General features: G+C 43.6%; 1 protein-coding gene across 1 annotated transcript; it reads left to right on the forward strand.

Annotated features, from left to right (window-relative positions):
• The first annotated feature begins 38,103 nt into the window (after positions 1-38,103).
• Positions 38,104-97,108, forward strand: Lmcd1 (LIM and cysteine rich domains 1). The gene is made up of 6 exons (XM_052174479.1): positions 38,104-38,280; positions 71,980-72,068; positions 77,053-77,308; positions 83,416-83,751; positions 95,414-95,629; positions 96,496-97,108. The coding sequence occupies exons 1-6, from the start codon at positions 38,239-38,241 to the stop codon at positions 96,652-96,654; spliced, it is 1,098 nt and encodes a 365-aa protein (XP_052030439.1). The 5' UTR covers positions 38,104-38,238; the 3' UTR covers positions 96,655-97,108.
• The last annotated feature ends 47,071 nt before the right edge of the window (positions 97,109-144,179 follow it).

A 144,179-nucleotide genomic window follows, 5' to 3' on the forward strand; every position in this document is an offset into this window, starting at 1 on the left:
TCTTCCCAAAAAAAATGGGAATGATTTTTAATTCCCATTATTTTGAGGGTGGTAGTGGTTCTCTCTCTCTCTCTCTCTCTCTCTCTCTCTCTCTCTCTCCCCAGAACCTTCCTCATTTTCTGATTCTTGTATACCCTTAGATAAGCACCTTCCTCCTCCACATGGATGCCACCACGATGCCCTGCCTCCCCGCAATCCCAAAACTAAGGAAGTTGAGAACAGTGAACTGAAATCTTCAAAACTGTAAGCCAAAATGTGTCTTTCCCCCTTTATGTTATCTATATTATCGCCTTTGCCAGGTTGTATAGCAGTTTGCTCAAAGAGTAAAAAACCTTTCATCCTGGAAAAGAAAAACATAATGAGACACAAAATGTTTAAGGAGAGGTGAAATAATAGGACATTCTAAGTGGAGGTGAAGCATTACACCCTTTAAGGAGCTCCTTAAGCCCAGAATGTAAATGACTCAAATACTTCAGGAAGTCCCTGAAACTGACCAGATTCACTATACCCTTCCCATTCAAGGATACATAAATAATAGGACTGCTGAAAGACACTCCCCAACAACCTGAGTTATGTAGAAGAGCTGAGCTGTCTAGAAGGGGTTCAAACCAACTGAACGACCAAGTAATAATATTCTCCAGTCTGTGGAGCTGCCAGCAGAGTATCCAGGCTTCGAGCTTTCATGAGCTATACACACCCATGCTAGGCTATGCTTTGATGATGAACAGTCTGAGTCATTTCTGCTTGTTTAAGTTATCCCTCACCCACATTCCTATGTAACCCCGCCAAAACCTCATTGGTTCACCAAGTCGGACTTTGGTGGTTTCCTTATTTTGGTCTGTCATTGGTTCCTGGATTGAGGAGGCATTTGTTCATGTTTCTCAGGAACAGTGTCACAGAACATCAAAGAAAAGAAAATCCTAACACAGCAGGTTTATTATATCATATACTGGTCTCAGAAAGAACAAAACTATCTGACCTATTGTTCTGAGACTGCAAAATACCTTTACAATAATATTTCTCTTTCATTCTCTCATGGTGCTTTGCTAGTGTTAACTGAGACTTCCTAGGAGATGTTTTTGTAATTGTCCCACCTTGCAGATATGACAACTGAGGCTTATAGTAGTTATGTGACCATACAGCACAGAGGAAGCAAATCTAGATGATTCTAATTCCAGCCATTGCATTCTCAATCATAGTGAGAGACCATGACTCCACGATAACCAATATTTTTCCCAACTCTCAACACAAGATCTGACCTTTTCTTGGCCCTAGGAATTTAGTGGCACTTTTTTCCAAATATTTATGGACAGCTTACAACTTCACCATGGGAGCAGATGACAGTGTACACATGGGTCCAGCATGTGAAGTTATTCAGTCACTGAAATTCTAATTGTCTCATGGGACTTTTCTTCAGAGGAACTGGGTGTTGATGGCTGAATTCTCAAAGCAAGCAGCCACAGGCTGGTGTGTGGGAAAAGATCTACAGAGTGACCTTGACTTTGCATTGTGTGAATCTTCAGGCATTTGCACATAGGCTAAACTGATCACTGTTTATTTAAAGAAAAGGTTCTTATCATGCCTTTCTTGTTTTTCTTATTTGTTATTTTCTAAGGTAGAGTCTCATGTCATTCATGCTAGCCTCAAACTTACTGTGTAACTGATGCTAGCCTTGAACTCATGGTCCTTCTGTCTCAACCTCTCGAAAGCTTGGATTATAGACATATCCCACCACACACAACTAAAGACTGAAACCTGAAGAGTTTAACTCACAACAATTAGGAGAAAATAAGACAAAACCACAGATGATCTGACTGTGAATACTTCTCAATCCCTGAGCCCAAGCCCAAGCCCAAGCCCGTAACATTATTACAGAGACCAGTATCATCTTTGAGAGTCTTTGGGATATTGCTCATGTACCATAAAGTCTCTTTCCCACAAAGTAGTCACAGTGGGATTAGCCAAATGTAAACAAGATTACACAGTACCTGGCTGAAAATCCCATGTGGCTTTTTATTAGTCAAACACCATATCCTTGCTCTTCAGTGCAGCCCATAAAGCTCGTGAGATCATCCCTTGCTATGTTCTCAGCATCCTCTTCTATCAGCTCTCCTTAGTTTCCAGTCCATTAAACAGCCCAGTTCTGGCTCCTCAAACAGAACAAATTATTTTCTCCTGACTCAGAGCATCCCTGCTTTCAGGGAAACTTCCTGGATCACCCCATTTAAGGCCCTCCTCTTCCTGTTCCAGCTATAATTTAGAACCAAATAGTATTAGCCATTTACTTGGTACATTTCTCTGTTGGGTTGTTTAGTTTTTATATTTATTGTTTGGTTTTTTATTGTTCACCTTCCAGTATGTAAAGCCCAGTATGTCAAGCAAACTCCAAGAGCAAGCTGGGTTTGAGGTTGCCATTAAGCAAACCCCTGGTTGAATTTAATGACACATTTGCAATGGCCTTGAGGGAACATTTTCATTCTGTATAAGTCATACAAACCAGTGTCATGTAGTGGCTGCCTCCAGATACCATACTTACTTTTTTGTTGTTGTTGTTGTTGTTGTTGTTGGTTATTGACCTTGACTATCTTTTTTTTTATTCGATATAATTTATTTACATTTCAAATGATTTCCCTTTTCTAGCCCCCCCACTCCCCGAAAGTCCCGTAAGCCCCCTTCTCTTCCCCTGTCCTCCCACCCACCCCTTCCCACTTCCCCGTTCTGGTTTTGCTGAATATTGTTTCACTGAGTCTTTCCAGAACCAGGGGCCACTCCTCCTTTCTTCTTGTACCTCATTTGATGTGTGGATTATGTTTTGGGTATTCCAGTTTTCTAGGTTAATATCCACTTATTAGTGAGTGCATACCATGATTCACCTTTTGAGTCTGGGTTACCTCACTTAGTATGATATTCTCTCGCTCCATCCATTTGCCTAAGAATTTCATGAATTCATTGTTTCTAATGGATGAATAGTACTCCATTGTGTAGATATACCACATTTTTTGCATCCACTCTTCTGTTGAGGGATACCTGGGTTCTTTCCAGCATCTGGCAATTATAAATAGGGCTGCTATGAACATAGTAGAACATGTATCCTTATTACATGGTGGGGAGTCTTCTGGGTATATGCCCAGGAGTGGTATAGCAGGATCTTCTGGAAGTGAGGTGCCCAGTTTTCAGAGGAACCGCCAGACTGCTTTCCAGAGTGGTTGTACCAGTTTGCAACCCCACCAGCAGTGGAGGAGTGTTCCTCTTTCTCCACACCCTCTCCAACACCTGCTGTCTCCTGAATTTTTAATCTTAGCCATTCTGACTGGTGTAAGATGAAATCTTAGGGTTGTTTTGATTTGCATTTCCCTAATGACTAATGAAGTTGAGCATTTTTTAAGATGCTTCTCCGCCATCCGAAGTTCTTCAGGTAAGAATTCTTTGTTTAACTCTGTACCCCATTTTTTAATAGGGTTGTTTGGTTTTCTGGAGTCTAACTTCTTGAGTTCTTTATATATATTGGATATTAGCCCTCTATCTGATGTAGGATTGGTGAAGATCTTTTCCCAATTTGTTGGTTGCCGACTTGTCCTCTTGATGGTGTCCTTTGCCTTACAGAAACTTTGTAATTTTATGAGGTCCCATTTGTCAATTCTTGGTCTTAGAGCATATGCTATTGGTGTTCTGTTCAGAAACTTTCTCCCTGTACCGATGTCCTCAAGGGTCTTTCCCCAGTTTCTTTTCTATTAGCTTCAGAGTGATAAACAAACTCAAAGAACAAAACCACATGGTCATTTCATTGGATGCTGAAAAAGCATTTGACAAAATTCAGCATCCCTTCATGCTTAAAGTCTTGGAGAGAACAGGAATTCAAGGCCCATACCTAAACATAGTAAAAGCAATATACAGCAAACCGGTAGCCAGCATCAAACTAAATGGAGAGAAACTTGAAGCAATCCCACTGAAATCAGGGACCAGACAAGGCTGCCCCCTTTCTCCTTATCTTTTCAATATTGTACTTGAGGTACTAGCTCGGGCAATTCGACAACATAAGGAGGTCAAAGGGATACAAATTGGAAAGGAAGAAGTCAAACTATCATTATTTGCAGACGACATGATCGTCTACCTAAGTGACCCAAAGAACTCCACTAGAGAGCTCCTACAGCTGATAAACAACTTCAGCAAAGTGGCAGGTTATAAAATCAACTCCAGCAAATCAGTGGCCTTCCTATACTCAAAGGATAAGCAGGCTGAGAAAGAAATTAGGGAAATGACCCCCTTCACAATAGCCACAAACAGTATAAAGTATCTTGGGGTGACTCTTACCAAACATGTGAAAGATCTGTATGACAAGAACTTCAAGACTCTGAAGAAGAAAATGGAAGAAGACCTCAAAAAATGGGAAAACCTCCCATGCTCATGGATCGGTAGAATCAACATAGTTAAAATGGCCATTTTGCCAAAAGCAATATACAGATTCAATGCAATACCCATCAAAATCCCAACTAAATTCTTCACAGAAAGAGCAATTATCAAATTCATCTGGAACAACAAAAAACCCAGGATAGCTAAAACTATTCTCAGCAACAAAAGAAAATCTGGGGGAATCAGTATCCCTGACCTCAAGCAATACTACAGAGCAATAGTGTTAAAAACTGCATGGTATTGGTACAGTGACAGGCAGGAGGATCAATGGAACAGGATTGAAGATCCAGAAATGAACCCACACACCTATGGCCACTTGATCCTCGACAAAGAGGCTGAAAACATCCAATGGAAAAAAGATAGCCCTTTCAACAAATGGTGCTGGTTCAACTGGAGGTCAGCATGCAGAAGAATGCGAATTGATCCATCCTTGTCTCCTTGTACTAAGCTCAAATCCAAATGGATCAAGGACCATACTTACTTTTAAAATAAAGATGCAGGAGAGACCCAAGAAAAGATAAACCATCAAGAATCATCAGGAGACCCAAATCCTTCCTAGAAAGTCATCTATCTGATATGGCTACTCATCCCCATCCTAAGCATAGAATGATTGCATGGACATCTGTTGAGTGCATCCCAACCACACCCTGGGTTGTAGTACCTTCTAGAACCAGGAAGAAAGGGAACCCAAGACAAGAAGAGAGGGGATCTCAGGATAGTGTGAAATAATGGAGATATTTACAAAAATAAAAGAAACACGTGAAAAAGGAGAAGCATGTTTTGGAATGGGATAAAGATGAAATTAAAGGGATCGAGGCACTGCACTTAGGCACCCAGGCAAGACCATTATTAAGCTCTCTCTAGTAGTGATCACCTTTCCTGGGAAGGATACCATCTTACATAGTTTCTGCATGAAGAGTACCAGTCTACCTGCAAATCTGTTGAAAGCACAAATTCCCAAGTCTCAATCCAAACCTACTACCTGAGAACACTAGAAGGTAGTGCATATGGTTACTTTTCTATTGCACTTATAAAACGCCATGACCAAGCCAACTTATAGAAGAAGGAGCTCACCTGGGTTATAGTTCCAGTGTGATAGGAGTCCATGATGACATGATGACAGAGTGGAAGCATGGAAGTTAGAGGAGACGCTGAGCCACAAGTAGGACTCAAGCAGTGAACTAAAAATTGTGCAACTCTTTAAACTCTCAAGCCATCCCACCAGTACCACCCTCCCACAAATAGCATCACCACAAGGGGACCAAGTATTAAAATACCTGAGACCATGGGTTTAAACCACCCACAGTGGGGTTTACTACTCAGTGTAAACAAACCTTGAAGGTACAACTGATGTATGACCAAGTTTGAGGGGTTTAGTTCTTGTTCTCTACTCTCCTTTTACATATATTGGTCTTGTCTCCCTTCAAGAATTGTATGAGTCCTATTTACCAGGCCCCTTCATCCCTGTTATGCCTGGACTGAGTCATCTAGTTCATGATTAAATGTTAATGGTACTCATCTAGTGAATTATTGACCCTAGCTTTTTAGTCCTCTCTGTTACCAGAGTCCCCTTTTTCATGAAGCCATGAAGTTCACAAAAGGCAGACTGGGTAATGTCACCCTTGTCTGTGATGATTGCTTTGGCCAAAAAGATACTAGCAGATATGACATCAGCAGTATCTTGGATTGTACTTTAACTTACGCTTGTGTACCTGGGTCATGGCTACACTTCTCTGGGGGGCATTCCCTGGAGAATTCCCCTTCAGCCTGGTCCCAGAATGACCCCAGGTAGAACAGACTTAACTTGTCCACTTAAGCTGATGTTTAGTTCCTAGTGAATGAAACACTTGTTGTTGCAAACTGTAATTCTCTGGGTTTATTTGTTACCCAGCAATAGCAGTCTGGTGTATTGAGCATGTATGGACTTTGGTGCTAGATGCATATGTGAATTATTTCACCTACATGGGGTGGGCTCCACTTCTCTCCAGCAAGCCCAATCATCAGTCTGGGTTTTGGAATCAGAAAAAAAAGATGATTTTAAAAAGATGACAAAGGTAGAATGGGAGATAAGACATGAAAAGAAAGAAGAATGGATTGGAGCAGTTAGGATTAGAAGATAGAGACATGACATTCTTGTTTGCTGCTCCCATTAGCCTCCTAAACAGATGTCCAGGGGTCTCTGCCCCAGCCAAATCCACCTCCATTCATTCTTGCACTGACCATAACATCCACACGATTTGCTTTTGTTTGAAAGTATGAAGGGATGTGCAGTGAGGTCAGATTAGAGCAGCCTCTTCTGGTGAGAGGTTCTGAGATGCCATTTGCCTGGGAATGATTTGCTCCAGGCCCAGCTCACCAACCCAGATTTCTGCTGTGCAAATAATCGCTCTGTGAGTACATTCTTAAGTGGATATCATCGAAGTAAATTGTCATGTGAACTTCCACCCCAGCTGTCTGGGTACCTGGATGGTGAGACAAAGGGTAGCCAGAAGTAGGAACATAGATATTTTCACTATTGATGGGAAAATGTACTGAGATGGGACAAAATATCTTAGATATCCAACAGTATACTCTTCATTCTCAGCCCCAATTAACTTGGTTTGTCTGGGATGTGCCAATATCTCCTGACTGACTTTCAGGGGAGATGGGGGAAGATACCCAGCATAGACATAATAAAGAAAGAGATGGAAGGAGAGGAGAGTACTGTTGACTAAGGGCTTCTTGTATGCTAGTTGTTTACATAAATTGTAGCCATCCAGCAGCTATGGAGAATATGGAGAATGGGCTATCTGAAAGGGGGGTTGGGAATGAAATAGGGCAGGCAGTCAAGAGAAGAATGAAACCAAGATAAAAGGTTCTCTGATCAAGACTCAAAGTTTAATTTTCAGCTCTGTGTTTATATATGAAAGCCGAAGGACCATCCTTTGTTCTACTGGGTTCTGTGACTTTGTTTCAACTGGATTTTGTAGCAAACAGGCTCAGCAGCTCAGCTGCAGTCTGCTTCTGCAGGAAATTGCAGGTGCAAGGCAGGAGACTTCCACCTAGGTTAGAAGACTCCACCCTAGGTGGGCTAGGTCAGCAGAAGATTGACTGTGGCAAACAATTAAGGTCTGATTAGTCTGCTCAAGGCTGGGGGAAGGGCACAATAAAGCACTTAATCCTCCTCCTGATGCCTTATCCTTACATTCAGTTTACAGATGGGAAACTTGGAACCCAGGGAGGCGAAGTGACTGCCAAGTCCTAGTTTGCTTTCCACTTCTGTGATGAAAACACTGACCAAAAGCTACTTCCAGGGAAGAGCATATCTGGCTTACAGGTCTATGTCACAGTCTATCACCAGAGAGATGTCAGAGCAGAATCTCAAGCAGGAACCTGGAAGCAGGCACTGAAGCAGAGGTTGTAGAGGAACTCCCACTTACCAGCTTGCTTCCCATTGTGTGCTCAGTGTACTTTCTTATACACCCCAGGATCATCTGTCCAGAAATAGCACCTCCCACAGTGCGCTGAACCATCCCCCCCAACAATCATTTAAAACTAATCCTTATGGAGGTACCAATAGGCTAATCCAATGGAAGCAATTCCTTCCATTAAGGTTCCTCCCTCTAAAACAACTTCTGTTTGTCTCAAGTTGACCAAAACACTAGTTTGGCTACACAACCGCTTAGCAGGGAGTCCAGGGTGGAAGTCAGACTTACCCAGAAGCCAAGATTCACATTGGTGCTATCATCCATGACAAGAGCTATTTCATTTTATTATCATTCATCTTACTGTTGATTCCTTAGGGTAACAGAGGATCTTGTCTCTCTCAAGCTAAGTTTTATAAACACCGTCTCAAGGGTCTTCTCATAGCAAGTGTCATCCTCATTCACAGATGGAAAATAATCAAGCTGAGGGAGGTTAAAGGGCTGACCTGACATATACAATAAGCAAAAGAACCATGACTTGAAGCCATCTCACTTCAGAACCCATATATCTAATCGGGAGGGTAATCCCTCACACTCTTAGTGTCCACACACTGTGATTCAATTACACTCATCAAAAGTGCTGACAAGCCAAGAGAGAAGGTACTATAAAGAATATGGCTTCCATGAATCTACAATATACATCCAAAATCTCATAGATGCATGTGACTCTGCTAAGACACACACACACACAATCACACACACACACACACACACACACGTGTAAGCAAAACACTCATAAAAATAAATACAGTAAATACAGTAAATAAATAAATCACTAAACTTTTAAAAAGCAAGAAAATCTCTTGTCGCAATTCCCTTGAGCTTATGAGTAAAATCACATCTCCATTCTTATGGGGTGCCTGACTTTAAACACTCTGCAGCTCTTGTCTGGTGGATAACAAGACCCTGTTGCTTTGAGAGCAGGGTGTTTTGAACAGGGAGTCCACGAAGCTGCCTGGATGCTCAGGACCTCCACTTTCCATCCTACCACACGCCCGCCCAGCCTGTTCTTTGCCCTTAGTCTCCTGTGGGATTTCACCTGGCCCGGCCTCTGGCTTCCACCCAGCTGTTGGTAAAAGTTTTCTTGCTCCTCCCACGTGACCCCAGGAACAGAGAAGCCATTTAAGCCATATAAATACTGGCAGGCTCAAAAAGCAAGTCTCCAGCCTTAAAAACATGTCTCTGTTTCCTTTGGCAGATTGGCAGTTCCAGTAATATTTTCAGATAAGAAGGTAAACAGTGGGTGGAGGGGATTAAGGCGCCCTAACAAGGCCAGCGGCTCTACAGAGTGGTAAAGAGAAGAACTGTTCCTCAAGTCAAGTCTCTTCCCTTGTCGGGGGTGGGGGGATAGAGGGGTGGGGAGTCAGGGGAGGAAAGAGCCAAGCCCATCAGAACCCCCAAAGCTTGGAGAAGTGGGGTAGGGTTACAGGGCCGCTCCTCTGTACTTTCAAGGAAAAAAAATTAGAGATACTTGAGAACAGGCTGGAGAGCACAGCTGTGGCACATGTCGTGCTCGGAGCTTAAAGACAAAGAACCCGGTCAGAAAAGAAACTGATTCAAGCTACAAGCTCAGTTCTGGAGTGTGATGAGCTTTGAGAGTACTAGCAAGTCCACTCCTTACAAAGAAAGGGGAAGCCAGGCCTGTGCTTCAGTCCTCAAAAGCCAGAGAAGCAGGGAAGATGGGTTCCAAGACAGAAGAGGAAAGTCTGCATGACTCAAGTGTGGGTGCAGACAGAGCTTCTGTGATAGTCTTGAAGAAAGATGATAAACTATCGAAGATAGATTATCTTCAGGGTTCCTCTCCCCCAGAATTCACCCCCAAGACTTCCTGTGTGTCACTGAATCCAGGCTCAGGGAAGCAGATATTTTTTTATAAGATGTAAGATATACTCTTAGAAGGGAGGCTCAGGGAAGAGGGAGATTCTGTGTTCCATTTACTGTCTGTACATCTTAACACATATGAGGCACTCATAAAAATATTTATGAAGTAAATGAACCAACTGTAGCCAGAGCCTGCTCTTTTATTTGCTTTTATTTTTGATGTGGCTTAGCGGAACCCATAGATGCACTATGCAGGACCTTAGGAAAGGCATATCTTCAAATCATATCTGTACTGAGCCAATGATTAACCCTACCGCACGTTCTAACAATCGCATCTGGAATTCAGTGTCTTCACTCTCCCAAATAAAGCCTCATCCCCGGTATAGAGAGGAAGGTGGTAACCATGGCCCTGAAAGCCAGATTTATAAAATGCTTGCCCTGTCCTGGTTTTCAATCTTTTGGTGCTATTGACATTGAAACCTAATTGTGTTGACCTTGGTCTCCAAGGTAAACAAGCTGTGTGGAGGAAATGTTTGGGACTGAAGATAACTGTTTGTTTCTAGTCTGTCCTAGTGGCCGGAATCCTGAATGGTCCCATTCTCTTCCTTTTAAAGTGCTCTTGCCATGCAGTAAAAGGAATACTCCCAAACTATTGGTCCTTTTCAAAATCAGGTTCAGACAAACTCCTCAGTCCCATGGAATTGCACTTACAAAGAAACACCAGGAGCTGTGCCATGGGGCCCAAGATGAGAGAGCTAAGGGAAAGTGGAGGAAGAGCATGATGGTCAGGAGTTGCTGATCTACTGTGAAGTTTTTGTGTGTATTTTTAAAATTCATTTAGAGAGAGAGAGAGAGAATGTGTGTGTGTGTGTGTGTGTGTGTGTGTGTGTGTGTGTGTGTGTGTGTGTCTATTGGCTGGTTTTGTGTGTCAACTTGACACAGGCTGGAGTTATCACAGAAAAAGGAGCTTCAGGCATGGTATGGGGAGGAGGTAACTGGGAAGGGAACATCATTTGAAATGTAAACAAAGAATATAGAAAATTTTAAAAAAAAATGAAAAAAGAAAAGAAAGGAGCTTCAGTTGGGAAAGTGCCTCCATGAGATCCAACTATGGGGCATTTTCTCAATTAGTAATCAAGGGGGAGGGTCCCTTGTGGATGGTGCCATCCCTGGGCTGGTAGTCTTGGGTTCTATAAGAGAGCAGGCTGAGCAAGCCAGGGGAAGCAAGCCAGTAAGGAACATCCCTCCATGGCCTCTGTGTCAGCTCCTGCTTCCTGAGCTGCTTGAGTTCCAGTCCTGACTTCCTTTAGTGATAAACAGCAACGTGGAAGTGTAAGCTCAATAAACCCTTTCCTCCCCAACTTGCTTCTTGGTCATGATGTTTGCACAGGAATAGAAATCCTGAGTAAGACAGTGTGTGTGTTGGGGTCTAGAGATTAAACTTGGGACCTTGTGTACAACCTTACAAATCTGAACACTGATTACATACCTGGAGCAAAGGCAGGACTTCCAAGTAAGTGCTCTCATTGAATCCTTTCAATAGTCCTAAGACTGAGGCTTCACTTTAAACTTGAGAAAACTGAGGCCCAGAAATAGTTCAAGGGCACAGCTGAAGTGGAAACCAGGGTATGCCTTTGTCACAAAGCCTTAGCTAGGTCATGCTGTCTCTCCAAGACTTCCCTTTCCCTGGTCATAGCATTCCTTCCCCTAAGTATGGGGGTGATTTCTTAATTAAATGGTCAGGTGTTGGGCCTGGAGAGAAGAGACAACAAATAATTAGATGAAGGACCTCCTCTTAGAAGTTTCATCTGGGAAGATGGGGAGAGCAAAGGCTGGAGCTGGAAGTGGAGTTTTGAGATGGGAAACGTAGGTTGACCTTTTCCAGAGGGCTTTAAGGACCAGAGCAGAGTTCAGATGGGGGGCAGGGCATGGCTCGGATTGTGTGTTGGAAATAACATGCCAAAAGAGGCATGCCAGGCCTCCTGGTGTCTCAAGCAAGACACACACTGCTGGGCTGAGGAAGTTGTCTAGCCCACAATTGGCATTGTCGGAAGGGGCCTGCCTGGCAAACCTCTGCCTCCTCATAACCCAGTCTGGAAAGCTGGCCTCTGTTGGATTTGGCTAGGAGCCCTTGATGATCTCAGCAGCAGAGAATGCCAAGTGTCACTGCTTTCCAATGCAAAAGGCTCTGCTCAATCAGGACCACAGCTAGCCCATCGTATGGGGCCTTGGGAATGTGTCCAGGGCTGACTGTTTTCTGACACATGTGGTAAAAGATGAACTGAATTCATCCTTGGCTCATTGTTGCTCAGCCTTGGCACATATGGATTTAAAACTCTGAACATGGTGGTCCCTGGGAGCCTTGCTAGTCCACATGTGATCAGGGTACCAACCCCATGAGTACCTCCTACCATTCATTGGAAATGACACTACCAGGGTTGAGGAGATGGCTCAATAGCTTAAAGAAGACAAGAGAAGTCACAGAAGCTTGCTGGCCAGCTAGTCCAATACACACAGCGGGGGTGGGGTGGGGGGGGTGGGGGGGGGGTGGGGGGGGGAAAGACTGTTTCAAATATATGCAAGGTGAGGTTTACATACATATGCTCATACATGTGAGCATACACACACATATAAACACCACACAATATACACACACACACCATAACACACACATACACACACACACACACACATGCACACACACACCACAGACACACACACACACATACCAGAACACACACAGATTAATTTTTTAAAACGAAAGAAAGGCAGAAAGAAAGAAATAAGCAAAGTACAGACTCTGGGCTCTTCTCAGTCCCACTGAATCTGAATGTGCTCCATGTAAGGAGAGTTTGGGATGTACTGTCCTTGACCATGCCCTGATCAGATGAGTCAGATGTTGAGAAACTGTACTTCTCCGATCTGTTTTCTGAGACATCCCCTCCCACAGGTGGTTCAGATGCACAGTGGAGTTTGGTAATCAGCGCAGGAAACCTTTGAGACATCCTAAAATCAGCGACGCTGCATTTAGACATTGTCTTGTTCATGCCGCCTACAAACAACACTGTCACAAAAGTTCCCTTTGAAAGGGTGTGAAAAGCATCATCAGATGATTTTTCAACATGTCTTGTCCCTGCAAAGGCTTTGAGGCTGTCTATAAGCAGAGTGGGTGGCCTGTTAAGGGGTACAATAAAGGTGTCTTAGGTGACTCCAGAGTTCTATTGTCCATGAGTCAATGCTGGTAAGTTACCTCTGTGATTCCTTTTTAAAATGGGTCATGAAGGCTGGAGAGATAGCTTAGTGGTTCAGACTGTATTCTGTTCTTACAGAGGATCTGAATTTGGTTCCCAGTATCCATGCTGGATGATTCCTCTAGCTCTAGGGATCTAACTGTTCTAGCCTCAAGATATACCTGCAGTCATGTACACACACACACACACACACTGAAGCACATGTACACATACAATTAAAAAGAAAAAAATTAAATTAGTTTATTGTTTTGTTTCATTTCTTTATAGATGAAAAAGTATACTTAGATTAAAAGTAAATGTCTTAGGGTTTCTATTGCTGTGACAAAACACCACGGCCAAAAGCAACTTTGGAAAGAAAGCTTTTATTCATTGTATATTTAGAGGTAACAGTCCATCACTGAAGGAAGTTACGCAGGGACTCATCCAGGTCAGGAACCTGGAGTCAGGAGCTGAGGCAGAGCCCATGGAGGAGCACTGCCTACTGACTTGCTCCTTGTGGCTTTCACAGACTGCTTTATTGTAGCACCCAGAAAATCCTGCCCATAATTGGTACTGCCTACAATGAGCTGGACCCTCTCACATCAGTCATAAAGCAAACAAAAGTCCTGCAGGCTTGAATGCAGGCCATTCCGGTGGGGGCATTTTCTCAGTTGAGGTCCCCTCTTCACAAATCACTGTAGTCTGATGATGTAAAACTAGGCATTGCACTAAATCACTAGTGACTCCAGGGTCGTGTGTGTGTGTGTGTGTGTGTGTGTGTGTGTGTGTGTGTGTGTGTGTTCATTTATGTACATGTATGCATAGTATACATGTGTATGCATGAACGCATATACATGTGGGGGCCAGGGATCCACATCAAGTGTCTTTCTTGATTGCTCTCCACCTTAGGTTTTGAGGCATGGGTTCTCATTAAACCTGAAGTTGGCTGATTTACCTAGACTTATGGCTGGTCAGTGTTCAGGTTCTCCCGTTTCCTCCTCCTCAACTCTGGGATCTCAGGGAAACATCACCATACTTCACTTTCTTATGCAGGTTCTGGAGATCTGAGCTCAGGTCATCGGGTTCACTTGTCAATGCGCACTTTACAAGCTGAGCCACTTCTCCATTCCCAAGACTGCTTCTCTTGACAACAAGCTGTCAACCAAAAGAAAATACTGAAGGTTGCTTCCTTCCTTCTTCACCACCTGTCACACCTCATCTGCTCACTTGCCAGAGCCCGCAACTGATCATTGCTGCTATGCCTGCCTTCTGCTCTTGGTCCCCGAAGCAACTAGGAGGTCACCTAAGAACAGAAATCAAGGATACTTGAAATCCAACCAAGAGCTGAGACCAGCCTGGTCCCCAGCTTTCCTATGCTGCCGTAACACAAGACTATAAACACAGGTGCATCAAGACAACAAAAATGCACCATCTCCCAGGTCTGGAGCCTGGAAATCCAAGTCTCACCAGGCTAAAAATGTCCTTCTGGAGGATACAGAGACCTTGTGGCTACATCCCTACCTCCATAGTTGCATGGCCTTTCAGAAGCTCCATTCTCTGTGTCACATCTTCCTTCCCTTCCTTCTGACGACAATGTGTGCACACAATTCTATTTAGGGCCCACATATTTAACCCTCGTGATGCCAAACCCTGACTTTGTCTTGTCTTCTGACATTTAGCCAGGTTCCATGGCTAAGATGTGGGATTTGGGGAAGAGGCATTTCTCCATCTACTGCAAGGTCACTCCAATGCAATGCACGTAACAAAACCTAAACTTATTTACAGTAGCCACTAAGATGATGTGACCCTTGCCCACCTCTGAACCCATCTTATTCCACCTTCTTCTTTTCCCATCCCATTTCTCTGATCTGCTTTCAGGTCTTCAAACCAGTGTGTGCCTAGAGGTTCTTTGCTCGGGATATTACTGCTTTGGGCATCACCTCCTGAAAGAATATATGAATTAATGAATGAGAATGAATGAATGCATGAAGGAATGAATGTCTTATTCCCCAACATATCCAAATGGAAGTGGTCCTTTGGGTTGACTAGCATGATCAACTTTTTAGGTTTTCTCAGTCTGAATAAAGACACTTCCACCTAATCATTCTTTCTGTCGTCAAACCTTCTAAACACCCATCAGTCCATCAGTCTTAGCTATCTGCAGGCTGGCTAGATTGGAGCCACATTCAGTCACTGTGATGAAGCATGAACTGAGGACAGGCAGGACTAATGTATGAGCCACACTCATCTCTTTGTTCTTTCAGGAGAAAAGTCCAAGTTGTAGATTCTTCTCTTCACAGGCATCATCCTGTCTTAAAGACAAGATGTCTGGCTGTAGCCAAATGACCTTGAATTTCTTCCTGATTTTGAGAGCAGGACTATAATCAATGAAATCCTAATAAGCTATCAAGATAAAAGCATCAACAGGGCTGGAGAGATGGCTCAGTGGTTAAGAGCACCAACTGCTCTTCCAGAGGTCCGGAGTTCAAATCCCAGCAACCACATGCTCACTCACAACCATCTGTAATGAGATCTGATGCTCTCTTCTGGTGTCTGAAGACAGCCACTTACACAGATAATAATAAATAAATTTAAAAAGAGTGTTGTTTTTTTTTTAAAAAAAAAAAAAAGCATCAACAGAAGGGGTTGGTTTTGTTGTCTCTGGTCCAAAAATAAGAATTCTAACATGTCTAGATATATAAATTAATAGCAGTTATTAGACTAGAAACAGATCTAGAGAGAGCAACTCAACTCCCTCTGGTTTGTATGGAACTTTCTCTGTCAGCATTTTAAATTCTATATCCCAGGGGAAACCCCCTTAGTCCTAAATAAGCCAGGACAGCTGGTTACATAGTGGTAGCTTACAGGCCTATCCCTACCATTTGAGGGTCAAATCAAAAGGGTAGAAGCTGGGGCCCACATAATGTATGTCTAAATATATACAAGTTATAAATCACGCTAATGTACTGTGGAATAAAAATATGCTTTCTCTTCCTACCCATGACAAATGGTCTCAAAAGAACATGGAAAGTCATGTTTGGATTTCAATTTCATAAATGTCTATCTAGTTCCTGGTTTTCTTTTACTTTATCTTCACACTCTTAGCTCTGCCCTATTCCTTAAGGGATATTACATAGATGTAAATGTTCAAACTTTACACACACCAGAATAGCCAGCTCTTGGATAGTCCTTGGTCCTAGGGTAAACTGTTAGAGGCCTATAAAACAGAAGTGGAGCCATGCCTCCTAAGTCTCTTGGTCATACTGGCAGTCACCACATAATTGGAAACCATAGGTAACTTCTAACTTCTAAATATACCATCCACTTTTCCAAAGCCTATGGTCACAGATACTCAACTAGTGAAATGAGTCCTGCAGAAAACCTTTACAGTTCCCCCCAGGCTATTCCTAGAAAGAACTTTATAGAATATTTGAAGTTATGATAAGAGTTAAGAAAAAAAGCAATGTAGCAACAAGAAGACCTACTTCAGGATGATTCTTACTTCCTAAAAATTTGTAAGGAAAAGGATTTCCATAAAGAGTACAGAAGTTTCCCACCCCCTCTATTTTTTTGAGTTATACAAAGGATTACATTTCTGTTTTACTTCATGGAATTTACCTTGATTACTTATCCTATGGTAAACACTGACAGACAAAAGACCACATGATCAAAGGCTCTGGTCTGCTGCTGTAGCCTTGCCTATATGACTTAAACTTAAGGAATCAAGCACACAGCTGATACAAGGTGGTAAAAAGGATGATGTCTTAGTTAGGGTTCTTATGGCTGTGATAAAGCATCATGACCAAAAACAACTTGGTGAGAAAATAGTTTATTTGGTTTACACTTCCACACCACAGTCCTTTACCAGAGGTAGTCAGGCTGGATAGTGGTGGCTGGATATGAAGCAGAAGCCATGGAGGAGTGCTTGTTTGCTGACATGCTCCCCCAAAGCTAAGTTTGCTTTTCTATACAACCAGAACTACCTGTAACACTGGGATGGATCCTCCTGCTTCAACCACGAAACAAGAAAATGTCCCACAGGCTTGCCTATGAGTTAATCCTATGAAGTCTTGGGAAGGCATTTCTCAATTGTGGTTCTCTCTTCTCAGATGACTCTAGCTTGTGTCAAGTTATTAAGACAAACAAACAAAAAAGTTTTGGCCAGATGGTGAGGATAAGACAAGAAACAAGGCCATCTGTGTGAATAGCATGGAACTGGGGATGGTGGGTTTAGATATGGCTTCTGCAATTTGCCACCAGTGTGACCTTAGGTGGGTTTCATTGCTAATGTGATCTCTGAGTCCTTCCTAAACTAAATAAGGCTCCAAACAGCATATACTACATAGAATCTGAAGGACGATAGGCACAGAGATAGGAGAGATAAAGAACATAAGCAGTGCCCGTGACATTACATTTCAAATCCCACTTCTCCATAGTAACAGGTGTGCCCGTGGCTAGTGCCAGACAGTGACACTGGCAGAGCACTTCTAACCACCATCACAAGCTAGAGCTAGAGTGCTGTGAAGCAGATTAAATAGTTCTGAGGCTGGCTGTTAAGGAGCGACAGCGTCATTAATGACTGAGATATTGGGTAAAGACACCCTGTAAGAGCACCGAGGAAACAGCTTCCTTGGCAAAGAACTTGCTTTGCAAACACAAAGGCTTAAATTTGATCCAGAACCCATATAAAAAGCCAGAAGTAGTGGTATATATCTTTTGTGGAGATGAAAATAGGAGGCTTCCTGGGGCTGCTGGCTATGAAGCCTCAATCCACTTGTTCCTGTGAGAAACCTTATCTCACAAAGCAAGTCAATAGTTTCTGAAGAATTACATTCAAGGTTGTTCTCTGACCTATACATAACCTACACATACATCTACGCACACACAAAGAAATTCCACTGGAGCCAGAGTTGGTAGACTACATCTTTAATCTACAAAAATGACCAAGAAAAACCTAAAAGGAGATACTCAAAGGCACGGACTGTTCACATCTTCTCTGGAACATGTGGCACTGGTCGAGCAGTACCCATGAGCCCAGACACATGGCAGACCATGGGGGGTACACAAGAGCAGCTAGCTAACCATGGCATTCACAGTCACACTGATGCCCCCACAAGCCATTTCAGCCATTCACTCACTTGTCAAATAATAGAAGGCAGGTTACTCCTGGGCAAGCCCGAGTCACTACTCAAGTTATACATGAGTCACTTCTAAATTAAATGTGAACATCACCAAATTAGCTCAAAAATGACCAAACTTCTGGACAAATGGACCAACCATATCACTACTAAGTTGAAGGAAGGAAACATAAGAAATTAGGGGGAAAAAATAGAAGCCTACATTCTTTGAAAAAAAAAAACAGTTTATTTTCTTTTGAAATACGGGACTATTTTTGTAAGAATGACTGACTCACTTCCTTTTTTTTAACCATTGTAAAGGAAAGAGAGTGTGTGTAATAGATGGCTTTACTACCAAATGAAGATGTCATGTGGCCATTACGCTCTCCGGTTTGGTTTATATTATCCTAGCAACATCCAGAAGGTGCACATGAGCCTGATTGATTCCTTTCTGGGTTGGATTGCTTAAGGCCTCTCCATGGCTACAAGGAACTTCCCGAAAAGCTTTCTCATGCTTCCTGGGATACCATGGCTTATCGCCAAATACTCTCTGGCCTGGTCACCCTAAGTTCTTGCACTTGCTCTCATGGGGTAGGAGCCTTACTATAGGATCTTGAAAGTAAATGAAGAAGGTCTAAAGATGCTTCCTATCCTGACTTCTTGGCACCCACTTGTCAAACTTTGCCAGTTTGGGGGACCAGGAGGATGAAGAGTGTAAAGTCAGACCAATGAAGGATTTTCCTCCAGCTGACAGTCTGCCTGCTATCTCAGCTTCAGTTTCCTCATCTGTGAAATGGGGGGACTCAGGAGGATTAAGTGTGACTATCTTTGTAGAGGGCTTGGCTCTGTGCCCAGCCACCTGGCACAAACTACACAAATGTTCGCTCTTCTTCTTCTTTGTAATGTAGGAGTGTTCGGGGTTATTTATGTAGATACTCTAAAAGTTAAGCCCCTGGAATCTCAGCTTTGGGGTAATAGAAAAAATTTAAAGCTCCAGCCAAAGTAAGGCCAGGATCTTACCCTCTCTGTCACAATACTCCCCGTTGTCACCTTTTGTCGTAATCACTTGCTTACAGGGTCTGTCTTTCCTAAAACAGCAGATCCTGTGTGTCTCTTATTTCACTGCGGCCTGCTCAACACCCAGCACAATAAGGTGCACAGGAAAAAAAGCACATCTGTCCAGTGAGTGGAAGACTGGACAAGTAATAGACCCATGGGATGGCGGACTGAACGAAGCATGGAGCAAGGATAGATTGGATGGATGAATGGCTGTTTCCAATGAAGGAAGTAATGAATGAATGAAATAAGAGAATGAGCTTGGTCATGTGTGTGTCTAACTGAGTCAATGAAGTTATTTTGCATTCATGACAGAAGATGAGCCTAACTAAATAACAGATCTTAGCTTGGAAAGGGTGAGTTCTTCAGGGATAGATGATAGTTATTTTTGAATATCTTGAGGAGCTGGACTCAGTGCTGGGATAGGTGATAATGCCCTACTGGAAAGCATGACTCACTCCATGTTCACGTGGTACACAAATTGCACGTCCTTCGTACCTTCCATCACAATCCAGGATCTATCTGGCAGCTTCTGGCTTTGGCACATCTATTTATGTCGGATGACATCACCACTAAGCCATGTGTCTAGGGTTGTGACAACAAGTAGGGACATCAACAAGAACCTCCTCCTACCTCCCCCCCAAACTTTTTACAACTTGATTTCCTATAAGTAAGAATCTTTCCTGAAATCTGTCACCCACCCCTTCTTCTGAGTGAGCTCATCTGGTCTTTCGAGAAGGCTGATCAGCAAGGAGGCATCGCTGGACTTTGTCAGGGGGATTTGGTGTCTCCATAGCCTGTGCATCAGCTATGGACACACTCATCTTTCAGCTGCTCTGGAGTACTGCCCGTGGCTGTTTGGGCATTCCACTGCTTCCCCAGAGGTCTCTACAACACCCAGGGTTAGTCGAGGGAGGGCTGAATAATGACCTCAAATAGCAACCTGCCTTGAACTTATATATTTAAAGTGAGCATTGAACTATCCAAATCTTCAAATGTCTGGGACTATAATAGGGTAAGAGAAATACTTAACTAATGCCACTTTGCTATCACAAAGGAATAAAGACCCCACATCCATATTGAATACAGTCTTAAAGGTCACTAAGAAGCCATTTTTAAGATAACAAAGCATTATGACTGCTCCTACCTGACAAACTAGAAAATCTGATGTTTCTTGCCTTCTCTAGGCCAAGCATTAGAATGCATGCTTTACAGTCACATGCACATGTGACCCTGATGGTCAGTGACAGGGGCTTGGTATCACTGTCTCTATTTTACAGGGGTGATTGAACAAGTGGCCAAACAGAGATTTGAACAAAGTTTTTCTAGCTTATAAGCAAGTGTTCTTGCTGTTCTCCTCATTGTAGCATGGCCCACCAAGACAGGAGATAAGAGTGACATCTCACAAAGTGTGACATATCATGGAACACACCTCAAAAAGAAAACTGTGTTTTTATCTAGAGGGTAATAGGGACAGAGACCTCTTGAAAATACAATCGCAGTTTTTATGCATGCATACGTGCGTATTTATGAGCACATGTGCACATGCATATTGTTTGTCAGATGCCTTCCATCTTGTTATTCTTTTAAAGCAGGGTTTCTGTCTGGCAAGGAACTCACAATGTAGGCTAGGCTAGCTGGCTAGTGAGCCTCAAGACCTATCTATCTCTGCCTTCCATCTCATCATCACTGGGATCATAAATAAGTCCCACCATCCCTGGCTATTTTAATTGTGAGCTCTGGGGATTGAACTCACATCCTTCCTTGCAAAGCAAGTACTTGACCAACTGACCTGTCTCCCCAGCCTTGATCACTCTTTTCTAATTAGCTCTACTATCTCCATGTGCAAAAAGGCCTTTCAAATACACCATAAAGGCAGGAAAGGGACAGATTAGTGACATTTTCATGAAGGTAGATGTCATCTCATGCTAAAAAGGCAATGTATAAAAGTGAGAGACCCCACATACCCAGAACCCGGGCTGTAAGAGGATAGGCTCTTCAACACAGATAACACCAAGCAGAGAATGGCAGGTGTTGTCAGGATGACAGAGGTAGGAGACAGGATTCCTCAGAGGTTCTACCAATGCCATTTCCTCTTTGAGCATTAGGCATCCATAAATATATACTCTATACTGTAATAAATAAGCAGTGCTCTACATAGCCTCTGCTCATTATACCTGTATGTACAGGGACATCTTGGAGAACTAGTCCAAGGTGGCAGTGCTATGTAGTAGGGAGAAAGATACCAACACAGGCAAAAGCTATTCTGAAACATTTGTAGTCAAGGTAAAACTGGGTGGACATTAGAAGGGAAAGGATTGTTTTTTGGAAAAGAGTACATTATTGTGTCCCTGTGTGCCAGCAGTGGAGGCGTACTTTATATGCCTAGCCCTCTATTCAAGGGGCCTGGCCTTTCCAGGACAGGAGCCCAGTCTCATTTCACAGTGAGAAAAATCAGGAATAAGTGAAGAATGACCTCAGTGGTATAACTGCAAAGCAGAAAAACACAGATTCAACCTCAGATATTCCTGATTGAAAAGCCACACTTTCCTAACCAACATTTGTCAGACCCAGTGGAGGAGGGCTGCAAAGGACCCAGAGACAGCAGTCCTCAGCATAGATGGAGTCTCATGGTGAGAGAGGGCAAAAAACAAATCTGAAGCTTGGAGAATATCACAAAGGACTAGGCTAATATGGGAAGCTGGGGCAGGGAATCTAATCCCCAAGGGAAGTTATGAAACAGGAAATGACTGGGTTAGAAGCGTTTCTGGCCACTGTATGGCTTACTTTGACTTCTGTGTGTATGTGATAAAGCACTGACCAAAAGCAACTGAAGGGAAGGAAGACATCATGCCATCTTATAACTTCCTGGTCACAGGTCATCATTGAAGTCAGGGCAGGAATTCCAGAAAGGACCGCTTGCTATCCCATGTAGCAGCTCCAGCCATAGCATTGGGAGTATAAGGCACCTGTTCACATCATGGCAGATAATAAACAGAGGGCACAAGCCGGAAGCAAGGCTGGCCTATAACCCACAAAAGTGCACACTCAATAACCCACGTCATCCAACCAGGCCTCGCATTCTCCCGAAACACCACCAACAGTGGTAAGAACCAGTTGTGTTGCTGGAGGACATCCACTGTCAAGCCACAATGTAGATCATATCAGATACCCCCTCATTTACAACAGAGTCTAATTTGAGCCTTAAACCCAGCCATAGAAATGAATCCATAGAAAGAAATAGAAGGCATAAATGATGCCAGCTCATGGGTGAGACTTCTGATAGCCACAGAGCATGTGCGTGCCATTCTTGTGGCCAATAAGACACATGGGCATTTTTATCAGCACCCCACAAAGAGATGTTACCAGGTAGTAAAACTTTCAGAGGACCCTGAAAAATTAAAATGCCAATGTATCAAAAAAGATCAAAAGTTTAGATGTGGAGAAAGCTATTAAAGACGGTGTCAGCATACCAACTTTCAAATCTCCCCTGTCTTTTCAGCTCTCCCTGGAATGAGGAATGCTCTACTATTCACCTCTACCTGTCAGAGCTCTCCTAAGAAGCTGAGTAGGTTAGATTTTTCCCATTACCTGTCTTCAGATTATTCTAAAATAGAATGTTATTCTAAACAGTCTCCCACAGCTGATTAGATAGCTTAGGCCGTAAGTGTTTGCTGTGAAAGCATGAGGACCCGATATCAATCCCCAGAAGTTAAATTCAAAACAAAAGTGTGTGTTATGCTGTGCTGTGTACTTGTAACCCCAGCACTGTAGACAAGCTAAGAGACAGGCAGATGCCTGGGCCAGTGATCCTAGCTAAATTAGCAAGATTCAGTCCAGCAAGAGGTCCTGCCCTCCAAAAATGTAGTTTGTAACCTGAGAAATGACATCTGAGGTTGACTGCTCTACATACATTTACATACATGTGCACACCCATATACATAAACACATACATGTACACTTATACATGCACAATAATAAATAAATGCTACCTATAACTAGGACTTTCAGGGGCATATACATATGTGCATATGTATATATACATATACATATATATGTATATAAATTATAGGGGTCACCTGGCACATTGCCAACGCCTCAGTGGGGACTGCTGGTGTTTTAGCTGTGGTTTATAATCTTAATCAGTATTAACACTGGAATATCAACACCACTGTAAGTTCAAATCACAGCTTTTCAATCGGCTGTATGACCATGGGAGAATTACTTAGTATCTTCAGATATCCTAGTTAGCATTAACTATCAATTTGGCACTCACAAGAATAGCCTGAAATGAGTCTTTGGAAGTAATTGCCCTTACGGGTCTATAAACATGTCTCTGAGGGACTGTCTTGATGATCTTAGTTGATGGAGTAAGGGCTAGCCTGATGTAAGCTGTGACATTTCCTAGGCAGATGGTGTGGACCTATATCAAAGAGAGCAATCCAGCAATCAGTGTTCCTCTGTGTTTCTGCCTCCAGTTTCTGCCTCAAATATCCCTCAAATGGACTTTGATCTGAAATCTAACTAAACTCTTTCCTCCCCAGTTTGTTTGGTGAATGTGTTTTATTATAGCAAAAGAAATCAAACTAAGATATTAGAACTCAATGAAATGAAAACAAGATCACTTTCCTCAGGGAGGTTCTATAAGAAATTTCCATGAATCTGTGTGGCTAGAAGCTGGCCAAGTCAGTTCAGCATCAGCCCAGAAATCATACTTCATATGAACTATCTTGAATCTTTCTTCTGAAGTTGACAGGTCCTCTGTTCACCAAGCCACTATAAATCTATGAGGCAACCCTTCTAAGCTAGTCTGCTTCTACTACTGTCCTCCCCTGCCCCCAAGACTCACAACGATTCCTAGGGTAGGAATTTTGGATCCTCATCATTACCTTTTAATCCTTCCGAGTGTGCTTCTTCCCTAGTGAGTCATTCCAACATCCCCCTCCCACTACGGCACATAGAACATGACGAGTTATTTTCTACTTAATGTTTGCAAACTGCTTGTGGACTAATCACACAGTGATTCAAGCTCAGCCAGAGAGTCAGTCCAGAAAACTTCCCAGATACCCAGTGTCTCATGCACAAACTTAATCCCAAAAGAACCAAGATGAGACTGATATTAGGAAACTCCTCCCCCGAGGAAGAGTTTACATGTAGAGAGAAGAGCCATATTCCTTTAAACTGAGTACTATGGTCTGACTACAGCGTTTTTTGTTCTTCTAGTGGAATGTAACCCCAGCCCCAAATCATATGTTGATGGAATGTGGAGGTAGCACCTTTGAGGAGTAATTATGATTAAATGAAGTTTGGCGGATGGGAGCCCATGATGGCACTGCTTAAGAAGAGGAAGAGAGGGACAGTGTGGCTGCTCAGGACTTAAAAGCACTTGTTGTAATGCCAAGCCTGACGATGTGACTCTGATTTCCTGACTGAATACAATAGGAGAAAACTAAGCCATGCAAGTTATCGCCAGATCTCTCTACATATAGACTAAAAAATTAAATATAACTCAAAAGAAAAAAAAGAGGACAAAGAGGAGGAGAAGGAGGAAGAGGGGAAAATGTAAAAGGAAGTGACAGGAAGAAATAAGGGAGAAAGAACTGAGGGAGAGAAGGAGGAGGAGAGAGAAGAGGAAGGGGCAGGGGTGCAGAGGTTAGGGGACAGAGCAGGGTGGAGTGGGGCACAGAGCTGGGCTGTTTTCTGCTTCACTGCATAATGCCTTCCTCAGTGTAGTCATGTCTGATATTAGGAAACTCCTCCCCTAAGGAACAGTTTACATGTAGAGAGAAGAGCCATATACTATGAGCCCTATACTATGAGCCAAATATATGTCAGTCCCTGCCCCTGGATTTCCCAGCCTCTAAGACTTTCAGTCAAAGTAAGTCCATTCTTTATAAATTACCTTATTTCTGATATTTTGTTATAGCAACAAAAAAAAATGGACTGTGATGCCAAGCTTTTATCTAAGTCCCACATTCCCACATCCACACCTCAAAGCAGACAAAATTTATTGACAGTTATTTTAATAACACTTTCTCCTTACATGCCCTATCCTGAGTTTACACAGCAGTTCTATGTGTAGAATTCCTGAGCATAAGAAGACCCACGGCCTAGGACAAAAATAGTTTTTAGCTAAGAGAAAGCTATGAAGCAGGAAGAAACTCCTAGCAAGCAAGAAGGCTTTGTACACCTGTATCCTTATCACCTAGGAGACAGACTGTGTGGTACCCTGGTGCCAGTTGCCATCTGATGAAAACACTGTGGGTGATAACAACCTGCACTTCCCAGTCTCTCACACTCCTTTAGCAGATTCCATGCACTCACATGTGTCTTATTTATGAATTAGTTACCTTTTTCAAGATTCTGGTCATGGAACTCTAGGCCTCCAGCATGCTATGCAAATGTTTAGCCATATCTTGAACCCAACTACATTATTTTTAATATAGGGAGACTCCTGAAGTCACTCTCCATAGCTGAATAATGTTGCCCATAGTTGTTTTCCTTGTGACCTCAAAGCAGACAGCAATCCAACCTATAAGGACTTCAATTTCCAGCTTACCTTCCTGTATCTCTAACTGGTTTTCATATTCTATATGATCACCAAGCCTCACATCCTTAGGTTGACTCACATATAACAGAGGACATAAGAACTTTAAGGAGATCAGAGGGAGTCTACCAATGAGCTAGCCAAGCCAATCAAGGAACATAGCCTTGTGGGGGTCTGTCTGAGTTACAGTTGAGGATCCTGGAAGGGATCGCTGAAGGGAGCCACTGAAGGGGTGTAGTAGGATAAAAGAAGAATGAGGGATTCCTTAAAGAAGAAGAAAGAATCCAGAACCACCAATAGCAAGAAGCAGAAAACTGAAGTGACCAAGGGCCATCACTGATCCATGGGAACTGTGCTGTATGTGCATGTTCTAGTTTTATTTCTTTTTTTTTTTCGATTTTTTTATTGATATATTTATTTACATTTCAAATGATTTCCCCTTTTCTGGACCCCCACTTCCCGAAAGTCCCATCAGTCCCCTTCCCTCCCCCTGTTTTCCCACCCAACCCTTCCCACTTACCTGTTCTGATTTTGCTCTATACTGCGTCACTGAGTCTTTTCAGAACAAGGGGCCACTCCTCCATTCTTCTTGTACCTCATTTGATGTGTGGATTATGCTTTGGGTATTCCAGTTTTCTAGGTTAATATCCACTTATTAGTGAGTGCATGCCATGATTCATCTTTTGAGTCTGGGTTACCTCACTTAGTATGATATTCTCCAGCTCCATCCATTTGCCTAAGAATTTCATGAATTCATTGTTTCTAATGGCTGAATAGTACTCCATTGTGTATATATACCACATTTTTTGCATCCACTCTTCTGTTGAGGGATACCTGGGTTCTTTCCAACTTCTGGCAATTATAAATAAGGCTGCTATGAACATAGTGGAACATGTATCCTTATTACATGCTGGGGAATCCTCTGGTTATATGCCCAGGAGTGGTATAGCAGGATCTTCTGGAAGTGAGGTGTCCAGTTTTCAGAGGAACCGCCAGACTGATTTCCAGAGTGGTTGTACCAATTTGCAACCCCAACAGCAGTGGAGGAGTGTTCCTCTTTCTCCACATCCTCGCCAACACCTGCTGTCTCCTGAGTTTTTAATCTTAGCCATTCTGACTGGTGTAAGGTGAAATCTCAGGGTTCTTTTGATTTGCATTTCCCTAATGACTAATGAAGTTGAGCATTTTTTTAAGGTGTTTCTCTGCCATCCGAAGTTCTTCAGGTGAGAATTCTTTGTTTAACTCTGTACCCCATTTTTAATAGGGTTGTTTGGTTTTCTGGAGTCTAACTTCTTGAGTTCTTTATATATATTGGATATTAGCCCTCTATCTGATGTAGGATTAGTGAAGATCTTTTCCCAATTTGTTGGTTGCCGATTTGTCCTTTTGATGGTGTCCTTTGCCGTACAGAAACTTTGTAATTTTATGAGGTCCCATTTGTCAATTCTTGATCTTAGAGCATATGCTATTGGTGTTCTGTTCAGAAACTTTCTCCCTATACCGATGTCCTCAAGGGTCTTCCCCAGTTTCTTTTCTATTAGCTTCAGAGTGTCTGGCTTTATGTGGAGGTCCTTGATCCATTTGGATTTGAGCTTAGTACAAGGAGACAAGGATGGATTATTTCTATTGCTGTGTTAAAAAACAAAAAACAAAAAACAAAAAAACAACGTATGGGAGAAAGGGTTTATTTTAGCTAACAATTGCAGGTTAAAGTTTATGACTCTGAAAAGTCAAGGCTGTGGGAACTTGAAGTACCTAGTCGAGTCACCTTACATCTACAGTCAAGAGCAGAGAAAAGATGCCCACATGCTTAATACTCTCTGCCTTTTATTCTTATATAGATCAGGATCTGCCTTTTAGGTAATGATGCTGTCCAGCGTGGACTTTGTCTTCCCAATGAATTAATATAAATAAAAATTTCCCCCACGGACATGACCACAGGCCAACCTGATCTAGACCTTTCTTCACTGAGACTCTACTTCTCAGACTGAGAAGATAGCTCAGCTGTTAATGGCTCACAACAAAAACCTCATCCTAAGTGATTCTGTCATGTTCACAAGTAAAACTAGTTATCATAGGGTCTGGGGGACTGGCAACACAAAACCCTGCCCATGGAGGAGAAGGGGAGAATTAATATATGAACATGTAGTCCACCACTGCCTGGATCTAGGAGGAAGACAGTAAGTTCCCATGAATGGAGTTTGAGGATCTGCTTCTGGGCACTGAGTTAGAGAAAGAAGGAAAGGTGAAGCCAAAGCCATGTGGGAAATATCCACAGCAAAGCCTGGGAGTCCCATCTACCATTCTTGCCCAGCAAGGCCTTACTCAGAAACCGAGTGGTCCCAGTATGAACTTGGCATCCCCTTTAGCTGGGAGGCCTTGGCCAGCTATCCAGACATGGCTGAGCTCCGGACTCTCATCTGGAGATACAAATGACAAGCTTTGGTCAGTTCTAGGATTTCACTCGTGAAACATTAAGGATACAAAGCAGGACAGTCGTTTGTTCACTTTCTTCCTATTACCCAGGTTTGCAATGAAAACAAGACGGAACAGATATACACACAGGAATGTAAGCACATGCCACCACACACACACACACACACACACACAGAGAGAGAGAGAGAGAGAGAGAGAGAGAGAGAGAGAGAGAGAGAGAGAACAAACAGGTTGGAGATACATCGAGTCAAAATTGGTTGAATCTTACAAGACTCTAGCCAAAACTTTCCCTATGACACTAGCTGTGTTCTGGTTCATCTCCATTGTCGATTTGACTAAATTTGGAGTCACCTAGGGGACATGCGATGGGTGTGTCTTTGAGGGCAGCTTCAGAGAAGATTAACTGAGGCAAGAAGAGCCACTCTGAATGTGGGTATCACCATCCCACTCAAGGGAGAAAGGAGGGAGGCAGCTAGGCACCAAAATCCCCAGTTTTCTGCTTCTTGATACACATAGATGTGTGCTAGCAGCCATGCTCCTGCTGCAACAGATGAAAGCCAATCATACTGCTCTGCTTTCCCTCCCTCCCCCACCTGTGTGTGTGTGAGTGTGTGTGTGAGTGAGTGAGTGTGTGTGAGTGTGTGTGTGTGTGTGTGTGTGTGTGTGTGTGTGTGAGACAAAGGATAGAGCTGTTACTGGTGAAGATAATAGTCTGCATCTGCATCCTTCAAACTTGTATGTCCTTTAGATTTCCTGTTTTAGAATAAGCATGAATTGTGAACCTGAGTCTGATGGCTTATTTTAGTAGAAGGGTTGGAACTCAGAGCCTCGAGCTTGGCAAGTGCGTGTGTGTGTGTGTGTGTGTGTGTGTGTGTGTGTGTGTGTGTGTGTGTGTGTAAGTGTGTGCACAAGTGTGGGGAGACCAGAGGTCAATGTCAGGTGTCTTTCTCAACATTCTCCACTTTATTTTATTTATTTTATTTTATTTTATTTTATTTTATTTTATTTTATTTTATTTTATTTTATTTTATTTTATTTTATTTTATTTTATTTTATTTTATTTTATTTGGGAATAGGATCTCTGACTAACATTGGAGCTCAGAAGTTAGCTAGATTAACTGACCAATGAGCCCTAGAGCTCTTCTTCTCTCTGCCTCCCATAATACTGAGATTATGAGCATACATTGCCTGGAATCTAAACTCAGGTTCTCATAACAGTAAGGTAGATGACAGAGACAGGAAAAATCCCCAGACACTTGCAGGAGAGCTGACCTGCAAACAAAATACCCCAGCTCAACCAAGTGTATGAGCTGAACTGTCTTCCTAGCTCCTTAAATTGCTTTCTCCCAGGTATTTTGCCACTCCAATGAAAAAGGTAACTAACTGAGTAACCCAAGGGCAAGTGATGCTGTTAAAGAAGATACTTGTGGCTGGGAGTGTGGCTCTGTGGGAAAACACCTGTCGAACACGAGAAAGTCCCTGGGGCCCATCCCTAGCACTACAAAAAAAAAAAATCAATTGACAAATTAATCAATTAAAAGGAAGGGTACCCTATTCATATGACTTTCTGCTCAGGGAAGGTATAAGAACTCATAGAAATGCCAGTTTTAAAAGGAAATAGCAAACTTGTTTGCCCTAAGAAGTAACAGACAGCTAAAGCTTTAACACAGTGCAGTGATTATGGAACAAGGCTGCTTGGATCTTTTCTTCAGTGTTACAAGTAAGCAGAAATCTAATATCTTAATGTTCTTCTCACATCCAGATATCCCTTGGTTTCCAGTGAGGTGGATCCCTGTGTTGGTTACTGCACATTGATATAAGCAAATGTCTGACAAAAAAAAAAACTGTAAGGGAAGAAGTGTTTGTTCTTCTTTACAGTTTGAGGGGTTACAGTACATCATGCCATGATGGCATGAGGGCAGGAGTTTCGGGCATCTGCTCATGTTGTATCCATAGCCAGGAAGCAGGAAGCAGTGACTGCCAGTGCTTAGCTGGCTTTGCATGCAGTCTAGAGCCATGATAGGCTGCCATCTGCATTTAGGATATTTCCGTCTCAGTTAACTTAATCTAGACAATCCCTCGAAGACATGTCTAGAGGCTTGTCTCTGAGTTGATTCTGGGTCCTATCAGGTGTACCATATCAACTATCTTAACCATAACACAAACTGAAAATATCTTACCTCCAAAATGCATTGACTATCTAAGCAAATGTCGGACACTTTAGAGTACCAGGTATTCACTTGCTCCTAAGGTTGTGTAGCTGGCCAAGAGCTGTGGGTTCCTGACCAGCATCACCAGAAACAACTGAACCATAGACTGATACCCTTAGAAAAGATAAAAATTCAAACATGGCAGTCCAGACAATTGCTTCCATATATCAAAAAGTTAAAACAAACCAGAGGCTTGGAAGATGTCTCCACGGGTGCAGTTCTTACCACACCAAGTGTGCAGATCTGAATTCAGATAGCCAGAATCCATGAAAAAGCCAAATGTTGTAGTTTATGTCTGCAATCCCAGGGTCCCTGTGGTAATATGGATGGCAGGGTTCAGAAAATCCCTAGAAGCTTTGGAGGCAGCTAGCCTGGTTAATGCTAGAGCAAACAAGTAGTCCTGACTCAAACAAGTGAACAAGTGGAAACTGAGGTGGTCTGATGCCTGAGATTGTCTTCTGGTCTCCTCATGCTGTGTGCCAACACACAGGAACACACACACACATACACACACACACATAGAGGGGGAGAGGGACGGAGAGGGAGGGAGAGAAAAAGGGAGGGAGAGAGAGAGAGGGAGAGAGGGAGGGGGAGGGAGGGAGGGAGAGAAGAAAGGAGGGAGGGAGGGAGGGAGGGAGGGAGAGAGAGAGAGAGAGAGAGAGAGAGAGAGAGAGAGAGAGAGAGAGAGAGAGAGAGATGAGTAAAAGGAAAGTGGAAAGTAAGTCCAAATCATTGTTACAATGGCTTTGGGATTCAAGCACATTTAACTTGTTAATTGGGTCCCTGGCTCAGAGCCTCACAAAACTGAGTTCCAGCTGTCAGCCTGGCATGAAGTATCCTCGGAGACCTCCTCTGAGACAGGCTCCGGTCCTCCTCCAAGCTCAACTGCTGTTGGAAGAATTCATTTTCTTGCAGATGGAGAACTGACAGTGGCTGCAGTGGCTGACTCCTTAGATCCAGCAAGACAGAAAGAAGACCCTCCCCATCGGGCCTTCTTTATATAGGCTCAGACCAGGTCGAGTGCACATAGCAACACCTCCCCTCTATAGCTTATTCTAGATCTTACTTATATCTGAAATATCCCTTCATCTTGGGGCTGGTGAGATAGCTCAGAACTTAAGAGCACTAACTGCTCCTCCAGGAGTCATGAATTCAAATCCTGGCAACCACATGATGGCTCACAACCACCCATAATGGGAAATAAATAAAAAACCTTTGAGCTGAAACAAACTGGGCTTGAGTGAGTTGGGGGCTGGAGCGAGCAGGGTGGGAGCAAGAGGGAGAAGGGAAGGGGGGAAATCCCTTCATCTTTGCCAGAAGACATAGTGTATCATGGCATAATTCCCAACACCTTCACTGTCTTGTGTTTGTTAGAAGCAACTCATAGTTACTAGCATGGGGTCATTTTAAAATTCTGTGTACTGCTGAGGGAGCAAGAAAAATGTAGATGCATTTGCAACAAGAGGGGAACAACCATCATTATCCTCTCAGAGACAACGAGACTCTGACAATGAGACTCTCAGGTATCCTCTTCAAACCTCTTAATTCACCCATGGTAGAGTTGAAGGGAACATGCATACATTATCTTTCTATCTGTCTGTATATGTATCAATCTATCAATCATCTGTCTATCGTCTGTCAACCTATCATCTACTGATCATATATGTATATAATATATATATATATATATATTAGAATATTAGACCTACTTTCTAGGTATGCATCCTGTGCTCTTTATGCCCTCTTTACCTAACTAAATGGGGAAAGGTTACTATTCTACCTGCAGCTAAATTGCAAAGCTGACAGCAAGGACAAACTTAACAATCACTTACAACCAACTTGAGTTACAAGGTGGGTGTCAGCAACATTGATGCTAGCAGAATCTGGCTCAACATTCAAGACTCTAGATCCTGGCATACTGTAATTTCCAAAGAGGCAGAGCCTCCTCATGTCTTTCCCCACGCCTGTCAAAAGCTGTGAAGCAGAACACTGGTTGGATCCAACAATCATGGTTTTTTAATCCAGATGTTTTGGCCCTATAGGCAAAGGCTTTCTGAATCTGGGAACCTATCCAAAAATCTGGAGAAAATTAGATTTTTATTCTAAAATTAAAGTTCCTGTTCAAAAAAAATAGCAGGAAAGAAATCAAAAAAATTTTGAGTTGTGGACAAGTCACAAAATATATGGCACAAATGTGGGTTGAAAAGAACACAAATTAAGCTACAGTATGTCACTCATGCATATTTATAACAGCTAATTAAAATAGACTATGTGGTCTATGGATTATTTATATCTACTAATCCTTAAGCGTTAGGTGCTTTTAATGAATACAGGATGTTCTTAAAAATCACAACCAAATAAAAGCCATTTTTCATGTTCACACATGAAGACAACTTAGGCCATGACTGCTCTAGCCTAACAATGAAAGCTCTTGTGAGCTGTGATCAGTGGGGATGCGTGAAAGTCTGTGGTGTGAAGCCAGGAAATCTGCATTCAAATCTTGCTTCTACTTCTCTGTGCCTTTGTGACTTTGGGAAATTCACTTGTCCCTTTTAGTACAGGCTCCACAGCAGATCATAAGAGACCAGTCAACTGACTTCATAGCTCCATCATTTCTCCAAGTGGCAATACAAGAATGTTAGCTATCAGCTGCATTCCTGTTTGCTGGTCATGGGCTTGTTTAGTTTGCAGTGAAGCCTTGCTCTAATATGGAAGACCCTAGCCACTTGAGGCCACTGAATATTTCCAGTATGGCTAATCTTTAGAGAGGTGTACAGAGAGAATAAGATGATTCAAAGATGCAATAAAAAAGAAGGGTTCTTTAATTGGTTTTTGAAGATTTGGCTCAGTAGTTAAGAACACTGGATGCTCTTCTGGAGGACCCTGGTTTAATTCCTGGGACCCAAGAGGAGGCTCACAATTGTCTATAACTCATCTCAAGGGATTGGGTGCCTTCTTCTGGTATCCAAGGGTATAAAGTGTGCACATGGTATACAGGCCTGCACATTGTGCAGGCAAAACACCCATACACATAACATTATTTAACTAATTAGCTCCTTAAAAGTCTAGGAAATGTCTTAGTGAGCCTTATATCAAGCACAGCTGGGAATAGCAAAACTTTGCTGATATCATGTTAAATAAAATGTATTATGAATACCTCATCTGTTTGTTTTCTGCTTTCTGTAAATGTGGCTCTAGGAAGTTCTAAATGTCACATGTGGCATCCGTTGTTGTATTCTAGTTGGAAAGCAGGAACATGATAGCTCCGTGTTCTCAGAGAAGAGTCTTAATTTCTTGGTGTTGTTTAAAGGACCCAGGGAGGTCAAGTCCTGCCTGCCTGCCTGCCTGCCTTGCTCTCCTCTCGTTCCATTCGGCTGCAGCTGCTCTTCCTCCACACTGACCTTTCCATCCCTCACTCACAAAGCTCATGACCACCCAGGGGGGCTTTGCTTTTATAGCCCTGGGCTCCCAGAGTATTCTCTCTATGTCGATTCTATTCACATCTAATGCATCCCCATTTCATGTCTCAGCCGGCTTGCTACCACCTCTGTCAGGCTTTCCTGGATCACTATGACACAATGGAACAATATCTAATGGATTCCTCCTCCATTTGTTTTCCCCAGACGCCCTGCCCTGTAGTTTTCTTAACTAAAATCCTCCATCCACTGGATAGCAACCTGTGTAGACAAACCCCCTCCCAGTAGGAGTGTTTGCTACTGAGTGCTCACCTCAGTACTGAACCCACACTAGTCGCTAGTCCAGTGTTTGCTTGTTTAGTTGATTCATTTATGAATGATAAAAGGAATATGAGATTCACTCAAAAATCTCAGATAACATAAAGAGAGGGATGGCGATGGTATCCACAGCATTTCCACAGCATTATCTTGAACCACGTATTCGTTCTTTCCCTGACAATGGCTCATAAGCCTGTGATAATGACCAGGGTCATGGGAAGACCACATGGGACAGGTAACAACACAGGATCTTCAATTTAGAATTGTCAATTGGAATTTCAGTGATGGCAATTTCTAGTTTTGTTACACTAAATTAAGAAATTCCTTGAGGGTTGGAGAGATGGCTCAGTGGTTAAGAGCACTGGCTGCTCTTACAGAGGTCCTGAGTTCATTCCTAGCAACCAAGTGGTGGCTCACAATCATCTGTAATAGGATCTGATGCCCTCTTCTGGTGTGTCTGAAGACACTGACAGTGTACTCAAATACCTTAATGTGTGCCTGTGGGGTGTGTGTGTGTGTGTGTGTGTGTGTGTGTGCGTGTGCGTGCGCGCACGCCTTTGCATTTTTATTTTCTTTGAGTGGCCAAGATCTAGTAAGCTAAGAGATTTCTCAGGTAGAGATCCCTGGTGTTAGTTATTGGAGCAACCATCTCCAAGCAGAAGGATTTGTCTTTAATGTATGGAGTATCCCCAGCACTTAGACCAGGACTTGGTTAAGGCAGGTGCCTGAGACTCCCTTATGAATGAATGAATGGACATTTCCAGCCTCACAAAGCAGTGAACCTTGAGAAACATCAGACCTTGGTGTTGTTCCACCCCCCAAAAAAAGATGTCCAGAATTCTATTTTCTTCCCTAAAGAAATAGAGAGCTTATTCCATTAAGGCATAAACCCATAAAGCCACACAAGCAAAAGAATCAGAGTATAATTCACCATACCCACGTAAAAAGCCAGGCATGATGACAAACTTGTTTATAATCCCAGCCCTAGGAAGATAAAGACAGCGGATCTCTGGAGCTCACTAATCACCAGCCTAGCTCAATTGGTAAGATCCAGGTTCAGTGAAAAACGCTATCCCCCCAAAATGAGGTATGACACACTAGTTTGACCACTGAACCCCACATGGATACCCATCTATGCATCCACATACACCATACATAGAAAGAGAAGGAGGAAGAGAACAAAAGAAGAGCAAGAAGTGGTGATGGTGTTGATGTTGTTGTTGGTGATGGTAGTAGTGGTAGTGGTGGTGATGGTGGTGGTAGTGGTGATGGTGGTGGAGATGGTGGTAGTTGTGGTGGTGGTGGTGGTGGTGGTGGTGGTGGTGGTTACGGTGGTGGTTATATTGTTGTTGGTGGTGGTGGTGTTGGTGGTGTTGGTGGTGGTAGTGGTGGTGGTGGTGATAGTGGTAGTGGTGGGTATCTCAAAGTTCCAGTGAAGCTGAGATGCAGTGGCCACATTCCTTCCACATAACTGAACAGACACAAGCTATAACTTGGCGGCCATAAAAGTTCATGGCTACGGGACCTCCTTTAGTGCATAGGTCTGCAGAAGGATTTCAAGGATAGGGATTGGAATCCAGAGCTGGGATGGGGACAGGTTGTAGAGGACAGAAGGATTCTCTTGTCTGCCCATGGTAACCAATTCTCTAGAAAACAGAAGATGGGGCACTCAGGACAGCAGCTCAGCACTCTGTTCTGAGAAGGTGTGGCATCTGCATCCTTAAATGTTCCTGGAGCCAGAGGTAAAGGTAAAGAGAAGAGAAAAGTATCTGTAGCTGAAACTATACAGTGTAATGTTACTGCAGCTACCAGGGTGTCCGGAACAATGTTTTCTCAAGATGAGGCAAAAAAAAAAAAAAAAAAAAAGTGTCTGAGCCAGGAGTGGCCAGTGATGTCACTGGGAAGGTCTCTGCCCGGTCTGAAAGGAATAAAGCCTGCCTTTGTTACACTCCTGGCTTCTGTTCTCATTGCTCTGAGACATGAAAGCTTCTGGCATGATGTCTCTTTAGCACTGTTATTCTGAGGATCTGCTACTGAGAGAGCTGCTCACGGGAAAGTGTCCATCCAGGGCCACGCTTCTGTTGACCACTGTGAGGTTCTAACATTTCACACACAGCCCACCTTGGAAGTTAGAACAAAATGGATGAAGTATAATACTTGTGCCAGTTCTGCTGGTCTCACCTGTCCTGATTGGTGTTAATAAAAAGTCAGAATCCCAGGAAGAGAGATCACTTAGTTGGTAAAATGCTGGCCTAGCAGACATGAGGACCTAGGCACAATCCCCCAAACCTACGTAAACCAAACCTGGCATAGTGGCATGCTCACAATGCCAGCCCTGGGGAGGCAGAGACAGATGGGTCCCTTGGAGCTCACTAGCTCGCTAGTCTAATCTACTGGGCAAGGTCCAGGTCAGTGAGAGACATTATCGATGGTGGCTGGGGCTTTACAGTGGCCAAGGGTGTCCTCTGGCCTCCTTGTGAACACACACACACACACACACACACACACAATCAGAACCAGATCCTCAGATCTTTATTCATTCAGCCATCCAACCATTCATCTATCCGACTAATGTGCCCTGAGCTTTCCACAGGGAATCACAGTTTGGGGCAGAAGGGGCTGGAGATGATTGGAGATTCCTGAAGAGGGTGGCAGGTTAAATACTCAGCAATAGGAAGGTCTCTGATTAGAAAGTTTCAGAATGTGACCCATGGTCCCAATTTCCAATAAATCAAAACTAAAGGATATACTTTAAGATCGATATTGGATCTCCTGCAGCCAATCTTTCACTGTAACTCACTGGAGCCCTGGTTTCTGGCGGGAAATCTTGCCAATATGGGTTGTAGAAAGACCACCTCACCTCATGGCGGATGAAGCAGGAATTGTTCTGAATAAATAGGTGCCTGTGCTGTATTCTCTTGGGACAGGGGAATCCAAGCCAGGAGAGCTGCCTCCTAGAGCAACGCGGACTCAGGAGCGAACAGCCTGGCCAGTTTACAGAAACCATTGTTAGATGTTCCATGGACACTTCATTCCAAGGATGAGAAACAGACAGATTTTGATCATCCAGACTTGCAAGACTTAATTACTCATTTTCACAGTATATCCTTTAGTCTCAAGCTCCTCCCCCTGGGGCCAATTTCTGATCTCACCTTTTCTGGTTAAATAAAGTCTGGTTGCAGAGCACAGCTTTGACCAACTGACGATCTCTCCTCGTCTTCCCAGTTGGAGTCATAAAAATTTTGAAGTTATAATACCGGAACGCCCCCCTGGATGAGGATATTTGCTGCCAAGTCTGACGACCAGAGTTCGATGCTGGGAGCCCACATGGTAGAGAGAATTGACTTGCAGAATTCTTTCTCTAACCTCCACACAAGTGCTCCCTTCCCTTCCCTCCCTCCCTCCCCCCCTCTCTCTCACTCACACACACACACACACACACACACAGAGAGAGAGAGAGAGAGAGAGAGAGAGAGAGAGAGAGAGAGAATAAAGATTGTGTTAATTTTCCTCTAAGAAGTTTAAACAAATTTAAAAAAAAAAGTTATAAACTTTTTGTTGTTACTGTTTTTAAGAAATGATAATTTACTAGGGTCTTTTCTCTCTGGTTACTAGAGACCTTGCCCAGGTGAGGGTCAGTTGAGTCTTCTGGAGACCACCTACCCCGCGCACCCCTGGGACAAGGGGGAAGAGGTGGGCAGAGAGCACTGCTCAGCATTTATTTTTGGATCCAGCTCTCTAAAAATACCTTGGCTCTCCTATTTGCTCTCTCTTTTGACCTGAATGGATCTGCCCGGGTCTCCTCTGCCCCTCCCTCTGCTACTTGCCCTTTAAAGGAGAAGGGCGTGGGGAGGGATTCCTGCCGCCTAGGGGACAGATGTGAGCCCTAGGTGGCAGGGCAGCCGGCTAAGCTGACGTCAGGGCAGAGTTTAGCCAAGTTCTCAGCCTCCTTGTAGAGGCCACCCTAAGGGAGGGGTGCAGCTTTTTGCTCTGATTGGCTGGCCTCGAGTGGGCGCCCACGCGCATTGGCTGGCCACTTTTTAGAGGGAGTCCCGCTCTCCAATTAAAGCGGGCGCCGGCACCGCTCCGAGCGCAGAGCTGCCGCTGGACGCAGGCAACAGAACCAGAACTTGGCCCTTCAGCATCGCTATCCACGCTGCGCACCCTCTCGCCTCTGCCTGAGAAGCCAGGTGCTGTTTCTGCCTCCCCCAGGATGGCAAAGGTGGCTAAGGACCTCAACCCTGGAGTGCAAAAGGTGAGCGAGATCCCTCGGTATTCCTGTATCCTTCAGTCCCCACTGCTCTCAGATGCACTGAGTACCTAGGGACACTTTAATGGTTGCATCAAATCCACAGAACACACAGAAAACAGAATAGGAGACAATACTTATTTGAGGTGACAGGATCACCGCCACCACCACCACCCCCAAATTACTCTTAAAGCCATTGTTAAGAAACGTATTTGCACCGAGTCTTAGTTCTTTATTGCGGCTAATTAAAGGTGAACCAAAGTTAAAATTCAGAGGGAGGGAGCAGATGCTTATTTGTGGACATGGGAAATGCGCTGGCTTTCCTTTGCCTGTACACTCCAACCTCCTGATGTGCCTTTAGTGAAGGTTGGGGCACTGTGAGGCAACCCCTCCCCCTTCCTAGCCTCCCAGAGTAGTGCGGTTTCCCCAGGACATAGAATGGTTTCTTTTGGTGTATTTGCCAATGGCAGCCAGTCTAGTTCAGGGGAACTAATTTCTTTCCCCGGGGTCTGCACGGTTCCCTTTCAAGAAGGGCTGGCCTGGAGCCCAGAAGGTCATGGGTAAATTGCTGCAGGCAGGGCCAGCAGCTGCGCCTACAGCTCTTAACTGGCTGCCTGCTTACCTGAGGCACCCTGAAAGCAGAAGAGTGGGCTCTGAGAAGACCTAGGAGACAGGAAGCAGCAATGACTCTTCCCAGATGGTGAAATAAAAGGTATAGGGTCACAGAGAGATGGCTCCAGAGGAGGAAGATGTTCAAACCCTGGCCCTTCGTCTGCCATGTTTTATCTGTACAACAATGATAAAGTCACATTCTTAGCAACTCTTTACCTATCTATAATGTAGGGAGGAGAGAACCAGTACTTTTAATAGCAATCTTGATAGTGTAGGTTAATATTCCCAAGCAGTAATTATTAAGCTATGCTTTCAGAGTATTCAATCTTGCAGGGCCAAGTTCTCCTTTGCTGACTTTTTGTGGGAGGTAGAAAGGCAAAGGAAAGAAAACGAGATGGGGGAGGGCAGGAAGAACCCCAGACCTCCTGCCCTCCCACTCCCGAGCCTAGTGATTCCTTCTGCACACGGCATCAAATCAGACTTTCTCCGGGCATCTCCCTGATGCATTCACCAGACTATTTGCAGAATCAAGTGTCATCTCTCCTCCAGAATTCACAGAGCACTGAGACCCAAGGGAGGGGGATTACCTGCTAGTCTCTGATTATACACAGACTTCACTCTTCCTGTTCTATGCAATTTCCCACGTGTTTGAGGGCAGACCTAGCTCCTGATCATCTCTGTCCCAGTCTAGCATGCATACCCCATTCTCACAGCGAGACTCAGAAAACAACACCTAAAGTGGAGAATAGCTAAGCCCACAGTGACTGCTTAGGGTACATGTGGGATCATCATTCTGTTTGTAGCTCTGTGGTATGGTATGGTATGGTATGGTATGGTATGGTATGGTATGGTATGGTATGGTATGGTATGGTATGTTTGGACTACTGCCCCAAATTCAGTCAAACTACCAGAATTCAGGGGTGGTGACAGCATTTCACTGTCCTCAGATGGGTCAAATGATTTGGGAGTGTGTTGCTATATGCTGGTTCACATCTTAGCATGTGAGATGAAGTCTATAAAGAGCCCTTCCCTGGGCTTCATCAAGAACACAGGCCACACTTGGAGAAAACCTTGTTTTTATTGTCCCTTGCATAGGAGGGTGTGATTCTCTGGATTAGAGATGGAACATGTTCCTCTTCATGTCACCGTCTGTTGCCAACTTCCTTGGCCTGCGAAGGTTTTATTTTCCATTTAGATCCAATTACAGGCTTAGAGAAAGAATGAAGTGGGCAAAGATGAAAGGGTGGGTATTTTTTTACCTCTTGGAATTCCAACCACTGGGGAAGATAACCAAGGGGGTGGATTAACCAATGTCTTCAAACTAAAGAGCAGAGGGAAGGGAAGGGAACCCAAGAGGGACTTGCCAAATGGCACAGCGCTGACAAATACTGTGTCCTATCAAAAGCTGAAAAGAGTTTATTGCATATTTACTTTAAAAAATCAGCAGTCAGGGGGTGGGTATAACATTTGGCTTCAGGGAGTATAATCGCACTTAGACATTCTAAACCAGTTTCAGACTGCAAAAGACCTGTTTACAAAATGTGAAAGGGTTTAACATGGATTTCATCGTGTCCCCATGCCCTGTCCCCCAAGAGTTGGGAGGGGTGGGAACTGACAGCAGCTGGGAAGTCATAAAACAGTCTTCAAGTGAAAATATAAAATCCCAGACTGGAGCAGCCTTGAAGATCATGTGACTGAGCCCAGACTGTCAGCTTCTCTCTGTGGGATGGATGGATGCTCTTATCCACAGGGGCAGAGGGTGGGGAACAGTCCCAAGCCACTGACTGCTCTTGAGCCTCCTTTGCTCTTTGGAAAGGAGACTATTCCCCAGAACAGGCAGGTCCCTGAGCATAGTGAAATTGCCAACATTCTTTGGCAACAACGAAGACCGAATGCCTGTCTCTAGGTGGAACCAATCACCAGGATAAGTTTGTCCTTCAGATGCTTATTAAAAATTCTGTTTACTGCCACAGGCTCTGGCATTAGATCTGAGTTCAAATCCCAGCTCCTCCACTTACTATTCAGACACTAGGGCAAGGAAACTAACTTCTGTGTTGGTGTCCTAGAAGCTTCTGAAAAATTGAAGAGGCAATAATGGTGTTAACTTCTCACAGTGCCTGGGATACTCAACAAGATGATGTGAACAGGAAAGTGGGAGGAGGGAGGGAAACAGGGGGAGGGTAGAGGCCTTATGGGACTTTTGGGGAGTGGGGAGCCAGGAAAGGGGAAATCATTTGAAATGTAAATAAAAAATATATCGAATAAAAAAAAAACACTCAGCATAAGAGCACTTGGTAAAAGTCAGCCCTTAGTCAGACTGGCAAAGTGTTTTCCACACAATCCTAAGGGCTTGAGTTCAACCTTTAGCACCCACATAAAGAGCCATATGGCACATGTGTGTAATCTCAGCACTGAGACAGATCCCACGGACTTACTGGCCATCCAGTCTAGCCTACTTGATGACTTCCAGGTTCCAATGAGAGACCCTGCTTCAAAAACGCAAAGTAGATGGCCCTAGAGGAAAAATACCCAAGGTTGGCCTTAGGCTATCATAGGTACTTTTATACACACACACACACACACACACACACACTCACACATACATACACACACAACATACACAGGGATACAGAGAGAGTTGGGGGCATGGTAGAACTCTTTCTCACTTTTGAGATGTGAAAACTGAGGCTTGAACGAGTCAAGCTACTGACCAGAGTCTGCTGAAAAGATGTCTAGAAGCTAGTAGGCTCTTAGAAATCCTCTGATGACCCAGGTATCCCTCAACAGAAGAGTGGATGCAAAAAATGTGGTATATATACACAATGGAGTACTATTCAGCCATTAGAAAGAATGAATTCATGAAATTCTTAGGCAAATGCATGGAGCTAGAGAACATCATACTAAGTGAGGTAACCCTGACTCAAAAGGTGAATCATAGTATGCACTCACTAATAAGTGGATATTAACCTAGAAAACTGGAATACCTAAAACATAATCTATACATCAAATGAGGTACAAGAAGAAAGGAAGAGTGGCTCCTTGTTCTGGAAAGACTCAGTGAAGCAGTATTTGGCAAAACCAGACCGGGGAAGTGGGAAGGGGTGGGTGGGAGGACAGGGGGAGAGAAGGGGGCTTACGGGACTTTCGGGGAGTGGGGGGCTAGAAAATTGGAAATCATTTGAAATGTAAATAAAAAATATATAGAACAAAAAAAAATAATGCAAAATGAAAAAAAAAAAAAAGAAATCCTCTGATGGTCAGGAGCCCCTTGTAGGATGTTCAAAAGAGATAAACCAGACAGAGTCTTAAGGTATGCTCACTCTGATGCAGTACCAACATCCTGGCTCCAAAGGACTCTCTTTTTTTGCTCCTTAACACAATACCCAAAGAGCACTAAGTGATAAGATATCCAAGTGACGTCCAGGTTCAATTAGGCATCTTTCTCCACAGATCTCCCCATTATATCCTTCCTAGCTAGCCCGTGCTCCAGGTTAGTCCTCCACTCGGTCCAAAGCTCTTCCTGTTTTTCACCTCTAATTCCTGCCACGTGCAAAATTTCTGGCACATGGCTTAGGCAGGCCAGTCCAACATAAACAAGGCTCCTCAAGAATTGTCATTGGCTCTCTCTGCCTTAAAAACATGTTAAGCTGTCATTTGAAGACCTTAATAGCCAATACATTGAAGGCATGCCTGTAGGTGTAAAAAGCAATTTGTCCCCAAAAAAGAGTGGGAAGAGCGAGGACATGCTTGTGTCCATGTGTGCCACAGCACAAGTGTAGAGGTGAGGGGCCAACCTTTGGGTACCATTTCTCTCCTCCACTGTGAGTTCAAGGGGCTAAACTCCGGGGGTGAGGCTGGCAGGGAAAATGTGTTCACATGCAGAGTTCTCTCCCCAGCCCTATCTAAGTCTCTTTTAGAGAATTATTACTCTGCATGTGGCACATGCTCATCCTACTGTGCAGATATGTCTGAACAGGCTCAGTCAGGAGGTCACAGGTAAGCCATAGCACAGTGTGAGCCACCAGGAGCTGTGGGAGCAGGATCTCCCAGCCATATGGATTGCACGGGTGCTGAGGCAGGGCAAGACAGGCTGAACTCAGCAAAGCAGAGAGCCAGACCACCCAGCTCCTTCATGTCTCTTTCATGTCTGTACTCTGGGCACTTTGGGGAGATGATAGTGAGCCAACTTCAGTCCAGAAGAGGCTTGGGGCTGGATTCCGATGGAGGAGAGTCACCCTATCTTTCCTACTCACATATTCAAAATATCCTGTATATAATGCAACAGAGATTTGCCATGATTCATAGCAGACCTGAAGTGCTCTTATCTCACCACCCCTTACCCAACAACATTTAAACATTCATTTCTCTGGCAGGTGGTTGACTCACTGTCGTTAGTAAAGGCATGAGGTGGGCTTAAGATGTACTTCAGAGGTAACATACCTACCTAGAACATTTGAGACCCTGGATGCTATTCCAAGCACTACAAAATCAATTAATTAACTAATTAATAATCATTATTATGATTCCAGGCATTTATTTGCTGGAGGCCTATGCACAGGTCATTTTCCTGAGTAGCAGAAGTTGGATAAAATACAGTTGCCTTTCCCCTCTATCCCGCTGCCCTTTCTTTTATGTCAGATCATCTTCCTAAACAAGGAATTGTGGAAAAATAGACCTAGCACTCCATTCTCAGAGAGCAGAATTATCTAGCAGCTTCTAGAACATCCCAGAGGAAGAGACAGCTGCTGCTCTTCGTTATTTTCCTTTAAAACTGTTCGTCTTCTTCCACTGTGTGTACAGGAAGAGGATTTGGTCAGCAGCTGCCACTGCCTTGACAGGTGTGGGGCCAAAAGCCACTTCTGTGAGATTCTCTCGAGATCAGGAGGCTTCCTTGACTGCACTTGGGACATTTTTGGTGTCCTAGGCATTCTTGGTGTCATGTATGTCAACAGCATAAGTTTATTGGAACTCAAGAAAATGCCATCTGTGGAATTTCTCTAAGAGCTAAAGATGAAGTAGGGGAACATGGGCACGAAGATTTCTTTTTAATAGTTGACATATATTTGGTTTCTAAGCTTAGATACTTGAGGCAGACATTTGGTGTTTTATTTTTATTAAATTTATTTATTGTGTGTGTGTGTGTGTGTGTGTGTGTGTGTGTGTGTGTGTGTGTGTGTGAGAAAGAGAGAGAGAGAGAGAGAGAGAGAGAGAGAGAGAGAGAGAGAGAGAGAGAGAGAGAGAGAGAGAGAGAGATGGTATCTGTCAGAGGAGAACTTTCAGGAGTTGCTTCTCTCTTTCCACTAAAGGTTCTGGGGATCAAACTCAAGTCATCTGGCTCGATAGCAAGAGCCTTTACCTACTGAGCCCAGAACCTAGCCTTTATAAAATCAGAAATGCCAATGCAATCCCAACGCTATATAAAGTTCCCACATCAACTCTCTAGTTGGAGTCTACTTCTTTTATATGGGAAATGAAACTGTTCACTTTTATTTCCTCTCTCTAAACGACTTTATTCATTCTTATTATTATCAGCTGTTTGGGTTCCTTCCTCCAAGCCTACTTATCTGTTCTCTGTTAGGACAGACAAATTTGGGAAAAAACAAAAGAGGGAAAGCATTTACACCCCTCCAGGATACTCAGGATGCCTGACATCATTATGATTAGCCTTCAGAACCACCCAAAGAAGACAGCAGTGTCTATCCACATGAGTACATTTAGACTCAAAGTTTAAATGTTTACCTAACATGAAAGGCTAAGAAGTCAAAACCAGGCCTCTCAGAACCCAAAGCCTAAGCTCATCTATTCAGAGCACAAGTCTGAAGGAGAAAGGCGATGACTAGTACCATAAGTTTCACAAATAAATTAAGTAAAGTCACCGGGGGCAACTTCTTAGCATCTACCCAGTGCCATCAGGATTCTGTTCTCTTCAGATATATATGAGTAGCACCAGAATTATCATCCACATCAAGTCAAGGCTGTTCCTGGGGATACAATAGAAACTTTCTATATTCTTCCTGCTTTTCTAGAAGGCTGATTATATCCTATGGGCAAGAATCTGGTACAGAAACTATTCGAGGAATCACATTATTACCATATTATCCTGATTCTTAAAATAAATCCTATACATACTAGATCCAAATATTCCACACTAACACTAGTGTGGGGATAAGTTTCCCTGAGAAATGTCCATTTCAACATGCTTGGTCAGCTTGACTCATGGTCTGCCCAGTAATATATGAATCAGGACAAGAAAACCACAGTCCAGACTCCCATAGGACATGCTTTAAAAGGAATTAATATTGCTCAAGGAGGGGAAATTAAAGGCCCTATTTGGCCATTCTCTTGGCCTTTTGAAGGACAAAGACTATGGGTATCTAACCCCAGGTAGCTATTACAAATCCACATTATTTGTTCTTGGATTAAAATTTTTCTTTCCTACTTTTAAACATTTGATGTTTTAAAAATATTATTTATGGAGATAAATGCAAATGAATCGTTGTGCCAGCAAGTTGAGTAGAGTTAAATAATTGTACTTTCCTGTAATCCTAGAACTGTTTTAGGCATAGACAAGAGGATCTCTGGGATTTAGGAACCATCCCGCCTAGACAACTTGGTGAGCCCTTAATCCCAATAAGAGATCTTGTCTCATAAAATAAGGCAGAGAGTGGTTAAAGAAGACACTTGATATCTATTCCTCTTGCCTCTCTATATATGTACACATACAAATACAAACACATGCTCACATGGGGTAGGAAGAAATCCACATATTGCAAGCATAGTGATGTAGAGATAAGACCTAATTCTGTTATTTACCACATCCACAATTTTTGCCAAGTTACTCATCCTTGCTAGACCTCTGATCCCTCATTTTAGAACACAAGCTAATACTAATTTTATATGTAAATGATAGTTTAATGAGGTAAAGTAAGCAATGAACAAGTCCCCCCTACTGCTATTGGCAGTCTTCTCAGCAGCACAAAGCAAAAATCTCATAGGTCATTAAGCACTGGAATGCGGGAAGAGAAAGTTCAGTTCGCCTACATCACATGTGGAGGCTTCTAAGATATCAGATTGCAGGACTGTCTCTTTGTAGTTAAACTTGATCTAGCCATAAATATATTCAAGCCACGCCATATGCAAAATCATGGAGATAGCAGCAGTTCATTTTGGATCTCATGGCCTGCCTTTCAAAAGCAGCCTTCACCTCATCCAACCTCACCCTTGTAATCTTATCAGGCACTTACCATAAGATGCCTTGCTTATAAAGTGGAGTGAAATTCATTTATTTCTTCCTGAAAACATATTTGTTTAACATTTATTAGGTTCCACCCACTATCTTGTCATACAATGAATACAAAAGCTCTGAGACTCCTGCCTTGAAAACTTGAATCTGGTGGAATTCATTCTTTATATGGTAAGAGAAAAGTCCAACAATGTCGGTGTTCCAGATTCTATGTATTACTTGACCTCCCACCTAACACATACACACACACACACAAACACACACACACAGAGACAGACAGACAGACACACACACACACACACACACACACACACATCCTCTTTGCCTAGACATCCTCATATCTCCAGAGACTGTACACCTTCAGAGAAACCCAGATATGCTTCCTCTCTGTGACAGTGGAATATGTCAATTCTTCACCCACCTTTTATATTCTAAACAAGACTCTTTGCAACCTGAGAAACAGAGTTAAAAAGTAGCTCTATGTCCAACCAGTATCTAGTTTTAGCATTAATGCTGGTAGGAAGGTAAACCAGTTGTCTGTGCTAAGTAGGTATCCTCAGAGACTGCTGAACACTGGGTTGTATTTTTTCATTATGTTGATTTCAGGGACACCAAAGAGCAAAATAACAGCGAAGGGCTACTGTCTGAGTAATAGCCTATAAGAAACCTGTCCTTAAGAAGACAGCATCTATTTGGGCCATATGACTAAGTGGTTCTAGCTATTGATTCACGAGGCTCACTACCAAGGTGACTGGCTCAAGAAATATGCTGGCTACAGGAGGTAGAAGGAAAAAAGATCCCAGCTTTGTCCCTATCCTGGAGGACAGCCACACTCCTCCCAAGGCTCCTTTGCTCTCTATTTCAGCTGGCTCTGTAGCCATCAAGATTCCTACTTAAGGGGACTTGACTCTAATGAGGGGACAGTGGGTAGGAAACTGTGTAAGGGAGATAATTTTGAAATCTTACTGATAGATTGAGCAAGAGTACTTATCTTTTTCTTTGTTGTTGTAATCTCACTGTATAGCTAAGGCTAGTCTTGGCTCATAATTTTTCCTGCCTCAGCCTTTCAGGTTCCTCCAAGTTCCAGGATTTAGGGTATGTCCTACTATGCTGGACCAAAGTATGTACATTTTAGTTTTATTTTTCAGTTCCAAGGATAAGATCCAGGGTCCTGAGCTTTCTACACAAGTCTTCTACCACTGAACTATATGCCCCAATACTTAGTGTGTTTTTAAATGAGAGCTATGTCACTACAACTGCATTACCAGGCAACTTTATATCTCTAATCTCTCATTAAAAAGTAGGACTCCCTTCTATTAGGAATGGAGACAAAGCTATTGGAAGTTTATGAGCCTCAGGCCTTAAATTCCAATGGATATCTGTAATTATTTAGCTATATTGAATTGGACATGCCATTTATAGTTACCCTTGATCTGAAAATAGAGTGATGATAGACACCATTATTTACTAGTAATTAATTTTTAAAAGCTGTCATATTAGTAAACCACATCTCTGGATTTATGGGTTTATATCATTTCAATAATGGTTTCCTTTGGGATTTTAATTTAAGCATTTAAAATATTATTCTGAAATACTTTCCTATCAGACAGCCAGGATGTCCCTTCCCATCATGAATAAAGCTTTTTAGCAGTATTATACACATAGATGAATATGCATATGCACAGAAATATACATGTGAATAAGTATATACTCACTTATGTATGGTGATGAATATCTGAGGCTGCTAGAGCAGACATACTAGATTCACATTGAGCCCCTCTACACATAATTTTCTATTATCTTGAGTAAGTCAATTTTGAAAGGGGCCTCAGTGTCTTCAGAAAATACATCTAAAGCTCTTATACTTATTAGAATAATCTGTTGAGTCCTTAGCACAACTCTTGACATATTAGTATTGTGTTAAATGTAGCTATGATCACCATTAGAAGAATTACAAAAATGATGTTTTAAATAGATGACAAAATATTATGTCAGTGAAACTCTCTTACCCACTTTTGATTTAGCTGATCAATCAAATTCTTATAATTCTTATAATTGCCCAGCAGTGTCTTGACCGGAGGTTCAAAAGTGATGCTGAGGAAGATCAGGAAAGGAAGGACTTAGTCTTCCTTGGGGAGGTCAGGGAAGCCTCCCTAAGAAGGCAATGTGAGTTGTGTGTTGAAAGATGAGGATGGACAAGGACCAGGTCACAGTCCCACTCTGTGCCTTCTATATCTGACACTCATATTCCCCATTGCACTTGCTATGTAGCTTAGGCTATCAGCTGTCTCACACTATAGAGAACAGCATGCCAGCGTAGCCCTGCATTCCAGCTGTTATCTGAAAGCTTGTTCCCTTTCCTCAGTGAAGATCCTCTGGGCTGGTGGCATATTTTGGAAGGGCTACAATGTCAGTAGAGCAAGGACAATGGCATCAGTCTTCTAAGAGCCACAACATTGGTCCTCCAGACTCAGAAGCTTCCTTCAGAATGATTTCTTTCACACAGTTCCTCCTTCAGATTTCCGACTGGCTCTGAAAATCTGGATTCTTTCTTAAAGCATTTCAGGGCAGGTGGTATAGCCAAATAATACTTACGAGGCTTGAATATCAAAAAAAAAAAAAAAGGTCACTAGGTTGATTGTTCTTGGTTTTTGTTAGTTATATGCAGCAGCATTATGTGATTATAAGACCTGGGAGAGGGGGGAACCTTCAAATGATTTGCTGCCAAGTTTTGTGGAAAATGAAAACACTGCCGTCATAGCTATATTTGCAAGGACTTGAAGAAAGGGTTAGATTTAATGGAGAAACTCATCTGTCCTCCCACACAGCCGGCATGTCCCAACAGCCCAGGAGAAAAACACAGCTCCAGAATCAGATTTGTAGCTAATTAGGCTTTTCATACCTGCCTCCGCCTTTGCACCTTTCCTAGGGCCCAGAATTAGGACCATCACAGGGGAAACCCACTGTATTCTTATTTGAATAATGCCTGTGCTTTACAATTAAAGTGCTTAAACAATTAAAATTAATTTCTGAATGCTAGGAAAGTCCTTAGAGAGTCTCAGCTTCCTAGCTGAATGGGCAAGACCACAGACCCAGCAAGGCCAAATGACTTGTGTAAGATCCCAAAGGTAGACATGCTCATAGATCAGGAGTGTAGCTCAGCGAGAGAGTATCTAGCATGGACAAGGCCCTAGGATCATCCCCCAACCCTGAGACAAGGAGGAGGAAGAGGGCACAGAGAGATCAGGTACCAGAACACTTACATATGTGGCTCAGTTGGCCATGTGCTTGATTTTCATGCAGAAAGCCCTGGCTTCCATCCCTAGCACTGCATAAACCAGGTGTGGTGGTTCATGTGGTAGACATAGAAGTTCAACTAAATAGCAAGTTTGAGGTCCACCTGGGCTACATGAAATCCTGCCTCAAAGACAAAGCAAAACACTATTTTTTCCTAAACTCCATGGCCAGAACCTTCAATGCAGAATGAAGTGGGCAGTGGTGAGAATGTGCTTGCCTCCTGAATAAATCTGGTTTTGTGTTTGTTTGTATGTGTGTGTCTGTTTGTTAACATCTCTAATCCTTAAATAGTTCTTCCTCCTCTTGAGCTAGAATCTCTGTCTCTGCATCTTTTCCCCAGTAGCTCTCTTTGCTTCTGTGGTCATCTCAAAACTGAGTGGTCAGTAGTTTCCTGAAAGTCCATTTCCAGTTTTTCTGCCAAGTTTTCCACACGGGTCAGGTGGAAGGATGAGGCTTCCATTTCCAGAGTCACTTCCCAGTTCTCAGAGCCCTTGCATAAGTCCTCAGCTGAGGGAGATGGGCCCCAGACTTCCTTTAAGTCTGATCCAGAGACCACTTTTGAGAGTTGTGTCATTTCTCTGTGTGGGAAGGATATTCTCTCCAGCTATCATCAAGTGCTGATATACCACCAACAATCTTGTTCTTGGAAAAGGACTTTTATGATGGAAAAGTTAGACAGAGAACCATAAGTGCCAGCGACTTACTAACAGAAACCCCCCACATACACTCTTGGGTAATGCTTAAGAAAACTCAGCACTGTTGTTCCCAGTTTAACAAAAAAAGGTAGAGAAGCTATGTACACAAAACCTGAAAAGACTGAGGAAGCAAAGAAGAAATCTTATTAAAGCATAGTAGTAGCAATAGTACAGAGGTTTTCTGTGTACTATTATATACTAAACATATATACTGTGTATATATGTTCAAGTGTGTGTGTGTGTGTGTACATGTATATGCACATGTAGGGCACTGAACAATGTCTCTACTTCTCCAGTTCTGAGAAGCATGCACCACCAAGCCCAGCTTTTTTATGTGTGTATTAGGAACCTAACTTTCATGCTTGCACAGTAAACATAATCCCAACTAAGCCATCTTCCAAGTCTCTGTCCAACATATTTCTTAATTGCTGAGTGCTCATAGTTTATTGCCATCTGAAATGCTTAGAACAGTGACCCCATGATCAAGATGGTACCTGTGTGACTTCTCATCTGGAGGGAGTATGCAATAAATAAATGAGTCTGTCAAGATTGCCTTGCTTTCACTAAAAGATACCACCAAAAGGTGAGAGTCTGTCCACAAAGAGAAAGTTTTCCAAGTGTTGTACACATAGATACTTTTGACAAAAAGTTGTATCCAGAATATATAGATTACTTCCACAAACTGATTCTTAGTGGACAACTTTAAAAAATAGTTTTATTTAAACATGTTTATGGGTAACTGCACATCAGTATTATACCATGCACATGCAGATGCTTGCAGAGGCCAAAAGAGGGCATCATATCTCCTGGATCTGGAGTTCCAAATAGTTGGGGAGTTATCATGTAGGTGCTAAGAACTGTGCCTGGGTCCTCTGCAATAGCAACAAGTGCTCTAAATCACTAAGCCATATCCCCAGTCCCTAAAAATGAAGGCTGGACCAGGTATATCACTGAATAGCTTGTATGTGTAGACAAGGGGAGGAGGGTGATATCATTATTTCTCCAAAAAATACAAAGTAAAAGCAGAATGATAAAATACAGAATAAAAGCAGAATGATAATGTGTTGGAGACTCAGTGGAATGCTGAAATTAAGGCAGACATTACCAAGTCTGGGAAAGAAGTGGAGCAACTAGAAGTCATGTGATGTTGCCAGGAAGAATATAAAAGGATATTACAACTAGAAGCTGCTGGTAGCTTCTCCTGGGGTTTAATAACTGTCTACTCTATAACAGCTTTACTCTTATGAATATATCCAGGAGAAAGGACCATGGGTATCCACCATAAACATTTAGACAAGAGTGTCTAGAATGATTTTTATCTACAACAGCACTTGATTTGTAAGCAATTCAAAACCTCATCAGCATGAGAATGGATATTTAGAAAACAGAAGCTAAGTAGTTTTGTTTAATCTAATGTATGCAACCACCTGGGTAATCTTAAATATTTTTGAACAGAGGAATTAAGAAGCAAAATTATATAATATCATAGAATTTCTCCTGTTTAATGCTCTGAACAGAATAGAAAGAAGTCTACAAGGATAGAAAACAGAATAGTAGCTATCTTTCTAAAAAAAGTGGTTATTGCCAAGAAAGGGGCACTTGGGAACTTTGTGGAATGTAAGGTTTCTGTATTTTATCTGATAGTGGTTTCAGGGAATACACATATAAAGTAATCAAGGGAATACTTCAGATTTTTGAATATTTTTAAACTCTAAAGCCAGGCACAGTAAGACACACATCTGCAACCACTGTGATCCTTCTGGAAGGTAGATGTTAGATCCAGGAGAACCAGAAGCTTGCAGCTCAGCTAGTCTAGCAAATGCAGCAGTGAACAGCAGGAGGCTCTGTCTCAAAGAAGGTGAAAGGTGACAATCAGTACACAAGGCTGGCCCCTGGCACCCATGCACACCATGGCAAGCACAGGTACACACCGTGGCAAGCACAGGTACACACCGTGGCAAGTAGAGGTACACACCGTGGCAAGTAGAGGTACACACCGTGGCAAGCACAGGTACACACTGTGGCAAGCAGAGGTACGCACACATGCACATATATCATACACCCAGGCAACAATGTGGGAAAGCTCTGTATAAATTTTACTTTGAAGTTCTGCTAAAGGTTTAAAAAAACAGTATTTAAGGATAAAGAAGATGGATCTGTGAATAGATGATTGGGGGACGGTGGGGCTGAAGGCTATGTTCTTGTAGCAGCCTGGTAGATGCCACATTATAAAGAAAAAGGGTGTCTCACAGAGCTGCTGCTGGGGCTTTTAAAACTCCCTTCTATTAGTCCAGAATCACTACTTCCTGTGATGGTCCCTCTTTAGTCATGTACCTAACAGCATCCAGCCTCCGCTGAGTGATCTGACGCTGGTTCCCCAAACAGAACTTTCTTGCACACACCCCTACTTGCAGAGAGAGCCTTATTCTTTATACACCCATCTTCCATGAGGCCAGCAATTCAGAACAAGCCCTTTGTCTTCTGAACTCCTAACACCCATCTGCTTTCCTACTGAGCACATGTGTTACCTTCAGAGCGGTCCAGGGACATCTGCCATTGTTGTCTTGCTTGCTTTAATTCCTGTACCACAATATCCTGTTTGTGCTGGAATTCCCCACCTCATTCCTGTCTGTGTGCTCCTTGTTACTGAGGCACACAGGAAGGGCTCCGGCAGTGTGGTGGATGGAAAAGAGAAAGTAAGGCAAGCAGGAAGGAAGAGAAAAACAGATAAAGTAAGGGAAGAGCAGCTTTGCCCCTTTTCCTGTCAGGCACAGCCATTCCTGAGGATAAGGAGGAAACGAGAACATGAGGGTTGATGGTGTGATACAGATGTGGAAAAGACAAAGAAGACACTCCCCTCTCCCTCAGTGGGGCTCACCAGCTGTTCTGTTGACTCATAGGCCTTTACATTGGTAAGCAGAAACCAAAGACAGCAAAGGAGTGGGATGCAGGAGTAAAGGGAGACAGACACCTTAACATCTGCCCTCGATGGAACCCAAGAGACATCTTAAGACCTACAGAAACATATAGTGAGAGGCATACTAAACCAGACTCAGGCTTTTTGATTAATGTGTCAGAAGTCTGATTATCGTCCCTCAAACTTATCTTCCAAAACAATCGTTGCAGGATACAGAAGAGCCACACCTTGATATATTTCCGGTTTCCAAAGAACCAACCCAGGCCTTCCTGTGGATCCAGCACCCCACCCCCACCCCTGCTCTCCAGCCAAAGGTCCTCTGAGAACAAACCAGAGATTTGCATAGGCTGGGGAGACAGTTGGCCCCGGTCTCCAAACAACAGCAGTCACATCTCAGAAGATCTGGTCCTCCTCAGGGATGACTGAAAGCTAGCTGAAATTGAGGCCAAACCGCTTCTAGCTCAGACCCATATCTAGTTTAATTTTCTAGCCCTGATGAATATTTATACCAAAATAGGTCAGTGGAAGACTTCCATCTGTGAGGATTTGTGGACGTTTGTCTTTCTGTAGCCACCTTGACCAAGCTTAGGGAAACATTAGAATCACTGCCAACTTCAGAGTCTTTGAAGTGCAGGAGATATTAAGAAGGTTCTGGACCGTACTATTTCTTCTTATCGTGAAGACTTTGAGCCGGCATTCCATCCTAAAAAAAAAAAAAAAAGAAAAGAAAAACCTTACTATCAATGCTGCAGCTTAGTGCTTTATGACTTTAGCCAAGCCTTCAATACCACACTGACCATGGTGAATAGTATTTTTAAAAGCATGGATAACTCTATTAAAACTTTTGCTGGGTGAAATTGCTCTGTTAGTTGATGATTTTAAATATTACTTTATAAAGTGTGGGGTGTGGTGGGGATCACTCATCTGGTGCAGTGCAAGAATGAGACCCTGATTTCAGTCCGCAGAAGCCATGTTTTTTCGAAGAACAGGGATGTTGGCATGCTCTTATAATTCCAGCACTGGGAGCACAGAAACAACTGGGTCTCTGGGGCTTGCCAGCAAGCTAGCCTAGCCTACTTGGAAAGTTGGGGGCTTAGTGAGAGACCCCATCACAAACATAATGTGGACAGTACTTGAGAAAAGATGCTGTAGGATATCCTCTGTTCTCTCTTTCTCCCCCCTCCTCCCTCCCTCCCTCTCTCCCCCCCCCACACACACAGACACCTACACATCCATAAACACCGTCACACACACACATACCAAAAAACTTTAAATGCTGCAAGTAATTTCTTTCATTATCTTATATATATATATATATATATATATATATATATATATATATATATATATATATATATATATATATATATATATACATTTTGTACTTCGGGCCTCCCATAATCTAGGCAAGAGCACTATTCTCTTTACTGGTAAAGAAATATCACCAAACCATCTTCTCGGTTTATTATCAGCCATCTCCTATTCCTCAGAGCCCAGGCTCCTCAACCCTAACCTCCTCTCCATGTGAAAGGCTGAACTAGAGTCCTTGTTCTTGCATAAAGTCTATTGACCTCTCTTGTGCAGTATAGGTAATGGGCCATGCATTGCACCAGGCCACAGTTTCCCTTATTTTTACAAACATCCTGCTTTGACAGGGGGTAATCTAAGGCTCAGTGAGATGAAATAGTTACTTCAGTTGCAGATTCAATCATTGAAGGTTAAGGATAGGAAATTCAACCCTAGGTCTTCCCTCCTTTCCTAGTGTGTTTTCAAAGTTTGAATCTAGGTCATTAATTTGGTCATAGGTTGAATTCAGTCAACACACAGACATGAACATTGGCCAGAACCTACCGCCCTTTTCAGATCTCAAATCCTTCTGAATCTATCAGGGAGAAAAATCTCCCTCCAGAATAACTTCTCAAACACTTGTCCAGATTCATGGTTAAAGTAACAGTGCTCAAACCCAAAGTGTTCAGAAGGTGATTTCATATAATCAGAATCTAACAAAGCCATTTCATCATTTGCTGTATTTTTAAAAGGTTTATCTATTTTTAAATGTTTGTGTCTATGAGTAGTTTGTCTACCTGCATGTCTGAATGTCACTGCATGTTTGGTATCCACCAGGGGTCAGGAAAGAAAGCTGGGTTCCCTAAAAGTAGAGGTACATATGTTTGAGAGCCACCATGCAGGTTCTAGGAAGCAAAGTCAGGTCGTCTAGAAGAGCAGTGTTCTTCACCACGGGGCCTGCTCTCCAACTCCCATTTGCTGTGTCTTTGGCTGCTTTCTATTTTAAATACACTTCATGGGTAAAGTTATTTTTCAAGAAACAAGTTTTCAAAAAGTGATTTGTGTAACTATAAATAAGTAGATAGTCACACAGATGGTATGTAGCATACAAAGTCCACAAAGAAGGAAGACAGGGTTCTGTAAACAGCTGATGTTTGATGGCTCCCCGATCTCCAAAACACTTTGTGTTTTCCAAAGCATCTTACATGTATTTTCATGTGTAATTCTTAACATCCGCCCCATATTGCTGATAAAGACTATAATTCACTTTTAAAGTTGAAAAGGACTGGGGATTAGTTTAGTAGTAGGGTTGCGTGATATTATACATGGATGGTCCTAGGTTTTATGCTCAACACTATTACACAAAACATATAACGAAGCTGAATATGGTGCTGCAGACCTGTTATGCCAGCATCCAGGAGGTGAAGTGGGCCTAGGTCCAGAGTCACCTACAGCTACAAAGCCAGTCTGTGATATATGAGATGCTGTGTCCAAAAACACAGAAGTATAATTAACATGGGAAACTCTGAGATTGAAAGGGGCAGCAAGTGCTTGCTGGAGTTATGTAGGTGGCACAAATAGTGTCCAGTGTTTATGTTCAATGCCACAAGCTACAACATGCACAGAACTTCTACAGCACTATGTGAACAACAGACAGCAGGAGCGAATAAAGAGATATTCCAAAGTGACGCACCAAGACCAGAAATGCCAGGGAAACTCTGCACAGCTTAACAAAGCTCATGGATTGGCCTGGGGTTTCACAGTTTCCCGGTACTTGTATATATTCTATTTCACGGAAAAGCTTGGAACAGTCTCACTACAGAAATGAGTTCTGCTCTTCCCTCTCCCGTGAGTCACTTTCCAGAAGACAGTAAAGAAATGAGCCTTCCTGTCCAGGCAGCATCTCTTAAGGCCTGGGTATGGGCATGCAAGCCATGGCATGAGGTAGAATTCTGTAAGGAAAGAAAGTCTGTAAGGAGCATTCTGTAAGAAAATCTCCGGCTCCGAAACAAGGAGAGCCGTTCTTTCCAAGTCGACTGGCCTTGAGTGGATGGCTGGGGTTTGGCACTAGACCCAGGTAACTAGACAGATGGAGACACCATAAATGGAGATCAGGTTCCAAAAAAGATAAGGGACAGTCCCATTTGTCCACACTCAGAGTCCAGCAGCTAAGGAGGTCAGAAGTAAAGGCTGCAAGGGAGAGATGAAAACACTTGGTAGAATCCAGAAGGAGAGAAAGGCTGGCGGAAAAGCGTGGGAGGAGAAGGGACAGCTCAACAGGACTCTGAAGGGGACTGTCAACACCACAGTTGAGAACCATCTCATCTATTAATTTTGGATGCCAAGAAGCGTAGAAAGAAGGCAAAAACTGAGAGTCGTATCAAAGGGGCTATCTGAACCGATGTGTGTTTTCAGGAGCTACTGTGTAGACAGCATTGTTCTGGAGACTGGCTGTAGAAAAATAAACAAACTCCAGGGAGTCGGCCTTCTTAGGACTTGCAATCTAGCAGAAAGCATTACTAAAGACCATCACGGTGGGCAGGAAGTTAGGCCCACCATGATGGGTACTATAAAGAAGTCCAAAGTCAAGTTCTTCCCAGAGCACATGACAGTTGTACATGGCATTTTCTGCAACCCATCTTGGCCTTTGTAACTATAGTTTTGGTCTGTCATTTGAGTCATGGCTAGTGAGTTTCAAAGGTGAGGCCTCCACAGCAAGTTATTTGCAAGTGAATGGATGTATTGGATGTGTCTTGGTGTTTGCTTCTTGGTTGTTTGAGTAGTTGATTTTTTCTGCATTTTTACTTTTTGCTTATTTTTATTTATCACTCTCTCTCTCTCTCTCTCTCTCTCTCTCTCTGTGTGTGTGTGTGTGTGTACAAGAATGCATAAACTCCAGCACACATGTGGGAGACAGAGAAAGACTTTTGAGAGTTGGTTTCTCCTTCCATCACAAATTCCAAGAATCTAACTCAGGTTAGAACATTTGCATGGCCAAAGCGTTTTTCCCCCCTAAACCATCTCTTCAGCTGTTTGTTTGTTTGTTTGTTTGTTTGCTTGAAACATAGATGCCCCCTTCCTATGTAGACCAGTCTGGCCTCAAACTCACATCCATCTGCCTGTGCCTTCTCAGTGCAGGAATGTAAGCGTGGACCACCATGCCTAGGTCTAATTTCTATTTTATAAAACTTGGCCTAGAAAAACAATGGCCTCTGAACTCCTTATGGTCCTTTCAGCACTGAGGATCTAGGCCTTTCTCACTTACAGAAGCCAACTCTGCCTAGCACACAACTAGGCCATTATGCAGTGGGGAAGTCAAGGGAAGGAAGAAATGTTAGGGTGTAAAAGCTGTTTTTCATGTTCATTTAAAGAAAATGTCAGCAAAGAGAAGAGGAGGCATTTATGAGAAGGGTGACCTTTGAAACCAGAAAAACACCTCACTAAAGGCAGCATACTGAAACACTGTTATTTTGTCAATGAGGCATTGATGTCAGTTTAAGCATCTCTCTCTCTCTCTCTCTCTCTCTCTCTCTCTCTCTCTCTCTCTCTGTGTGTGTGTGTGTGTGTGTGTGTGTGTCCACATGCATGTCTGCATATGCTTCCATTGTCAATGAGTTAACCTACAATTTAAGCTCAAGGTTCCTAGCAGGAGGCATTTGTGTGGTGAAACTTGTGGACTTCTAAAACACATTTAGACAGCATGTTTCCTTTCAAGATATTAAGATTCAGACAGACAAGATTTAAAACCTTCCTGTTTGATTTTCTCCAGCTCCCCCTTTCCTAAGCTAATGCCAAATAGAAGCATGTTGCCCTGAAAATTAGAACACATAAACACGCACACATGCACACACACAATTATATTCTTATAGAATTACATCCATAAGATAGTGCAGTACTGAATTCACAAATGTTTCACCAAACTGGAAGGTATAATGAGCAGGCATAACCTTAAGATTATAGTTCACGCAGTTTATGAAGAGATGCAATCTAAGAGCCATGAAATGAATTAGACTCCGTGCGTAACTTGAAGACATCAGGCCCAAGAACACCAGCACTTTGTTCTCATTTAGGAAGTGTGGGTGCGGGGGAGGAAGCCACCCCATAAAAGGATCTTATTTTTTCTTATCTTAACTTCCCTCAAGCTACTTGGATAAGAGTCTCAAGGGAGTCAGATAACTTCTGGTTCATAGCAAAGGTTATATAGCTGTGCTCAATTTGCCCCCAAAGCTACAAGTCGTGAGGAAGGAAGAAAAAATTCCTAGGAAAGGGCTGTGTTGGAGGAGGAAGTACTTGGACATCGATCAGAAGTGCCCAGTTAGCTTCCATCTCCATGAGTCCCCTCCACAGCCAGGGCCCATCCTGTGGGAACAGGACTGTCTCCAAAGAGCCATTAGAAAATGCCAGGGTGCAGGAGGATCAATGGAACAGGATTGAAGATCCAGAAATGAACCCACACACCTATGGCCACTTGATCCTCGACAAAGAGGCTGAAAACATCCAATGGAAAAAAGATAGCCTTTTCAACAAATGGTGTTGGTTCAACTGGAGGTCAGCATGCAGAAGAATGCGAATTGATCCAGCCTTGTCTCCTTGTACTAAGCTCAAATCCAAATGGATCAAGGACCTCCACATAAAGCCAGACACTCTGAAGGTAATAGAAAAGAAACTGGGGAAGACCCTTGAGGGCATCGGTACAGGGAGAAAGTTTCTGAACAGAACACCAATAGCGTATGCTCTAAGAGCAAGAATTGACAAATGGGACCTCATAAAATTACAAAGTTTCTGTAAGGCAAAGGACACCATCAAGAGGACAAATCGGCAACCAACAAATTGGGAAAAGATCTTCACCAATCCTACATCAGATAGAGGGCTAATATCCAATATATATAAAGAACTCAAGAAGTTAGACTCCAGAAAACCCAACAACCCTATTAAAAAATGGGGTACAGAGTTAAACAAAGAATTCTCACCTGAAGAACTTCGGATGGCGGAGAAGCATCTTAAAAAATGCTCAACTTCAGTAGTCATTAGGGAAATGCAAATCAAAACAACCCTAAGATTTCATCTTACACCAGTCAGAATGGCTAAGATTAAAAATTCAGGAGACAGCAGGTGTTGGAGAGGGTGTGGAGAAAGAGGAACACTCCTCCACTGCTGGTGGGGTTGCAAATTGGTACAACCACTCTGGAAAGCAGTCTGGCGGTTCCTCCGAAAACTGGGCACCTCACTTCCAGAAGATCCTGCTATACCACTCCTGGGCATATACCCAGAAGACTCCCCAGCATGTAATAAGGATACATGCTCTACTATGTTCATAGCAGCCCTATTTATAATTGCCAGATGCTGGAAAGAACCCAGGTATCCCTCAACAGAAGAGTGGATGCAAAAAATGTGGTATATCTACACAATGGAGTACTATTCAGCCATTAGAAACAATGAATTCATGAAATTCTTAGGCAAATGGATGGAGCTAGAGAACATCATACTAAGTGAGGTAACCCAGACTCAAAAGGTGAATCATGGTATGCACTCACTAATAAGTAGATATTAACCTAGAAAACTGGAATACCCAAAACATAATCCACACATCAAATGAGGTACAAGAAGAAAGGAGGAGTGGCCCCTGGTTCTGGAAAGACTCAGTGAAGCAGTATTCGGCAAAACCAGAACGGGGAAGTGGGAAGGGGTGGGTGGGAGGACAGGGGAAGAGAAGGGGGCTTACGGGACTTTCGGGGAGTGGGGGGGGGGGCTAGAAAAGGGTAATCATTTGAAATGCAAATAAATTATATCGAATAAAAAAAAGGAAACTGAGTTATCTGATACTGAGTTGTTATTATAAAAAGATAAAACCTGAAGAAAATTCTGAACCAAATTATGAAATAAATTCCTCAAAAACATCATGTCTAAAAGTCCTCCCTTGAATAAAGAATTGGTAAAAAAAAAAAAAAAAAAAAAAAAAGAAAGAAAGAAAATGCCAGGGTGTAGATTAGGGTTGTAGATCCCTGGTAGAGGGCTTGCCTTGCTTACATGAGGCTCTGGATTCAAATCTCCAGCACTTCCCCAAATAGCAACAAATTCCCAAGTAGATGGTAGTTCATACCTGTCATCTTGGAGTTCCTGAGACACCTGAGACAGGGAGATGAGCATAAATTCCAGGCTAGCCTAGCTACAGACTAGGCCAGACTGGGCTATAGTATAAAATCTTGTCAAAATAATAAATAAATAAATAAATAAATAAATAAATAAATAAATAAATAAATAAATAGGTAGGGGCTAGAGAGATAGCTCAGCAGTTAAGAACACTGACTGTTCTTCCCAAGTTCATGAGTTCAAATCCCAGTAACCACATGGTGGCTCACAACCATTCATAATGTGATCTGATGCCTTCTTCTGGTGTGTTTGAAGACAGCTACAGTGTACTTATAATAATGAATAAATCCAAAGAAAGAAAGAAAGAAAGAAAGAGAGAGAGAGAGAGAGAGAGAGAGAGAGAAAGGGAGGGAGGGAGGGAAGGAGGGAGGGAGGGAGGGAGGAAGGAAGGAAGGAAGGAAGGAAGGAAGAAAGAAAGAAAGAAAGAAAGAAAGAAAGAAAGGAAGAAAGAAAGAAAGAAAGAAAGAAAGAAAGAAAGAAAGAAAGAAAGAAAGAAAGAAAGAAAGAAAGAAAGAAAGAAAGAAAGAAAGAAAGAAGAAAAAGTCCACTAGGGATGTAGTGGTAAAGTATTTGCCTAGCACTCAGGAAGCCCGGGTTCAATTCCCTGTGCTACATTCATCACTTCAGGTGGAGCAGACTTACAGTCCCAGGGCTCAGGAGGTAGAGGCAAAATAAGCTCAAAGTCATCCTTTATGCAGAGTTTGAATCTAACCTGGGCTGTTTTAACTTTGCAAAGCCATACAAACACATATTCAAACCCTCCAGAGCAGTGGGTCACAATCCTGTTGGGGGTTGAAGGACCCTTTTATAGGGTTCACCTAAGAGTACCTGCAAATCAGATATTTACATTACAATTCATAACAGTCGCAAAATTGCAGTTATAAAGTCACAACAAAAATAATTTTGTGGTTGGGGGATCACCATAACTGTTAACGAGGAACTGTGTTAATGAGTTGCAGCATTAGGAAGGCTGAGAACCACTGCTCTAGACACAGGATGAGGATGGGACTAATGAGAGGACCTCTCTGCTTTGTACATCTCCGTGTTCGCATTAGCCTATGCAGCATGGGTCGCTAGCTCAAAGGCAGCTGAGGCCAAAGGAAAATCTGAGTTAGTCTTAAAAACCTTATCCCATCAAGCCAGTGGGGGTATCTCAGGAATAAGATTTTGAGAGCTGCTTTGGATACTGCAGTGTATAAACAGGGGATATCAGCAGGCTGCTGGCGGCCAGGGAAGTTGGCTCTTTCTCCCTCCATCTCCATAGTTTGCACCCTGCCAATAGAAAGTTAAACAAAACTGTCTGTGTTCAGGGTTTGGACCACTGAGTTCCTAGATTTTCCATGTGCTGTCCCACATAGCTGGCCACTCAGTAACGAATCTCTCAGTACTGAAGTTGGGACTTTGCACCTTGTTCTGATGCTCTTGTCAATGTGACCCCAATCTCCCAGCCTTTGGAAGACACAGGAGACTTTTGATGACCACATACAGGTCGTGTACTTTCAAATGCTCTTTTGAAGGCTTAGGAGAGAAGACTTGTCTGTCTGGATCATTTCTTCTTTCTTAATGTCTCTCATCTCAGGACTTTGTAAGAACTGCCGAACCTTGGGTGAAGGTCTTATCATTTTCCCCATCTAGTAACAACAGTGAAATTATGTAAAAGAGTAGAAAGAAAGAAAAATGAATATACAACTTCCTATTTTGGTTAAGCAAGCACTCAATCTATCGTATTCCAGAGGTTGTGTGGGGAGGTAGACATTACTAGAAGATGTACACACAATTTCTCTGTGCTGGTTCTACCTCAGTGAGGCTGAAACTAAGTTCCTTGTTTCCCTCATAGTACATGGACTGCCCTTCCCTGAAAGGAACATTTTCAGAAAATCTGACAGCTGTCATCTCAAGAATGCTCACACCTTCCCTGGCAGGGGTCTAGCTTGCAAGTTTAAGTGCCAAATACAGTCATTGTCCTCCTAACCAGACAACAATGAAACCACAGCCCTTCCTTTTCCCTGGAATGCTGCTGGCTGGCTGCCTCCTCTCCAGGCTGCCACCGACTGAAACCCGTGTCCCTCCTGAGGTTAACGGTGGCCCTCACACCTCCCCAGCTCTAGGCTGAAAAGAATGAGAGACCATCTAGAAAGAGGTAAGACACTTGGGCTCCCATGAGCTTCCCGTCTGCAAGCTGCATGGTGAGCCACTGCTTATTATTGTTTTCTTAAGAAGTGCAGTGTTTGGGGGAAATGGTCTGACTGAGAAGCTTTCTCTCACTCCTCTACATAAGAACCTCCGGGACCTTGACAAAGGTCTAGACTTCCATTCTGTGAAGTGTCCCAACCATGGAAATAAGAAGTAAGCTACCTCCAAAGTGCAAGATTCAAAGTCATCATTGTCATCGTCATCGTAGTAATAGTAGTAGTAGTAGTAGCAGTAGAAAATGATAATGATAAAACCATTCACAGCACACTGTTTATATTTTGGGGTCGCTCTTTTCTGAAGAATCGGTCAGTTCTTCCTTGAGCAGACCTCCTGTTCTCCAGTGAAAGCACACTAAGGGCACGGTACCTAGGGATGTGGGACAGACTAGCACATAGGACAGTGTGCACTGGCATCTGGATTTTTTTGCCTAATGCATTGCAAAATGATCTCTCTCTCTCTCTCTCTCTCTCTCTCTCTCTCTCTCTCTCTCTCTCTCTCTCTCTCTCACACACACACACACACACACACACACACACACACCTTTTCTGCTCTCAAATCAAGAACTGCTGCTCTCTGTTTATCCTTCTGCCTTGTTCCTCGCTCACCCCCAGCCCCCAGGTTCTGGGAAATCCCTAAGAGAAAGCTTTGGGCCATGGCCAAAAGAATCCTGTTTTCCCAAATAAGGAACAAGTGACTGAGTGCAGGGTGTATTCTAGAGGGTTTCACCTGTAAATGGACCTTGAAGTAACTGAAGAACATGATCATAGGTAGGGGGATGCATGGAAACTTCTGCTTTCCTTCCCGCAACTTGCGTGGCTATCTGGCCAAAGTCCTCCATGACAGGAAGACAACCATAGAAACGACTGTGCATTGCACCTTCTAGAACCATGCTGAATCTTACACTTTGATTGTGTAACAAACACTTTGTCTTCATTATGTGATGCATAACAGGCATTTGGAGCCATTTTTGCATCAATATCTCTCCCTCTCTCCTTTTCTCTCTGTATTTTTCTATCTCTGTATCTCCCTTCTTCCCTTTCACCCTCTTCCCCCATCCTTCCCTCCCTCTCTCCTTCCTCACCCTTCCTCCTCCTTCTTTTCCCCTCTCTTGTCCCTGCTATGCAAGCACAGGCTCCTATGGTCTCCACATTAGGCATTTTGAATTCTCATCAAGATAAGCATAGATGAGGAAAAAGTCCCTTCAAATCTGATATCCTTTCAGAAATGTGTAGTGAGGCTGAAACTTCACAGACTAAACAAACTGAGATTAGCTCCGCTGATCTAGTGCTTAGAATTCTATGGGTGGAAAACTTGGTGTGTTGTTTATTAAAATCTTATTTGAAGTAACAGATTAGGATCATAACTGGTACATGACAAAGCTGGTGGTTGCCATGCCTGACTTGAGCTTCTGGGTAAAGCCTGTTTTTCCTCGTTTTCAATTGGTTTATATGTGTTGAAATTAACCTGTGAACCAGCTACAGTTGTTCAGAGTCAGATGGTGCTTCTCATAATGTGGGGAAATTCTTGTATCCCAGATAATCCTTTATTATTTTTAAGACAAATTGTCTAGCTCAGGTAGGCCTCAAAGTCCTCTTGTGCTTCAGAGTGACGTTGAACTTCTGCTCCTCCCGCTCCTACCTCTTGAGTGCTGAGTTTTTCAGCATGTGCAACAACACCTATATGTGATGCTGAAATAGAACCCAGGGCCTTCTGTAAACTGAATCTCCAGATCAGAAATATGGGTGTGTACATATGCACATGTGTGTGTGTCCATATGTGTTACAGGCATGTATGTATAGGGATTAGTTGGAACATGGGTATACTAACTTGTCTTTCTCTATCACTTTATACCTTAGTTTTTGAGATAAGCTCTCTCACTAAACCTAGAGCTTAGCATTTTGACTTGCCTGGAAAGCTGAAAGGCCTCCTGGGATCCAGCAGATCTCCCCATCTCTCAGCACCAGAGTTATTTATTATGTGTATAGGTGTTTTGCCTGTATGTATGTCTATGCCCCCTGTGTACACCATACCCTCAGAGGCTGGGAAGGGCTTCAGATTTCTTGGGACTAAAGTTACAGATCATTGTGAGCCTTCAGGTAGATTCTGCGAACTGACCCTTTGGAAGAGAAAACTGTCTCTTAACCACTGAGCCAACTCATGAAGCCCTCTATCCAATATGTTTTATCCAAGGTTGGTTGAATCAACGGCTATAGTATGTACAGGTAATGAAGAATAACAATACTTATTAAAACTGCTGTTAGTTCTGGATATTTTAGGAAATTTGGAGCTTCTAGCCAAGCCAGCTGTGGACTTGAAGGTCACTGAGGACTATATAATTATGGGGAAAAGGTTTAGCATGTACATTGAGGCTTTGTAGAGAGCCAGGTGACTAGAAAAAAGAATTTGAGTGGCAACAGTAAATGGAAACTGGATATATCTGAATTTGTGGAATGAACCCACATAAACCTCCTGGGAGCCTAAGAGTTGGTAGTAAACACAGAAATTACTTCCTTCTTGGTTAAAGAGGAAGGCTTTTACTTCTTATTTTTGTTAAGTGTTGACAATTTTGAGCAGTGGTGTTTTTAGCATATAGTCCCCAAACCACTATCTCCACCATGTGGGTCCAATATCAAGCTCCAGCTCCATGATGCTATACTAAGTATTAATAACCTGGGGCCTTTCCAGGCTTCTAAGAATGGGCAGAATATATGTGACCCATGGTTCAGATCCACTTGCTCTGGCTGTTACCTTCCCTTCTGTACTTGAAATCTATCTGTTACCTTTAACATCTTTTGGTTTATTGATCAAAACAAGAGCAGGTGGTAGAAATCCCGAGGTCAAGGAAACCCTCTCCTATTGCTTATTACTCAGACCTCCCTAGAACCTCATGATCAAACAGATGTGCATTCCCTCCTCTTATACCCAGATTCCCAGAGTCAAGGACACCTTCAATTGAAGCTGCCTAGAGTCTGGAAACTTCTGATATGGTAGAGAGTTAGATCTGGATTCTTACAATCCAAGTGTAAACCATGTCCCAGGAAGTAAGACAGTTATATGGATTTGTTTCCATCATGGACAAAATGGAAAACATTTTCCTCCTGGGATCATTATAAAGATTAAACAATATAAGGGATGTGACCTGATGTGTAAAGTATGTTTCTTGCTCCATAGCAAGATTAGCTAAAAGTACACATAAAACAAAACCTACCTAGTACAACATCACGGCTCAGTCACTTACTCAATAAAATATTAACTTCATCCTTGATCATTGGGGGAAACAGAGTATCACATGGGGGTAGATTTCAAAGCCCTGTCCTCCTCTAGAGAGCAATATTCCAGACCATTCTGAATGGGCAAGTTGTTCTTCATCTGTTGACCAGAAATAATAACAGTCGTCAAAGGTTGACCCTAATTGTTAACAGAAAGAATGACTAAGGAAGTGAAGTCACTTGGTGGACCCTAAAGCTATTATTATCGGAGTATTTATAGTAGTGGGAGAGTTTTAGGATTTTTTTTTCAGGATGTAATGCTGGCTCTTTCTGGACCATCTCATGATTTCACCCTGATCCATTTATCTCCATCCTCACTCCTGTTCACTGCTAGAATCCCTGTGAGTTTGACTGAAGTTACCTAATACATTAACCAGTAATCCTCAATCACCTAGGTTTATAGGACTTTCTGTACAAGTCCCATTCAGATAGAATCCAACATCCGTTTGGAAAATATTACCTCAGAAAGCATTAAGGATAGTCATAGGACATGTACTAGCACTAACAGACCACTGTCAAATGGTAAGGCCATAATTGTCATATGATTTTCCTACTCATAAATGAGAAAACCTGTAAAATATTGGGACCAGCCTAGAACTCTTTAAGGTAGCAAGTCTTTAAGGTACCAGGTAATTTAATATTAGGACAATAAGGATGACCAATCACCAAAATAGTCGATGTGTTGATACCTTCCAGGGCAATAAATCCTAGTCTTAGTGGTGAAAGTTTCAAAAACAGAGATATTATTTATGTCTCCCAAGAACTGAAAGACAGCATGCAGAGTCACTAAGTCTTAGTGCTGAGTGAAATAGCTGCCTCTGAATAATACAGGAGGCAAGGGAGCCACTAGCCAGTGTCGTCCTGCCATTATATAGCATTGAAAGAATATGTCTGCCATCTTTATGCCATATTTCCAAAATTTCAATAATATTTCAAGCAATGGTACATATGTATCTCATTTTTAAGCAATTTTTTTATTTTACATGAACCCCACAAGAAGAAACAGAGTGAACAGGACACCTCTTTCCTAATTCCCCCATTCAGCCTGAACTCCACACTACAGTCTCCCCTTTAGATTCCTAGTCTTCTCAAGTCTATATTGTTCTTGGTGACGTTTTGTCACTGAAACAATTCCTGGCAAGTAGGGGAAATAGTGCAGTCCATAAAGTGCCAAGTGTGAGAGCCCAAGGCACATCATCAGCACTTGCATAAAAGCCAGGTGGTGACGAGTGGTGACATAACCCTGGTGTGGGGCAAGGGTGAGGAGAGGAGGATCCCCAGAAGTCAATAACCAGACAGCCTAGCTCAATTAGTGAACTATTGGTTTAGTGATAGACAGTGTCTCAAGGAATAAGATGGGAAGCAGTGGAGCAAAGTACTCAGTATCAACCTCTGACCTCCACACACACACACACACACACACATACACAGGCACACACACACTCATGCATACACACAGAGACAGAGACAGAAAGACATTGAGTCAGAGAGACACAGAGAGGGAACAAGAGAAAGACTTCCCCTAGGAGTTCACCAAGATAGCAAATGCTTAAGAGACTAAAGTCCCTAGGTTGTCTCTTGCCCCCTACACTATCAGTAACTACCAGACTGACCAAAGTCCTTTAAAGAAATAAACGATTCAGTTCCAAGACATTACATTACATGTAACACATCCTACCACACCAGAGCCAAAACCTATCATCCGAATGGATTTTCCTCCATTCCAAAGAAAACAGAAGATTAGACACTGCATTCTAAGAAACCTTTGTTAGAGGGATGGCTCCCTTAAGCTTCTATTCTCAGCTACTGTGAGAGACTGGGAGACACAGCTCCATCCATCAACAGCATCTCCATCAGAGAAGTGTACTGTTTATAAACCAGAGGATCTTGTTTGGAGCTCTGCTTCTGTCTAATTCCCCTCCCCACTCCTCAGTCAACAAGGTCATCATTTTCTCTCTGTTGAAGATACTTGTGTCTGCCTGGCTCCAGTGAATGACATGTTCTGAACAAGTGACTGTTTATTGTGTTGGACAGTCAGCCAGGAAAATAACTACATGCATGGCCTGACTCCCTAAATGTAATCTTCCTTGCAAGGCCATTTATTTTCTTTTCTAGGAACTTTTTTAGTTATGAAGACTAGTCCACTAGCAGGCTGGAAGCTAAGTTCTGCTTCCTATACCTATACGACTGTGATGACATGGCCCAAGGATAGAGCCTCTCCATCATCACTTGCTTAAATATAGTGGCCTTTCTTGGTTAGGAAGAAAATGTTCAGCTTTGCTGAAAGAGTTTATCAGGTCTGACGCAGCAGTAGCTACACTGAGCCTGCCTAAGACTAACCTGGCTGTGGTCAGTTATGGATTGTAGAGGGGCTCAGAGAGCCCTGACCTTCTTTCTGAACTAGCAGCTACTGATAGAGGCTAAGAAGTAGTGTGTCGCTCACTGTTTTCTGTTGTATACCAACTGGGCTTCAATGGATAGCTCCAAACCATGGTTACACAAGTAAAATGCTGGTTGAAACTCAGCTGGTTACAAAACGAAATGATGTGATGTGAGAAACAGATTTATATGGAAGGAGGGTGGTTTGACTTATTTGGAGGGGAGATGAGAGAGGCTAGACAGCGAGAGTAATCACCATGTGGAGTAATCACCATGTAATTATTATATATGTCTGAGACTGACAAGTAAATTTGATTCATAGAAAACCAGAATGAAAGCCAGAGTTTCTCAAGGACAAAGGCTGGAATCAGCCTTGCTTAAGGAGTTATCACAAAGCATGGAGCATGTATTGGCCTTAGGTTTATTTTGTTCTGTTTACTTTTTTTAACTTTTAAATCTAATCATAGAGGCAACAAATAGATAGGGAAGAAAGTAAAAGACATGGCATGTGCCCTTCCTAAAAGGGTTCCCCAGAAGTCCCCAAGGACATTGAGAGAATGACTAACTCAAGGTCTTTCAAATTGCCTTTCACAGGATCTAATGACAACAGAAAATACTCAGTGCATAATAATTGTGTGTTAAATCCTTTCCATGTAGCTTCTCCATTAACTTTCTTAGCAACTCCATGAAGCAGGTTGGGTTTCTATCCCTGTGAGTCGGAAAGAGAGGGATGTGACAAGCCCAGTCATTGGCCCTGTCATGTGACAGTGCCCTACATTAAGAGAGACTGAAGTGTTCTTAAAACCCAGTCCAGCCTGACCCCTCACAGAGGCCCTTCACCCTGAAATAGAGACCCACTCCCCTTCTCTCTTATATCTAGCACAAGCTGTCGCTTTAAAAACCTTAAATGCCTTTGTACATCTGGCCTGCCGTTTGTACTTTGTCACGGAACCCTCACTCCCAGCCTGCTGCTACACTAACATCTCTGTAACATCTCACAAATGAGTATTTCAGGGATCACAAGCCAGGCAGCCCCACCCAGGTGGTTTTCTAGTTTTACAAAGCAGAAATCTAATCTAGGCAGAACAATGGCTTGCATCCAGTCACACACATAGCTGATAAATGCCAGACCCAGCACAGTGAGGCTGGTCCCCACATCACGGGCTGACACGCTGAAGAACAGCACTGTCTTACATCACTGTTTCTCAACCAAACAGGAGCCAGCAGCCACACTGAGGCTCAACTCCAGATCAATCCTTAAAACTAATCTTCTGCTCTTCCAGAAGGTTAAATAGCCCCTCATTAGAAGAGCGTTTCTGCTCAGGCCTGCTGAGCCACTTACGAAATGCTTCCTTGAGGATGCCTTGTTTCCAGGCCTCTGGGGATACCTGAAATACTCCAACAATGAAGCCTTATTCTCGAATTAAGTAAACTTGTAATCACTCAAATATTAAGTGTGGAAAGACTGCTATATTTTAACTGGTATAATTCAAGGAGATGGATGCCAGAACAGATACAGGCCAATTGCTTTAAGGACCAAAGCTCTCTCTATGGAGCACAGCCCCCAAATTAGAGAGATGGTTAGTGCTCTGAGCTGTCTCAGTTTTCACACTTTCCAGAGATCTGTCATCTTAACGCTGGAGGGGCTAAGGCAGGAGGATCTCAGGTCTGGGGCCGGAATAGATCACATAGGACTAATCAAACACAAATATAAACACCCTTTCCTCTGAACACCTGCCACTAGACTGTTCCTTCCTGTGCATATAAAAATGGAAAGCAGGTTTGTAACTGTACTGTTAACAGGAGTTACCAGGTGAGGGGTGGTGCTAAACATCACTGCAGGGAGATTTGGGTGCATGAGAAAGACATTGTGAAGGATCACTGTGCTGAACCCTAACACTGGCAATGAGGGCAGTTTCACTCACGAGCTACACCAGGTCCCTCCCCAACACACACATGCATGCACTCACATGCCGTAAAAAATAAACAAACAAGCAAACAAACAGAGGGCTATAGAAAAATCACTAAAATTCTTACCTTACAAGCATTAGAACCTGAGTTTTATCCCCAGACTCCACATAATGTGTCATGATACATGCTGGTAACACCAGAGCTAGAGAGGTAGAAGCAGGCAGGTACTATGGGCTCACTAGGGTGACAACTCAGCTTGCTTTGTTAGTTCAGGACAGGGTAAGATCATTTCAAACAAACAATGTGCGTTGTGCCTGAGGAGAAGTAAGACCCATGCTGGTCCTCTGACATTCACACACAGACACACACACACACACACACACACACACACACACCACAGTAAGCCAGAAGTGTCCCCAAAAGTGCACTCAGATTACCACACCACAGAACATACTCTACCATTTGTTCTTTTCCGAGTCTCTTCCCACTGCCAGGCTTCTCTTCTTTCCACTTTCTGTCTATTTAACCTGCACAGTCTGCATCCCCAGGCGACCCCCTTGGTCCTCCCGTAAGGGTTTATTAACAGACACCTTCTTCCATACATCTGGCGTTTATGCCCAAATCATAGCAGTTAGCATAGCTAGACTTGCAGTCTGGCTCCACTGCCCAGCCCTTGCCGTTACTCAGCAGCAGTTTGCAAAGTTGACTGAAAAGTATGAGCTTCCGTTTCTATGGCCCCTGGCTTGTGTATCCTTTAGGGCACACAGAGTCTAATGTTAAAGGCCCTGTACGTGGCACAGAGTAGACGGTAAGTAAATGTATGCCATCACCCATGCCTTTTATAAAATGAGAAGCTTACTTGTTTACATTTCTAGCAGGGTGAGCCCTGCTTCTGATCTACACACACCTCTATGAAGTCTTCCCTTCTTCCCCCAGCCCCAGAAGAAAGCAAGGCTAAGTTTCTCAGCCTGCAGATCCATCACTAACCCACCACCTCTCCAACTCTAATGTAATACATTTCTGGGAATTCTGTTAAAGGGCAGTCTAATGAAAAGGAGCCAGGGTCAGGCTCTGAGATGTTTGCATGTCTTGTGTGCTTGTGCTTACGGTTGTTAGTTCCAGGACCCCATGAGAGCTATTGGATCTAGCTACAGCATCAATGGCTGAAAAATGCATGCTTATTTCTTAGGGCTTGTAATGGATAACAAAACCAGCCTTGTGTGTTGCCCTGTCTCCAAAGGAGATTTCAAATGCTTGAGAGATTGTTTTTGGTACATTAGCAAAATATTTAAGTCTTTCTCAGAGCCATAAATGTCTGGGAGCCTGTTCTTTTGTATGTGCTCGTAGTGTTGAGTTCAGTCACATCCTACCAATAAATCAGAAGGCAATGGGGGAGAAGAGGCACTCTGGAAGATTCCGTTCTAGTGATAGATAGATCAAGGACTTAGTAAAGGTGTGGAGAAGAGCAGATGGCCCTTCATAGAAGTCTTTCCAGACAGCCCTGGCATTTGGAGACAGCCCTGGAGCCTGGCAATGAGCCCTAGTTGAGCTTTTATTAGGAAGGGCCCCACCCTTCAACACTTGCCATCGATGGCCCCATTCCCGGATGTTCTTCTCTGTTCCCAGTAAACAGTGAGCAGCAGCATATTGATCAGGAGCCCTTTGAGCCCCAACACAGTCCCTTTGCTGTTATGCCAAGTCTCCCAGAGGTCAGTGTGAAGGAAAACACCCTCTCTCTGTCTCCTTTTCCAGATGTCCCTGGGCCAGCAGCAGTCTGCAAGAGGAGTGTCTTGTCTGCGGTGCAAGGGAATGTGCTCCGGCTTTGAGCCTCATTCGTGGAGGTAATGGATTTGGTCAAGGAGACTTTGTCTGCTTTTGTTTCTTGACTGTGCTTTCCAAAAAATGTGGGTGGTTCTATCCGCTGAGACGGTGTAGGATGCATGCTAGGAAGGGCTGCTGGGGAATGAGAGCCTTCCTGCTTGTCCTAATCCAGGAATGAGTGAGTGCTGTAAAGATCTTGAGGAGCATAAGGAAAAATACTTTGCACTTCATAAGCCATGTCAAAGTAGATGCTATCTGGTCCAACGAGGATTATACTCTTGTTCTGTTTTGTTCTGCTTTGTTGGTTTGTTTGTCTGTTTTGCTGTAACTAAAAACGTCTGACAAGAAGCAACTTAAGGGAGCAAGGGTTTCTTCTGGCTCGCAGTTGGAGGAGATAGCATCTGCCATGGAAAAGAGGAATATCCATGGCGACAGAAGTATGCAGTTTGTATGCCTCAAACCTTAGTGCAACAGGGTGCAGAGGCCAGATAGGAAGTAGAGCTGGTCTATGAAAAACCCCATGGCCCCACTCCCATGGTCCTGGTTCTTCCAGCAAGGTTCCACCTGTCAAAGTTTCTATAACCATATAAAACAGCTACCAGCTGGGACCAAGTATTCAAACACATGAGCCTGTTGGAGAGATTTCACAAACAAGCCATGACCGATGACTATGGGAAGATGCATTCTGGGATGCCTTTAGGGAAGAACTGTCTCCTCTTGGATCTGAAGATGACCTTGCTCTTACCTCATCAACAGCATCTCTGGGGTGGATTTTAAGCTAGGCATGGCTCCTAAAATAGAACTCAAAGGTAGAGCTGGGGAGATAGTTCTGTTGGTAAAGTGTTTGCCTTGCGAACATGAGAACTTGATTTCCTTTCCCCAAACTTAAATGTCTTTGAGAAGGCAAAGATCCCTCAGGCTGCTGACTACCCAGCTAGCCTTGGCAAATTCCAGCATAACCTTTGTTGTAACTGATGGAGCAATGAGAGACCTTCTCTCAAATGACAAGAAAGACAGCACCTGAGAAATGACACCAAAAGTTGTCTTTTCATACTCACACACACATGACTCTCTCTCTCTCTCTCTCTCTCTCTCTCTCTCTCTCTCTCTCTCTCTCTCTCTCTCTCTCTCTCTCTCTCTCTCTCTCGTTCTCACTCTCTCATGCATGCAGTCAAAGGCATTCTGTCCACAGTACGGAAAGACCAGGACCTGTGATTCACATCTGTACATTAGGAGTGCCCAGTCCAGCTAGAGTTCTGGAATTTGCTGCCTTTCCTTTATTATCACCAAGGTCTCTGAAACAACGTCGAGGCTGCCGATAAACATAATAGCCCAGAAATCTTCACATCAGCATCATTGTGGACGGTGGCTCTAGAGTTGTGCAGGGTACAACCTGGTGACTGCCTCTGCTCCCACGGAGTGGAAGGGTGTTCTCCACAGAAAGCTGTAGCACACCAAGAGCTCTTGTTCTTAGTGTCTTAGTATTGCTTGGGCATTTAATTCGGATTGAAATTCCCCAGGTGTTCCTTAAGATGCTGACATCTATGATGAGATTGCAGTTGGGAAATATCTGCTATGCATGAGCCCCTGTCTCAAAAGAAAAGAACCCACTCAATAATGAGCAAACCCTTCTATATTGAAATAGTGAAGCAATATTATACATTAGATAGTATTTCAGTGTTTCTCTTTTTTTCAAATATGTACAAGGAAGGTGGGTAATTGGAATGAATATACTAAATGGCATTGTTTGAACCTAGGTTTAAATGAAACATAGCCTCTCACTCTTAAATATCTGCACTATGGTGGGTTGTGAGCTTACGAGGCTCTGTCTCATCCCTTGACTCCATTTCCTGACAGACCTCAGCCTCAGAGGAGCACACGTGTTCTTCCACATGGAAGGGACCTAGTAAGCCATACAACCCAGGCCTTTATCCACTAAAAACCTTCATTCTTCATTTGTTCTTGACAGCAGGGTCCATCCATTCCTGTTTTAACCATTTGAGTAGACTGTGGCCTTGAGGGAAGTTAACTTAGCAATTATGTCAATTCTACCTGTCCTAAACTTTCTTCCATCAGGGTCCTAGACAGTATTGAGGAATTTCTTTAACTCTTTGTGGACTCCTAGATAGACTCTGTACCTGAGACAGGGAGTAAATGTTTCCTCAGCAGAGCTCAGTCTTGGAATGCTGCTACCCAGCATCCCAACAGGGTCCTATAGTATATGTGGCTTGTTTGTCTGGTTGTTTATGGAGACAGAACGAGTCTGGCCCTGACCCTCATGCTTCCTTGGAGCAGAAGTCTCTTTGCATTGTTTTAAGCCCTATGTTTCCTTATCACCCTGCTCATGTTTTTAAAACCTAGTGAATGTCTTGAGCAGCATATATTGTATTTGGAGGACCTACTTAGAGCATGCCATCTTGCACTTGGCTGTACTAGGATCTTCAATTCAACTGATATTGATGTGATGATGTCAAGGGGGGGGCATACTTTCAACATAGCTTCATATGCCAGTTTACATAGCAGGTTGTAACACTGTATTAGTTTAATTTCTGTTGCTGTAAAAAAAAAATCCCAACTAAAGCAACTTTGGGAGAAAAAGAAATTTGGAGGCCTCAGAGTTCTAGAAGGTATACAGTCCATCTTGGTGGGAAAGGCATGACATTGGGGCATGAGGCTGGCCCATCGTATTGCAACAGCAATCCAGAGGAGACAGCAAAGGAGCCTACCTGTAAAATTTCAAAACCCTCCCCCAGTCACACTTTCTTTTTTAAAAAATATTTTTATTTTCTATATTCTTTGTTTACATTCCAAATGATTTCCCCTTTCCCAGATCCCCCCTCCGCATATGTCCCATAAACGTTCTTCTCTCCATCCATTCTCCAATCACCTCCCTCCTTTTTCTCTGTCCTTATATTCCCCTCTGAGTGAAAACAGCTCAGAGAAGCCTCCACACCTAGTGTCACCTGTGAGGTAGAGAGAGATCAGAGGATCAAATTGATCAGAAAGGGCTTATACTCAGGGCTCTCCAGTATCCCAACACACTAGGCTTTCCTGTCCAGGGGTGCTGTTGTCATCTCTCAAGTGGAAAGAATTATCACTGTTACCAACCTTTCAGCCTAACTCTCAAAATTAGAGGCAAGAGAGACCAAGGGACTGTGAGTGAGATGCCCACTTATACATTACAGAGCACTCCTTTCAGAGGGACCAAAATGAAAAGACTTCTCATGTGCATTCTGCAATGCCCTTCAGTTCTTTGTCTCCTGTGGTGCTGGGATAAATCCTTCAGGTCATAGATTTAACTCTTCTCACATGGCAGCCTGCCACATGTGAACTCAGGGTGCGAGCATTCTCTCCACCATGCCACACAAGATGCAGCCTGAAACCCTAACAAACGTTAGGGCTTAGTTTAGCCTTCCTTACCTCGATGTTTTCCAGACTCCAGACCACAGAACACCAGGCTCTCATCTGTGTCTGACCCACTCACATTTGGGAGTGAGTTAGGGCTAGCCAAAGTACCCCATAGCCAAAGTACCCCATAGCCCATATAATTCTATTGCAGATCAACCTTTTCCTGCTTCGTGTTAAACTTCCCTCTCCTCAGCCATGCCAATTGTGAGCTCCTTGAAGGTTCCAATTAAACCTCCTCTTCAAATGGGATGCACTTTTCAACACCCCCCCACACACACACACACATAAACACATATGCCAAATACACACTCTTGAAATTTGGGAGCTGATGATGCTTCACTGAGGGAGACTGGAAAATAGGATGTTTTTGTCCGCGTCCAGTGCTTCTAGCTACTGAATGACAGAGGCGTGATGCATCCTAACCGTAACAATGGAAACAGCCACCATTGCTAACCACCCATTGAGGGACATGATCGGGGTCAAGGGACCATGGCTGTAAGACAATCTAATGATACCTCTGACAGCCTGGTGTAAAAGCAGGCAGGGCTCTTTCAGGGTGCTTCAGTCTCTGCAGTTGGTCTTAACACTGCTCGCTTTCTTTTAAAAAAAAAATCTCTTAAATTGCATGCGCTGGGGCGTCTGAGACACTGCACAGCCAACCGTGGTGACAGGCCTTTGAAGGGAGGGGAGAATACTTTTCTTCTCACACTACGGAACTCTTTAGAGTTCTAAGCCTTAATAGCATGACACAAAACAGCCAAACACTTTCTTTTATTAATTGTCAGAGAGAGAGAGAGAGAGAGGCACTGGGGCTTTCAAGTGAACTTGAAATTTCCCCAGAATGTATCTCTTCCTCCTGGGCCCCTGTCAGAGCCACCCTCCCGGGACATTAATCTCCCCAGCTGGAAGGTTTTACTCAGTTCACTCCCTTCCCCTGGCTTCTGTCCACAAATCTGAAAAAGAAAAAGAAAAAAATTCCCACCAGATCACTTCAGTGGGCATGCTGAAGAATTTTGTCCAGAACTTAGGCAGCTCATGAATCATAGGAGACAATTTTAATGATTCTTAAGAGCAGAGAACTTAGCATACATTTTTTGCAAAGGGCCAAGTAATAAATATCTTAGGCTTTACAGGTCAGAGGGCTTCTGTCGCAAATACTCAACTGTGCCTTTCCAGCCCCAAAGCAACCAAGAATAAATAAAAAAATAAATAAATAAAATAAAAAAAAAAGCACCTGTGTTTCAATAAAACTTTATTTGTAAAGGGAAAGTCAAGGGCCAGGTTCAGGCCATAATCCACACACATTTAAATAAATTAACATTTGATTGATGTGGTAACCAGTAAGAGGAAACTGTAGCTCTTGTTTACAACCAACATGGCACACATCCTTCTCAGGTGATATTTGCATTCTGAGCTCCCTAAAGCTAGAAAGAAAAAGACAGGTGCGCTGCCTCAGGCCTTGTCACTCTACCGGCAACCTTTCCAGGTTAATAAAGTGAAACTTGGTGCTTGATTTCAAAACAGTAGATTCCTCTGTTAGAGCAGGAGCACATATCTTCTCTAGAGGATGATCTCATTTGTTTCCTCTGTTCCCAGGAAAATATGCAAGTCTTGTAAATGCAGCCAGGAGGAGCACTGTCTGAGCTCTGACCTGGAGGATGATCGGAAAATTGGGCGCCTGCTGATGGACTCCAAGTATGCCACTCTCACCGCCAGGGTGAAAGGTGGAGATGGCATCCGCATCTATAAGAGGAACCGCATGATCATGACCAACCCCATTGCCACTGGCAAAGACCCCACCTTTGACACTATCACCTATGAGTGGGCTCCCCCAGGAGTCACCCAGAAACTGGTAAGACTTCTTCTACTCGGGCGATTATTTTTCTTACCTCTTAAGTATGAGCTGTGACATGGATTCCTGAAATTCAGAGACAAGGTATGAGTGGCTGGTTTCAACTCTGCTCCTGGATCAGGTAATGATGAAGCAAAGAGTCTGAACATCCATTTTTTCTTGCCTACAGAATGGAGTGAGGTGTTCCTATGAAGTCTGGAGGGCGTTCCAGTTCTATACAGGGGCATCATTATGTCTTTTAGGTTTCCTGCTTCTGAGCTGGAAATATTTATCATGGTTCTCTGAATGTTCTTTTTTCTCTGCAAAATCTTTATTTCCTTATAAAGTTATCTGGATCCCTCAAAAATCCTATGGGGAAACAGAGAAAGAGTTCTTTTTCCTTAGACACAGAAGGCCATTGATCTTAGATGAAGGCATGAATGATCTTAGGTGAAGGTGAACTCCATCACCCTGCAAGGCTCACAATGAGATTCCCTCACACAATGAGAATTCCTCACACAATGAGAAGCAGAGAGTGGCTTTGGCAAATTGTCCAGGTGGAGCAGGGGCTGATTGCTGGCCACAGAGGGTGACATCAGTACAATGGCAGAGCCAGGACGTGCCTTGGTATTCAGACATCCCCTCTGCCCTCGGTGCCTAGGTTGTGCAAGCCAGAAACTGGTGCTCACAAGTCAGTGGGACAGAAGCCATCAAGTCATAAAGAGCTGGCTGAGGGGATCAGGAAGCAGCTGGTGAAAGCTCCGGATTTGCTTCCCATCTAATCAGGGGCAGCCATCGAAGGGCCATGATGAATGCTGCCTTGTAAAACCTCCTGGCTACAAAGACCCCCTGTCTGCCCCACAGCTGGCTGGTCTCAGTTTTGGCACAGATCAACACTCTTTTCTCTCACCCCCTCCCCTCTCTGTTTTCATTACCAAGGGGTCGGGCCTGATTGAATTTTGGAAGTGGGACAGAATCTGGCTGTCCATCATCCTTCCCTACCAGAATGAAAGCTAGAGAACACTATCAGCCTCCCAAGCTGGTGCTCATCAGCTTGCCTGTGCCTTTGGATCTAGTACTACAGTGTACTGGTCACAAAACTAACAGTATTTCAACCACACTCTCATGTAATGTCACAATGTCTTAGACATACATTGTTATAGGGAAAGAGGCTTAGAGAGAGCCTGCAACTTAGCCAGATGCCCAGCTGATTTGATTTAGGTAGAGCCAAGCCTTGAACTGAGACCTCCATGCCTACCTCTGTCAAAGCCTAGGTTGCTTTAAGCCCAATTCTAGCCAGGCCATTAAGGCTGGTAAATGGAAGAGAAGGCAAACAAGAGAGTCAGCCTATTTGAAAGCAGGCTTCCAAGAAGGGAAAGAAGCTTGAATGGGCTTTTGGAAAGGAAGGGGTAAAGAAAGAAGAGAGAGGAAGCCAGTATCTACTGAGCAGTCTGCATGTATGTCTTCTGAGTGTCTGCCACTCCCCAGGTGTCACAGTCACTCCGGCTGAGTGTGTTATAGCCCATTTTAATGGGGAGCACACCCAGGCTTGTGAGTGTCATGCCTCATGACCTGTTCTCATATCCAGTGTGACATGACATGATGTCATGACATGATGATGTCATGCTGACATGATATCATGACATGATGATGTCATGACCGCTGACATGATACCTTGCATCTGGTCCCCATCATACCTCAGCATCCTACTAAATAAAGCACGCTGGGAGCTGTCACCTGGGAGTGATATGTCATGAAAAAAAAAAAAAAAAAAAACCTCTTTTATTGTCCTTAGCTAATAGCAAGAGAAAAGTCAGAAGAGAAATGCCTTGGGCTGAGGGCTGCATGCCCTGACTCTAGATCCCAAGTGTGTTCAACTGCAAAACCCAGGAAACAGTTCTTTGCCTGCCCCTTAACTCTCAGCATAGCTGATGTTTATGGATTGTAGAACCTCTCCTCCTGAGGTGTCCCTCATGAATGCAGAGCAGAACATTCCACTGGCCCCCAGGAAATCTACAAATCCTAGATGAGTCTTTCCAACTGGGCTACCTCTCCCTAAAGGTCTGGGTAATATGACTTTAACCACCTTTCTAGAGAGACACCTAGAAGATGGTGTTACAAAGGCCAGACCACTGCCAGATATCACTGGGGCCCAGACTTCTAATTCTGCTATCTCATTCTAGACTGTATTGGGCCTGGGCTGAGAAGGATCCTGAGCGAGTCCTTCATCAAGGATCAACTAGCACTGTCTGTCATGATCATAGATAGACCATAGACAAGGCCAGACCTTACAGCCCCATAGCACAAACCAATGCCAAGTGTCGATATGCGGAGTTCTTGACAATGCAAAGATGGAGCCACCACACAGTTGCAGCAGGAACACTAGCTCCTGAGGAAGGAAAGCTTCCATTCCCCAAGGCCCAGTCAAGAACCCATTTGCAGCCATATCCATGAGCAATGCAGAATTGATAAAGGACACGATGGTTGCAGAGATAATGAGTACCAGTGCTATGAGACTCCTAGCAAGGGGTGAGACAGGTACTGAAGGCCAGAGAATTGGACACATCTAAGGGACAGGGGATCCTGATACCAAGTGACAAGGTAGAAAAGAGCTCGAGACCCAAGTCACTGGGCCCAAAGCTGTCACTACTGTATAATATGATTTGAGGGCTTACTTAACCCTCTGTGCCTGTTTCCCAGGGTATATATCATACCTTCCTCCTAAGCTTCCATGAGAATTAAAGGGTCATCTGAGCTATGAGGGCTTTATATTATGAGAGTCCTGGAACATGGTAAGGTCTACCATGTGGTCTATTCCTTACACTGTTAAACCACTTGACTTGGGGGAACAAGGTGCCCTAGCAAGATAAGCAATTGTACCCCCAAGAGATTAGCCCTGCACCTGGGCTGCCTCAACAACTGGAATCAGCAAGGTGTTTCAGAGGAACAAAGTCCTTGCCTCCACCTTCCCAAAGCCCTATTTTGAATAATGGGGCCAAGACATTCCCTGGGCAGCACCTAAAGAGGATCTGTCTATGTGGGTGACTTGGCCACAAAAAGCTCTGTCCTAATCCATCCCCTGGGCTCTGACTGTACCATGACCTAGACACTGATGTATTCAGCTGTCGTGTCTCACTATCTTCTGATGGTCGCAGCCTCTTCCCTGCCACCTCCCAGTGCCCACATGGGGACTGATCTGGCTCTAGGACATCTGTTTCCACTATGCATATTAAAGAACTTGCCTGTGGAGTCCCTTCCAGGAATGCCCAATCCCGATCTGATTGCAATTGAATAGCCCACAAAAGTCTCTTCACTGTTTTCTACACACTCAAAGGATTGAGCCTCGGTTCTTGAGGGCTGCCTCGGTAACAGTCATGCTACAATCCACTTATTATTTCTCAGTAACTTAAAAAGAAAAAAAACTCTACACTTGTTTCCTAATACAGGGACAAAGAATCCTTCTCAATGGGGCACCAGCTCTGAGGCATCCCAGGAGATCTGTTTATCCTGGTATTGTCTAGAGGATCTTGGCCTCCCTGGCTAGGTAGAGTCCTTTGTCCCCTTTAACTCTCTCCAAGCTGTTAGCTGGAGTGAATCAGCAAGCTCTCACTCTTTAGTGTGAGTAGCGAGGGGGGTAAGGTTGTCGGGGGTCCTCTCCCCTGATCCACAGGGGTTGGGCACTTAGGGAGATGGGTTAGTTGCTGAGCCTGACTCTCGCTACCTTCTGTTTCTGGGAAAGTACTTGAAAAGCAACTGGACATGTACAGCTATGCCTGGAATTGACCAAGGGTACTATGAGCATTTTTGTGCCAGCAAAGACTCAGATGGGAGGAGGAGGTTGTTCCTGGAATCTAGAGTACTACCAACTAGTAGGTACCAAGAGTCAGATGTCAATCTGACTGAAGGTGGGCACATGACTCTTGCCTTCCTTAGAATTTACTTATTAAAAACCCCAGTGGCTACCAGGCCTGGGACAAGTCCAGCTTCCTCTTGCTATGACAAATTCATAAGATAATCGACTATAGAGAGAAAAGGGTTTGGGCTCCTGGTTCTGTATCATATACGTCTGTGTGACACTATAGTAGGGACTTGAGGAAAGCTGCTTCCTTCACAACAAGGAAGCAAGAAAGGGCCAGGGTTTCTCCCTACCCCTTCCAAGGCTTGTCCCCAAGTGACCTATGAGCCCCATTACACTCCTCCATCTCCCAGGAGCACCAAGCAGGAAACCAACCCACTAAGATGTGCATCTTGGGAGACAGCCAGCACTCACATTGTGGCACCCCTGCTCACTAATATCAGACAGCAGCTTAAACTGCTCCATGTGATTTTCAGTAGAATTCTACATGTTGATTCCCATAATTCCAAGTGAGTCTAGTTCTAAGTGGTGAGATTCAGGCCAGCTGGGTTCACAGAGGATGGTAATAAGGGACGGGGTAGAGAGGGAAAAGAGTAACCCAGAATAAACACTTGCTTCTAAGTTTCTCATACTGTGGCCTTGACCTTTGTCACCCCCCACACCTCCCATCCCCGGGACCCGCACTAAGCAGAAGATCTCTGGCTATGAAGGAAGCAATAGTCTTCTGTGAACACATTAACATTCAGACAATTACCAGTCACACAGACAGGGGGTGCTATTGACTTGAGACCCTGTGGATTCTATGCTTAGAGGTGCTGACATGTATTTTAAAATTAATAAACCACAAAATACCATATTCTCATAATGATCTCATTATACTTTTCTAAGAAAAGCAATTTTAAACTAGATTTATATTTTCTTTTAATCAGGAGTATTGCCCATGAGGTAAATGAAGTGAAAATGTTCCATTTGGAAGGGAACAATATCTGCACTGCAAAGCCTGTGAATCTAAAATGAGCCTCATTTTCACCAAAAATGAGAATCTGTAGCTATGCCTCAGGCAAGGAAAGACTCATGCAAGCCCCTCTAAGGTGTTACCAATAGTCTTGAAATTCTTCCTGGAACATTCTTGAGTTTTCAAAATCTCAAAGCACCAGGAACTTGCCTCAATTCAGTTTCCCTGCTAGATACTTAGAGTCCCAGCTGATTTCTCTCATACATTTGCTTCCTCTGGTGTCTCCTTGAAAGGTAGTCCTTTATATTAGTCATTTTCCCCCTTGCTGGTGTAACAAAACACATGACAGAAACAGCTTGAGAACAAAGGCTTATTTTGACTTCCATTTTGAAAGGGAAGAACCCGCACTCCGTGGTGGGAAGCCATGGTGGAAGGTGCAGCTGGAGGACCTGGCGGCTGGTGGCAGGAACATATGGCCAGTGACAGCTCACATCTCAGTAGAGCAGGAAGCAGAGGGTGTGGATGCTGGAACTGGGAGTAGGCTATAAGCCCCAAGGCATACCCCCTCAGTCACACACTCCCAAAGCTTTTACATCTCCCTAGAATTACACCACCAGCAAGGAACACCGGTTTTGGACACATGAGCCCTGGGAGACATTCCGCATTCAAACAGTAACAGTAGTGGAAGGGTTTAGACCAACTCCTCCTCACAGACTGAGATTTGCCCCAGCATGCAGATTCTTGAGTGCCACAACTACCCTGATGAACTGGGGACTTGTGCTTGGGAATCTACATTTTAGTGACTTTTCCAGAAGCTTCTCAGACGCTGGGTCAGTTAACAAATATGACTGCTAAGGATGGGTGAAAAGTCACAGATAGTAAAGTGAGGGAAAAGAAAAATTTGGCAGGTAGTGGAGGCCTGTTCCCAGATCCTAGAGGCTTCTGGGCTTGCATGGTGCTCATTTTTGCAGCTGAGAAACATGTGCAGAGAGAGGGGTAAAGGCAGCTGCTGTTTCACAGCTAGCTAGCATGCCTAGGATCAGGATGTCAGTCTAAGATAGGCAAAATCCAGAACCTTCACTGGTTGAGTTAGAAGAAGGTAAGGTAAGTACACCACACACACAGACACACACATACACACACACACACACCACAGAAAGGAACAGAGGGAGGGAGACAGCGAACACACATTTATGCTTCTATCACTGCTAAGAGTGAAAAATCAGCATTTTTTTGTTCTAAGTAGATGGTGTCTAACTTCTATGACCATGGGCTATAGCCATGTGACAGTGTCTTTTCCACTCTATCCTTCTCTAGGGCCTGCAGTACATGGAACTCATCCCCAAGGAGAAGCAGCCAGTGACAGGTACTGAGGGTGCTCTCTACCGCCGACGCCAGCTCATGCATCAGCTCCCCATCTATGACCAGGACCCCTCTCGATGCCGTGGACTTGTGGAGAATGAGCTGAAAGCTATGGAAGAATTCGTCAAGCAGTACAAGAGTGAGGCCCTTGGGGTGGGCGAGGTGGCCCTCCCAGGGCAGGGAGGCTTGCCCAAGGAAGAAAACAAGACACAGGAAAAGCCAGAGGGCACAGAGACCACTGCCCCAACCACCAATGGCAGCCTGGGTGACCCATCCAAGGAAGTGGAATATGTGAGTGTCCCTTGTCTCTGGTCTGGCTGAAGCTGCCCAGGCTAGGGCTATGCTGTCAGGGTCCCAGTTTACCATCCTCTCTTCTCATTTGTGTGTTTATTCATGTTCAATGAAAGAGGCAGATACTTGTTATTTTGTGTAAGACATCACATGGAAAATAACACCAAGGTACTGCCCCATGGAAAGGATCATAGTCTAACACAGTGGTTCTCATCCCTTTTGGGTTGTGGCCCCTTTGGCTCTAACTCTAAAAATACATATATTGCAATTCATAACAATGTAAAATTACGGTTATGAAGTAGCAATGAAAATAAGTCGATGGTTGGAGGAACTGTATTAAGGGGTTGCAGCATTAACATGGTTGAGAATCTCAGCCCTAGGAGAATGGTAGCAATGAGCAAATGGTCAAAGCTTAGGAAAAAAATCATCTCACTTCCCTGCAGATAGACACAGGCTCTGAAATTGTGGTAAGGATCAACTGATGTGTGAGGAATAACTTGGGACCACACAGGCAATAGACCTGGAGCAGTAACCTTGATCCTTCTTAAAGAATGAGCATTTGCAAAAACATGAACTAAAACTTCAGGCAAACAAGTCACAATTAGCATACTAATAACAGTCCCATGCTCCTGTTGGAGTGGCAAGCTACGGGAGTGTATGACAAAAGCCTAGGGAGGTTAGATGTGGTGAACAGAGTTTCACACTGTTCATAGGTCCATCATGACATCATCTCTTGGGTTTCAGGAAGTCAAGCAAAGAGAGGTCACTGTCCCCATATTATTGGTAACAGCACAGTGTTGGGCAGAGGGCTTGATCTGAAGGGGTAAGCTATGGGTCAGAGATAGGACATGGTTCCAGCTGTGTGGTTGCCAATTTTCCTTAGCAACAGTGTGGAAGATGCACATACCTGGGACCATCCTAAGAAAGCACCAAAAAGAAGCCAGTGTTTCAGAGGTGAAATTCTCCTAAATGGATTCGCCTTATGCCATTCCTCAGGCCAAGACTGGAACCATGGAGCTGATGGTCACTATGTTTCTACATGGAGGGTCTTACCCTTACCCTTCATCCAAGTAGCCTCTTTTGCCCTAGTTAACATTGGATTATGGAAGTCCCAGCACAGGGATCCCTTTGTTTGCTAGGTCATCATCACTTTTTCCAGATTGTCTGACATAGGCAATTTAAGAAACAAAGGTTCCATTTTGCCTTGTGGTCACAGAGGGTTTAGTCAGTGGGCATTATGCTCTTGAACAGAACATCACAGGAGAGGGATCATATGGGTGGATGGGAAGCATCTGATAGACAGAAAATGAAGAGAGGAAATAGAGGAGGGGGCCCAGGCAAGAGAGAGACTCTAGGTACAGGTCCACAGAGACCTACTTCCCAGATCTAGCTAGGCCTTATCTCCTACTCTTTATCATTTACCAACAATGTCATCCTAGTTACTAGGTCAAGGTCTTTATGAAGTGATGGTCTTTAGAAATGACCTCTCAAATACCCCCAGAGGAGAACTGTAGTAGTCCACTAGACAATTCTCAATCCAGCCAATGGATAACCAAGATTAGCCATCATGACTCTGAGCTATGTCTTACAGGCAAGAGGCTGGCAGTCTCTAGTAAACAAGGAAACCCGCAGAAAGATGGCCCAAGAGCCTGGTGACCCTGTTCTCCCTGACTCTGGGTTCCTTAAGTAGCTCCCAGTGCCACGCCAACCTCACCCCAACTTGAATTGCCATCCAAAGAGCCACAGCATCATACTTTTCTAGCTGAGAAGTCTAGGATTTGGAGGAGTTTTATTCCACCTTATTATTTAATAGCGAGCCTTGGGTCTTCTTGTTGTTGTTTGTTTGTTTGTTTGTTTGTTTTAGTTATGTGTATGTGTGGGTATGACATGTGGTAATGCAGGTTCCTGTGGTTTCCAGAAGAGGGTATTGGATTCGCTGGAACTAGAATTACAGGTGGTTGTGAGGTGAAAGCTGTGGGTTCTGGGAATTGAATAAGGCACCTCTCCAAGCCCTGTCAGTAAAAGTTAAAAACTCAGCTCTTGGAGTGGATATATGTGTCCATCCCAAGACTTTAAAGAGACTGGGATGGATATACATGTGACAGAGTTTAAAGAGGAACTAAATCTAGTTACCAACATAGTTACTAGTTTTATAAGCTGTTCTCCACCTACACCACCCCAATCCCATCCACGATCCACACTTTAACACTTGTCTATGCTTGAAGAGTAAGTTTTAAAGAATTCAATTTAGAACTGAATCTCTTGATGGCATTGTGACTTGTCTGAATTGTCATCCCCTAGGGAGAGATGTTTTGAGAACATACCTTGCCCTTGACTGGGATCTACAGATTTGTTCAACATAGAACTGGAACAAAGATGCCCTGAGAGTCTGGGTTCTTGCCTTACTTAACTCTGAGAATATTTGTGACACTTTGGAAGTTATATTAGCCAGTGATTGTCATATATCAGTCAGAAATGAGCAAGGACTAAGAAAGAAACTGATGCCTGTGAAAGATGTAGTTCTTTGTCCTGTCCAACCACAACTTTAACTCAGTATCTCACTGTGTCATTATGGGGCCACATCTGTCACTCTCTGTAGATTCTGAGAGCTTGTTCATCTCTGCATCTATAGTGGGTATCCTTGATGTTGGAGATCAACAAACATCATCCACAAATCCATGTTCAAGCCTACCTGGGCTCTGGAAGATAGGAACAATTTGGCATCTTGCCTAAGAAGACAGTGGCATCCCCTTTCCACATTGCTTAAGCACGGAGCTTAACTGGGACCTTCAGAGTCTCTTTAAATTCTCACAGTGGCCTGGCATAGTGATTTCATGAGAACCATGAGATGATGTGGACTTTCAGGTGTGCATACAGTAGGTAGACTGTCCAAGATCCCGTTTCCATACCAGTATCCAGAGGATGCTGAGTTAAAGCATTCTTATGGATATTTGGCTCTTGCTACTTGTTCCAGTAAAAAGCATCTAGGTTCTTTGTCTCCTTGAATCAGAAAAAGAATCCCAGTAAGGACAGCTTAGCAGCACAGCAGGCAATAAAGCTGTGGTCCTAGGAGCTGCACTGCCAACTATGGGCTTGAGCCACACTCTGAAGTCCATGGATGGATGGATGGATGCATGGATGGATGGATGGATAGATGGATGGATGGATGGATGGATGGATGGATGGATGGATGGATGGATGGATGGATAGATGGATGGATGGATAGTCAGATGGATGGATGACCTTAAAGGAGTCCTACTTTAAAAAAAATACTACCCAGTAATCTCAGGGTTCCTTGCATTGTATATAGTAACACAAGCATAGCATCTACCACTGGTTTTTTTTGTTTGTTTGTTTGTTTGTTTTTTTGTTTTTTATCTCCCAACTATGGACTCCAGCCTTTGGCACTATATCATGGCCCTCTGCCACCCAAGATCTCCCACCATGGCATATTGCATGATGCTATACAGTCTTCACTGCCCCCCAAAGTCTTATTAATCCAGGCTGTGTCCTTCCTTTAAAACCTCAGTATAGCAGCAATGACCATGAGGCTGCTGAGTTCTCCCCATTCCCTCCCTACATACCACTCTCACAGAGTGTCATGCCAGAGCCCTCTGGAGAACTCTCAACAGCAGGCTGTAATTCATAGGAATCCCAATACTAGACAGGAGCCAGGATTCAGGACACAGCTCTGCCTGAACCCCACCTGCCCAATGGCTGCAACTTTCCTCTCATGAGGATGAGGTCAGTTCATAGATCCTGATGCCAGACTTAGCTTTCAAAGACCAGTATGTCAAGCAGTCCCGCCAATAGGGCATGTTGACCTAAATCATCAGAAGTACATCTGTCTGCTTGGGCAATGAACTAAGAGGTGTGGCTGTCTGCACCAGCCTCAGAACAGATCAAAAATTACTATCATCACATTGACAGTGGGAGACAAAAGCATGGTAGAAACACCCTCAGCCATGGATCCTTCAATAAGGCCTCTCCATAAGAAAGTCCCAAGGGGAAAACACCCAACTCATCTGCTGTCACTCCTGGAGGGCGGCATGCAGGGAGACACCGGCTTCTCAAATCACCAAGGCTAATTAAATGCCTTTAAATGTTTGTGATGACCATGAGATAGCGTGAAGTCATCAAACAAATTTCCCAGGTGAGCCTGGGATAAAATCACAGTAGTTTGCTAAATAGTGGTCGATTGATTCAGACCCAGAGTCTTGTCATTGCTGGCCATGTGGTGTGAGCAGTCCTGAGAACAGCTCCTACAAAGGATATATACATGAAAGGCTGGAGTGAGCCCAGCATCTGACATCCCTCATAGCCCAGCCTGCTGGAGAATGAAACCCTTTTCTCTGTGTTCTAGAAAGAGCAGGCCACCCTACGGCAGCCCAAGTCTCTCCTTGTGGGTCTCAGGAGCGTCTCAAGACTCTGGCCAAGGCTCAAGCCAGAAACCTGTGCTACACCCTACCAAAGCCACAGTCACTGGTCAAGCTCCCAGCCCCCACTTTCCTCTCCTGGATAGGATTTATGGATGCCTGTTCTACACTCTGACTGTTGACAGATCAGTCAAGACAGGTAGTTTCCCTAATATTGGGGAGCTCAGTGGATGTTCACTTGGAAATTGAATATACAGGGTTTCCAGGCATGTCACTGTGCCCAGGCATTTCCGCCTTTCCACCACCCCACACTTGAAACTCAAGGAAGAGGACAGGATGCCAGAACAGAGCATAAAATGTACTCTCAGCTCGCTAAGGCTAAACATTCTTACCATGTGCCCCCAGTGCCCACTTCTCTGTGGCCTTTTCAGGTCAGGTGATCTGAGAGCAAACAACTGAGAGGCCAGGCAGAGGAGTGTGTGGAGGCTCCCCACAGTCTTAGAATGCATTCACAAGATCCCAAGGCACCCAGTGGGATGCCAACTCTTTTTCCCCCACCTCTCCACAAAAATGCAAAGGGAGGTGCAGCCGGTCTTGGACTCCACCCTCCTCCATAGGAGGGCCTCTCAGATGGAAACTTACAGCCACTGGCAGCTCAAGCTAAGGCCCGTCCCAGAAGGGACATATTTGTGGGCAAGGGACTTCCAAGATTTTTTTTTTGTCAGAGCAGATGTTTGGCTTGTGGGCTACTCAGGCTGGCTGCCTTTCCTGCCAGCCCTACTTGGGGACTCAAAACTGCCTCAGCCCCTTTGTCAGCCACAGAAAATTTTTGTTTATTTGAGCTGGAGGAAAGGGACAGAGACCAGTGAGGAACCACCCAGTCACAGCCAACCCTGATCCCTTCCCCTTCCCTGACCAAGGTGCCCATGAGTGGGAAATTGGGAGCAGCCCTCAAAATCACCATGGTAACCAGGCTCCTCAGCCTCTGTCTTCTTCCTTCTCAGTGGGGATATTTTAATGACATTTTAAAAGACCATTTTTCCAAAGAAAAAGATCCCTTTATCCCACTTTTTATACTATAAATACTTTCCCATGTGAGCATGTGACTTTTACAGCCATTTTTTTTTCCTTCTTCTAAGTGGGCTGCATAATATTCCATTGACTGAAACAGCCAGTGGCAAGCTATTTTCAATAAAGAGCAGAGGGTGAATATATAAAAGGTGGTAAGCCCTGTCACCTCTACTACACAGGGCCCCTCATGCTGCTATAGGCTCTATCTAAACAAGTGATTGTCTGTGAGCCAATAAAACTTTATTTACAAAAAATGAAGGGGAGTAGGCAGGAGTTGATGCATGGAGAAATGTAGTTTGCTGACCCCTGAGCCAGAAAAATCTATCTTCAACTAATTATTTGAGTTTCGACCTTTTTATTTTATTCTGCTTTTTTCTTTGATAAGTTAAAAAATGATGTTGATTGTAATGATGGTCTTAGTTGATGGTGTTGGTGAGGATAGTGGGAGATAGTCATAACAACAGTGATGATGTTGGTGTAGATGATGATGATGATGATGATGGCAATGGTGTGATGATGATTAAGAGGTGACAATGTTGTGAGCTGCTATTCTTTATTTATGCCGGGTACAAGCCAGGAAAATGTTCATGTTATTTTATCTAATCCCCAATATTACCCTATAAATCAGTGTGTGTGTGTGTGTGTGTGTGTTCTTTCCAATTAAAAAAGTAGAAACATTTTATTTTTAAACTTTTATCTGTATGAGCGCTTGCCTAAATGTATATATGTGCACCATGTGTGTGTCTGGTGCCTTTCAAAGCCAGAAGAAGAATCAGATACCCTGTAGCTAGAGTTACATATGGTTGTGAGCTGATATGTGGGTGCTGGGAACTGAAGCTCTATGAGAGCATTCGGTGCTGTCAACTATTGATCTATCTCTCCAGCCCCTAACTTTCTCTGCTAGCAGCATGTGACAGTGCAGGGTCTAGACTGTGCATGGCCCCTGCAACAGAGACCACACTGAACATTTTCTCTGCTCAGCTATGGCTCAGCTTACTTTTTATACAAAGATGGTCCTTGCACCTGTGGCGATCTAAACTGCATCTCAAAAATAAAAAACTGTTTTCTCTTGGGAGAGTAACAGATGTGCTTCATGCCCAGCCCAGTTAACAGGGATCCAATTAAAAATACCCGATGTTTAGCCTCTCCAGGCAAAGGTCCTGTAGTTGCCACCGGCTCCAAGAAGACACACTTGGTAAAAAGGCTGTCACCAGTAATGGCCACTATGGATGCTGAGTTTCCTATAAGCCCAGGACCACCACTGTGACTGAGACTTGGGAAAACCCTAGTTTCCACTATGCTTCCCTAGGGATGAAGCCATATTCCAGGCCTGGGTCCCTAACTACTGTACCCCCAGTGTGCTCCTTCTGCACCCTCTGGGGCCTTAAGAAAGTTAGTGTGTAAGAAAACAGACCTCGAGACAGCGACAGCTAAGGCTGCAGAAATGATGCCAGGGAAAAAAATGGGGGTGGGGGGGTGGGCCTTCTGTGGGACCCAAGACTGAGAAGCAAAGATGGGGCTGAGCACCATAAGAGGACATGGGAGATGCTGTTTATAAATAAATTGTTGAGTGTTTGCATTGGAGCAAAGCCAGTGCCTAAATTCAAGGCCTTGTGTTAATATTTACTGGAGAGCAATGGTGAGATTTTCACGAGGCTCTCTGGATTTAGACCGGGTAGAGCTTCGGATAAGAGCCTTCCAGGAGAAAAGCATCGTGATTGGGGTATGCTTCTGGCGGGCCTGAGGCAGAGACCACTGAAGCTACAGAGGCCTCTCTGTGCCCTTGGATCTCCCTGAACCTTGGTCCTTACATAGATTTCTATGGCCACATGACTCTTGCCCACTGTCCTGAACCTGCCTCGGCCTGAACCTCAATGCCCTTGTGTCATGCTGCAGTCGCATGGCTCCATGTGTCCCTTTTCAATGTAGTTTTTCTTGTTATGTTGTGGAGCAAGCCCTTGGGCCAAGTGACTTATATCCATGACGTCCCTTTTGTTCTCGAACCAGCCATTCGACCAGAGTTACGCAGGGACATCTTATCTCTATCCACTCAGCTTTATTTGAGCAGAAATCTACACTTCTGTTTGGACTGGACTGAGGAAAATGCACATCTGGGTTGATCAGGGAGAATCTCCTTGGGACTCTGCCTCTACATCCTGCATGTGATGATCAACTTGGTGTGGAAGTTTCTGGATACCATAACTCTGTCCTTCTTGGAAATCCCCAGGGGCATATCTTTAGAAACAGAGTCTGGGTAAAGCTACACAGGTGATCCCTAACTTACGACAGCGTTACTTAAGATTGTTCAAATTGACACTGTTGTTAGAAAAGGAATAGGGGTTTGGGAGACACGGAACCACTGACATTTGGTCTTTTTCCAGGACTGGCCATGGGTACTGTACTCTTTCATGGCACTGGGCAGGGCAGCAGGGCACAGCTGCTGGTCAGACGCTCCATTGCGAGAGTGAATATGAAGACTCTACTGAATTGTTTTGCTGAGTCAGGAGGCTGATCGTTGGCAGTGTTAGATGCATGGCATTGTACACTGTCTACTTCTGATGACCTAACCCTGTCATAAGTAGAGAACTAGCCTCTTACTTCATGCCATATGTTGGCACTCTGCACATTCTCTTCCACTAAACTGAGACAGGATTTCTCAGAGAAAGGGAACTCTGTGCCATGCTGAGTGGAAGAGTACCCAAGACAATGCCAGAGCAATCTGAACACAGTCCAAAGCAAGGGACCCTTAGCTCCACAAAGGCTCAGCAAACAACAGACAAGTCTGATCCATTCTTGACCTTCTCAAAACAGATGGTTAAACGCTGCCTAGGCCTAAGCCCGGAATCACTCATTTTAACTTGTTTTTCTATTCTTTTACTTGTTGCCCCGGCTGGTCTCTAGTTGGTTGTAGACATCCTCCTGCTTCCATCTCCTGGGCACTGGGATTATAAATATGAACCACTACCTCTGACTATTAAACTAAGCATCATAAACTATGTTGGGGGGGAAGGGTGGAGAAAAGCCTCTTACTCATTCTACCTCTGAGAGGTTTGTCCCACATCCCCTCTCCCTGGGGGAAAGTGCAGTGCAGACAAGGTTCTCTGGCAGATATTGGGAACCCAATTATGAGCAAGCTTGGGAACAGGAGCAAAATCTTGATGTGCTCAAGATAAATGACCTCCTAAATGCCTTTTACCCTAGTCCCAAGAAAATTCTACCCGCCTCCTTTACCAAAAAGTCCAAAAATGGCCACACTGGGCTTCCTTAAAAAGTGTTAAAATGTAAATCCTCTTGGAATTCAAGTTTCAAAGCTCACAGGTCAGGCCAGGTTTTAGCAGTACACATCCCTGTTTCTCAAAGGGAAGCCCTTAAAAGTACACATATCTCCTTGGGTTTTGCAAATTCCTGGCCTACTGAAAATCTAAAGCTCTAGGGAAAGAAAGTAAAAGAATATATTGCTACAAGCCCTCCAGGGGACCTCAGGCAGGAGAAGCCTAAGGACCAGGGTCTCCAAGTAGGCAGGGCTGGAGAAGCAGCCCAGAGCTGAGAGTCACTGGACATGGGGCTGTGACACAAGATGGTCAGACTGGGAACCACACTTGGGTTCTCAGAAGAGCGGTAAGCATTCTTAATGGCTAAGCCATCTCTCCAGTCCCTATAGTAGACTTTTACATATATCTCCCCATCCAAACACAGCAAAATGTAAATATTTGGGAGCTGGGCTGGCAGTACTTTGTAAATTAAAATTAGCATCCAAAGGAAAGACCGAGGTCAACTAACATTGAAATGGTCAGACAGTAAACATTTCCGGCATGCTGAGCCAACAGCCAAAATTTATGACACCCTGTGATCATTTTATGTAACAAAAGAGAAAAACAAATTTCCCTGACATTTCTACTCATGCAGTTGAAAATGTAGTCGTTTAAGCACAGTTCTTTTGAAAATAACTAAGTATGCTAATGAGAAAAATGAAGTTCTTTTTGAGGATAAAATATTTGCTAATACCTGGAGCAACCCCAGGCAGCTGTTTGCTGACACCAAATTAAAAGCCTGGGCTTTGGAGGTGGCTTAGCCTAGCTTCTCACTCCAGCTTTGTCTTCTAAAATTGTGTATCACTGAACGAGTCATGAAATATCGAGAAGGGAAAACAACCGCTTTCCTAAATACAGAAATGACCGCCAGGTGTTTGATAATGGGTACAATATGCCAAGTACACTGCAGTGTGCAAACATGCCCTGAGGGCATGAGAACCTTCACCACCCTGGGGCTTTGTGGAGCAGAAATGGATTCAAAGGGGCTCAAGAGAGTTATGTTGTAAAACTGTCAAATTTCCATTCCTGAGAAAATGATAAAATATGTTTATAAAGGGAGGAAGGTATGAAGGGATGGATGGATGGATGGATGGATGGATGGATGGATGGATGGATGGATAAGTAGGTGGATTTGTGGGTGGATAGGGTCATAGATTGATAAATGGATGGACAGACAGAAAGGTGGGTAAATGGATGTGTAGTTTATTGGATGGGTGGGTAAATAGATGGATAGATATGTTGATGGATAGATGGATGGATATGTAAGAAGAATGCTGTTCAACACTCATAAATCCAGGAGATATGTCAACCAATGGTTCTCAAAATACCTTCAGGAGAACCTGTGGGGTCAAGATCTTATTCTACGCATCATATGTAGCTTCTTGAACCCTGAAAGAATAGAAGGCTCTTTACATGAGGGACAAGGAGTAAGCTTCTTGCTAAGAGAAAAAAGAAAGAAATCGTCATGGTGGCTAACCCTGACAACCAAGTCTTAGCGGGAAGTCAAGGACAAGGATGTTGTCCTTGGTTAACTCTCCTCCTTAGGAGGCATAGGGACAGCAAAGACCCCTGGTAACAGGTAAGGGGAACAGCGATGACCTCTGGAGTCATCTCATCTTAGCCCATGATGGTGACATCAAGCAGATTTGAGTTGGCATACATTTTACCACATATGTGACCATGACTACCCCAAACTGTCAAGGTCTCCCAAAAATCCCTTCCTCAAAGAGGAGCCTGCAAAAGCAGAGAACTAAGTATAAGATCCTGGGTGGGTACCAAAATAGAGGAAGGAGATCATGTGACATCTGAGGATACCCGAATGAGGTTCCTCAGTGACTTACTACTACTGGCTCATGGGCAAATACAAGTCATTAAGAACAGAGAAAACAGAACCTGGTATGTGGGAATTCATTTCTTTGTTTCTGTAAGTCTTAAATGATTCAAGAATAAAAAACTGATCAGAAGACAAAACAGGGCAAGAAATCTATTTAAAGTTGAGCAAAAGAAAGGATTCCTGTGACCCAGTACTGTATGTGGACATTATTTGTTTATATTTTCTTAAGGGGACACGCAAGTACCACAGCATACATGTAGAGTTCAGGGGACAATTTGATAGAGTCAGTTCTTTCTGTCCACTGTGTGGACTGCAGGGTTCAAACACAGGTCATCAATCTTGGCAGCATGCACCCTTACCGGCTAAACCATCTCAGGCCTGTGACTAACTTCTGTGAAACTGCCACTTGTTGGGTTTTGATGTAGAGTCAAAGACGCATATCCTGTTTTCTTGGCGGGCTATTAAAATACTCCTCCCTTCCTAGTTCAACTTATCAGTGGGAGGCCAGAGTTCCTCCACAGATTTCAACCAAATTGGCACCAGGCAAAATCCAGACAGACCAGTAGTTAAGAGACTCCAGCTGGCCTAAGGGAGTTATTTAAAAGATTTTCAAACTGTATAGTTTGAAATAGAATATTTTTGATCGTTCTTCTCACTAATTTTTGTTTGTTTACTTTAGAAATTACAGTTGTTTTCAGGCATAAAACACATCTGCTAACACACCATATAAGCTTATGCCTACAATTATGAGAGGAACAGTAGTTTAAACATGTATAGTTTTCATTTCTCCCTGTTTTTCACAACAATGAAAATGTTTTAGAGATCCTGATAACTGCGAGTACATAAACAGTCATGAGACTAAGAAAATTAAGAATCTCAGGGATCAAGAAGGTACTATATTTAGTCCTCACAAGATAGACAATACATTTATCCCACTTTACAGATGGCCAAACCAAGGAATAGAGAGGTCTTTTATCTTGTCCAGCATCACACAAAAAGCAGAGAGGGTGAAACTGGGATTTTCAAACCCATATCACATGCCCACCCCCTCTCTCTCTTATTCCTTCCAGGTCTGTGAGCTCTGCAAGGGAGCCGCCCCTGCTGACAGCCCTGTGGTCTATGCTGACAGGGCCGGATACAACAAGCAGTGGCACCCCACGTGCTTTCTGTGTATCAAGTGCTCAGAGCCACTGGTGGACCTCATCTACTTCTGGAAAGATGGTGCACCCTGGTGTGGCCGCCACTACTGCGAGAGTGTGCGGCCCCGGTGCTCAGGCTGTGATGAGGTAAGAGTCAGTGGGCTGATGGGAACAAGTAGGTGTGGTCGTTTTATGTAGTGCAACCCAAAGTAGTGCAATTGGTGTGGCTTTGCTGATGATGTATTCTTCATTTGAGCAAATTGGGCCAGGCCTCACTGAGTACTCCAAACCTCTATTGTCTTGTCTTTAAAATGGGTCTGAGCTAAAAATGGTGACATATGTTGCTTACAATCCCAGAACTCTGGAGGTTGGATGTAGGAAGACCACCCTGATAGCTCAGCTAATAAAATGCTTGCCCTGAAGGGATGAAGACTTGAGTTTGAATCCTTAGACATCAAGAGAGAGAGAGAGAGAGAATGGATGAATGAAAGCAAGCCAGCCAGGTTGTATGAAGTGGGGGTACAGAGAGATGATCTAATTGTCCAAGTCTGGCAAATGTCTAAGTGATAGCTCATTGCATGTGTCCTGATGTGCTACAAAGTCAGAAAGCCCAGGAGTCACTCTAGGGTGTCACTTTATTCTGGTCCAAGGGACCACCCCTTGGGTCCTTGCTATCAGAGAACGGCCACTGGCTGCCTCTCCATTGCTGTCTTCCAGGGTCATGCCAGTATGTCATCTCATCTCAGAAAACAACTGGCCTCTGGATTTGCCCCAAAAGTTTCACAGATAGATAAATAAAACCCTGCCTAGAGAAGAGTATCTTCTTTTACCTGTCTGAAAAGCTAAGACAAAAGCATGGCCCTCAGCAACATTCACAACACCTGCCTCAGATTTCTTCACGGAGGCCTTTAAAGGTCACCACACAAATGGAATGGGATAAACCACCATCCCATAATTTACCCTCTTTCTGGGGGCAGAGCTTCAGTTGGCATTGCTTCTGTCTCTCTTTCTAGATCATCTTCTCAGAAGACTACCAGCGCGTGGAAGACCTGGCCTGGCATCGGAAACACTTCATATGTGAGGGCTGTGAGCAGCTGCTGAGCGGCCGTGCTTACATTGTCACCAAGGGCCAGCTCCTGTGCCCCACTTGCAGCAAGTCGAAGCGCTCCTGAAGGGCTGTCCATCACCCACAGCCAGCAGGGTCTACCAGATCCCACCAGGAGACTGAAGCCATCCTATGGGGCGGATGCCGCAGCCAGCAAGCAATGCATTTTCTAGGTTGAGTGCTGGTAGATCTTTGGGGGTCAGTAGTTTCAAAACCAGAGGTATTCTAAGAAGTCTTAGAATGGATTTATTGTTTCCTAGCTGCAACCAACTAAAGACACACTGGTATCCTACAAGGGAGCCCTAGGAGAAATTTCCCAGAATGCATTTCTGAGGGATCCAATCAAGTAGATGTAGGGTATGCTTTTTTTTTCCCTTGTGGACATGGGATCTCTCGAGGGGGCAGGATGGGATCTCAACTCTTGTTTGTTTGCCTCTTTCTCAAGTGGAATCTGAATCTTCAATAAACAATATTTTTGGCATGATAAACATATCAATAAAAAGGTTTATGAATTTCACACACATAGCACTTTCATCTAATCATTTATTCCATGACACTGATTCGGAAATGTATGATTAGCCCTGAGCCCCTGAACTGATAATGCCAGGAGATTAGGAAATGCTAATGAGTTACTTCAATAGTTGTGCTCAATAGACACTCCCTCCTCTGTTGCCCATGCTCCCAGATACCTAATAGAAACACATATTCATATTTCATGGTACCCTAAAAGGAGGAATGTTACTAGAATTAAGGGTTGAGGCTTGTATCCATGGCAACCATAACAATCCAGGCTCAGTCATCCATCCCCAATTGGCCAACTAAAAGAGCCAAATTAATAGTAAAAAACATAAAAAGGAAATTTGTTTAACTTGACCACATGTGGGAGAGAGACAAAGAGAGCTAGTGACTCATACACACATAGACACAGACACACACAGCACACATACACATACACACACACACACACACACATGTCTATCTTTGAGGCACTTGTAAAAGGCCTTGCATTTAAAGAGAATGCAAGAAGTGTGCAGAACTAAGCAGCCCTGGCCAAGTGTGCTCCCCGCCCATTGTTTTGTCATCACTGTCTCTGCCACTGGCCAAGCTGTCTTGTCTGCTCTGTATGAAATCTTACTGGGTGACAGATTCCCTCCCTGACTAGCATCAGGTTTCACTGAGTCTTTCCTTCTTCCAGAATAGAATTCCTGGGAGGGAATTCCAATTCCCTGGGGAATTGTTTAATAATCTGATAGACAAAGAGGAAGAGAAAAGAATACTTGTAGAACATCCTCATTCCTTTCAAGCAAGCTGGTTACTGGAGCTGATGATCTTCTTGGAGCCAAAGGGCCAACTCAGCTGTCCTTAGCATCTAGACAGGTCCTTAGTGAAACTCCCTGGGAGACCTGGCAGAATGCTAGGAGCTGCTCAAGGTACCTTTGCTCAACCAGTGAATGAGACCTGGTGCCCAGTAAGCATAAATCTTTTAAACTATGGCATTTTTATGAGGAATCTCTCCATTTGTACATGTTGCCAACTGAACATTTTGTGAGCCAAACAGAATAAGTTTTCGGGGCATGATTTTTATCTCCCTTTTATGGTCTAAGTATTTTCAGTCTTCAAATTCATTTCCTTCGCACAATTTCTAAGTACCATGTCTTTTTCTACCAGAGATACAAGGATGAAAAAGACACTGGTCTCAGCAGCTCATGTTCCAGCCATCAGTGTGTTCCTTAAAAATTCCCATCTGCTGCTCAGACTCTTCTCTGCTCCTGCCTCATTTATGTCCTTTCCAAGTCTGACAGAACCGTTATGATTTCTCCTACAGAGGTGGGCATCAGCCTCTGGCACATCTCCCCTACTTCCCTCAGCTTGCTCTCCATTGAGCTGTCTCAAAGTTGAGTTCTGAGCCCCTCCTTGAGCACATTCAACTCCCATGATTCCCCAGTGCCTGTCAAGTTAGGAACCAACTCTTGATATTTAGAACTTTCTGATACTTGGTTACCTTTCTCTCCAGCCTCAGAACTCTGTACTTTTCTAGATTTCTATTTTTCTTTCTCTCAGACAGGTACAAACTCCAACCACTACCCCAAGCTCCTTCTTGGTTACCTGAAGGTCAGGTCTATTATCTATTGAAAATTCACATACCCTACAAGAGAAATGAGGCATGGCTCATTTCTTAGACAATTTCCTGAAGTATCAGCAGAATAATTTCATTCATCTACCTACCCAGACATCCATCTGCCCAGTGAGCCATCCATCTACCCAATCAGCCATCCATCTACTCATCTATCCATCCATCTATCCAGTCATCCATCATCTACCCAGTCAGCCAGCCATCTACCTATCCATTCATCCATCTACCCACCCACCCAGCTATCTATCCACTCAGCTAGCTAGCTATCCACTCACCCAGCCAAGCACCCATCCTAGAAATGTTCAGTAAGCACTGCAATTTCTAGTCCTTGCGCTGCATGCAGGGTATACTATTCCCCCCAAAACAATGGCCACTACTTCTGGGAATTTTATAGTCTATAGAGACCAGTTTCAGGGAAACACATCTACAGGTAAATGTGAAATTATAGTTAATGTGGGTTCTGTAAAAGGAAGATTCACCAAAACAAGAGACTAGACCTAGTCAGGAATGCTAAAATTAAAAAAAAAAAAAATGCCCTGAGACACCGATAGATGACCCGGCATGAGTTGACCCTGATCTGACAAAGAAGGAAGTATCAAAAGTTTAAAATGTATACATTGTGTACAAAGGCCCTGTAGAAGATACCTTGTCCATTTTTTTAATGCCCAGGTTTATTGTGTTGGAGATATAGGGGTTAATATGAAGCATGGACAGACAGGTCAGACTACATATGTGACTGGTGCACAGGGAATGAGGAGGGTGGCCTTGAGGTACAGAAGCGGACAAGGCCAGCTTGCTCCTCCCTCACAAACACCACAAGAGCTAAGACCCTGTCCTAGGAACCATGAGAGCATTCAAACAGACTCAAGTTGGGGTCGGTGACAGTCGCTCGAGAGATAAGTAGAAGCCTGAACCCTCCTGTTGAAACCCCAGCGTGATCATATTGCCTCTGGCTACAAGGTGGCAGCCAAGTACACCTTCCTGGAGCATGCCACTGCTCCTTCTGTGCATCAAGAGCCCTGCCCTTGCATTTGGAGTCTCTGTGTCCTCTCTTAGGGACTCCCCTCTCCCTCCAATGGATTGTTCCGTTCAGAACCAAGCCATCATCTTCTCCCATCATCTCTTATGCCACATCCTGCCTACCATATAGACTGGCAAACAGACAATGCTCATTTTGTGTTCTCCATGGCAGGACCTTAGAATCTCTATACTGTTTCCAGACAAGCTGCTAACACACACACACACACACACACACACACACACACACATGCACGCACATGCACATGTATGCACACACATTCTTCCACTGTGCACTCTCTCCTTCAAGAACAGTCATGGACTCCCTGATTCCCACATAGACTTTTTCGTCTCACAATCACACTTCTTGATTATGCTTAATTGCTGCCCCTTCCAGGAGGACCCAGAGCTGAGGGGCACCGTAGCAGCATCAGGACACAGGCTTTCAGTGCTCCAATGTCAGTTGTTGCATGGCATTATCCCTGAATCAGCAGGGAGAGTGGCTGCCAACCTCACTACATTCTCTCAGGCTCTTTGGTCTATGCACTCAGTAAGCCCCAGGCTGACTGCGTTCCAGCACTCTTATCATACCACAATTATTTATTGGTGAAAAGCTCCATTTGCAAACTTCTTTTTAAATTTTATTTTATTCTTAATGAGCAAATAATCGTTGGACATTTTTATGGGGAACAAAATGTGACATTTTGATAGATGTTTGCAGTGCGGAAGGAGCCATCCTCTTCTTTACAATAATCTCAGCACCATAGTTCCCTTGCCCTCTGTACAAGGCCTGGCAAAGAATGGAAACTGCAGAGTCCAGTGTCTGCTGTGATTCACTTTGTTAATTGCACGATGTTCCCACTGATCAAGATCACAGATACAGATTTCAGGCTGATGCAGACACAGTTGGCTAGGTCCCCGTTCCCAGGCTTTAGGTACCACTTCCTGCTTTGTGGGGGTGGGGCATTTCTGGTGACATAAACTGGCTCTCTAGCCTTGTTCCCAGGGAAAGAAAGGGTTCCATGCTATCTTTAGCTTATCCACGAAGGTGCTTCCTAGCTTTCCTCATGAACAGAGAGTATCTTCATGGAAATTGTGCTTTTTGTTTTCTTTCTGCTGATAGAATCTCAAACTTACTTGGAAGGTGCCAAGAAGAAAGCAAAGAATGGCTAAAGATCTTTCCTGATCTTTTCTATCAGGACTTGCCACACACGTGAACCTTCCTCGGCATGCTAGGGATGGAACCCAGGGCCTCCACAGGCTAAGCAAGTGCTTCCACTGAATCACACCCTCAGCCCTCCTATGAAAACGTCAATGTGTGATTTCTAACAAGGATGTTCTTATCCACAAGTCACTGAACGGCCATCAGAGTCAGGAAACTGATGTGTGATCATTGCAGTCTTGCAATCCTCAGATCTAAGCCACCATCACCAATGGTCACATCAATGGCTTCTAAAACAAAAGGATCCAGTTCAGGGTCACACATCACTTTAGTTATCCAACTACACATTTCTGAAGCCAATATCATCTTCTAGTTCATTTGAACTGTTTGATTGACAGATTTTAAAAGGATGCTCAATATGAAGTTTTGATACAGACATGAGACATAGGAAATATTCTCAGAAAAGCATCTCTAATGGAACATCATAGCGTGGAGGCATCAGGCCTGGATATGGCACTTTACATATGCAGTGTGGCTTCCTGTTAGAAATAAGAGTCAGATAAGCAGATGTATAAGATGATGGAGGGAAAACATAGATAGAGCACGTGCGTGCGCGCGCGCACACGTGTGTGTGTGTGTGTGTGTGTGTGTGTGTGTGTGTGTGTGTGAGACTGTCAAAATATAAAAGGTACTTGGAATGGTGGTACATACTTGTAGTGGTTTGACTAGGTATGGGCTCCATAGATTCACCTGTTTGAATGCTTGGTCATAAGGAGTGGCACTCTTAGGAGGTGTATCTTGGTTGGAGTAGGTGTGGTCTTGTTGGAGGCAGTATGTCACTATGGAGGTGGGCTTTGAGGTCTTTTATGCTCAAGCTATGCCCAGTGTGGTATACAATTCCTCCTGCTCGCAGATGAAGATGTAGAACTCTCAGCATCTTCTCCCCCACCACATCTGCCTTCATGCCACCATATTTCTTGCCATGATGATAATAGACTAAACCTCTGAAAGCCAGTCTCAATCCCTGGTGTGTAAGTTTAGTGCATTGGATTTCTGATCATTAGTGTGTATTTCTTTCACTTATATAGAGAAAAGTATTCCTTCTTCTTGTATAAGACAAATTCATCATGAAGTAGGGGTCAGATACACTGTACGACAGCCTCATACATCTAGACACAAGAGCTAAAATAATAATTATAATAGTAAAATGGTCTGAAGAGAAGAACATTCTAGGTGTGAGCTCTTATTACCTGAAACCTAGCGGCACAGGGTACAACTACCCATGCATACAGTGTAGAATAGCTCCTGAAAGCTACTCTGCCCCTCTGTAGCCTCACACACCATTTCCTTGGAAGAGAATCACCTAAAACCCACTGTTCTTAATGTCCTCCTACTTTCTCATCAAGTCTACCCCATGGGCACACAAGAAACAGTGACATGGAGAGATGGACTCCATGGGTCAACTTACTTGAGCTCCATAATTTGGCTTCCACCCTGAGAAGGTTCTGAAAACATGAGGTCATCTAGTGGTGTAGGGAAGGTCAGCCACAGCTTTTTCTGCTTCTCACAAGCCAAGCCTTGTGATGCTGGGGACTAGGGACCGGGGACCCTGGTTTTTAGTTGGCTGGTGTTTTGTTTTGTTTTGTTTTACTTCAGCCAATGTATGAACGGGTCCTACTCTACTAGCCTGATGCAAAGTTTGATCCTGTCTCAAACTCTTGGCTTCACTGAAATAGGGACTGCAAACATTGACATTATGTTTTGTTGTTGTTCTGTTTGAGGTATGTTTGTTTGTCATAGAAGATTTAGACTTAGCCGAGCAGTGGTGGTGCACACCTTTAATCCCAGCACTTAGGAGGCAGAGGTGGATTTCTGAGTTCAAAGCCAGTCCTGGTCACTACAGAGTGAGTTCCAGGACAGCTAGGGCTACATAGAGAAACCCTGTCTCAAAAAACATAAAAACAAAAAAACAAAAAACAAAAGATTTAGACTTGTGGATAGAATAAATGTTATGTATATCTATCTTGTGATAAAAGAAGATGGTCCAGTTCATCAGGTCAATAAATAAATAAATGTGTGTGTGTGTGTGTGTGTGTGTGTGTGTGTGTGTGTGTGTGTTTGTATATAGTAGCGAACATGGCTGCCAGCATCATGTAAACTCATGGTCCTCCTTTGAGCCCATGGGCCCAGTGAAAATGGAATGCTTCTTTCTAGAGCTTTCCAGGGATGACTTTGGTCAGCTACAGTGGGCCATATGTTTATTCCTCAGCCAATCCCTGTGCCCAGAGCCCTACGGTATTCTAACAGTACCTCATCATAGACCTGGGAGGCCAGCCTCTGCTTAGGAGAGGGAGGGGGAAATTACTAAAGACATCTAAAGCAGCTTGGGGTAAAGTTGGGTTGGTAGAGAGCTGGTCTAGTATGCACAAAAACCTGGGACAGTCCTCAGCACCACACAAACAAGATGTGATAGCACATACCTGTTACCCCAGAACTCAGAAAGTAGGGGCAGAAAGATCAGAACTCCAAGTCATCTTCAGCTATGTAAGAAGCTTGAGGCTAATCTAGCCTCATGAGACCTTTATTCAGTACAGAGAGAGAAGAGTGGATAACGAGAAAGACAGACAGGCACACAGACACACACACACACACACACACACACACACACGCAAAGGGGAAAGACAGAGAGAGAAGAGACAGAGACAGAAAGAGAAAGGCAAAGAGAGAGTCACACAAAGATGAAGAGAGACAAAAACAAGACAGACAGACAGGGAGGAAGGGATGGAGAGAAGGAGGGAGGGAAGAAGGAAGGAAGGAAGGAAGGAAGGAAGGAAGGAAGGAAGGAAGGAAGGAAGGAAGGAAGGAAGGAAGGAAGGAAGGAAGGAAGGAAGGAAGAGAAAACCATCTCCATCCAAATGATATGAAACTGGGTTCCTTTTGAAGACAGAAGCCTTATAGATACAGAGATGGGAAAGAACTCCCCCCCCCCCAGTGAAGTGGAGTCAACTCCACTTGCCAAAGTCCCACAAGACAATCCACACAAATAAAACAATAGGCACAAGACATGTTGAAGTCAGAGCTAAAGATCCTTGGAGAAGAGCACCTCGAGGAAGCCAAGAGACAGAGCCTGAGGCCCAGAACGAGGGATGAGGCTCAGGAGGCCGGGGAAGCCGCAGCATGTACTCAGGCTAAAAGCCAAGTCTCAGTGCTCATCTTGAAGTAATTAGAATGCTACTAAAAATCTCATTTGTCTTGATATTTTAATTACTGGCAAGATAAGACAAATGTTTTTTAAAGACCTAAATAAAATGGTAATCCCTGAAGTAAATATCTAAAAGGATTTTATAGTGTCCCTGCCCCTCCTTTTCCCCGCTGTAAGACATGATAGATACTTACTAAACCGTTTTGTGGGAAAACTCTAAGTAGACGGGAAAGATGGACATCCACAAGTTCAAATATGGAAAGTTTTAAAATAGAGAAGTGACACGCATAGCTAATGATCCCAGGATGCTAGACTGTGCAGGCTGCTGGCACAGGCTCTGGATTCTCATCAAATATATAAATTATGAAATATTGCTCCAAAGCAATGTGAGCCTTTGCCCTACAAGGGAATGGTTTGGGCTGCAGCTGACAGGAGAGCTGTGTGGAGTTCATCTTCAGCTGATAACGGGGAAGGGAAAAGCAGTGGATGGGCAAGCATCCTGGAGACCTCTGGGTGCCAAATCTGCATGAAGGGCATGTTCTTTTTAGGCCAGGAAAGAAGGTATTTGTCTGGTCAGTGCAATTTCTGCGTGGTTCTGTCCTCAAAGAAAGTGACTGGGACATCTTGGGCCACAGCTTGCATACACAGAACTTTCTGTTTGCTTCCATCTGAAACATGTCCCTGCTATTACATTGACCTTTAACGTTCAGACTGGAAATCACTGCCTCCTCCAGGAAGGCTTTTGTGATTTTTGTTGTTGTTGCTGTTGAGATGTTCTGTCAGTTTCTTGGACTCTCAAACAACCCTATGATTAATATGTCCATTGTCTAGGTAGTACCCACTACTCACTGTGTGGTTTGTCTCCAAAACAGTGGACAACTCATTCACTTGTTGGGTGCTTCTTTTATTTATTTACTTGCCAAGCACCTACTCAATCTTCCTTTGGCCTAAACACAACGCCAAACCTTGGAAACCCATAGACCACTGAGCAAAGCAATGTATGCCAGGAAAAATGCATAGACTTGGCTTTCCCCACTCACTGGTATACATCAAATATGATGTATAGCTCAGTTACACCATAGTGGATAGCACAGGCCCACGATGGCAGACAATACAAGCCTGACATGGTGGGTGATACAGATACAACATGGGGAAAGGCACAGGTACAAGGTGGCCAGTGGCAGGCACAAATCCAACATGGTAAGCACTGCATATGATCCAACATGGTGGGTAGCACAGGACCAACAAGGCAGGCAACAGAGCAACAGTATGGCAGGCAACAGAGACCCTTATATCCTAAAGAGAGTTGATCAAAGTCCTAAGAGCCAAAGCATCTCTGTCGACATCACACAACAAGCTTCAGGCTGGGACAAGGCTACAGACTGGGTGTTGCCACTTCTACTTGGAAGCCCTTTTTGAATCTGCTAAACCAGAGATGGGATTCTTATACCCCAGAAGCTAGGCAGCCTGATAAACACAGAAAGCAGGCCTGGTGCTAACAGCTGGGGTCACTGTCTCTCTGTGACACTTGTCATCTCACTTTTCAGATTCCAATTCAAAACCACTCTGTGCAAAAACTCAGCCTCTAGATTCTGGTGGCTTTGGGTTTGCTGGCATTAGCATTTGCGTCCCAAGCCTAATGGCCAAATGTCAGTCCCAAACCTATAGTGGAAAGAAAGAACCGACACCTGAAAGCTGTCCTGTGACCTACACACACACACACACACACACACACCACATCAATCACACATAATAGTAAATAAACAACAATAAATACATGTTATTTCAATTATTTATACATAAATAAAAATAAACTGAAATCTTTAAAGAAAAAAAAACTTTTTCAAAAACTCATTCTCCCAAGCAGAATGGCTGGAACAGGATACTTCTTCGCCTCAGTTCACAAAGTAACAAAGTGGAATTTCAAAGACCCAGCAATCTGAAAGAAGCATCCCAGCATGCTTTGCTGTGCTGCCTGAGTTTGAGGAAGTAGGGCAGCAAAAGAGGCTGATGCTTTCTTTGAGAACCTAAGCAGTACGTGTGGCCTGTGTTACTCCACATCTTAATCAACTTAATCAACTCTGGAGAGGCTGAACTGTCACCAAGTTCAAAGAGACCGACAGGCTGAAAGAAGCCACCATTATGCTTACACATTCACTTTTATAAAAGTGTGTGTAAGGGAGGAGGGAAGGAAAAAGAAGGGGTGGTAAAATAGGGGCTAGAAGAAAACATCAAAGGTTCTGGAGGAAACACCCATAACCTAAAATGAAAACAATTTATTTTTCGAATGACCACAGTTAACAACTCTAGAGACACTAGTTATTACTGTAAGACATCAAATCCAGGAGGTGTGATAAACATGGTGGCAGTTCGTGGGACCATCTGGATGTCTGCTTCTCTTTTATTGTCATTTCTTTCTCTCTCTTTTTTTAATTGAATATTTACGTTGCCAATGGTAAAACCTTTCTCGGTTCCTGCCCTCCCCAAAGACCCCAACTCCTCCTCCCATCCCCTGCCTTCATGTATATGCCCCTCCACCCAACTCACTCCCACCTCCCCACCTTAATTTTCCTTTGTAGGGCCATCTATTGAGCCTTTACCTGACCAAGAACCACTCCTCTCACTGATGCCCAACAAGGCCTTCCTCCACCACATTTTTGGCTGGAACCATGTATACCCCCTTGGTTGATGGTTTACCTGAGGAGCCAGCAATACCACTCCTAGGCATATACCCAGAAGATGCGCCTACATGTAATAAGGACACATACTCTACTATGTTTATAGTTGCCTTATTTATAATAGCCAGAAGCCAGAAAGAACCCAGATGTCCTTCAACAGAGGAATGGATACAGAAAATGTGGTATATATACACAATGAAGTACTATTCAACTATTAAAAACAATGCATTCATGAAATTTTTAGGCAAATGGATGGAACTACAAAGTGTAATCCTGAGAGAGGTAACCCAATCACAAAAGAATGCACATGGTATGCACTCACTAATAAGCAGATGTTAGCCCAAAAGCTCAAAATAAACAAGTTACAATTCACCCAGCACAGGAAGCTCAAGAAGAACCAGGACTTAAGTGAGGGTGCTTTGGTTCCTCTGAGAAAGGAAACAAAATACTCACAGGAGCAATAAAGGAGACAATGTGTGTACCAGAGACTGAAGTAAAGGCCACCCAGAGACTGCCCTACCTGGGGATTCATCCTATAAACAGTCACCAAACCACGACACTACTATGGATGACAAGAAGTATATACCAAAAGGAACTTGCCATGGTTGTATCCGGAGGGTCCCTGCCAGAGCCTTACAATTATAGAAGCAGATGCTAGCAGCCAACCATTGGACTGGGTATGGGGTCCTCAATGGAGGAACTGGAGGGTGGTCCGGAGGAGCTGAAGGGGTTTACAGCCCCATGGGATTAACATAATTTCTTAATAGGCACAGTCACAGCACCTTCTGACTAGGCACATAGTCAGTTGGTTTTTGCATGGCTTAGATTTCCAAGTAACAGAGAGATTCCAGGATATCCAAGAGGCCCCTGTACAGAATACACCTACTGCTCTGCTGGCGGCCATCTTGCCTATGAAGTGTAACTTGTTGAGTATCATGAAGTCTTGTTCATATTTCACCCAGATGACAGTGAAGAGCAGAACACAAGGCCCAGAACCTTCTGACATGTATGCATTCACAGCAAGGTAGCCCTGGCATGCAAAGACAGAAAGGATCCTGCAATTCCTTAGGAGCTTCTGAAGAGCCACTTGAAAAAGATTTGCTGTGTTCTTCTGGAAAGTTGACCTCGCTCCTGGAGGACCCAGAGGCCTCACTTAGAAGAAGTTTGCAATGCTGTCACAGAGGAGGACATGCTGCTTGTGTGGCCTGCAGCCCCATGGGTCAGCTCTGTAAAGTGTGACTCCATGAAGAGCAGGATCGCAACACCTTCACTACCTAGCTTTCCACTGTGCATCCAGATGATACTTAGCACCGCCCCCCTAGCCAACCACCACTCGTCTCTATCCATGAACCCTAGTGACCCAGCCTATATCCGCTCACCACTATCAAACATCAGCTCGGGTCACTCCTACAGTACACACTCCATCAGCTCAGTGACATCACACAGAGTAAAACTCACTTTCCTTAGCATGGCCTGAAGGATCTGCCATGTGCATACTTCTCCAATTTCATTTAAATTTACCTTCCAGGCTAACTTTGCTCTGGCACAAGCACCTGTCCCCTATGTCTAAGATAGCACGGGTAACTCCTGTCCCAACCCCAGGACCTCTGCACTTGCTGTTCCTATGACAGATGCTCCATCCTCCTCCAGATCCTTACATCACTGGCTCCATGCTGCCATGAGGATCAATCTGGAAATGGCCCACTGACCCACTTTGTGAAGCCATCCCTGGCCACTTCATGTGCTACACTGTATCTCCCTGCCTTGTCTTCACTGTAGCTCAGATCACTGCCACTGCCTATCTTCATTATGCATGTGTTTTCTTATTGTCTCCGTAATAAGAACATGAGCTTCAAGAAACAGAATATGGCCAGAAAGAAGGATCTGGAGAGAAAGGGCACCAGGATTAACACTGAAAAGAAAACAGTGACAGAGTAGGAAGCCTAAAGCTCTACATTTCAGAAACAGAGCATAAACCAGAAAAGTACACACTTAAAAAACTTGGGAGAATGTGCACACCGTAGAAATGAGCCCCAGAGGGCTCTGAGTCTTGGGACTGGGGACCTCTAAACCTCTAACTGTTGCTCTTCTACAGCTCACGCAACCAATATACATGCTTTCCTGGTCCAGTTCTTATTCCAGGATTCAGGCACCTGGAAATCCCACTGGGTTCCTTCCAGATGCCCATCCATGACTATTACAGGGAAGTTTTTTTTTAGGCCTTCTCCACTAGCAATGAGAGAAGCCTGGCACAAAGGAAGCAATCAATAAATAAGTATGAGGTAAAGAAATGAATGGATTAACGAATGAATGAATGGGCAAATGAATGAACAAATAAATGCTTAATAAAGGAGTGAATGGGAGAAGAATCTTTGTAGTCAGCTCTACTGCTGCCTGTTACTCACAAGGCTACCCTGTCAGCTAGCCTGGACATCTCCCTAGGGAACCACCATGTCTTGTCAATGCTTATGAATGAGCTGTGCCTTTGTGTTTTCTCTCTTCTTGATACCCTGGCATCAAGGGCTTTGCTGATAAAAAGGAACAGACCTCTCCAGGCCTAGTCAAGCCAATAGGCACAGACCACCCACTAGTCAGCAGGCTCCAGAGACATGAATTAGTCAACCCTGAGTCCAAACTCCCAGTTCCATGGCTTCCCCTTTAGACTTTTGTATTCAGGGACATTATCTTCCTGCCCTAAGTCACCTATGGTCCAGGTACCAAAAGACAAGGGTCTTCCCCTATTGTTCAAAAGTCACAAAATTATTCTAAATATGCAACTCTGAACCTGCTCAGTTTGCTTACCCTACCTTGCTCATGCCTCCCATAAAGGCCCACTCTGTGTCCTCCAAACATCCTGTCTCCTGATCAACTCCAGAACCCCCACACACATGTGCCTCACCCCTGTATGTATTCCTTATACCCACCTCACCACACACACACACACACACACACACACACAGAATGGCTTCTCTTCTTGGAAGAAAGGAAAAGCAACAGCAGCTACACAGAGCGGCTCTGAATGTGAATTGAATCCCTCAAGCCAAGCACACCTGGTCCTCAGTCATCCTGTGTGATCCATTACATTGCATTGTTTTCATCACCTATGCGCTCTGAAAAGTAGGAAACGTAGGGACCATTATTCCTAATATGCAGAGGAGGAAACTGGTTCCAAGAAGGCAAGAAGTAGTTTGGCGAAGCTCACATAGAGAAGTTGGCAAAGCCCCATCTTGACCATTGTTAGTCACGTATCAGGATCTAAGGTTCTCCCTAGTAAGGACAGAAGAACAGCGCTTTATCTCTCCCACGAGGCTCACAATTTCTCCTATATTCTTGCCCTCCATACATTCTGGTGTTGTCTCTAGGGTTCTGTATCTTTTGCTAAACACATAAAGCATTCAGAGTGATGCCAGGATTCCAGGCATTTGAGTGAAGTAACAATTAATGCCTATGAAATCATAGCAGTATTATTGGTTAGCATTACAAAGCTGGGTGGGGAGCAGACCAAAACTGTCCCCACAACACAAAGTCAACATGTTTTATTAGCATCCACAGTGCAAAAAAGAAAATATTTAAGTCTAGGCAAAGCATCTAAATATCCTTACTGTGTTGAAAATTCAAAAGGTCCTGCAACGCCAGCCTTCAGGGACCTGCTTCTCCAATACTACTGCCTCTGTAGCCAAGTCATCCTGTTTCCTTCAGGCTGTAACAGCATTCCCAGACAGAAGCCTACTCTATCCCGCTCTCCAATACTCCCTATATACCTCCTCTCACTACAGAGAGACCAAGTAATTCTATTCCCTGTTCTTATAATGGGCTCTCTTAAATATCAATACTATCATACAAGTCAGAGCCTGGTTCTAAACAGCATTTATTTTTGTCGTTCTCTAACATGATGTTCAACCTTCCTATTGAGAGATGCTAACCCTTGTCTATCTACTTTCTAGTTACTATTTCAGCCTCAATTCTTGTCACTCCTTGCAAATCCATCTTAAACTAAAATTATATTCTAGTGAGAGAAACACAGAATAAGCAACTGAAAGAGCATAGCAATAGAACGTAGGAGAGCTAAAGAGCATAAACAGTATGACAGGAGGTGCTCACAGGTCACCTGGATCCAGTCATCTGGGAAGGCTGATTGGAGAAAGAAGTCTCTGATATGAGATTGGTGAATATGAAAAAAATGTCTGGAGATCCTCTCCCTCTCTTGCCCCTTGCCACCTATGACAGGCAGGATAGCTGGCTTCCAGGTCATCTGAGCAGGAGAGCTTTCCTTGTTCCTCATATACTGCAGCGCTTGGGAGAGTAGATTCTGCACCTTGCCTGCACAGCATAAGAGAGCTGGCCCTGGATGTAGGGGTTGCTGTCAGCTGGCCCAAGGACATCCGACCGTGCCTCTTGTCTGCTGTGGGGTGCCATGGGTGAGGAGGAGATGTATTGATTATATAACAGAAACCAGAGGCCAACTTGCTCTACACTGGTGGTTCTCAATCTTCCTAATACTGTGACTCTTAATATAGTTCTTCATGCTATGGAGACCCTCAACCATAAAATTATTTTTGTTGTTACTTCATAACTGTAATTTTACTACTATTATGAATTGTAATGTAAATATGTTTTCTGATGGTTTTAGATGACCCCTATGAAATGGTCTTTTAACCCCCAAAGGAGTCATGACACATGGGTTGAAAACTGCTGCTCTAAACAGTCCCACAGTGAGATTCTCTTTCCAGGTGATTCTAGATTAGGTCAAGTTGATAATTACTATTAACCATCACATAGTCAAAATTCCAGCTAACTTGCTTATAAAAACGAATGATACAATGTTTCCAGGGTTTACAGCTGTCTTCTTCCCTCCCCCATCTTCAGGTTATGCCCTTCTGTATATGTCTGTGTCAAGACAAAAAGAAAGACATTTGTCAGATTAGAGCATACCCCAATGATCTTTTGTGTCCTTTATTTTTCTTTCTTTTGTGACTAAATACATGATTGGAAGCCATTTAAGGGAGTAATAATTTACTATAGCTCCCAGTTTTGGTGGCTTCCATCTACCACGGAAGGGAAGGCATTGTGACAAGTGGTTCCATGGGGTCAGGAATGTACAGCTGAGATCCCTCGCATCTTGATGAACGGAAAGTAGAGAGCAGGAATGGTCAGGAAGCAGGGCCAGGCTATAAAACCCCAAGGCCTAACCTGGAAGTGATATGTTTCCTTCAGGAAGGTTATACTTCCTAAAGGTTCTGCAGCCTTCCAAAACAGCACCATCATCTGTGGATCAAGTGGTCAAACAGGTAAGCCTATGGGAGATAGTTCACATTCAAACCACAAGACTCATTCTAATCCAAAGGCCACTATGAGACGTCATCTCCAAATACGAGTACATTCACAGGTACTGGGGTTCAGGAATTCAGCATGAATTGTTGGGGAGGGAAGGACACAATCCACCCAGCACTACTGCAACATGGTGGATCCTTGAAGACTTAAGGTAAGAGAACAAGTAGGACACTAAAATACAAATACATTGTAAGTCACCGAAGTGACCGAATACATAGAGACAGAAGGTAAGACAGATGCTACCACTGGGAGAAGATGCAACGGGAAGGTATTTCTAAATAGGGACAAGGTTCCAGTTTAAGATGGTGAAAAGTCCTAAGAAATCCTAGAGACTGCAGTGCAGTACTGGGCACGTGTGGTATCACTAAACCATATACTACACAATGGTCAAAATGGAAATTTCCACATAGTAATTATTCCTCCACATTGATAAATAATACTCAGTAAAATCCACACAAAGAAATTATCTGCAATTTATTCTTTCACATCTAAAACCTATTGTCAGCAGAAATTATTTTCATTTTTCTCACTTCCTAAGACATAAGGTACTTCTATTTTCTCTTGGTGTTTTTCCCCACTGTGAATTATACACCACTATACAGTGATACCAGACATTAGTTTAAGATGAGAGACAGGTCACTAAAAGCAAACTGAGAAATAGTATGACTGATGAACAAATCCTTTTTAAATGTGGTATTAACGTCAGCCTTTTTACCTTAACTGGATAGTACTTAACTTAATTTTGATAAACCAGTATTTAATTTAAATAGTTTACTTGAAAATCTTCCATGTGGTCAGCAAGATGTCCTCTAGTCACAGAGACATATCATCTTTGGGATGTCAGTTTGGTAGATGGGGTTACTTCTGTATCAAAGGGTCTGGTCACATACCTAAACAAAGAATGCTGTGGGCTTCTGAATTTAAGATAAAACGATTAACTTCACTTTGCTATACTGTAGAGGTTTGAATAGGCAGAGCCCCCATACATTTATGTGTTTGATTGTTTGACCCACCAGGAGTGGCACAGTTAGGAGATGTGGCCTTGTTAGAATAGGTATGAACTTGTTGGAGGAGGTAGATCACTGTGTAGCCAGGCTTTAAGGTTTCTTATGTTCAAGCTTTGCCCAGTGTGGCATTAAGTCCCTCTTTGCTGCCTGAAGAACTCTCAGCTCCTTCTCCAGCCCCATGTCTACCTGGATGCTACCATGCTTCCTACCATGATGATAATGGACTAAACTTCTGAAACCATAAGCCACCCCTAATTAAATGTTTTCCTTTATAAAAGTTGCAGTGATCATGGTGTTGCTCCACAGCTATAAAACACAAACTAATACATATACTTAGCTTTTAGAATTTAGATGATAACCAGCTTGAAAAGAAACAAAGTAGACCCTCAATGGATCATTCCTCAAGTATAGCCAGTCTTGACATATTGGTGCATTTTTGTTTGTGTTTTTGTTTTTCCATATCCTACAGTGTTTTGCCAAATGCTTAAGTATATTGACACCTATTTTATACCTTTATCTACAGAGAGATACTCATAAGAGGGGAAGCTGAGATGTTAAAACATTAAGTGATTCCACCAAAATGCAGTTAGTGTACCAATGACCCATCATTTTGTTTTGTTTTGTTTTCCTTTCTTTTTTCTTTTCTTTTTTTTAAAGTCTAGGCTTTGAGGGAAAGATGGGAGCTTAACATTCCAGCCAGGTGTGATGGCACACTCCTCTAACCTCAGCTCTTAGGAGGCAGAAGCAGGCAGGTCTCGGAGAATGCCAAGGCCAGACTGGTCTACAATGCAGCGAGGTCTGTTATACAGAGAAACCCTGTCTCAAAAAAAGCAAGCAAGCAAGCAAAGAAGGAAAGACGGATGGACGGAAGGAAGGAAGGAAGGAAGGAAGGAAGGAAGGAAGGAAGGAAGGAAGGAAGGAAGGAAGGAGAGAAAGAAGGAAAGAAGGGAGGAAAAAAGAAAGCAGAAAAGAAAAGATCCTCTTCCAATTCCAATTCCACTTAAGCCTGTTGGACCTACTGTGTGTTCTCCTGCCCCAATTTCCTTTCCTCATCCAGAAAGTGTTCATAACCACTCTCTTCCTCATCTACAGTTTGCTATGAGCCAACTAAACACTTGATTATAACTAAAGTCTCTAAACCCAGCAACATCCTGGGGGTGGGTATAGTGCATGTCTTTTTTTTTTTCAACACAGTGCTCTCTTGGGTCCTATGACACAGTAGGTCCCCTATTAGTATAAGTGGATGGAAGTTGGGCAAATGAATTATAATTGCTTCTCCTGAACAGGTTTCTCACAGCAGATGTTTCCTGAATAGTCTCTAAACTCCCGTGAGCCTCAGGACAAGAACTTGAGAAGGTGGTTGTAACTAACTCTATCCCTGTTTATCTTTGGCTCCAATAATAAAAACAGATCCTAGATTCTAGAAGGGATCAGGCTTTCTGAATAACAACAACTATAGATAAGAATTGGGTTCCGGGGCTAGAGAGATGGTTCAGCGGTTAAGGGCACTGACTGCTTTTCCAAAGGTCCTGAGTTCAATTTCCAGCAACCATATGGTGGCTCACAACCATTTGTAATGGGATCTGATTCCCTCTTCTGGTGTGTCTGAAGACAGTGACAGTGTACTCACATACATTAAATAAATAAATAAATAAATAAATAAATAAATAAATAAATAAATAAATAAAATAATTGGGTTCCTAGATTACTATCATTATAAAGGAGGTTGTCATTGAGTTCCAAGATGACCAAAAGTCCCTTTTCCCAGGACAACTCTATCTCATGAATTCAAGTTCACATAGAAAAATTCATGCCTATATCATTAATGGTGCCAGGTCAGAGCCTGGCTCCTCTATTCACAGGGAACAAAGAGGAGCATTTACAGTCACTCTCTGACTGCTGCATGATCATCCTGAAGTTCAGACTGGCTTCTTCTGTGTTGCTGCCTAAGAAATCCTGCCTGAAATTATATATATATAATATATATATAAAGGTATATATACATATATATGTATATATACCTTTCCAGGAATCACCATTTACTTAGCTAAAAGGAAAGTCTTTTTAAAATTCATATTCATTGCCCAGTTCATAAGAGAGAATGAATAAAGAAAAAAATCAGCCAAGAAGTGCATGGGAAAGAGTCCAGGTAAAGACTGAGATGAGATTCAGACTACGTTTCCCCCACAGACTCATGAGCATGTTCCTCACCATATATGACAAACTGCATAGAGCTTCGTCAAACAGTGAGGCTGACTAGAGCCTCAGATTCATATTATTTATGTGGACATTATGTAAGCATGATGGAAGGAAGGAAGGAAGGAAGGAAGGAAGGAAGGAAGGAAGGAAGGAAGGAAGGAAGGAAGGAAGGAAGGAAGGAAGGAAGGAAGGGGTGGAGGGACGGAGGGTGGGACGGAAGGACGGAGGGATGTGAGGGTGGATGGGTGGACTGATGGATGATGAATAGATAGATAGATAGATAGATTTTTAATTAAATCTACAATAAAATGAACTAAATCAAACTCTGAGCAGTCAACATTGAATGAAGTGGAGTATATGCATCCTACCTGTCTTTCTCTATTATTTCCCAATGATACTATATCATGTTGTTGATGAGACTAACTACCTTTTAACATTTAGAGAATAAAGGACAAGAAGATGTCTATTGAGAGTGCCAGGCCAGTAGATGTGATGCCAGGTCTGAGGCCCATAAATAGGATGGAATCTGCTGACTCACCTTAATGTGGAATGGCATGGGCTGGCTGTGTCACAGGAATCCAACTTGTGAACTGCCAATGAAACCACAACACTGGAGATCAGGAGCAAGCAGAGGGAAGGGGAACCTGTCCAAGAGAGAAGGGGTCATTAGCAGGGGTGCAGGCTGACCGGAAGCAAGCAAGTAAGAGTGTCCTGAGTCCTGCCAGAAGGTTAGTGGGGACAATGACCAGGCAGAGATGATGGAACTCAGGTCCTGATCGCGAAAAGGCCAAGGTGGAAACTGGGCAAAAAAAGGTAGTGTCAAACAAGTTGGAGTAGTTTTTTTTCTTCCCTGCTTTGGATCGCCTCTGCTCAGAACCCTGTCCAGTAGCCAAAAGAAGCAAGTGGCAAGGCCACATGTCCCTCCCAAAGGTCACATCATAGTCTTACTCTGTCCTCTTGTCAAACAACACTGAGGAATACCTATCTTGGCACCCTATAACTTCCATATATATACCCTATAACAGTGCACAGCACAAGGCCCACCTGCCCACTCCTACATGCTCAACAAAACACATCTCTAGACCCTTACTTTGCAGGACCCAGCACTCCAAAATGGAGGAGCTAGCAGTTTGACTTGAGAAATAAGCCACAGTCTCCCTTTATACAGACTTCCTCTCAAAACAAGATGGCAAATGGGGAAACAAGCAAACATAGCCAGGGACGACCACACTATACAAGGTCTTAGCCTACACTCCAGTCAGAAAGAGCTACAACATAGGGGTTTTCCAAGGCTCAGTCTTCAACTTGCCTGGCTCCTCTGTGCTCTACTGAGCTATGCTTGGTAGAATGCTCACAGCTTTGCTCTCCAATTCAACAGCATCTTGAACTTCAGAGTGGCCTGGCTGACTCTGAGGTCACCTATCACTGAGATGCATTCTCTGAACAGTGAACAAAACTGAATCTGTTAGATGAATTTTGCTATTTTGTAAATGTGAACATCAATCTGAGAAGTTGTCTTATGGCTAGCAAAATATGTCCATTCTAGGGACATAGAGTTTTGGACACTATGGGGTAACACTCAAAGCCTTAGAAAGATCACATACCCATGTAACCAAGTCCACTTTGGACCCAGCTCTTAAACATGGGTACAGACTAACCTATGTCTCACCTGATGATTGGCGAGTCAAGGACAGGAACAGGGTTTGTGTTATTTCGACACTCCAAAGACCAGAGCCATGATGAGCACAGGACAGAGGAAAATAGCAGTCAAGTGGAGGAAGAGAAAGAAAGGAATGCAGAGGAAAAGAAGGCATGAAATAGGCCCTGTCATCCATTCAGTGTGAATCAATGAGCTGTGTCTCTGGTAAGGTTATGAATGACCACCCCTTTCCCTACATTTGACACGCAGGCCTTAATCTTCCAGGTGACCTCAGCCAAGAGTGTTTGAGACATGTCACTGAGTATCCAGGATAATTGGATCCTGAGTATCCTTGTGCAATTGCCTGTCCCAGAATTGATTCCTAGAGCTTACTCCTTCCTGTCTGTGGGGAGAGATGGAGATCTACTGAAGAAGATGACCAGGAGGTGATAGGGATGAGAGCTGCACACAGACCTGGGAGCAACACCACAAGGCACCTCACTCCAGGTTCCTGTGCAGATGGGGTGGATTACAATCGCTACCAGAGACAGTAGGATAAAATGAGAACAGAGTGACTTTTCAAACTGTAATATACTGGATGACAACTGTCTCCATATATGGCTTTGTGTGAAAGAGGCACACACACACACACACACACAGTAGTAGGTCATCAATGACACAGGATGACAGGATGGAAGATTACTGCTGAGAGGGGCTGCCAAATATTGAATGAGAGAATTAGGACCCCCCCCAAACTTCTAGACTAAGCTAACCAATAGGGCTTGATAGCAGCAAGCTCTGTGCTTTGGCCCTGAGACACAGCTGCCTGTCCAAGGGTAGACTGGGTACATGGTACAACTTGACAACAACATATATAAGAAAGACATGGGACAGAGAGGGTTGGGAACATGTGAAGGATATGGGATGCCTGGTAGGCAGGGCTGTAATTGGAGATGAGGGGGTGTACAAATGGAGGGACCACCCCGTTCTTTTATGTTTGGAGTAGAGACCATCTTTGCTTTAAGGACCAGAAAATGCTAAAGACAGTGGGAGAGAGGGAACCAGAGGCATGACATGTGAGTGACAGTGGACAGAGTATGTTTAACCTGGAGAAGCAGCTCAGTGGGGCAGCTGATATCCCTTCAGACATCTGAAATGCTACTTCAAGAAAAAAGATGGATTAAAAGTCATTCTGCCCAAAGCTGTGGGGTGAAGCCAGAGCTGTGCCAGTGATGGGGAAGCAGATCTGTGCTCTAGGGAAAGAAGACTGATGCTAGCAAGAACTCGACATCTACTGATGATATGGGTTTCCCTCAGAGAGAACGAGCTCGCCATCACTGGGAGGAATCAAGGATTGGCAGCTGACTACCTCTACAAGTCCTCCAGTAGAACTAAGCTAGCAGAGCCTTTTGACCGCCAGGAACCTGAGCCTTTTCCTAGGAGCAGTGAGACAAGCCTACCGCTGGAGCAGTTGACTAAAGGCACCCTTGTCTCAACTCTCTGGCTGGGGTGGAAAGGCTGCACACTCTCAGGCCATGCTGTCCACAGGCTGCGTTTCCGCTACTCAGTCCTCAGGGCCGCACATGAGCTGAACCCAGAGATGCAGCTTGAGGCCCTCCTCGGGGTAAGCAGGTCCCTGTGATCCGCCCAAGGAACATGGAACCCTCCGGGCAGGGCCATGTTTCCTCAAATTATCATTTTTATAGCACATTATGAGATGCTGGTTCTGTGTTCCAGAAAGATGACTTATGCTAAATTATGACAAAAGTAGAACTGAGCACTGGGACCCACAAAAGGGATACTCAATCAAGGACTTGGATTAGTGGCCTCCACCATACCTGGTCATTCCCCTCTCTTCTGAGGGCTGTGCTGTAAGCCACTGTATTTTCAATGAGCTATAAATAGTAAGGGATGGAGGCCAAACCCAAACCGGAGAAGGAGGTAGAACATACCACAGAGACATGTAGATCTGTGTCTGAGTCTTGGACAAGGTTGACCAGCAAGTACTTCCAGAAGGTACCTGTTCCTCTCACTTAGCAAGTTATTGCTGTATAAGAGGCAGTAGTCTCCATTATTACTCCATGACAGGAAGAAATAAAGGGAATGACAAAGCAACTTCCTCTCCTGTAATGTATGAGGACAGCAGAACCCAGGAAGATTGTATAGCTTGGCTGGGGTCATGGAGCAGTTGTGCTGAATAGTAATTTCCTTTTAATTGAAGTCTTCCATTCTGAATGGAAGCTTGATAAGACTCAGAAAGTTCTAAAGGGAGGCTCCTTAAAACTCAGGAAACAAACAACTCACAAATCTCAGGAAGTTCCTGAAGTTCACCAGGTCCTCCTTCTCCAAGGATATATAAAAACATGAAAAAGAGATGCTTCAGTGTGCTGAGCTGTCTGCAAGTTCTCCAGTGTGCTTCAGGTTTCCAGTGTCTGAGTAAGACTCATGCTAGAATGGTGTTTTGGTGATGCAGCTACTTTTGAGATATATGATTTCCTATAAGTAACCCCTCACTCATACTCCTAAAAGTAAGTCCAATAAATATGCTTGTTCACCAAGTTGGACTTTGGTGGTATCATTACTTCAGTTGGTCTTCAGTTCCCTATTTGGGGTGAACAGACATTTCATTATGTGTCACCCACAAAAATGAAACAGCAAAGCTGAAAATAAGAATTGGGTTTTCTCCAATCACAAAAGAACACACACAGTATGCCCTCACTAAACAGATGTTAGCCCAAAAACTCAAAATAAACAAGTTACAATTCACCCAGCACAGGAAGCTCAAGAAGAAGGAGTTAAGTGAGGGTGCTTTGGTTCCTCTAAGAAAGGGAACAAAATACTCACAGGAGCAATAAGGGAGACAATGTGTGGAGCAGAGACTGAAGTAAAGGCCACCCAGAGACTGCCCTACCTGGAGATTCATCTTATAAACAGTCACCAAACCTCAACACTATTATGGACGACAAGAAGTGCATACCAAAAGGAGCATGCCATGGTTGCCCTGCCAGAGCCTTACAAATTCAGAGGCAGATGCTAGCAACCAACTATTGGACTGGGCATGGCGTCCCCAATGGTGGAGCTGGAGGATGGTCCGGAGGAGCTAAAGGGGTTTATAGCCCCATAGGAAGAACAATGATTTTGGCCACCCAGACACCCCAAGTCTCCCAGGGGCCAAACCATCAACCAAGGGGCACACATGGTTCCAGCCAAAAATGTGGCAGAGGAAGGCCTTGTTGGGCATCAGTGGAAGGAATGGTCCTTGATCAGGTAAAGGCTCAACAGAGGCCCCAACAAAGGGAAACCGAGGGAGGGAGGTGGGAGTGTGTCCCGTGGAGGGGCATTTACATGGAGGCAGGGGGAGGAAGAAGGGGGAGAGGTTGGGGGGGTCTTAGGGGAGGGGGGATATTGGCTAAGGTTTTACCATTGGCAATGTAAATGAAGACAATATTCAATAAAAAATAAAAAAAATGAAACTAAAAAAATTGGGTTTCCTTTTTCTTACTGGATATATTCTTTATTTACATTTCAAATGTTACCCCTTTCCCAGTCCCCCCCCTCACAGGTAGCCCCTATCCCATCCTCCATCCCCCTACTTCTATGACAGGGTTCCTCCACCCCCCCCACCTCCCTGCCCTCGATTTCCCTATAATGGGCCACCTATCCAGACTTCATAGGACCAAGGACCTCTCCTCTCCTTGATGTCTGACAAGGCCATCCTCTGCTACATATGCAACTGGTCCATGTGTGCACCTTGGTTTGATGGCTTAGTCCCTGGGAGCTCTGGGAGGTCTGGTTGGTTGATATTGTTCTTCCTATGAAGTTGCAAGCCCCTTTAGCCCCTTTAGTTCTTTCTCTAACTCCTCCATTGGGGACCCCTAGCTCAGTCCAATGTTTGGCTGTGAGCATCTGCCTCTGTCTTTGTAAGGCTCTGGAAGGGCATATCGGGAGACAGCCATATCAGGCTCCTTTCAGCAAGCATTTCTTGGCATGCACGATAGTGTCAGAGTTTGGGGAATAGATATGGGATGAATCCCCAGGTGGGACAGTCTCCAGATGGCCTTTCCTTCAGTTTCTGCTCTGCACTTTATCTACATATTTGCTCCTGTGAGTATTTTGTTCCCCTTCTCTGAAGAACCAAAGCATCCACACTTTGGTCTTTGTTCTTCTTGAGCTTCATGTGGTCTATGGATTGTATCTTGGGTATTCAGAGCTTTTGCACTAATATCCACTCATCAGTGGATGCATACCATGTGTGTTCTTTTGTGTATTGTTCGGTTGGTTTTGTGTGTCAACTTGACACAGGCTGGAGTCATCACAGAGAAAGGAGCTTCAGTTGGGGAAGTGCCTCCATGAGATCCAGCTGTGGGGCATTTTCTCAATTAGTGATCAAGTGGGGAGGGCCCCTTGTGGGTGCTACCACCTTTGGACTGATATTCTTGGGTTCTATAAGAGAGCAGGTTGAGCAAGCCAGGGGAAGCAAGCCAGTAAGGACATCTCTCCGTGGCTTCGGTATCAGCTCCTGCTTTCTAACCTGCTTGAGTTCTAGTCCTGACTTTCTTTTGTGATGAACAGCAATGCAGAAGTGTAATCTGAATAAACCCTTTCATCCCCAACTTGCTTCTTGGTTATGATGTTTGTGCAGGAATAGAAACCCTGACTAAGACATTTTGTGATTGAGTTACTTCACTCAGGATGATATTTTCTAGTTCCATCCATTTGCCTAAGAATTTAATGAATTCATCCTTCTCAATAGCTGAATATACACCATTGTGTAAATATATTACATTTTCTGTATCCATTCCTCTGTTGAAGGACATCTGGGTTCTTTCCAGCTTCTGGCTATTATAAATAAGGCTGCTATGAACATAGTGAAGCATGTGTCCTTATTACATGTTGGAGCATTTTCTGGGTATATCCCCAGGATTGGTATGGCTGGATCCTCAGGTAGTAAGTACTATGTCCAATTTTCTGAGGAGCTGCCAAACTGATTTCCAGAGTGGTTGTACCAGCTTGCAATCCCACCAACAATGGAGGAGAGTTCCTCTTTCCCCACATCCTCGCCAGCATCTGCTGTCACCTGAGTTTTTGATTTTAGCTATTCTGACTGGTCTGAGGTGAAATCTCAGGGTTGTTTTGATTTGCATTTTCCTAATAACTAAAGATGTCGAACATTTCTTTAAGTGCTTCTCAGTTGTTCAATATTCCTCAGATATTCTTTGTTTAGTTCTGTAGACCATTTTTAATAGGGTTATTTGATGCTCTGGAGTCCAACGTCTTGAGTTCTTTGTATATATTGAATATTAGTCCTCTATCGGTTGTAGGATTGGTAAAGATCTTTTTCCAATCTGTTGGGAAATTATCCATTTCATCCAGATTTTCCAATTTTCTTGAATATGAGTTTTTGTAGTAACATCTGATAATTTTTTGAATTTCCACAGTTTCTGATGTCATGTCTCCCTTTTTATTTCTGATTTTATTAATTTGGGTACTGTCTCTGTGCCCTCTGGTTAGTCCCATTAAGGGTTTATCTATCTTGTTGATTTTCTCAAAGAACAAGCTCCTGGTTTTGTTGATTCTTTGTATAGTTCTTTTTGTTTCTATTTGGTTGATTTCAGCCCTGAGTTTGATTATTTCCAGCTGTCTACTCCTCTTAGATATATTTGCTTCTTTTTGTTCTAGAGTTTTCAGGTATGCTGTTAAGTTGCTAGTTAAGCTCTCTCCAGTTTCTTTTTGGAGGCACTCAGAGCTATGAGTTTTTCCCTTAGCACTGCTTTCATTGTGTCCCATAAGTTTTGGTATGATGTGTCTTCATTTTCATTAAATTCTAAAAAGTCTTTAATTTCTTTATTTCTTCCTTGACCAAGTTGTCATTGAGTAGAGCATTTTTTTTTAAGTTAAGACCAGCCTTAGACCATGGTGATCTGATAGGGTACATGGGATTATTTCAATCTTCTTGTATCTGTTGAGGCCTGTTTTGTGATCAATTACATGGTCAGTTTTGGAGAAGGTGCCATGGGGTGCTGAGAAGAAGGTATATTCTTTTGCTTTAGGATGAAATGTTCTATAAATATCTGTTAGATCCATTTGGTTCATAACTTTTGTTAGTTTCACTGTGTCTCTGTTTAGTTTCTGTTTCCTTGATCTGTCCATTGCTGAGAGTGGGGTGTTGAAGTCTTCCACTATTATTGTGTGGGGTGTGATGTGTGCATTGAGCTCTAGCAATGTTTCTTTTATGAATGTCGTTGCCCTTACATTTAGAGTACAAATGTTCAGAATTGAGAGATCATCTTGGTAGATTTTTCCTTTGTCCTTCCTTATCGTTTTTGACAACTTTTGGTTGAAAGTTGATTTTATTTGATATTATAATGGCTACTCCAGCTTGTTTCTTGGGACCATTTTCTTGGAAATTTTTTTCCAACCTTTTACTCTGAAGTAGTGTTTGTCTTTGTCACTGACCTGTGTTTCCTGTATGCAGCAAAATGTTGGGTCCTGTTTACATATCCAGTCTGTTAGTCTATGCCTTTTTATTGAAGAATTGAGTCCATTGATTTTAAGAGATATTAAAGAAAAGTGATTGTTTCTTCCTATTATTTTTGTTGTTAGAGGTGGAATTATGTTTTGTGTGGCTATCTTCTTTGGGGTTTGTTGAAAGATTACCTTCTTGATTTTTTTCTAGGGTGTAGTTTCTCTCCATGTGTTGGTATTTTCTGTCTACTATCCTTTGTAAAGCTGGGTTTGTGGAAAGATATTGTGCAATTTGGTTTTGTCATGGAATATCTTATTTTCTCTGTCTATGGTAATTGAGAGTTTTTCTGGGTATAGTAGTCTGGGCTGACATTTATGTTCTCTAAGGGTCTGTATGACATCTGCCCAGGATCTTCTAGCTTTCATAGTTTCTGGTGAGAAGTCTGGTATAATTCTGATAGCTCTGCATATGTTACTTGACCTTTTCCCCTTACTGCTTTTATTATTCTTTCTTTGCTTAGTGCATTTGGTGTTTTAATTATTATGTGACAGGATCTTCTTTTCTGGTCCAGTCTATTTGGAGTTCTATAGGCTTGTTGTGTGTTCATGGGCATCGATTTCTTTAGGTTAGAGAAGTTTTTTTCTATAATTTTGTTGAAGATATTTACTGGTCCTTTAAGCTAGGAATCGTCACACTTGTCTATAACTATTATTATCCTTAGGTTTGGTCCTCTCATTGTGCCCTGGATTTCCTGAATGTTTTGGGTTAGGAGCTTTTTGCATTTTGCGTTTTCTTTGACTGTTGTGTCAATGTTTTCTATGGTATCTTCTGCACCTGAGATTCTCTCTTCTATCTCTTGCACTCTGATGGTGATGCTTGCATCTATGGCTCCTGATTCTTTTCCTAGGTTTTCTAACTCCAGGTTGTCTCCCTTTGTGATTTCTTTATTGTTTCTATTTCCATTTTTAAATCTTAGATGGTTTTGTTCATTTCCTTTGCCTGTTTAGTTGTGTTTTCCTGTAATTCTTTAAGGGATTTTTGTGTTTCTTTAAGGGCTTCTACCTGTTTACCTGTGTTTTCTTGTATTTCTTTAAGTGAGTTTTATATATATATATCTTTCTTAAAGTCCTCTATCATCATCATGAGAAGTGATTTTAGATCTGAATCTTGCTCTTTGGGTGTGATGCTGTATCTAGGTCTTACTTTGGAAGGAGAATTGGGTTCTGATGATGCCAAGTCCCTTGGTTTCTGTTACTTATATTCTTATGCTTGCCTCCCCTCATCTGGTTATCTCGAATGCTACCTGCCCCCACTATGTGTAACTATAGCCTGTCCTTCCTGTAATCCTGGTTGTTTTAGAACTCCTCAGAGTTCGGCTGTCTTTATGACCCTGTGATTCTGGGATTCTGGGATCCTGAGAGCTTGGGTGTATTAGAGTTCCTGGGAGTCAAGCTGCCTCTGGGGCCCTGGGATCATGGTGTGACCAAACTCCTGGGATCCCAGGATCCTGAGATGCTGTGAGTGGAGCTTCCTCTGGGTGTTGCTGGGCTAGCTGGGGAGTTCGCTCCCAAGGTAAAGCAACCCAGACCAGAAGGGACTTTCCTTCTACACTCAACATTCTGAGAAAAGTCACCCTGCAGGCCCAGCAGCTCCAATAAGTCCTCTGAACTCTCTGCTTTCTCTCCTCATTGCTGGGACATCTTTTATATCCAATAGGAGAGAGATATAGTGTGTATGTCTAAAGGAGGCAAGAAGGTGCACTGTTGCCTCCTTCCCAAATGTCCCCTGGGGGGGGGGTGAACACAAGGGGGAGATGAGAACAAAAAGATAGAAACATTGGAGATAAATCAGATGAGCAGACTTAGGTCCAGATCCTCAAATAAATAAACCAGTTTGAGATGGATTAGGAGGTCAGTAATACTAAGCTTCAACCTCCCATTCTGAAGTACTTGCAATTAAATGATACAACTCCACAGAACAAATATGCAAGGTGACAGACAGGAGTGTGGTAAGGGCTGAGACAACTCAGTAACACTCATTGAAAGTAGAGCATGGAGCTAAGAGGGGCATTGTAGTGATAATGGTCACTGGTGTGTGTTTGACACTGCCTGTAGCTTGAGGCTGAAAGAAGGGCAGGTTCTGGGTATTCTGAGCATCTCCACTAATGCCACAGAATAAAAGGAGAATCTTACAGAGATGGAATAAGTTTTTAAAAGATGAGTGTTGGCATTCGTAATTGTACATACTCATGAGTCTACCTGGAAGGCATCTGAGAAAACTGCTACTGAGCAGGACAGAAGGTGGAGAAATTGCTCATTAACAGATGTGGCAAATATGTTGTTCCCTTAAAAACAAAAAAGTGAGGCATGCTTATAGCCCCAATATTAGAAGGTAGACACTAGGGATTGCTGGCCAGGCAGCTGAGCCAAACTAATAAGTTCTGGGTTCTAGGCCAGTAAGAGAGGCCCTGTCTCAAAAGCAAGATAGATTGTGTCCTAAGGATACTGAGGTTGTTCCTGGCCTCCTTATACAAGTATACACACATGAACCCACTCATATACATACAAATACTCAAGTGTGAGCACATGCACACACACACAAACACACACACACACATACACACACACACCACATATACAGTGTTGATCCTTTTCATCTCTTCCTGGACTAGCTGCTTCATTGGTCTCCTTCATAGGGAGAAAGTCCCCTGGAAGCCTCTATAGATAGAAGAGGTTTCTTGTCCTTTGATTTGCTGCATGATGATCACAGTGATGGGCTACTATTCCCAGCCTACAGGCTTCCCCAGAAAACCTGCTTTGGGGACTTGAACAAGTCCTGGACAGAACCTGACCCAGCCTACACACAGCCGCTCACATGCTTTCTCTAAATAGAAGCCTTGTCTGACAGTGTCTGCCCTTCAGTTGTCTGCATAAGTCAGCCTGGAAGTCCAAACTGATGAGCTACAAGCTAATTTTTACCTGGGCCCACCTGCCAATGTCAGTCCCCTGGGACTTGAGTGATGCAGATACATGGTGTGTGATACCATAGCCTGTCTTTGGGGCAGGCTGTCCAGTGAGTGTAGTAAGAATCACTGGGCACTGAGAAACGGGTTTGAATAGTCTAAAATCTGAGCATTGAACAAAGCTACTGCATTGCAACATCTGTTCTTTTCAGATTCTGATGGCTGGATCAGGGTCTCTCTCACTTTGGTATAGCCCATCTTTAATACCTACCTAATACCAGTTAACAACAAATAAAAGAAGCCTGAGGCTCAGAGAATCTGCAGACAAAGGTCTAGCTGATAGGAAATAACTTAGTTGGATCATCATTTCTAGTGTTGTAGTTTCTTCCAATCAGTGGGATTTCTCACATTTACTATAAGACAATGGAAAAAATATCATCTAAAGACAACTCAAGTAGTATACAAAGTGTACTGGCTGGTTTTGTGTGTCAACTTGACACAAGCTGGAGTTATCACAGAGAAAGGAGCTTCAGTTGGGGAAGTGCCTCCATGAGATCCAGCTGTGGGGCATTTTCTCAATTAGTGATCAAGGGGGGAGAGCCCCTTGTGGGTGGTACAATCTCTGGATTGTTATTCTTTGGTTCTATAAGAGAGCAGGCTGAGTAAGCCATGGGAAGCAAGCAAGCCAGTAAGGAACATCTCTCCATGGCCTCTGCATCAGCTCCTGCTTCCTAAACTGCTTGAGTTCCAGTCCTGACTTCCTTTTGTGATGAACAGCAATGCAGAAGTGTAAGCTGAATAAACCCTTTCCTCCCCAACTTGCTTCTTGGTCATGATGTTTGTGCAAGAATAGAAACCCTAACTAAGGAGTCTCGGGCGGCGGCAGCGGCGGCGGCGGCGGCTGCAGCAGTAGCTGGTCCAGCTGAAGGGCCATCAGCGGTGGAACCAAGGCGACACAGGGTCCAGTTAGGACCTGCGCCCACGACCACTGACCTTCGCTGACCAGCCGGGCGGCAAGCAGCTGCGGTTCTGCGGAGCCTTTCGCTGCACGGAAGCCACTTCAGAACTCAGCTTCCCGCCAGTCAGGAGAGACTCACCTCCATCTTGATTCCGGGCTCCAGAGATCGGACAGACTAAGGTACACAAACATAATCCTAGGCCCAACACCGCAGGGGTCTGAGCCTGACGGGCGTTGGCCTGCACCCAGGCCCTGGGCTGTTCGGGTGGCCATCAGGGCGCCAACCCAGCCAGGAGTTTTTTTTTTGCCCTGGCCGGCGCACAAGCCGCCATTTTGCCTACAGGACCCAGAGTGCTCGGGAGGGCAGAGACTGCTAACAAGCGTAGCCTGAGGCTAATAAAACGGGGGTCTAGGCCCCAAAAGGCACAGGACTGACCCCAAGAACTGGGCGGCTTGGTGGGCCATCTGTGTGTCAACCCGCCCAGGAGGTTATTAGCACAACAGACTCTCCCGGTGCTTTCGGGGAGCACGGACGCGCACGCCCGCCATCCGGGTCACCTGGCGGACCCAAATAACAGTCATAGCCCTAGGGGAACTTTGCTTGGACCTAGGCCTCCCAGGCTTTTGCCTGGACTCAGGGCCTGGGCGACAAGGCTAACCTAGTGTGCGCCAGCACGGTTGGGGAAATCGGCTGCCCAGCTGAGTGAGCGGAACACAGGGGAGGTCACAGCAGCATACACCTTCGGAGCTCCCTGGGAGTGCACACGGGTTCCATCTGGTCCACAGACACAATCTGGGGCAAGGCCTCAGGCAGAAGCCCTCAGGTCAACTCTCTCCGCTTCAGATCAGCCTGGGTGGCCGCACCATATCTCCAGGTCCCTCAAGAGGCTAGTGGGGGCTTCCGGGCGGCCAGCTGGGAGAAGTCGGTGTGCTCCAATAAATCCTGCGGGCCCCAGCGGGAGCCTTCAGGTGCCTGCTTCGGGATCTGAACAGCCTGGACAACAGCACCCTGTCTACAGGCAGTGCAGGGTGTAAGCTGTGCACCAGAGGCCAACGGGGAAGGGGCAGCTTGCACTGGTGAGTCCAGCACTGACAAGACCAAGTAACACCAGTGAGAGCTAGATGGCAAAAGGCAAACACAGGAACGTCACTAACAGAAATCAAGGCAATATGGCAACATCTGAACCCAATTCTCCTCTACCAGCAAGTCCTGGATACCCCATCACACCAGTAAAACAAGATTTGGATTTAAAATCACTGGTCATGATGCTGGTACAGGAACACATGAAGGACATTCAGGAGAAAATGGATCAAAAGTTAGAAGCCCTTGCAAGGGAAACACAAAAATCATTGAAAGAAATCCAGGAGAATACAAAAGCCAACAAGGAGGAAATGCAAAAAAACACTTAAAGAAATACAGGAGAACTTTGGCCAACAGGCTGAGGTCATGAAAGACGAAACACAAAAATCTCTTAAAGAAATACAGGAGAACTTTGGTCAACAGGCTGAGGTCATGAAAGAAAAAACACAAAAATCTCTTAAAGAATTACAGGAAAGCACAAACAAGCAAGTGAAGGAGCTAAGCAAAACCATCCAGGATCTAAAATCAGAAGTAGAAACAACTAAGAAAACTCAAAAGGAGACAACTTTGAAGATAGAAAGCCTTGGGAAGAAATCAGGGGACAGAGATGCAAATATCAACAACAGAATACAAGAAATAGAAGAAAGAATCTCAGATGCTGAAGATTCCATAGAAACCATGGACTCAACAGTTAAAGAAAATGCAAAATGCAAAAAGCTTGTAACCCAAAATATCCAGGAAATCCAGGACACAATGAGAAGACCAAACCTAAGGATTATAGGCATAGATGAGAGTGAAGATTTACAACTTAAAGGGCCAGCAAATATCTTCAATAAAATTATGGAAGAAAACTTCCCTAACCTAAAGAGAGAGATGCCCATGAATATACAAGAAGCCTACAGAACTCCAAACAGACTGGACCAGAACAGAAATACTTCCCGTCACATAATAATCAAAACACCAAATGTTCTAAACAAAGAAAGAATATTAAAGGCAGTAAGAGAAAAAGGCCAAGTAACATATAAAGGAAGACCTATCAGAATCACAGCAGACTTTTCACCTGAGACTATTAAGGCTAGAAGGTCCTGGGCAGATCTCATGCAGACTCTAAGAGAACACAAATGCCAACCAAAACTACTATATCCAGCAAAACTCTCAATCACCATAGATGGAGAAACTAAGATATTTCATGACAAAACCAAGTTTACCCAATATCTATCCACAAACCCAGCCCTAAAAAGGATAATAGGAGGACAACACCAATACAAGGAGGGAAACTTCACCCTGAAAAAAGCAAGATAGTAACCTTTCATCAAACCCAAAAGAAGTTAAGCAATCAAATTTAAAAAATAACGTCAAAAATGATAGGAAGTAACAATCACTATTCCTTAATATCTCTTAACATCAATGGACTCAATGCCCCAATAAAAAGACACAGACTAACTGAATGGATACGTAAACAGGACCCTACATTTTGCTGCTTACAGGAAACACACCTCAGGGTCAAAGACAAACACTACCTTAGAGTAAAAGGCTGGAAGACAATTTTACAAGCAAATGGTCTCAGGAAACAAGCTGGAGTAGCCATTTTAATATCAGATAAAATTGACTTTCAACCCAAAGTCATCAAAAGAGACTCTGAGGGACACTTCTTGCTGGTCAAAGGAAAAATACAACAAGAAGAACTCTCAATCCTGAACATCTATGCTCCAAATGCAAGGGCACCCTCTTTCATAAAAGAAACTTTATTAAAACTCAAAGCACACATTGCACCTAACACAATAATTGTGGGTGACTTCAACACTGCACTTTCCTCAATGGACCGATCAGGAAAACAGAAACTAAACAAGGACACAATGAAACTAATTGAAGCTTTGGACCAATTAGATTTAACTGATATATATAGAACATTCTATCCTAAAACAAAAGAATATACCTTTTTTTCACCACCTCATGGTACCTTCTCCAAAATCGACCATATAATTGGTCACAAGACAGACCTCAACAAATATAAGAAGATAGAACTAATCCCATGCCTCCTATCTGATCACTATGGAATAAAAGTGGTCTTCAATAGCAACAGAAACAACAAAAAACCCACATACACGTGGAAATTGAACAATACTCTACTCAATGAAACCTTGGTCAAGGAAGAAATAAAGAAAGAAATTAAAGACTTTTTAGAACACAATGAAAATGAAAACACAACATACCCAAATCTATGGGACACAATGAAAGCAGTGCTAAGAGGAAAACTCATAGCCCTGAGTGCCTCCAAAAAGAAAATGGAGAGAGCATACATTACCAACTTAATGACACACCTGAAAGCCCTAGAACAAAAAGAAGCTATTTCACCCAGGAGGAGTAGAAGGCAGGAAATCATCAAACTCAGGGCCGAAATCAATCAAGTAGAAACAAAGAGAACCATACAAAAAATCAACAATACCAGGAGCTGGTTCTTTGAGAAAATCAACAAGATAGATAAACCCTTAGCCAGACTGACCAAAGGGCACAGAGAAAGTATCCAAATTAACAAACTTAGAAATGAAAAGGGAGACATAACAACGGAAACTGAGGAAATCCAAAAAACATCAGATCCTACTACAAGAGCCTGTACTCAACACACCTGGAGAATCTGGAGGAAATGGACAATTTCCTTGACAGATACCAAATACCAAAATTAAATCAGGACCAACTAGACCATCTGAACAGTCCCATAAAGCCTAAAGAAATAGAAGGAGTCATAGAAAGTCTTCCAACCAAAAAAAGCACAGGACCAGATGGTTTCAGTGCAGAATTCTACCAGACCATCAAAGAAGAGTTAACACCAATACTCTTCAAACTATTCCACAAAATAGAAACAGAAGGAACACTACCCAATTCCTTCTACGAAGCCACAATTACACTGATACCAAAGCCACACAAAGATCCAACAAAGAAAGAGAACTTCAGACCAATTTCCCTTATGAACATCGATGCAAAAATACTCAATAAAATTCTTGCCAACCGAATCCAAGAACACATCAAAACGATCATCCACCATGATCAAGTAGGCTTTATCCCGGGAATGCAGGGTTGGTTCAATATACGGAAATCCATCAATACAATCCACTACATAAAAAAACTCAAAGAACAAAACCACATGGTCATTTCATTGGATGCTGAAAAAGCATTTGACAAAATTCAGCATCCTTTCATGCTTAAAGTCTTGGAGAGAACAGGAATTCAAGGCCCATACCTAAACATAGTAAAAGCAATATACAGCAAACCGGTAGCCAGCATCAAACTAAATGGAGAGAAACTTGAAGCAATCCCACTGAAATCAGGGACCAGACAAGGCTGCCCCCTTTCTCCTTATCTTTTCAATATTGTACTTGAGGTACTAGCTCGGGCAATTCGACAACATAAGGAGGTCAAAGGGATACAAATTGGGAAGGAGGAAGTCAAACTATCATTATTTGCAGACGACATGATAGTCTACCTAAGTGACCCAAAAAACTCCACTAGAGAGCTCCTACAGCTGATAAACAACTTCAGCAAAGTGGCAGGTTATAAAATCAACTCAAGCAAATCAGTGGCCTTCCTATACTCAAAGGATAAGCAGGCTGAGAAAGAAATTAGGGAAATGACCCCCTTCACAATAGCTACAAACAGTATAAAGTATCTTGGGTTGACTCTTACCAAACATGTGAAAGATCTGTATGACAAGAACTTCAAGACTCTGAAGAAGGAAATGGAAGAAGACCTCAAAAAATGGGGAAACCTCCCATGCTCATGGATCGGTAGAATCAATATAGTAAAAATGGCCATTTTGCCTAAAGCACTATACAGATTCAATGCAATACCCATCAAAATCCCAACTCAATTCTTCACAGAGTTAGAAAGAGCAATTATCAAATTCATCTGGAACAACAAAAAACCCAGGATAGCTAAAACTATTCTCAGCAACAAAAGAAAATCTGGGGGAATCAGTATCCCTGACCTCAAGCAATACTACAGAGCAATAGTGTTAAAAACTGCATGGTATTGGTACAGTGACAGGCAGGAGGATCAATGGAACAGGATTGAAGATCCAGAAATGAACCCACACACCTATGGCCACTTGATCCTCGACAAAGAGGCTGAAAACATCCAATGGAAAAAAGATAGCCTTTTCAACAAATGGTGCTGGTTCAACTGGAGGTCAGCATGCAGAAGAATGCGAATTGATCCATCCTTGTCTCCTTGTACTAAGCTCAAATCCAAATGGATCAAGGACCTCCACATAAAGCCAGACACTCTGAAGCTAATAGAAAAGAAACTGGGGAAGACCCTTGAGGACATCGGTACAGGGAGAAAGTTTCTGAACAGAACACCAATAGCGTATGCTCTAAGAGCAAGAATTGACAAATGGGACCTCATAAGGTTACAGAGTTTCTGTAAGGCAAAGGACACCATCAAGAGGACAGATCAGCAACCAACAAATTGGGAAAAGATCTTCACCAATCCTACATCAGATAGAGGGCTAATATCCAATATATATAAAGAACTCAAGAAGTTAGACTCCAGAAAACCGAACAACCCTATTAAAAAATGGGGTACAGAGTTAAAGAATTCTCACCTGAAGAACTTCGGATGGCGGAGAAGCATCTTAAAAAATGCTCAACTTCATTAGTCATTAGGGAAATGCAAATCAAAACAACCCTAAGATTTCATCTTACACCAGTCAGAATGGCTAAGATTAAAAATTCAGGAGACAGCAGGTGTTGGAGAGGGTGCGGAGAAAGAGGAACCCTCCTCCACTGCTGGTGGGGTTGCAAATGCGTACAACCACTCTGGAAACCAGTCTGGCGGTTCCTCCGAAAACTGGGCACCTCACTTCCAGAAGATCCTGCTATACCACTCCTGGGCATATACCCAGAGGATTCCCCACCATGTAATAAGGATACATGCTCTACTATGTTCATAGCAGCCCTATTTATAATTGCCAGATGCTGGAAAGAACCCAGGTATCCCTCAACAGAAGAGTGGATGCAAAAAATGTGGTATATCTACACAATGGAGTACTATTCAGCCATTAGAAACAATGAATTCATGAAATTCTTAGGCAAATGGATGGAGCTAGAGAACATCATACTAAGTGAGGTAACCCAGACTCAAAAGGTGAATCATGGTATGCACTCACTAATAAGTGGTTATTAACCTAGAAAACTGGAATACCCAAAACATAATCCACACATCAAATGAGATACAAGAAGAAAGCAGGAGTGGTCCCTGGTTCTGGAAAGACTCAGTGAAACAGTATTTGGCAAAACCAGAACGGGGAACTGGGAAGGGGTGGGAGGGAGGACAGGGGAAGAGAAGGGGGCTTACGGGACTTTCGGGGAGTGGGGAGGGGGGGCTAGAAAAGGGGAAATCATTTGAAATGTAAATAAATTATATCGAATAAAAAATAAAAATAAAAAAAAATAAAAAAAAAAAAATAAACCCTAACTAAGACACAAAGCTTGGAGAAACAGATGAGTTGAAGACATATCGACTGAAGCTTCACTGGATTCTGCTTGAAGATGCTTAGCACCACTCAAGACAAGAAGCAGGACACTAGGGGCTGTTCAGGTGGAAAGAGCCTATGAAGTTTCTGGGACCCATGGCCAGAAACTGTCCAGTTTCCTTAGTTCTGATAAAGTCTAGTGTGGTGGTTTCAATAAGGATGTCCCCCATAGAACCATGTGTTTTAATACTTGGCCCATAGGGAGTCACACTATTAGGAGGTGTGGCCTTGTTAGAATAAGTGTGGCCTTGTTGGAGGCAGTGTGTCACTATGGGGGTGGACTTTGAGGTCTTCTATGCTGAAGCTACACCCAGTGTGGCAGACTCCTGCTGCTGCCTTCATATCAACATGTAGAACTCTCACCTCCTTCACTGATACCATGTCTACCTGGACATGTTTCCCACCATGATGATAATGGACTAAACCTATGAAACTGTAAGCTAGTCCCAATTAAATGCTCTTCTTTATCAGATTTGCAGTGGTCATGGTGTCTCCTCATAGCAATAAAACCCTAAGACAGCTAGGATAATATGAACATAATTTGTATTGGTTTAAAGGTCTTTCTTAGTCATCAATATTTCTAGGCATCATCTTTATGGTTCCCATCAGATCTCACTGATCATCTCCATCCCTCATAGTTAACAACCATGGAGATCAAGCCAACCCTGCAGAAATGGTGATATTCCAGAGATGCAGGTGTCTCTCAATCTGACTATTAGATTATTGAAACAATGAGAAGAAATGAAATTTTTCTAGGATTCTCATGCTGGAAGAAGGAAAAAGCAGCAACCAGAGTAGAACTTGTCTCTCTGAAAGAGATTTTCAGAGTTCCAGCAAGTTGCCAGACCACCTTATAAGATGAAAGTGCAGCTCTGACCAGGATGGACCAATGATGGTTGAACCACACATTTACTGGGACTGCTTATCAATGTACACTCTTGACTCTCTATTTAAACTCATTTTAAACTTTAATCTCATTTTAGGATCCTTAAGACAGAATTCAGGAGTTCACTGAATCTCTGTGTCCCTCTTCACAATGTGACCACATTGAATAATTTTTGTTTCATGCTTTCTACTTTTAATTGGCTCTTTTAATTGGATAATTGACCATGGATGGCTAGATGTGACTTAGAGCACAGGTTGTAACCCCCAAATTCAGTAGCATTATCATTCTCAGTACCCCATTGTCACACCATTGTTAACACCATCAGCTTCATCACCATGCCCGTGATCAGCACCATCACTGTCTTAGATCGGGTTTCTATAGCTGTGAAGACACACTATGACCACTGCAACTCTTATAGGGGGGAAATATTTAATTGGGGCTGGCTTACAGTTCAGAGGCTTAGTCCATTGTCACCATGATGGGAAACATGGCAACCTGCAGGCAGGCATGATACCAAACAAGGACCTTGAGAGTTCTATATCCAAATCTGCAGAGAGCAGGAAGAGGGAAAGAGATATTGTGCCCAGCTTGAGCTTCTGAAAACCTCAAAGCCCAGCCCTAGTGACACACTTCCTCCAAGAAAGCCACACTTCCTACTAAGCCTCCTACTACTACTCCAAGACCATACCTACTAATAGTGCCACTTCCTAGTAACATTCAAATATATGAATCACTATCAGTATCATCTCTATCCTTATTACCACTACCACCACCTCCATCACCATCCTCACCATCACTACCACTATAACTATCAGGAGCATCATGCTCACTATCATCAGTATCATTTCCATCCTACCACAGTCATCATCGCCACCCTCTGTCAGCATCATCTTTATCGCCTTATCATTATCACATCATCAAAACCATCAATAGTTTCACTGTTACCACTACATCACCACATTTACCATCAACTGTTCATCATCATTGTCACTATTATCACCATTACCAGTGTCCGCATCATCACCACAACAAAATCATCATTGTCCTCATCACCATCATCACTATCATAGTAATAACTAACAGCACCATTGCTATCAACACCATCTCCACCAACAACCATTATTATTTTCATTACCATTACCACAAATAGTTGATCATATTCACCCAACACCATGAATCAGAGGTTCTGTCATCCAGCCTGTCTTGTGGATGATGAAACAGTCTTAGAGTGGTCCAGTCACCTGCCAATGTGAAATAAGGAGTGGGGCTGTATTTATGATTAGATTTCAAGCTCTTCAACACTGGCCTTCTCTGTCACTAGTCAATCAATGACCAAGAGTAGCCTTTTCTGTTTATTCTCTGGGCTTCAATACTCCTACTAAATCTTCCTGCCTCCTGTCTTCCTTTACCCCCATGGAAACTAAGTCATCATCTCTAAGCCAACACCATTGTCTACACAGTACTTAACTATGTCCCAGCATTTCAGTTGTCTACAAAAGTCTTTTAAATGGACTCACCACCTATAATATTCATAAAATTTCCATGCAATTGTTGGAATTCTTCTGTGGACATCAACAAAGACAATTTTGAGAAAATTAATGAGGAAAAAATTCTAAGGACACACAGTTCAGCAGAAGGACATGGTAGAGAACCCTTGAGCTGAAGTGTGGGGCACTATGATACAGCAAGTACTCATGACTAATTTTCTGGGCAGAACAGTGATAAATAAATGTGAGAGCAAGAGAATAAATAGTCCTACTTTGAGGGCACCAGTGGTTCTAACATCACTATAGACATCCTGGCAGATGCATCAGATGCTCCAAGTTTATGAGGCTCTAAATCACACATACTCTCCTCTTCCCCTATACTTCTTCTGCTTATGAATAGAGAAAATCCCCAGAAAGCTCATTTTTCAAGAGCTTCCACTGCTTTCAAACCATGGATAAAGTAAGGAATGTATCACTTAGGGTCCAAGTCTCTTCTACTTCTGGTTCCACTATCACCAAGTACAAAACACAGCAACCCTCCTCTCTCATGCTGTTTCCACACCCATTCAGACAGTCCCATCCAGAAACTTGAACGGTCCTATGCAAAAAAAAAAAAAAAAAAAAAAAAAAAAAGAACAAAAAAGCCCATAAACAAAAACACATTCCATGTTCCACAAATGCTGGATAATCCCAAATTAAAGTCTTGCAGATCATAATCACATGCTTGATTTCATATCAACATGAGCCACACATAGCTATAACAAATGATGAGACAACACGGCAGTGACAGACAGAATACATGTTCAAGAGAACACAGAACACTTTGTGTGAGTATGCTAGGCAGGCACTCTGCCACTGAGCCATTCCCCCATCTAGCAGCCCTGGGTTTCAGCCGCTACCACTGATAATTTACTAAGTAGGTTCCATGCTGATGTAAGTAGAAGGAAGTTTTAAACAAAAGAGATAAGAACTGGAATTTACCATCCAGTAAATAGACAGCGAAGTGGACTTAAACTGGGATGTGTTTGTGTACATTAGAACACATGAGCATTCAGTCAATCTATAGTCAGTGGGAGAGGTCCTAGAGCCTTTCCCAAAACTAATCAACACACAACAGAACACTGAAACTAGGTTAGTGATTTTGTTTGAATGGCCTGCACAGATGATACCACCATTCTTTCAATCTACACATCACAAAACCTTCCCTAAGTCTTCTGTACATTTTACTCCAAAGGCAGCTGGCTGTGTAGGCTTCCCTCAGAGGAAGATGTGGGGCAGATGAGTGAATTCAAGGTGCAGTGGCTTTGATAAGTGCTTGGCATATCATCAAGCTGAAAAATTCTCCTGCACTCGTTGAACCTGAGGTCCAAGGTCATCAGATCACTTTCCCAGGAGTGGTGAAATGGGCCCCAGAGCAGGGAAACATTTTGAAAATAGAAAAAAAAAGAAACATATACTATACTTGGAGCCAGAGAAACCCTCCCATATTGTACTTGATCCCTAACAAGTATTAGACCCACGTGGGAGATCAACGGAAGAATAGCTATCAGGTGGGAGCAGGAGCTAAGGGTGCAGCCGGGACCTGAAGTAGAATCAAGACCTTGAAAAGAGGCACTAACAAATTCTATGCAGAGTGCCCATCCTCATCCACCTAGCCTAGTTACTTCCCAAAGGTGTCAGCCCCTTAATACCTCAATGCACGATATTTGGGGTTAGGGTGTCAGCTATGAATTTGGCAGAAGAGATACAAACTTTCAATGTACAGCCACCCTGCTGACCAGACACAAACTGACTTATCAAGCAAACTCAAATGGCACTTCTTACTAGTCAAGAGCAAAGAAAGCATCTTATTGGTCAAACAAAGGAAATTTCCCATTGGTCAAGCCCAAAGGAAACTTTTCATTGGCTAAACCCAAAAGACACTACTCATTGGCCAAACCTAAAGGAAATCAGAAACTAGAGGAGCCCAAGTAGGATCTCTTGGAGAACACACACACACACACACACACACACACACACAAATAGAAAAAAATTAAAGAGCTGATGAGGAAGAGTACAAATAGAATAGATCCAGCCCTCCATGCTTGGGTGAATTCCTCAATAGTTGCTCCTGTCAGTGTGCAGGTCCCCACCACCCAGCACCCTGAATTCCCCTAAGGTCACCAGCAGCAGGATCAGTCTCCTTCACTGAGCATACCCCTTTGCTCAAGTCTGCACCCTTCTCCCTTTGAACTTCTCCTTCCTTAATTATGCAGAGCCATTTAGAAAGCATCCTGCCCTCTGTTCCAAAGGGTCACCCCAACATCTCCCCTGACTGTACTTTGCCCTCCAAGGAGACCATCTGCTAAGCGGCTTTCTCATCTCATTTTACGTGTTGTCATTCACATTACCCTGCTCAAAACCCTTATTATCTGAAATCCCCTGCTTGGGGACTGTTGCAATGATAATTTTCCCTAATTGATCTGGATAAACATGTGTCTATTGATACAAATCCCATTCCTTCGTGGATCATTTGCTCCACTTACGGAGAGGCGCTCCAGGGCAAAGCTAAGGAGGGGCTTTGCTGTCTTTGTGAGGAGCAGGCACTGAGCATATCTTTCTTTGAGAGAATGCTCTGAGCCACGCTGGAGGAATGAGAAAAATAAGCAGATGCTTGGAGCCGGGAGGATTTTCATGTTTCTATAATCAGATCTGATCTGTTTCCCAGTGAGAGTTCGGATTCCCTCATGCCCGCAAACAGCCACAGACGCTAAGCCGTGTGTCCACATCTACAGCCAACGCCTAAGGGGAGGTTGTACTGGCTTCTGCAGCCTCACTCTCCCCAGTCACTCTTTCTAAGAGCATTCTGAGGCTAGAGGGGTGGCTTAGTTGGTAAAGAACATACTTTCCACACAAGCATGAGTATCTGAGTCCAATCTCCCACACCCATGTAAGAAGTGCAACATGCCAGAGAAGCTATAAACCCAATACTGGGGGAAGCAAGGAGAGGGAAATCTCTAAACTCACTAGTCCGTCAGTCTAGCCATCCTGTGAGTTGTGAGTACAGTGAGAGACTCTGTCTCAAAAGTTAAGAACAGAGAAGACACATATGATTGACCTTTAGCTTCCATGTGCATATGTACTCAAGTGTGCACATGTGGACACTCATGCACATGCACTCATGCACACAAATGCACCTGTGTCCACTCCATTCTACACCAAGGAAATATACTCTGTCACTCTGTCTCATAGAAACATCAGTGTCTATGGTCCTCAACTTCTTCCTTCTAGGGACAAGATCACTGACAGATGATATAAACCTTGGTGAGGAAGAGAAGCCAAGACCCTGATATTCCTGACCAGCTTCATGCAGGATTCAAGCCAATATAGACAGAAAGTCTTTGGCCAATACCATATATTCTCAGAGAAATTGCCCCAGCCTGGTGGTGTCTTACCAAATTCACCTGTGAGGCCTTGAACCAGTGGAGACTTATGTGGGTCTGCGTTCTGCCCCACCGCTGGGTGTGGGACGCGCCACTAGGGGGGTGAAATGCAGGGAGTGCTTGACTGTATCCCCTGCACTGCAGCTGTCAGGCATTGGGCTTTAGGAAGTGCCAAGACACTGCTGGGGGTGGGGGGAAGGACAATTCAGTCTAAGATGGAAGAGGCCAAAGTTGGGGTTCCCTGATTCCCAGGGCCTCCAGTTGTCACTGGTATGTTGCAGAGAGAAGTTGGGAACAAAGATTTGGGAATCCATGAGCACTCAATAGACTGGGACCATTGGGGGCCTGCAGGCTGAGGATGAAGATGAACCCCACTAGGCCTTCCATGGGAGACTGAGACTGTGGCTCTGTAGGCAATGGCCTTCTTCATGCTCCCCATGGAGGGTTCAGATGGAAGAGACAGTCCATGTTTATCCATACTGTTTATTGACTATTCGTCACAGTAAATGGATGTGTATTGACTTCTCAGGGTGGACCAGAGATTAAATACCTTTTGCAGGGAGGAATGTCTGGAAAGGGAAGCTTATTAGATAAACCCTCAGGGCCTCTAGGCTCCTCAGTAGCGTAGAGGACTCTGTTTGTTACATGACCAACATGGGGAGTGTGGACACGTGTTCCAGGCCAGGAATCGGGCGGGAAGCAGGGAGGTGCCTACCATCTAGGGTGGGTACCTGAGTGTCGGGGTCTCAGACCTGCTCTACCTTACCAAGTTTCCTGGCATCGTCCACTGACTCACAGACTTACTGTCTTCCAGTGAAAGATTTGGGGAACACCCAGAGTCTAACATGTATACCAACACTAGTTTGGTCATTGGTTATTTTGCTATTTGTACTTCTTCTCCCTTGTAAAAGGTAACACAAACATTTTCCCAGAATTCTGTTAGGCGGTTTTGCACTGTTGTGGCATAGGACAGCTGAAAGAAGAAACTTGAGCTCACTCTTGCAGGGAGTTTCAGTCGTTCATGGTAGGGAACGCATGGCAGAGCATTTCAGTTCATGGTGATTGTTCCCATCACTGCAGACCAGGACATAGTGCGGTGGGGAATGGGAACCAGGTGCCAGTGTAACATTTGAAGACCTGCCCCTAGCCACCAACTTCTGCTACAAGGCCCCACTTTTCAAAGCTTCGATAACCTTCTAGACTAGAGCTACCAGCTGGGGACCCAGGACATTGTGTGTGAAAACTTTACATACCATACTGTATTGTGAGTCTGTTCCATGAATGGCAGACAGCAAGATGTTCCACCCAAGTAGGAATTCATCCCCTTATTCTGTACAGGCAATGACACAAATGGAAAGTCAAAGAATTCTACCCTGGGGAGTGGTTCAGGGGTCAATTGGGCCCAGTCTACCTTGCCAAGAGGCAAAGTCAGCTTTGACAACAAGATAAGGCAAACCCAAAACTTCCCCCCATGAACACCAGTAGGTTGGTCCACTTCTAGCCAGTAGCTGCCAGCCAAGGTCTCCTGACAATCACCACTGTTCCTGATGACCCCTTGGCAGGCACACTGGCCTCCTGCTCAAGCTTCACCCACCACACCTTGGGGTGAAGTTGGACCTTGGGGTGAAGTTGAACCTGGGGTGTTTTTCAAGCTCTCTTGGTTTCAGAGCTCTCCTGTTCTGTGAAATGGGTATAGCATAGATCCTAAAGCCAAATGGCATGGCACAGCATTAGGTGTCATCTTTAAATGGCCACAGTGGCACTTGGCACTGGGGAAGGTGTGGAAACAGTAAGCTTGCATGTTGACCTGCTGGGATAAGAAAACAAGACAAGTGCTGGGCAGGGTTCATGTGTGAGCATCTGCTGCCCCCCAGTGGACAAAGCTGTGGCCTCACAGCTTATCCAAAGCTTTCTGATTCCTGCAGTCCAAATCTTGAGGTCTTGTGTGAGAACCCTACTTCCCTCCTCACCCCTCTCCATGCCAAAAACAAAAACAACGAAACAAACAAACAAACAAAAAAGGAACCCTGATAGTCATCTAGAGATCTGATAAGATCCTCTTGCTGAAGACACTAGCTAGCCATACACTTTGGATCCAGGACCCAGAGACATCAAGCTAGCCCTGATCCAGGAGCTTCCTCCCTGATCAACCTGCCAAGAATAAATGGTGGTGAAGTGCTCTTACCTAAACAGGACTATCTCTGCTGTGGCTCAGGGAACATCTCAGAAAATGAAGTGGGAAGAATGTAAGAGAAGGAAACCGAGGAGGAAGGCGTGCTACAAAAAGCTGCCTTCTGGTCATGACATGGCCATAACACTCACGAACTCATTATATCTGTGGTTATCTACACAAGACCTGTATCAAACCCAGCATGTCATCATGGATGGGAAGGGGGCTCATGAGACCCTGTCCCTCCCTAAGGGACTGATAACAGTTACTAATAGCTTCTAGTTGCTGGAGGAAGAGGACTCATTTGTTTCAATGGTGTAGCCATTGGTAAGTTGCCAGTCAATAAGCAAGGTTCCAGTCAAGCTCGGGAAAGAAACTCTAACTAGATTCAGTGGGTTGCATGCACAAAACAGAGACGTGACAGTAGAAAAAGAACTGCGGGGGGGGGGGGGAAGAGTGGCTTCCTTAGAAGAGGGAGGGGTGAGAGACAAGAAGAGGGAGGGGTGAGAGACAAGAAGAGGGAGGGGTGAGAGACAGACTAATAGAGTAAAAACATTAACAGTCATTCTAGACATGTGTGTTAATGCTGAAGAAGGAAGGAGGGGAAGGAAAAGAGGGAAGGAGAAGGAAGAGGAAAGGAGGTATGGGAGGGAGGGAGGGAAAGAGGGAGGGATGGAGGGAGGGAGAAAGGGAGAGAGGGAGGGAGGGAGAGAGGGAAGGAGAAAAGAAGAGGGAAGAAGGTATGAGTGGGAGATAAGCGCTAGGCAGGGTTCATGTGTGAGCATGAGGGAGGGAGGGAGGAAGGAGGGAGAGAGGGAAAGAGGGGAGAGAGAGAGAGAGAGAGAGAGAGAGAGAGAGAGAGAGAGAGAGAGAAGCCCAGCTGTGGGAAGCCAGCACTGAGACTTAATGATGTCCTACAAGACCAGCACCAAAGGTTTGGCCCACAAAGTGTTGCTACAAGGAGGTCCTAGGACCTTTAGGAGGTTGACCTTAGTGGGAGGTTCTCAAGTCATTGGAAGGGTGTCTGGAAGGGATTTACTTTCTCTCTCCTTCTGCTCATTTTGAAACCACAAATCTACTCCCCCTCTCTGTATGTCAAATCAAGGCAACACTAACCTCCCACCCCGTCTTGAACCTTAAATCTCCATACTCAAAATTAAATACGCCTAGTCTCTTTCACAAGTTAGTTGCCTCCGGTATTTTGCTACAGTCACACAAAGTCATGACAAGATGACAGTTGTTAGGTTAATAACCAACAAAGCCAGTTGTGGTGCTGCAATCTGACAGGCAGGATATGCTGAAGAGTTAGAGGCAGTAAAAGGTCAGCCTTGAATGAAGTGCTGTCTCCTAGACAGGACAAGACCATTTCACTCTTGAACTCACAAAAGTTATTGTTATCTACACAAGACCCAACCCAACAAAGCCAGTCAACATTTCAGCAGGCAGAACTATCTAAACTCAAACACACACACACACATACACACACACACACACACACACACACACAAGCACATGCACACACAAAGAAGAGAAGATGTGAAAGTGGGAGGGGGTGTGTTGGGAGTATCTGTAAGGAATGGGAGGGAGAGTTGGGGTGGATATATATATATCCATATATATATATATATGGTCAAAGATACATTGTATACATGTGTGAAGCTGTCAAGAGTAAGTTTTAAAATGTATGTTTAAAAATCAACTATTTTGTCTAATTTCCTTCTCTAATTGCAAATAAATGAAACCCTGAGGACACTGGCCAAATCTACAGAATTTCAGCCACTGTCACCACAGATATCTATAAATAAGATCCACCAGGGGGCAGCAGAACTACATTATGACAAACTGGTTGATGCCAGCCCCAAGAGGTCCCAGCATTCGGAAACTTCAGTCTAGACACCAGATTAGGCTCCAGCCGATGAACTTGAATATCTGGTCTCTCCCTTCAGTCGTGACCTCATGTGCCTCCGTCCATGGCTGGGACAACATCTAAGAGCCTGAGTGTATATCAACACCACAAACATAGTGGCCTCAACTCCCCACCAGTCCCAAGCGCTGTGGGATGCCACCAAGGGCAAGGCAGGTAAGGAGAGAGGTGTAAAGTCACGGCAGGGCACATAGTCAGAAGGCCACCCGATGGTGTCTCGCATCCTGTGTGCCAGCTACCTCAAATTCTTGCCTTACTTTCTGATCACGAGATAGAAACTTACGTAGCCAAAAGCTCAGAGATTATGTGTGACCATAAAGTTAGCTTGGGCTTTCTG

This window comes from Apodemus sylvaticus, chromosome 2, assembly GCF_947179515.1.
Source record: "Apodemus sylvaticus chromosome 2, mApoSyl1.1, whole genome shotgun sequence".
Taxonomy (NCBI): domain Eukaryota; kingdom Metazoa; phylum Chordata; class Mammalia; order Rodentia; family Muridae; genus Apodemus; species Apodemus sylvaticus.

What these genes read in the sequence shown, in the direction of transcription:
- Lmcd1 (XM_052174479.1), top strand. Translation starts at nt 38,239, where the DNA reads ATGGCAAAGGTGGCTAAGGACCTCAACCCTGGAGTGCAAAAG. An exon ending in CAGGAGTCACCCAGAAACTG is followed by an intron (nt 77,309 to 83,415) that starts GTAAGACTTCTT and finishes ATCCTTCTCTAG; the next exon opens with GGCCTGCAGTACATGGAACT. An exon ending in GGTGCTCAGGCTGTGATGAG is followed by an intron (nt 95,630 to 96,495) that starts GTAAGAGTCAGT and finishes CTCTCTTTCTAG; the next exon opens with ATCATCTTCTCAGAAGACTA.